Here is a 144,179-nt window from a genome sequence, read left to right as displayed (position 1 = left end):
CATACACAGACGTGCATAAAGATATGATAAATGCAGTGACAGCGATATATGGTATGTCAGGATCGGACCCTGTAAATCTAGAGACCTAAATTTGGGGGGGGGGGCTTTGGGGTGGCTTCGTGTCACCGATTTGACTCAGGATGTCATGTAGCCAACCTTCCCCCGGAAAAAGCCCAGGTTTGGGTTGGAGGATAGGGACTAGAACCCACGCCAAAGCAGGTTACTTTAACCCATTTTGGCATAGGTTTTAGTCATGTGTGGAAGCACCCCAAGTAATGCTTCTGACTTGAATCAACTATACAAAGTTCCTGCTGGCAATCCTTTCTTCTCACAGCTATTTGCTCACAAAGGTGGAGTTCAGCTCAGTGTTTAGTTTGCATGCCTGGTTACATAGTGAGTTGTGTATTAGTACACAATTGCAGCAGCCTAACCTATTCAGTTAAATATTGATCCCCATTTTCTAACCACAGGGAAACAGGAAAAGGGAGTCAAATGACCTTCTCACTCACCTACACTGCAGATCATTTTAGCTCTGAAAAATCAATGTTATCCACTACATCAGATATACTGTGCAAGTCAACAATGCATATAAGAAACATGATCGTTTCACAAATATACACATGCACACCTCGGTTAACAAGGCCTCTGATAAACAATCTGCTTTTACAAAGTCTTTTTGTGTCTGTGTTCCATTTTACTTCACATTTTGTATAACTAGGAAGACATATCAGCATAAGCATAAGGATGGTAGAAGAGAGCAAGGAAAACACAGACTTTCAATTGCAGCAGCATGTCTACTATAGACAGTGCAATAAATCAGAGCTGGGAATGATAAGATTCTGCTCTAACCAATCCTTGTTGTATGTGCCTGCCTACAACAGGAAAGGTAAACAGAAGCTGTCTCCAGAATCATTTATTGACTATGTGTGAATAGCAAAGCATGGAGAAAAGGGGGACAGATAAGCCTGCCCCACCAACCACTTCTAACAGGTGAAAAAAAAACCCCACATAAATCTATAGGTCTGGACACCAAGATGGAAATCATAAGCAAAATAGAGGCTAGTGGAAAAAGAAGAAGAAAAAATCCCTGAATGCATTTTGGAAGACGGCTTCAAGTGCTCTCTAGGACGTTCAAAACATTTCTGTTCACTATCTGACCTGATTGTTTCATTTCACATTCCCATATTGTTATTTTCGGATAAAAAAAAATGCTGAAACAGGTTGAATTTTTCTTCTTTTAGGAAGTGCAGGGACCTATTCTTATTCTTTCCATGTTGTTTTTGCCTCTAGTACCAATTTTTCTGCAATGCCCAGGAACACATCTACTCCATTACGAGAGTTATACGTGTATATAGTGCAACGTCCACACACACACACACTTTATATTGTGCTTCATTTTTATGTTTTGTTTTTAGACACTTTTTTGCCATCTGTAAGTCCCACTTCCCAAGTGTCTAGGACTATGTGATGTATCGGTGAATAATGCGTGCAGTTCTGAGTAGGGTGCCCTTTTGCAGCTGACAAATGGTAATTTTGTCAGCGCCAATTGTATTTAAATGCTGGCCAAGGTCTTTCAGAACTGCACCCAATGAACCGATCACCATTGGGACCACCTTGACTGGCTTGTGCCAGAGTTATTGCAGTTCGATCTTTAAATCCTCATATCGTGTAAGCTTTTTCAGATGCTTTCCATCAATCCTGCTGTCACCTGGGATTGCAACATCAATTATCCATACTTTGTTTTTTTCCACAATTATGTGGTCAGAAGTATTGTGCTCCAAAACTGTCTGTCTGAATCCAGAAGTCCCAGAATAGTTCATTTTGTGTAACTTTTTCAGGCTTGTGAATCCACCAGTTTTTTGTCGCAGGCAGATGGTATTTGTGGCACAAGTTCCAGTGGATCATCTGAGCAACAGTATTATGCCTCTGCTTATGGTCCACCTGCGCTGTCTTCTTGCAGCAGCTGAGGATGTGATCCATCGTTTTGTCTGCTTCCTTGCAGAGTCGACACTTGGAATCTGTAGTCGACTTTTAAATTTTGGCTCTGATGGCATTTGTTCTAATGGCTTGTTCTTTGGCTGTAAGAATCAGGCCCTCCGCCTCCGTTTTCAAAGTTCAATTTGCGAGCCACAGCCACGATTTTTCCTTGTCAATTTTGCTCTCAATTTTTTTCCAGGAACTGTCCATGGAGAGCTTTCTTTTGCCAGTTTTCTCTTCTGCTCTCCATTGTATTTTTATGGTATTCACTCTTTGTCTTTTGCACTTTAAGCAGTTTTCTATTATTATTTTGCTGACACAAAAACACAGTATGTCACAGCAAATGAGATATATATGCTGTATTTCGTATCACAAAACCACAAGTCGAACACTTTCCAAGCATCTAGGACTGTGTGATGTGTTTTCAAATGATGCATGCAGATCCAAGTAAGGTGGTCTTTTGCAGTTGACAGATCGTTGTTGTTGTTGATGTTGTTGTTATATTTCAACAGTTCCACTATTTACACCTAGATTAGTCTCTTTAAAATAGGGGTTTAAAAAGGATGGCATCCCAGACAGATATGGTTCCCCAGAGACTTCAATATAGTACATAAGTAAGTGTAGTGTTTTGAGTGCTGGTCTACAACTCCTTAAACAACAGCAAAGCAACAGTGGAACTCAAAATGTTTTTGGACTGCAAATCCAAGCATTCTTCTTCCTTGACTGTGCAGACGAGGAACGTGATTGGAGCTGAAAACCAAGAATATCTGAGAACTCTCAGTTGCCCAACCCATGTTTTGATGGATGAAGACAGACTGTGGAGGTGCCCTTGCTTCGGATGAAGTTTTGAATGCTGCACCAGGCTACCTTCCCCAAACATAGCTCACTAGACAGCATGATTGATTGTGCTAACTGCAAACATTTGTCAGCCTTTCTGTGTACTTTTCCTACCTTTGACATACACACATCATAAATGAGCCTTTAACGATTCATTTATTACAGTAACAGGCCCTGTGTCTGTCTTTGCTCTGTATCCAACACAAAATGTTTAATAATAGCGTAAGGCAGCATTGGATTATGCTCTGGAGACCAGGGTTTGAGTTCCCACTTGGCCATGGAAACCCACAGGGCAAAGTCGGGCAAGTTATATTATCTCAGTGTCAAAAGAAAGCAATGGCAAACCCATTCTGAATCAATGTTAGCATAAGAGGAAGAGGAAGAGGAAGAGGAAGGAGGAGGGGGAGGAGGAGGAGGAGGAGGAGGAGGAGGAGGAGGAGGAGGAGGAGGTCCGCCTTAGGGTTGCCACAAACTGGAAACCACATGAAGGCACACAACAACAATAAACTTCCTCAATGGGTTATATATTTTATTGAAGTGCTGCTCTTACACTGTGAAACCTAGCCAACTTTTATATCCAACTAGCTTTGGTACCTGGTGGTGTCCGGGTTATTTGAAAAAGGCATTGTTTGCTTTAGGGTGAAAGGTAATATCATTTAGTTAATTAGTAACACTATTTATTACAAAAAAAAAACCCAGAATGTGATTTTGCTTTTTTATGAATGCTCCCATTACAGTGATTCTCAACCTGGGGTCCCCAGATGTTGTTGGCCTACAACTCCCAGAAATCCCAGCCAGTTCACCAGCTGTTAGGATTTCTGGGAGTTGAAGGCCAAAAACACCTTGCGGACCCCAGGTTGAGAACCACTGCAGAAAATGCATAAGGAGGTGGGTGAACTACAATTCCCAGCATCGTCTGTCGATCCTCCCCAAACCAGGCCTGTATGCACAGCTGGGCATGTTGGGTATGTGTGCCAAGTGTGGTCCAGGTTCAGTGCTCTCTGGATCTGGGTGAACTACAACTCCTATTTGCCAAGGGCAGTCACCCCCAAATCCTACCACTATTTACAGTTGGTCACGTTGGGTCTGTGTGCCAAGTGATGTCCAGATCCGTTTTCGGCTGGGTTCAGTGCTTTCTGGATATAGGTGAACTTGTTGTTGTTGTTCATTCATTCAGTCATTTCCGACTCTTCGTGACCTCATGGATCAGCCCATGCCAGAGCTCCCTGTCGCCCATCACCACCACCCCAGCTCCTTCAAGGTCAATCCAGTCACTTCAAGGATGCCATCCATCCATCTTGCCCTTGGTCGGCCCCTTTTCCTTTTTCCTTCCATTTTCCCCAGCATCACTGTCTTCTCTAAGCTTTCCTGTCTTCTCATGATGTGACCAAAGTATTTCATCTTTGCCTCTAATATCCTTCCCTCCAATGAGCAGTCAGGCTTTATTTCCTGAAGTATGGACTGGTTGGATCTTCTGGTGGTCCAAGGCACTCTCAGAACTTTCCTCCAGCACCACAGTTCAAAAGCATCGATCTTCCTTTGCTCAGCCTTCCCTATGTCCAGCTCTCACATCCATAGGTGACTATGGGGAATACCATTGCTTAAACTATGCGGATCTTCGTTGCCAGTGTGATGTCTCTACTTTTCACTATTTTATCAAGATTGGACATTGCTCTCCTCCCAAGAAGTAAGCATCTCCTGATTTCCTGGCTGCAGTCTGCATCTGCAGTAATCTTTGTACATAGAAATACGAAGTCTGTCACTGTCTCCATGTTTTCTCCCTCTATTTGCTAGTTGTCAATTTTTCTTGTTGCCATAATCTTGGGGTTTTTTTTATGTTTAGGTGCAACCCAGCTTTTGCGCTTTCTTCTTTTACCTTGATTAGAAGGCTCCTCAGCTCCTCCTCGCTTTCGGCCATCAAAGTGCTATCATCTGCATATCTAAGGTCGTTAATGTTTCTTCCAGCAATTTTTACCTCAGCCTTGCATTCATCAAGCCCTGCACATCGCATGATGTGTTCTACATACAAGTTGAATAGGTTGGGTGAGAGGATACAACCCTGCCGTACACCTTTCCCAATCTTGAACCAGTCTGTTGTTCCATGGTCAGTTCTGACTGTTGCTACTTGGTCCTTATACAGATTCCTCAGGAGAGAGACAAGGTGGCTTGGTATGCCCATACCACCAAGAACTTGCCACAATTTATTATGATCCACACAGTCAAAGGCTTTAGAATAGTCAATAAAACAGAAATAGTGTAAATGTCAATTAATCTCCAAAAGTGTGAATGCCAATTAATCTCCCAAAGCCTGTGGAGATTCCTGGTTTTTCCAAAAGTTTTTTTCCAAATTATAGCTTATATATTTTTTAATATTATTGCTTTTATGGTTTTAAAATGTATTGTAATGTGATTTTTTTGCTTTTAACCGATGTATGTATTTTTATATGGCATCTAATTGTGCCAATTTGTATGCCGCCCTAAGTCGCCTTTGGGCTGATATGGGCAGGATAAAAGTGACGTAAATAAATAAATTATTTTAAAATTGCTATTTTCCAAAATACATGCTGTACTAAAAGCTGAAAGCTTTTAGGGCAATGCAAATGTGTCAGTTGGTTTAATTATGTAATTTCTCCTGCCATGAAAATTGTTCTGGAGTTGATCTCAGGTCCCCGTGTCATCATCCCCACCACACACACACACATGCCAGATAATACATACATATACATTCTGGATAATACATCGATTTATTCTACTCAGAATATCAACCTTCAATGTTGCATATCTAATAAAAATGGAATACAAAAATAAACCAGAGCAACAACAAAGGACCTTTAAAGGTTGTCAGATGGAACGCTTCCATTGTGCTCTAAGAAAATTCATGAAAACAGAAAATTCTTACAAATGAAAAAAAAGCACTGAAATGCCACCTTCTTTGGGAATAGTATTACAGGAACTTGTGCAAAGGAAATGAGTGCAATTGTGGCTTTTCACAAAACAAATACTTTCATCCTGTTTCATGGTCTAAGAACTTAGAAAGGCACGTTTACCTGATTTTCGTTTCTTACTTACTGGATGCCTATTACAGAAAAATCTGTTTCCTGTCCTGTGTCAGCCTTGACCACAGTGACATTTAACTATCTGTTAAAAATAACTGGTTTTAACCTTTCTTTAACATCTTCCCCTCTCCCAGTATTTATTTTTGGATGTCTCCAGTCTAAACGATGACCATGTTCTTTCACTTTTATTCATTCCAGCCTTCTGAAAGGTTGGGGAGCGGGGAGGAGAGGGAGATTTCCCATTGAACCAGCCCTGGATGAGCTATTAAATCAAAGTTTGAGCTGCATAAAGAAAAAGCTTTGACTGTCAACATCATTTTAATAGCCGTGGTAACCCAAGGCCTGCAAATGTATGCAACCCTAGGCCTGTTTCACCAACCCCCTGCAAATAATTTATTCACAGTCCCTTTGGCATCCTATTGTTATTATCCCACCATAACTGCCATGGTTTCATTCAATGCAGTCCTAGATTTCTTAAAAGTAAAGTAAAGGATTCCCTTGGCATTAAGTCTAGTCGTATCCGACTGGGGTGGTGGTGTTCATCTCCATTTCTAAGCCAAAGAGCCGGCATTGTCCATAGACGCCTCCAAGGTCATGTGGACAACGCCTCCAAGGTCATGACTGCATGGAATGCCGTTACCTTGCTGCCAAAGTGGTACCTATTGATCTACTCACATTTACATTTTTTCAAACTGCTAGGGGCTAACAGCAGGAGCTTGCCCCACTCCCCGGATTCTAACCTCCACCCTCAGCAAGTTCAGAAGCTCAATGGTTTAACCCACTGAGCCACCAGAAGAAGGGCTAATTATAATTACAGCATTTTTTCTCAGGGGCAGTTCCAGAGTTCAGGAAAGGATGGTACAGTATGGTATTGTATTTTAGTGGAAAGATGCAATTCAGCAAGGCCCAAGAGTTTGCTTGTTCATGAGACAATTGCCTGCTGTATAGACAGATTCTGCACCCATGGATCCAACCATTCACAAGTTAAAAAATACAAAAACGCCAACTTGAATTTGCCATTTGATATAAGGGACTCCATTACACTAAAACAGTGTATACAATGCAGTTTGAACATTCAGGAATGTTGGTATCCATAGAAGAATCCTGAAGACAACTCCCTGCAAATACCAAGGGCCCACTGTATTTTCAATATAAAACTGCAAAGAAATATATTCTCACAAATATATTCTACACTGCCATATAAAATATAGATTGTCTGCTTTGAACTGGATGGTATGACAGTATAGGGTTAAAGGTTTTCCCCTGACATTAAGTCCAGTCGTGTCCAACTCTGGGGGTTGGCGCTCATCTCCATTTCTAAGCTGAAGAGCTGGCGTTGTCTGTAGACACCTCCAAGGTCATGTGGCCTGCATGACTGCATAGAGTCTATAATGTGGACTATCTGCTCTGATAATCTGGATTATAGGGCAGTGTAGAAGCAGCCTAGATATAACAGCCCTTGTTTCAACATACTATAATAACCCACAGGGGCCAGAACACTCTTTGAACTGCAGGGCCAAAACCATTTAGGAGAGAAAGTGCCTTTGACACATTCACATGTAATTAGTTTATACCGTGGGGAGATGACCTGATTCATTCCTCCTAAGGCTGTATCTACACTGCTAACAGCACTCCATGCAGTCAGCCGGCCACATGAACTTGGAGGTGTCTATGGAAATGGAGATGAGCACCAACCCCCAGAGTCGGACACAAGCAGGCTTAATATCAGAGGAAAAACTTTACCTTGACCTTACACTGCTATCAAAGCAGATAATCCATATTATCTGCTTTGAACTGGATTATATGAGTCTACACTGCCATATAATCCAGTTCAAATCAGATAATCTGTATTTTATATGCCAGTGTAGAAGGGGCCTAGGAAGAGTCTCCCAGGGATAGAAGTGAGACAGTAGTTGCTTTACTGGAAATGAAGAAGCCCAGAAGGCCTGTGATTAGTTCTCCCCTTTTGCAGCAACAATCTGGTTTACACAACTTCTTTGAAGACCCTTTGGGAACTCCAGAACATACATTCACAAGTGAATAGGACTTTAATATCAGCAAGAATTGAAAGTGTGGCCTACCAGACTCTTCTCATGGCTGCCTCCAGCTTCTTTGTATGACACTCCTAAGTCAAACAGGGGTAGAAGGAAAGTTTTCCCAGCATTCATCTGCAGAGTTGCTAGAAAATCTGGGAATGGCACCTCTACCCACAGGGATGGGAAGCATACATTTCTCCAGATGCTTCCTTATTTTTAATGAAACTCCCACCATTTTTCACTTCTTAAGTCAACTAGAAGTTTTGGAAGTTGTAGTACTTCTCTGAAAGGAGCAACTTGATTCTCCCAGGACAGGAAGAAATAGAAGGGCCCCCCAAAATCAATAGAAATAATAAGGGAGGAGTAGTTGAAATTTGGGCCCCATGGTGGCATAGCAAGTTAAACTGCTGAGCTGCTGAACTTGCTGACCGAAAGGTTGGCGATTCAAATACGAGGACCAGAGTGAGCTCCCACCACTTCCCCCTCACCTGCTTAAAAAAAGGGGGGGGGGGAACAGAATTTCCTCTCATTTGTGTATTTATTCATGCAATTAACCTGACTTCTGCTATGTTATCTTACTAAGAAAGGTATGATTCTGCATATTGCATTTCTGCATGTTATAATAAGTCACATTTTAAAACAGGTCCATTGTTTTCTGTGTTCTTTATTCCTTGAAAATGCCACATTGGCTTTGCAGGATTTTGCCACTCCTGTGTAGAATGAAATCCTGGGAACTTCCCAGAATTTTTTCAAACAGAACTAGGGCTGGGCAAAGCTCAGACCTGGGACTAAGCATGAACCCATAACACTACACATATGAGCCTCGGTCTCTCCAGGCCATTCATTGCCAAGCCAAAGATGAATGACCTCTCCTGGTTGTTGTTTATAAAAGGGCCGGGGCTGCATTTGTTTAATATTAAAATGTTTTTTTTTTCAAAAGTAGGAATGGATTTAGGATCTATTCCAATTTGAGTGTTTCTGAAGAGAAGAAATAATACTTTAAAAAAAATTGTGAAGGAAACACGATGAAATCTGCGGGTTGTTGTAGGATATATGGCTTAACCCTAACCCTAACCCATACTTAGGCCCCGCTACTTCCAACCTAGCAGTTTGAAAACATGCAGATGTGAGTAGATCAATAGGTATCGCTCCAGTGGGAAGGTAACGGCACTCCATGCAGTCATGCCGGCCACATAACCTTGGAGGTGTCTACGGACAACGCTGGCTCTTCAGCTTAGAAAAGGAGATGAGCACCACCATCCAGAGTCAGACACAACTAGACTTAATGTCAGGGGACACCTTTACTTGTTGGAATTCTCTTCCTGCCAGCATTTTTGGCTGTTGTTTATCTTACTTATTATGTGAAATGGCTATTGGCATCCATCTGTATTATGTATAACGTCGAGCATCTCTTATCTGGACCTTCAAAATGCAAATGCATAATCTAAAATCCAAAATTGTCCACATGAGTGACTTTGGCCCCTTCTGCACCGCCATATAATCCAGATTATCCACTTTGGATAGTGTAGACTCATATAATCTAGTTCAAAGCAGATAATCCACATTATCTGCTTTGTGGATCATATAGCAGTGTAGATCCAGCCAAAGGGCCCTTCCAGACAGGCCTTATATCCCAGAATCTGATCCCTATATATTTTGCCTATATATATATATCAGATTTTCAGATTATATATATATATATATATATATATATATATATGAAACATAAATGCATTTCATGTTTTGACTTGGGTCTCATCTTCAGGATATCTCATTATGTGGAATCTGAAAATCTGGTGGGGAAAATCTGAAATCAAACACATTCTAGGGGCCCTTCCATACAGTCTTATAACCCAGAACATCAAGTCAGAAAATCCCACAATATCTGCTTTGAACTGGGTTATCCGAGTCTACACTGCCATATAATCCAGTTCAAAGCAGAAAATGTGGGGTTTTATTCAGCTGTGTGGAAGGGGCCCTGGTCCCACAAATTTCGGATAGAGGTTGCTCAACCTATTGTTTACATTGTACATTTGGAGGTTGTTTATTTATTGTCTACGAAACACTGTTCTCCCAAATACCAAAACACAGCTCCTTGGTGTAAAAGAGCCTCCTTCTTCAGGATGAGTACATCTGTACGTCCATCAGGAAGTGTCCTCGTCGACAACTTAGGATATTAATTGCCTTGAGGCTACAAACTTAATCTCACTTCCTAGGGAATAAACCTCACTGAGTTTAGCAAGACTTAATTCGGAATAAACATGCTTAGTTTAAGTGATTTCCTTTGGCAAGCATTAAATCATCCTTGAGCCATTTGTATTCCAGCCAAAAAAAGGATTTTAATGGGAAAGGGAAGGAAGGGCTATCACTCATTGATTTAGCAAAGGGTTGTGCATGCAGGAAAGGCAAGGACAGTCCAAGGCATTGTGCAGCCTGAGGCAAGGTAGAAAATGTTTGTCTCCAGCATTTGCCCAAATTAAGACGTATACTACTAGAATTCAGTTATTTTTGCATAAGAGGCACGACTTCCTATCTCCAACATTAAAAGCAAATTAATAATACATTATATAACTAAATACTAGGTGCCTTTCATGGCTCCCTGAAACTTGCTGCCTGAGGCCCCTTCTACACTGCCATATAATCCAGATCATCAAAGCAGATAATCCACATTATCTGCTTTGAACTGGATTATATGAGTCTACACTGCCATATAAGACAGTTTAAAGCAGATATTCTGTATTTTATATGGCAGTGTAGGGCCCTTCCAGAAAAAGCTCTCCAAACTTTCCCAAACTTTTCACGCCTCCATCATTTCGCAACACAGTCATTCAGTTTTACTAGCAAACCAGAGCCGCCCCCCCCCCCCCCCCCAATGGCGCAGTGGGTTAAACTTGTTGACTGAAAGGTCACAGGTTTGAATCTGGGGAGTGGCGTGAGCTTCCTCTGTCAGACCCAGCTTCTGCCAACCTAACAGTTCAAAAACATGCAAATGTTAATAGATCAATAAGTACCGCTCCGGCGGGAAGGTAACAGCTCTCCATGCAGTCATGCTGGCCACATGACCTTGGAGGTGTCTATGGACAACGCCAGTTCTTCGGCTTAGAAATGGAGATGAGCACCAACCCCCAGAGTCGGACACGTTGAGACTTAATTTCAGGGGGAAACTTACCTTTACCTTTAACTAGCAAACCAGAGATTAAACCATCCCCTTATAAGTGTTTCACACATAATATAGTATAACCAAATTTCATATAATCTTGGCTGTATAAACGAGGTTTGGAATTTTTCCCTTTACACTCCTTACATTCTACACTCGATTATTGTTTAGTTTTCTCTGTAGCTGCTCATCTCAAACATTATTGTCAACAGATTTTCTTTCCGTAATTTGAAACTGATCCATTTTATGGTAATGGCTGCAACTCAGTCAACAAATTGTATACATCTAGCAGTAGATGCATAGTTGAAAAGCACCAGCACTCCACATCTGTATTGTTAAACCTCTCTGGAGGTTTATTAAACAGGCTGGATGGCCATCCAGGGCTGCTATGACTGTGCCTTCCTTTGTGGCAGAATGGAGTTAGATTAGATGCTCTTTAGACGTCCCCTCCAACTTTAGCAATACATAGACTGTCTGTGAGTCCAGGGGAGTCTCTTTCTCTGAAGGTTTTTAAACAAAGGCTGGATGGCCATCTATAAGGGGGGGGGGGGATCGGATTGAGCGTTGAAGGGGGTTGGACTAAATACTCTTTGAATTTATTTATTTATCATTTATTTAGAACTTTTATATCCCATTCTTCTCTACCTCTGTAGAGTGACTCAGAATGGCTAACAACAGCAAAAAAAATCAATGCTACATAATAAATAACTTTTTAAAAACAATACACATAATAAATAAGTTATAAAATACATATAAAAGATAGTTTGCTGAGTTAAAAACATCATCCAACTAAATCCAAACATTGTGGTCCATTAACTCTAGTCTTTACCAGTTTAGTCCATCAATCTGCGAATGCCTGATTCCAAAGCCAGGATTCTCAGTTTTTTTCCTGAAGGTCAGGAGGGAGAAGGAAGACCTAACTTCATTGGGGAGAGAGTTCCATAGCCAGGGGGCCACCACAGAGAAGGCCCTGTCTCTCATCTCCACCAAGTGTGACTGCGAAGGTGGTGGGACTGAGAGCAGGGCCTCTCCGGGAGATCTTAAAGTCCTTGATGGTTTATAGGGGAAGATACATTCGGACAGGTAAACTGGGCCGGAACAGTGTAGGGTTTTATAGGTTAAAAGACCTTTGAGTTGGAATAGACCTTTGAAGGGTCTATTCCAACTCTATTGAAGTTTCGACTGCATGGCGACACACCTAGGGACTACAAGCGACATACTAGTGTGTCCTGATACACATTTTGGAAATCTCTGATCTAACTCAATGAAAGATAGAGGAGCCCCCGGTGGCGCAATGGGTTAAACCCTTGTGCCGACAGGACTGCTGACCAAATGGTCAGCGGGTCGAATCTGGATATTGGGGTGAGCTTCTGTCTGTCAGCTCCCTCTTCTCAGGTGGGGACATGAGAGAAGCCTCCCACAGGATGGTAATGTAGCAGCAGATAGGAGAGATAATACCAAGAGCGATCCTTTCTGGGAGACAGAAAAATACGTTTTTATTTTCAACTGAGACTCTGGTGAGGAGTTGCATCCAAAAGCAACCAGAGTGAGAATAAAGGCTTTTACTTTCCTTTTTATACATCTTCAAATGCAGGCAAACAAAGAAACATGCTTCTACATACGTAACATCATCACTACCTCACCTTTAGCATCATAGAAATATCAAATTATACCTTCCAAAATGCAAGAGGCATGTCTATATATTTTTTTCTAAAAGCAGTTTACAGCTTACACCAATCCATCAAGGGGCCTTCTTTGACCCGTCAGGAGGGATAGAGATTCCTTACTTAGAAGTAAGAAGGTATGGCCTGGACTAAGCTGTACCAGCCTCTGTATAGATAACATGTTCCCGTTCTCTTCCCCCTTTCAACACAGATTTCCTTCAGCATTCTTTTTGGCCTGTCAGCTCAGCTTTCTAATACAGAGAGAACTTGATTTTTTCTACAATTCAGTGCTTGTGATGTACATACAATATATGTATAAATAAATATCTATATTTCCAATATCTCCCCATCAGTAACTCATGGTCAACGTCCTTGCAGGTGGCCAATTCTCTCACACCAGAAGCGACTTGCAGTTTCTCAAGTTGCTCCTGATACACACAAAAAAGTAAGACACTTCTCAATGTCCCTGTGAATCACATTCACTGATGCTCTGGAGCAAATGCAAAAGCTGAAGGTGAGCACCAATCTCCAGCGTCGGAATCTACTAGACTTAATGTCAAGAGAAACCTTAAAGCACCTTGACAAACCTTCTTGCTTTTACTTTAACAGAGCCCATATTTGTACAGGCCAAGACTAATCATCGCTCATTCTTGGCTTCAAGAACAGGACTAGGACAGAGAACTCACAGGTACTGCAAACACTTCCATTTGATCTTATCAACATTCTTTGTAAACATCAGAATGATATGGTCCAGATACAATACATTATTCCTTCGAGGCAGGAGCACATTGGCATATGTTTGTATGTATACACATATAGCTATGTCTATATTCCAATCAGAAAGGGAAATGAGTAAGAACATTAGGACAAATCAATGATAACTTTATCACTGAGAAACAAAGCCTGCCCTGCCCCAATCGATTCTCCTTTTGTGAGAATGGATTGGGGCTGATTACATTTGGATTTAATCAGGTAGTAAGAAATGTATGGCCCTTCTACACAGACATATAACCCAGAATATCAAGGCAAAGAATCCCACAATATCTGCTTTGAACTGGGTTATCTGAGTCCACACTGCCATATATTCCAGTTCAAAGCAGAAATTGTGGGATTTTATTCAGCTGTGTGGAAGGGGCCATAATCGAGGAATGCAAGTCAGTGGGAAGCTTCCACAACAAAAGAGGCAGATCCTCATTTCGAACATCTATCAGTAGCACTGATTCCCTGACCTATTGGGGATGAGGAATATGTATACCTGCAATGAGTATAAAAGGTTTTGACTGCTACCAGGAGAAAAGGGGAGGGATTCATGGATTTATGGATCGTGAGTTTTAAACTCACAATATTTTAATCTTTGCTCTGTGTATTTTAATACATGTATTTTGTTGAAATACATTTTGATACATTATTTTATATAATATGTGTTTTAGCTATGTTGTAATCTGCCTCAAGCCACAAGGATAGTCTGGGAAAAATATTATTATTATTATTATTATTATTATTATTATTATTATTATTAGATGCACAACAAGATGAATCCACAGCAAACAAGATCATTCTGCTGGCTGTTGTATTGGATCACACGTCGGACACTTCTCAAGTGTCTAGGACTGTGTGATGTATCGGCAAATAATGCGTGCAGATCCCACTAGGGTGGCCTTTTGCAGCTGACAGATGGTAATATTGTGAGCACCAATTGTGTTTAAGTGCAGGTCAAGGTCTTTAGGTACTCCACCTAGTGTACTGATCACCACTGGGACCACCTTTACTGGTTTGTGCAGAGTCTTTTCAGTTCGATCTCTAAATCCTTGTATCGTGTCAGCTTTTCCAGTTGCTTCTTGTCAATTTTGCTGTCGCCTGGGATTGCAACATCGACGATCCATACTTTGTTATTATTATTATTATTATTATTATTATTATAACTACTTTTTTAGGTTCTGTTCTATTATCTGGGCAGAGACCACAAAGGGGCACCAGAGGGGGGGGGGAAGGATAGTCCATTTTATGGGGGTGGAGCGTGGGTTAAAGGAGTAAAACCATTTCCCCCTGTTTTCCTGTTATTCCTCCCACCCATGTCCCCGTCATGGAAACAACTCTTGTTTATAATATGGGGAAGGGGGAGGGGAAATACCAGCAAAAATGGGGGAAATAGTTTTCCTCCTTCATGTACCCCCCATAAAATGGACTATTCTTCTCTCTCCCACGTCCCCTAGTGAACTCTGCACGTATAATGTAACAGTACCCTTTTTAAAGTATATTCTGCTTATTGTCATACAGGGCACTTTCACATTATACTAATATGGCACTATGATCTTACTTTAACTACTTTACTCCATGAGCCTAGTGTCTTGCAGCAATTCCATTTTTTTAAGAAAACAAACAGGAGTCACTGTTGGCGCAATGGGTAAAACCCTTGTGCCAGCAGGACTGAAGACTGACAGGTCTTAGGCAGAGGTGGCCCTAGGTAATTTTCAACGGTAAGCAAACAGTATTTTGCACACCCCCCCCCCCCCCCGAAACCAATCACTGATATATATTTTCTGTTTGTCATGGGAGTTCTGTGTGCCATATTTGGTTCAATTCCATCATTGGTGGAGTTCAGAATTCTCTTTGATTTTAGGTGAACTATACATCCCAGTAACTACAACTCACATACATCAAGGTCTATTTTCCCCCAAGAGTGCCTCAAGAGCGCCCCTGGGCAAAATCAACTATACTGCAAATGCTTACTTTGCGTAATGGGTTGAGCCGCCTCTGGTCTTAGGTTGGAATCTGGGGAGAGTGTGGATGAGTTCCCTCTGTCAGCTCCAGCTCCTCATGCAAGAACATGAGAGAAGCTTCCCGCAAGGACGGCAACATCCGAGCGTCTCCTGGACAACGACCTTGTCAACAGTCAATTCTTTCACATCAGAAGCGATTTGCAGTTTCTCAAGTCGCTCCTGACACATACACACACGCACACAAAAGCAGACAAAAACATACCTGTATGGGTTGTTCCATACACTTTCATACTTGTTTCTCCAACAGTACTGTGATGCCACTTTGGCAATGCACTTTCCTGCAATCAATTTTCTGCATCATCTCACTTGCTCCAAACATCTCCTGTTTGTGTCTACTCTGTGTAGCACATGCATGCTGTTTGATTTTCTCCTTTTTAAATACTGAAATTGCACAATTATGTAGTTATGATGCTTCTTGCAAATGGAGGGCACTGCCATAATTGAGCTGTGCTGGCAGCCCACCATGACAGCACAATTACCAGTAAGCAATTATGGCAAAACAAATGCAAACATAAAATAAAACCCAAGTAATGGAGTAAAAGCAATGTGGTTTCACTCTGCATGGGAATAGAGAGGTAGAGAAGAAGAGACCCACAATCACTCATATCACATGACTTCCAGAATATCAGGATTGTCGTAAAACAAAGGTTGGATCTACACTGTCCTATATCCCAGGATCTGATCCCTGATTATCTACTTTGAACTGGATTATATGAGTCTACACTGCCAGATAATCTGGGATATGAATATAATTTGGGATTAGATCCTTGGGAATAGGGCAGTGTAGATCCAGCCAAAATAACTGACTCTAGGACCTAAAAGACATATCACACCAGAACTAGTTCCAAAGGTACAGCAAAGTGTTCACATTGCCAATCTCACCTGAAGTTTATCTTCCTATTCAAAAGCATCATAGATCTGGTTCGTTTGTTATTTTGGGGTCTTGACAGATCAAGCCAACTACTTATAGCTCAGTCAGGTTTCTCAACCTGGGGGCCAGGACCCCTGGGGGGTTGTGACGGGGTGTCAGAGGGGTTGCCAAAGACCATCAGAAAACACAGTACTTTCTGTTGATCGTGGGGGTTCTGTGTAGGACGTTTGGGCCAATCCTATCATTGGTGGGGCTCAGAATGCTCTTTGATTGTAGGTGAACTATAAATCCCAGCAACTACAACTCCCAAATGTCAAGATCAATTTCCCCAAACTCCACCAGTGTTCAAATTTGGGCATATCTAGTGTCCATGCCCAGTTTGTTCCAGATCCATCATTGTTTGAGTCCACAGTGCTCTCTGGAAGTAGGTGAACTACGACTCCAGAACTCAAGGTCAATGCCCACCAAACCTTTCCAGTATTTTCTGTTAGTCAATGGAGTTCTGTGTGCCAAGTTTGGTTCAATTCCATCGTTGGTGAATTTTAGAATACTCTTTGATTATAGGTGAACTATAAATCGCAGTAACTACAATTCCCAAATGACAACATCAGCAGACCCCCCCCCCCCCGCACAACCCCACCAGTATTCAAATTGGGGCATATTGGGTATTTGTGCTAAATTTGATCCATTGAATGAAAATACACCCTGCATATCAGATATTTACATTACAATTCATAATTGTAGTAAAATTACAATTATGAAGTAGCAATGAAAATAATTTCATGGTTGGGGGTCACCACAACATGAGGAACTGTATGAAGGGGTTGCGACATTAGGAAGGTTGAGAAATACTGAACTACACAAACAGGGACCAGCAGCAAGCAGTAAAGTGGAAAAATATTTTCAAGGCAGCATCCTTGACCTGAGATTCTTCCCATCACCCCAAGGGATGTGAGAAGGAGCTGAGATTTGGGAACACTTAACAACATTGCAAAGACTACATACAAGCTTCATCATAATAAATTACATTAAAAATCATGAAAAGGTGAAATAATGTAAAAGAATCATTTGCATTATAATGAATTCTATCTCGTGCTAATTGTTACTCTTTGCTGAATGCTTCCTTCTTTCCTTTGATTTACACCATGCCTTTCTCTTCACAAGGAACTCATAAATCCCTTGCATTACAATGAGAAGGAGACTACCGTATTTGTCATAAAAGGCTCCGTGGGAAATTAGTTAGCTTGGAAGCAGCTAACTAATTTTGTAATATTGTGAGTTAAATATAGCTGCCTAGGATTGCTTGTATTTTTAGTAAGCACAGGAAGCAAAACTAGATGCACTACAGCGATATGATAAGGAGGCATTTAATATATCTCAATTTGCACAATGCAAACATGTGGTTTAGTGATGCTCGATTTTGCCATCGGCTTGCATTGCCTCCTTTCTTTTGTCATGCACAAACTTGTTCTTTTCTGCTTCCAGATTTTGTTGATTACAGATATTGCAATATTGCTCGGATGTGATAAATTACTTTTCTTAGGGTCCTTCCAGACATGACCCGGGATTTCGTCCCGACACCCACCCCAAACCCTGGGCTTTCTTGGGGCGGGGGTGTTATGTGCCCTCCTGGGTCAACAAGACCCTTCCCCAACCTCTCAAGTTGTCATTTTGATGCACCAGGAGCTCTCACTAGAGGGACCTGAGCATCCAGCCAGCCCCCTCAGGTAAGTTTTAGGGGTAAATAGAGGGTTGGGAAGGGAGGGTGGGGATGCCATCCCACTCTTGAAGCCCAAAGAACCAAGATCGCTCTGGGGATTGGCCCCTCGGATCATAGAAGCTTGTGTGCCAGTTGCACCCGTATCTTGGGAAGTCAGGCTTAGCCATGGTGGTCCATGCTTTTGTTACATCCCAAATGGATTACTGCAACACACTCTACATGGGGTTGCCTTTGAAGACTGTTCAGAAGCTTCAAATGGTCCAACGGGCAGCAGCCAGATTGCTAACTGGAGTGGTGTACAGGGAGCTCACAACCCCCCTGTTACGCCAGCTCCACTGGCTGCCAGTCTGCTTCCAAACACAATTCAAAGTGCTGGCTTTAGACTATAAAGCCCTAAATGGTTCCAGCCAGCTTACCTTTCTGAACGTATCTCCCTCTATGATCCACCTTGGAAGTTAAGATCATATGTGGAGACCCTGCTCTTGATCCCACCATCTTCGCAAGCACAATTGGTGGGGATGAAAGACAGGGCCTTCTCAGTGGTGGCCCCTCATCTATGGAACTCCCTCCCCAATGAAGTAAGGTCAGCTCCTTCCCTCTTCTCTTTCAGGAGAAAGCTTAAGACATGGTTGTGGGACCAAGCATTCAACCAGTAAATAGTACAACAAGGATAACGGACTAATGCAGGAATCCTCAAACTGCAGCCCTCCAGCTGTTTGGGCCTCCAACTCCTAGAAGCTCTAATAAGCTTGTTCAATTGTCAGGAATTCTGGGAGTTGAAGGCTCAAACAGCTGGAGGGCCGCAGTTTGAGGATGCCTGGAATAATGGAGTTGACAATTGGACAGGCCTAGGACTATGATCTGGATTACGTGATTTTAATTGATGTTTTAATAATTAATGTTTAATTGTATGGTTTTAATTGTATTTGTTTATTTTTATATTTATATGTATTGATATCAAATCACTGCCTATTGTAAGGCCGTCCCGAGTCCCCTTTTAGAGTGAGAAAGCCGAGATACAAATATGCAAAATAAATAATAAATAATTTCCATAGGGCCCACACCTGGAAAGATCCAAACCTTACATTAAAGTCTGGATCTTTCCATGTGTGTAATCAATCAAGAGTAAACTGGTAAATCTATCTGGATGCTTCAGATAAACCCATGACAGGTCTTTCATATAATCCAGTTCAAAAGAGATAATGAGTAGTCTCCACTTTGATCATCTGGATTATATGGCAGAGTAGATCCAGCCTAGGTTTTCATGGCCATGCAGGTTCCCAGTATCCGAGGCCAACATTCAAACCACTACACCATGTTGGCTGTCACATTGACATCATGCCTAAACAGGTATATTTTAAAACACCTGGTTTCTTCATACAAAATGTACAAGAATGCTACAGCAGAGCTGGGCCACTCTGGGCGGATCAGAAGGCTTTCCTGACATTGTGTCTTCCCACCTCCAGTTTTGTTTTTGACTGAGATTCATTGAAGAGGTCTCATTTTTCTTCTACCAGTGGTAAGTTTGACTAATCGCTATTTTGGGTTGTTGTCAGTTTTCCAGGCTGTCTGGCCATGTTCCAGGAGCATACTCTCCTGACATTTCGGCCACATCTATGGCAGGCATCCTCAGAGGTTGGGAGCTCTGTTGGAAACTAGGCAAGTGGGATTTATATATCTGTGGAATGTCCAGTGTGGGAGAAAGAACTCTTGTCTGCTTGAGGCAAGTGTGAATGTTGCAATTGGCCACCTTAATTAGCATTGAATGGCCTGACAGTTTCATGGTCTGGGTTCTCACTTCCTGGGTGTTGCTTTTTATTTACTGTTCTGATATTAGAGGTTTTTGTTTTGTTTTGTTTTTTTAAAACCTGGCATCCTCTGAGGTTGTGAGGTCAATGTCAAAGATGCATTTTCACATCTCACAGCTCACTATTACACTTGCTTTCATAATAAAACCTCTGAGGATGGCTGCTATAGATGTGGGAACAACGTCAGGAGAGAATGCTTCTAGAACATAGCCATACAGTCCAGAAAACCTACAACAACCCAGTGATTCCAGCCATGAAAGTCTTCAACAGTACATTAATCACTATTTTGTGGGGTCTAGAGACTTTGTGGAAGGTTTTGGCTATCTTGGTTCTGGCGTTACAACATTTCTTGGGTTTAAGTCCCATTTTAGGGAACACCAATACTTGTGGTGATGATTGCAGTCCCTCTGTAATAATTTTCTGGTGAATACCCCAATGAACTGCCAATACAAGGCTACTACTAAGCAGTTACACATTTCATTTCAGATGCCCAAGTACCTCCTGTAGCCTCTGTCTCAATACTTCTTGGTGACTCCTTAGTATCTGGATGCTTATGAAACCTGGGATTCTTTGCCTGCTGAGATCAAAAGCTGCCAGCAGTTTACTGCCTGCAGGGTGTGGTTCACCTTGTGTTAAGCATTATCACAGCACTCACTGCCATTCCAGCCCTACTAAGCAAAACTAAGCCTTGCTTCAGAATTGAAGAGGTGCCAAATTGCATTATATGGTAGAGGTGGGGATTAAGAAACAACTCCCTGGCATTGTCTTCCAGGAAGCATCAAGACGTAAAGATTCACTTCGTATGAATTACTCTTAATTGCCTTGATTTGCAAACTCGGGAATTTATTATCTCCTCATTCCTGCACAGCTGGACACTGCTTAAAGTGCATCACCCAGCCGTATTCCTTCTAGCACTGCTCTTCAAAAAAACAACTTCTGGTAGTGCAAGGTGAACACGGCCACATCCATAGAACTTGGGGAGCCATTAAAGCCATGGTTCTCAACCTGTGGGTCACCAGATGTTTTGGCCTTCAACTCCCAGAAAACATAACTGCTGGTAAACTGGCTGGGATTTCTGGGAGTTGTAGGCCAAAACACCTGGGGACCCATAGGTTGAGAACAGCTGCATTAAAGAGTCCCTGGCCCTAATGAGGCAGTGGAAGGAGGACCATATGCCGCTAAGGATGAGCACTAGGACCTTTTTCTACTTTCCACATCATGTATCTGAACAAGGATGTTGCTGGATTACAGTCTAATGACTCTTCTTCCCTTACAACCAAGTATTGCCTCACCAAAAATATGTATCAAATTGTGCTGGCCTCTGTAATGAAAACCTCCAGTGAACTGCTGAGCCTGCTGGGGAGCCATCTTCCATGGAACATGGACAGGTATCATGTTGGCCAATGAAATCTGGGAGTCATAGTTCCTCACCCAAAGGAACTCTGTCAAGTTCTGATCCCTAATCACTGATGTCTTGCAGGTTAAAGGCCCATAAAGCTAAAGGTAAGGTTTCCCTTTGACATAAAGTCTAGTCAATTCCGACTCTAGGAGTTGGTGCTCATCTCAATTTCTAAGCCGAAGAGACAACGTTGTCTGTAGATGCCTCCTAGGTCATGTGGCCAGCACGACTGCATGGAGCGCCATTACCTTCCAGATGAAGCGGTACCTATTTATCTATAATAATCAATAAAACTTTATTTATATACCGCTCTATCTCCCCAAGGGGGACTCAGGGCGGTTTCCAAGTAACATCACCAAAACATACACAGTAAACAGCATGACATAAAATTAACAAAACAACATAAGCATAACATTATCACAATAACACATATATATTAAAAAATAATCCTGCCTGTTCAGAGCAATTAAAAGGCTGGGCCAAGGCTAGTGCAAACTCAAAATATGAGGGGACTGGGAATTAAGTACAGTGCTATAACAGGCTAACAGCAATAGCAGGTACGGGTCTGCGGCTGCTATTTTCCAGGGCCTATTAGAGAGATGACCAGGGTAATACATAGGAAGTATAAGGCCATATTGAACAATGTTTGGGGATGGGCTAGAACTGGTCATTCTCAAAGGCTTGGTGTTGAAACCACCAGGTCTTCAAGCTCTTTCGAAAGGAGGAGAGGGATGGGGCCTGTCTTGTTTCCGTGGGTGTTCCAGAGGCAGGGGGCCACCACCGAGAAGGCCCTCTCTCTCTCGTCCCCACCAACCGTGCTTGTGACGGAGGTGGGACCGAGAGGAGGGCCTCCCTGGAAGATCTTAGAGTTCACACCAGTTCATAGAAGGAGATGCGATCGCAAAGATAGGCAGGGCCCGAACATCGAATTTGGCTCACATTGAATCTGGCGTTACTCACGAAGCTGGGGCTAACGACGGGAGCTCACCCCATCCCACGGATTCGAACCACTGACTTTCCAGTCAGCAAGTTCTGCAGCTTAGCAGTTTAATCCACTGCACCACTGCAGACCCATTAAAGACCCATAAGACCATGCAAATTGTCCTGACATGCTCGGGCTCCTGTGTGATGTCATTTTCTACAGGTCCAGAAAGGGAAGGCAAAGAATAAGCAGTGGGCAAGGGAACTGGGACCTATGCATGGATGTGGGCCTCAAGAGATAGATGGAATGAAGATGACCTCAAGTGCCAGGCTGCACCCAAGCTGGAATTTTATAGAGAGGTTTGTCTGCTGTGTGATCAGCTTTGTGAGTCCAAAGGCCTGTAACAGGTTAATCATTAGTAAGTGTTGGAAGTCATGATAAAACAGTTAGGCTCAAGCTAAACATGAGTCTGGCATATGTTTCCTTTATCTCCATGAGTGCTTTAATAGCTTTAGTTATCTCAAACGGTCTCCCAATGCTTTCGTTTTCGTCATCTATTAATTTCTGTCTCACCTTTCTCCCAATAAAAGTGGCTTATTTAGAGACATTACAGATGAAAAACTTCCACATAAAGGTTTATTTAAAAGATCATTAAACAGCTCTTGAAAGCCAAACATTCAAATTAATGAAAAGACCATATATGCACTATTAAAACAATACAGCAGTAAAACCCCACCCTAATCAACGTTCAAAAGCCTCATGCCAAAAGAACATTGTAACTTGCTGATGGAAGGAGTTCAAGGACAGAGCCATCCTTGTCTTCTGAGGAAGGGAGTTCCAAAGTCTGGGAGCAACAACTGAGAAGACCCTAAAGCAGCGTTTCTCAGCCTTCCTAAGGCCGTGACCCCTTAATACAGTTCCTCATGTTGTTGTGACCCCCCAACCATGAAATTATTTTTATTGCTACTTCATAACTGTAATTTTGCTCCTGTTATGAATTGTAATGTAAATATCTGATATGCGGGGTGTATTCTCATTCACTGGATAAAATTTGGCACAAATACCCAATATGACCAAATTTGAATACGGGGGGGGGGGGGGGGGGGGGAGGGGTGTTGATTTTGTCATTTGGGAGTTGTAATTGCTGGAATTTATAGTTCACTTACAATCAAAGAGCATTCTGAACCCCACCAACGATAGAATTGGGCCAAACTTCCCACTCAGATCCCCCATGACCAACAGAAAGTACTGTGTTTTCTGATGGTCTTTGGCGACCCCTCTGACACCTCCCTCGTGACCCCTCCAGGGGTCTCAACCCCCAGATGGAGAAACACTGTCCTAAAGTGTGTGGCATGAACCTGAGAAAGTGGTGGGACAGGGAGAAAGGGTCTCTCCAGGACATTTTAGGGTTCCAATAGTCTTATAAAGGGGGATGTTGTTGTTCTTATGTTTTTTAAGTGTGTTTTCATGACAATCAGGGAGTCAGACTCTGTTCTACAGAGTCCTGGGGACGTCATCACATTGAGTCGCTTAACGCGGGTGACAGCAGGGGGATTCGGCGGACATCGTATGGGGCATCAGGGGAATCCATCCCATGCCCCACATCACTTGCAACACTGCCTTTCCCTTCACACAGGGAAAAGCATCACAGCCTGGCTTCCCCCTGCACTCGCCCTGTTGCTGGCTACGAGAACAAGGGAAACCTCCCATGTTCTTGCTGCTCCATTGTATGTTTTAAACTTCCGCTCCCACCTTTCCTAACAGCTGGTGAACTGGCTGGAATTTCTGGGAGCTGAAGTCCAAAACACCTGGAGCAACACAGTTTGGGAAACACGGGCAAATTTACTTGTACTATGACACTTTCAGCACAGTTCAGGGATGGAGCCCTGATGGAAGTAGCAGTATGTCGTTTGATGGGATCTAGCAGATTCCATCTCCAAACTATGCTGAAAGTGTCGTAGTAAAAGTAAATATGCCCGTGTGATTAATTTCCTAGACTAAACTGTGCCGGTCCAGGTGTTTTGGAGTTCAGCTACCAGAAATTCCAGCCAGCTGACCAGCTGTTAGGAATTGTGGGAGCTGAAGTCCAAAACATCTGGAGGAGAAGTTTGAGAAACTTTGCCCTAGACTAATGCTCAAACTATTACACAATGCTAATTCTCATAATGGGAGATAAAAAGGTAGGGGTAAAGGATGTCCCCTGACATTAAGTCCAGTCGTGTCCGACTCTGAGGGTTGGTGCTCATCTCCATTTCTAAGTCGAAGAGCTGTCATTGTCTGTAGACACCTCCAAGGTCATGTGGCCGGCATGAGTGCATGGAGCACCGTTACCTTCCCACTAGAGCAGTACCTATTGATCTACTCACATTTGCATGTTTTCGAACTGCAAGGTTGGAAGAAGCTGGTGCTGAGACTGCGCCACCGGGGGCTTCCAATAGTAATGGGAGATATAGTCCTTCAAATACCCGGACTCAAGCAGTATAGGACTTCATAAGCAGTGTTGTGAATGACTGTCTTGAAGAAACATTTGGAGGATCTGGTCCATGAGATGCATTATGAGAAAATGGGTTTTGCACCTATTAAATGGCTTTTTTATTATGATGATGATGATGCTGTATATATAAAACAGGCCACATAAATGTAATTGTCTACTTAAGGGAAGCAGGACTGGTTTAGCAACATCCAGAAGTCACACCAGATTAAAATAAAAGTTATTTTGAGGACACTGCTCCTGTACAAATATATTGAGATGAACAGATTATGTTATGCAAGGATTCACTTGCAAGACACTTGAAGTTTGACTCAACAAGGAGAGAAAGGTGGTGTTTATTGTTCTAAATTAAACATGTAGATCTCTAGAAATGGGTGTTTTAGAATCCTTCCGATTTCCAGGCAGTGGCGAGTAGGAATGCACTTTAAACCACAATTATATTTGAGATGTGAACAAAGAAAACTTTAAGCTTTCTCCTCTGTACGGTTCATGGATAAGGTAAAGGTAAAGGTTTTACCCTGACATTAGGTCTAGCCGTGTCCGACTCTGGGGTGGTACTCATCTCCATTTCTAATCCGAAGAGCCGGCATTGTCCATAGACACCTCCAAGGTCATGTGGCTGGCATGATTGCATAGAGCGCCGTTACCTTCCTGTCGGAGCAGTACTTATTGATCTACTCACATTTGCATGTTTTTGAACTGCTAGGTTGGCAGAAGCTGGAGCTGACAGCAGGAGCTCACTCCGCTCCCCGGATTTGAACCTGCGACCTTTCAGGTTAGCCTTACGTTTTTAAATTAAATACCGTATATTGGGGTATATAGTTACCATGGTACCAAAGGCTTACTACACAGATCTTCATTGTGGGTTCTCAGCTGGACTCTAGCACCTACTAAAAAAGGGTGGAATATAAATACTGTAAACAAACAAACAAACAAACAAACAAATAAAATGCATATTTAACACATCTCTGTTTAATTGGAGAGGAGATCAATTTTTCAATAATGCTTATTGCTAGCAGAACGAACAAATGCACAGTACATTCAAGAGGATTGAACTAAACTCCTCCTGAATGTGTGTGTGAGAGTCAAGGGAGAGTTAAGAAATCTGAAGCTGGAATCTGAAGCAGGTCATTAGAAGGATAGAGCGAAATGTTTCACCCGTTCTTCTACATTCCAAATCCCCTTAAACACACGCACACAATATCAAATTTATGTGTACCCATATCCACTGTCTGGTGTCAGGAATGTTTAGCTGCTGCTTTTAATCTCCTTTCCTTCAAGAGTCCTCATAGTCAAACCCAGTGGAATAAGAGGACAGACATTGGTCTTGATTTTCCTGGCCCTTGATGACTGAGCAAATACTAATAATCTCAGGAAAACTTAATGTGGACTTTTAAGGGACCTCTTGAATGGTCTGTAATTTAGAGAACAATTGAAATGACTTTCACTTAATGTTAGAACTATTTTGTAGGCACAGACTGTTATTTCCTATGGTTTAGCTTTAAAGGTAAAGTAAAGGTTGTCCCCTGACATTTAATTCTAGTCATGTCTGACTCTGGGAAGTGGTGCTCATCTCCATTTCTAAGCATGCCGGCGTTGTCCGTAGACAAGGTCATGTAGCTGGCATGACTGCATGGAGCCCCGTTACCTTCCCGTCGGAGCAGTACCTATTGATCTACTCACATTTGCATATTTTCAAACTGCTAGATTGGCAGGAGCTGGGGCAGATAGCGGAAGCTCATGCCATTCCCCGGATTCAAACCTGCGACCTTTCAGGTTAGCTTTACGCTTTTAAATTACATACGATATATTGGGGTATATAGTTACCATGGTTCCTACACAGATCTTCATTGTGAGTTCTCAGTTGGACTCTAGCACCTACTATAGCAAACATATAGTTGTCTCTTGTGAAGTAAAAACAACAATCCAAGCAAGGTTATATAATAGGTATTTTTTTCATTATACAGTGTTCCCTCACTTATTGTGGGGGTTCCGTTCCAGGAGCCCCCGCGATAAGTGAAAAACAGTGAAATAGGGATGCTCCGCCCACTCGACAGAGTCCTTCTCCTCCTCCTCGCTGCCTCTGCTGATCCCAATCTCGGAGGCCCCTTGGGCGTTGTTGAAGGCGCTGCCAGGCTGGCCTGGCAGTGCCGTCAACGGAGTCCAAGGGGCTTCCGAAGCCGGAAGCACCACAGGCAGAGAGGAGGAGGAGGATGCCACCGAATGGGCAAAACGTTCCCATTTCACTGATTTTCACTTATCGTGGGGGCTCCTGGAAGGGGTAGCACAGGCAGAGAGGAGGAGGAGGCTGCCGCAGAGTGGGTGGAGCCTCCTCCTTGCTGCCCCTGCTGCTCTGGCCTTGGAGGCCCCTTGGGAGCCATTGATGGCGCTGCCAGGCTGGGCTGAGGCCTCAGTCCAGCCTGGCAGTGCCATCAACAGAGCCCAAGGGGTTTCCGAAGCTGGGAGCAAACAGCAAGAATAGTAAAAACTTCAAAGTCCAAATGTATCAATAATCCATAAGGTTCCAGGTGCAAGAATAATTAAGAGTCCCAAGGCAGGAAGGTCATTCAAAACAGGAATTCAAGAAAACCCAAACAAGCTGGTATGGCTTGGCAAGAGCTGGTGGCTCCATTATCAAAGTTGACCAGACTGCTGGGCAAAACTCCCAGCCTCCCTAACATACCCAAAAAAAAAAAAAGTCTTTTCACATGAGATTCAGATATGGGCCTCTTTTCTAATAAGCGCTGCGACCTTTGTATTTTTTGTTGATCAGCCCGAAGTCTACTAAAACTAAGTCTACTATCAACAAACTCATTACAATTTTCTTGAAAATCATTATGCTCGGCACCTGGAGTTTCAGCCTCTGAACTCTTTTCCCTAGAGATCGACTCCACTGCATCCTCTGGAATGTGGCCTTGACTAGTTGGGAGACACAGACTGCTCAGTTTCAGGACTTAAAATCTCAGGCTCAGAATCCGCCTTAACAGTAATATGAGACACCACCATGGGCTGAACTGCAACAGAAGGTTTGCATCAGGAGGAAGGCTTCTAATTACATTCCATGCATTAATTGGTTTATCTACTACCAGAATGTTTGTGTCTGGCTTATCTTGTGCCAGAATGTTTGCATTTAATCAAAAACAGTTTTGCAAGTGTCCAGTATCAATTGCTCTCATCATGCCCATTGCCATGATGTCATGTTCTCAAGTTGGGCTTTCTGTATGTGTCTTCTTCATTTGATCTCTCTCTGACTTCACTGTCTAACCTCATTCCCTGCTCAAGACCACACGTACTGTGTATATTCCTAAAATTTTGAATAGTATTTTCTGCATCTAAAGATGTGGGCTCTCGTCCAGGAAAGTTTACGCAATAATAAAGTTAGGAGTTTCTATTGGTTTAACCCTGCAACAGCAAATGCTGTAGGCTAAAACAACACAATTGCAATAAGCTGTACAGTAAGGTAAAGGTTTCCCCTTGATATTAAGTCTAGTCAAGTCTGATTCTGGGGAGTGGTGCTCATCTCTGATTCTAAACCAAAAAGCCGGCATTGTCCATAGACACCTCCTAGGTCATGTGGCATGACTACATAGTGCATTACCTTCCTGCCAAAGCATTACCTATTGATCTACTCACATTTGCATGTTTTTGAATTGCTAGGTTGGCAGAAGCTGGGGCTGATGGTGGGAGCTCACCTTGTTTGCGGATTCGAACTGCCACCCTGTCGATCAGCAAGTTCTGCAGCTTAGCAGTTTAACCCACTGCGCCACCGCGGCCCCATTCTATACAGTACAACTCCCTTATCCATTGTGTAGATGTCCACTATTTCACTTAATCATGCTACAAAAATAGTCAGATATATTTCCGGTCCCTTCTATGTCCTCCACTGAAATTCTATAATATGCTTCCATCCCAAGTATAGTCAAAATACCAGGTTCAATGTTATTCCTTTTTAAGTTATCTATGGAAGATCTTGGAGCCTATCCCCTGCATATATAGGAGTTGCATTGTATTTAAAAGGAAAGAATTGGCAAAACTGCCCCTGAGGATTCCTTGCCTAAGAAAATTCGTGGGGTCATCTTAGGTCAACTAGTTACTTGAACTCACATATAACAATACACACACGCCACAAGCATAGGTTACACGTGTAATAGGCAGAGTTCAATTCATGACAATTTAAAGCTAATTTCAACAAGGTGTCTACACGTGGAAAAAGTTTGTGAGCAAAAGCACAATTCTACCATTTGGCTTGTGGCAAAAGTGATTTTAAAAAGAGATCAAACATAGATGTACAAATACTTTTAGAAGCATTTATTTATATTTCTGCGCTGCCCCATATTTAAAGGTCTTTATTTATGTATTTATTTATTTATTTATCATGACATAAGCATATTGAGTGTACAGTTATAATGTATTTAAAACACAAACAAAGTTAAACTTGGCATTATACTAAATGACCTTTGACCAGAAGCTGGCCACTTGGAGTGCCTCTGTTGTCGCTGTGACAAGGTCCTCCATTGTGCATGTGGCAGGGCTCAGACTGCACTGTAGTCGGTGGCCTGTGGTTTGCTCTTCTCCACATTCCTATGTTGTGGACTCCACTTTGTAGCCCCATTTCTTAAGGTTAGCTCTGCATCTCATGGTGCCAGAGCATAGTCTGTTCAGTGCCTTCCAAGTTGCCCAGTCTTCTGTGTGCCCAGAAGACTCCCCATCTCTCACAACTGGTATTTGCCTGCCACTTTTGGACTCTTGCTTTCTGAGGTGTTCGTGCAAGTATCTCTGTATCTTAGATATTAAGGTCTCTGAGTGACTCAAAATAAAATCAGTTTAAATAATTTCAAATAAGGATCAACAGCTAGAACAATTTCAAATATTAGTATACATTTTAAAAGTTAAAGTTTAAACAGCATAAAAATACACGTGTTCCAATGCAAAGGTAGGAACGAGGGCCAAAAGACTTCCATAAAAGTCACAACTACCCTAGCATTAGTCAATGCAGCTTCTAGTATGAATCTATAGTCTTAATTCATTGATTTACATTAGGTGTCCGTTAGTAACAACAGTTAAATTTAAAAAATCTTGCTTCAATCTTATTACAGAATCTTAAGTACAACATTAAATGTATACTTAGTGCCTTCAAGTTTTGTGACTGCACCTCTAAGGATGTTCTCATGGGACACTCATTACAATGGAATTTGCTTCAAGTGCATATGCAATACTGAAAGAATAAAACTTAAACGTAACGGGAAAATCTAGTGCTGGAGCTTCTCTGATGCATCTTCAGGAACATCAGTGGAGCCCTCTGGCCATCTGTGTGATCCAAGGGCACATCAGACCACTACGGTTATGTTGCTACCAGCAATCAGCTCTCTCTCATATCCTTGTATACAGAGCAGTGTAGAAGGGTCCTCAGAGGACCGCTGGTGTGGTGGTTTGCCTTAGGTTCACCATAAACCACAAACACACCAGTTCATCTAAAGGCCTCGTCATATCGAGACCATCCCCCCCCCCCCGTTTAGTTCCATTTCGCTGGCAACCGCAGCAAAATGAAAGGCGCTCGTTGCCACGTGGCAACTAACACACCCTTCCTCCTTACCCCATCACATGGGGGCATCAGTACAAGGTGCATTGGCGCCTTGTCCCTTCCTCCATCAGACAGGGCAAAAGACTGAAAAAGGCAGTTACCTCCATCGGAGCTACCCAAAACCCGATTGCCTTTCCATCATTGGCAAGGAAGAATCTTATGACACTTGTGGTGGAGGCTCCTTCTTTAGAGATTTTTAAACAGAGTTTGGATGGCCATCTGTCAGGGGTGCTTTGAATGCAATTTTCCTGCTTCTTGGCAGGGGGTTGGACTGGATGGCCCATGAGGTCTCTGCCAACTCTATGATTCTATGATTCCTTGCCACTTTGGTCATGAATGGCGCAGGGCCACAGCCTGCATCATGTGATGGCGCTAGGCAGGCTCCGTGGCTGAAGAGGAGCAAGTGGCCTATTTCTTCTTGTGTGATGAAGTAGCAAATGTATGGTATGTAGCCTTCAAGTACAACTATCAGGGCCAAAAATGCATCTTTGCAATTAAAGTACAATTAAATAAATAGCTGGTATCTGCTGTGGGTGTGTGGCGGATAATTATCACAACCACCGGAAGCAATGAAAGGGAAATTAACCCTCTTTAGCTCCTCTTCACTCCTTAAAAATAAAACTCTTTTGGTATTTGGTCTGGGATTAAATCTCCCATTGTTGCCACTGGGAAATTTCCTTCTTATATAAACAGCATTTTGCTCCCTCTTCAGAACATTTACATGCCCACTCTGGATCTTTGTCAGTCCCTACTCTGGTGGAAGTAACTTAGATTCAAAACTACATATATAAATAAAAATGTAATGTTTATTTGTGGGATTAACATAACTCAAAAACCACTGGATGAATTGATACCAAATTTGGACACAATACACCTATCAGGCCAACGAGTGACTATCACTCATAAAAACACTGAAAAACACAGCAGAAGAGATGTAAAAAGCAAAAAAAACCCAACCCAAAACATTACAACACATACACAAAATCACATATATACCCAAACACACATATATACAACTATACACAAATATATACACACATATATGCATATATACACACACAAAACACATATACACCGACTGGGCCACAGGAAAGTATAGTAGGGGATGGCTAGTTAGATATGAAAACAATAGCTTTCCTAGCATATACAATTCATCCTTCAAAGATTAATTTTAAATACAAAAGAATAAAAGTGTGAAAGAAAAAAACACTGTCTTTCATCCCTGCCAATCATGCCTGCGAAGGAGGTGGGACTGAGAGCAGGGCCTCCCCAGATGATCTAAGCTCCGAGATGGTAAGTAAAATCTTACGGGTTGTTTTTTTTGGGGGGTTACAGCTCTATGACTCCATGATTCTGCAATGAGAAAATCACATACTAGGATTCCCTAGTTGCAGAAATTGAGGGTGGTGCTTTATCCTTTTCAACGGACAGACCCTAAAGTAGCCTCACCAAAGAGCATAAGTTGATTCAAAATGGCACGTGCAGCTCTTTGTTTGGATCATAAGGCATGCTTTATGACATGGCAGGGATGGGAATCATGTGTCCGTCCAAATGTTGGACTGCATAACAGCTTAACAAATTGTGAGGAATGCTGGAAATTGCAGCCCAATACCATCTAAAGAGGTACATGATTCCCACCCCTGTGATATAGGGTCAGTTCTGGAATCTGTGCACAGAAAGCCACAATTGCATCTTTTTAGGTGAAAAATGTGGCAGTAACCATCCCACGCCACCAGAAGAAAAAAATATATAAAAAAACAATATTTAAACTGATATTACAGAGAAATTCGGCCAAATGATTAAAGTAACATTTACTGCCCTAAGAGAATAGGAATTTTTTCACTCATCAAAGAATTGGGGGATAATCATCATCATCATCATCATCATCTTTATTTCTATGCTGCCCTATCTCCCAAAAGGGACTCGGGTTGGTATACAAGAAAAGATCGGCAAACATTCAATGCCTCAGAAATATAACATAATAAAGCACTTCAAATAATAAACAATCAAATAAACAAAAACAGAATATACTTATAAAACAACTCAATAGTGAGGAAGAATTTTAAATATACAAAGTAAAATAATTGGGACACATTTCTCTAATGATTCTAATAATGGTCAGAAGTAATTAAACCCCTTGTGCCGGCAGGACTGAAGAGCGACAGGTCATAGGTTCGAATCTGGGGAGAGCATGAATGAGCTCCCTCTGTCAGCTCCAGCTCCCTATGCAGGGACATGAGAGAAGCCTCCCACAAGAATGGCAAAACACCAGGGTATTTCCTGGGCAACATCCTTACAGATGGACAATTCTCTTACACCAGAAGCGACATGCAGTTTCTCAAGTCGCTTCTGACACAAACACACAAAAATTAAGACATTTAAAACGTACCAGTCAGTTAATAATAGGCCATTCAGACGAAGGTAAGTCTCCATGAGCTGAGTCAAAATTTAAATAAAGTAGGGAGGAGGCTGAGGATGGGCTTTGGAGTTTGGGGAACTACAAAGGGGTTGGGAGCCCAACGTAGCTCTTCATAGTTATTTGGGAGACAGTTCCACACCCACTGAATTCAGGGGCCTTACTTTTGAACTGATTTGTATAGGATTTTATGGTACTGTATGTCAAAAAAATGCTCCAAGTAAACCACACTCCATGCAGTCATGCTGGCCACATGACCTTGGAGGTGTCTACGGACAACGCTGGCTCTTCAGCTTAGAAATTGAGATGAGCACCAACCGCCAGAGTCAGACACAACTGGACTTAATGTCTGGGGAAAACCTTTACCTTTACCTAAAGTTTGTTAGAATCTGAATTCCAACAAGAGTTTGGAAATCAAATTCAGGCAGTTCGGAAATCAAATACAAGAAGCATAGTAATTCAAGACAGGGGACAGGCACTGATTTGCACATAAACTAGGTAAGAGTGCAACAATCTCTCATATGGAAAGAACCTTGCCCGGTGACAACATGTTACTTGCTCCCTCCCTTGGGTACATCGAAAGTCCAGTCATTAGTGCATTGCTAAATACGTCATGGTACAAGCATTTCAAAAGTTGCCACACATCTCAGTTACAGATCCTGGAGAAGGCTGTTGTGGTGTCATTTGGAAGGAGCCTTGCTCATAGTCAGGTTCCCAAAAACTCAAAGGAATTCATAGGCATTTAGTAATATGAACTAGTAAGAACACTTAGATCTTTATGCAATGTCCTGTCACAATATCTGTCTCAATATTGGCTTAAGGCTTTTCCACACATTATATTTATTTTTAACCTTATTAAAGGGATACTTCCAGATGGGCTGTGAAACTTGGGCCATCCAGACATTGTTGGAATGCAGTCCCATTGGTTTCTGACAGCGGGCCAATGATGAGATGATTTTTTGTGTGTGTGTCAGGAGTGACTTGAGAAACTACAAGTCGCTTCTGGTGTGAGAGAATTGGGGACACCCAGATGTTTTACCATCCTTTTGGGAGGCTTCTCTCATGTCCCTGCATGGGGAGCTGGAGCTGACAGAGAGAGCTCATCCACACTCCAGATTTGAACCTGCACCCTGTCGGTCTTCAGTCCTGCCAGCACAAGGGTTTAACCCACTGTGCCACTGGGAGCTCATGAGAGATGATGGGATGAGTCATTCGTCTACTCCAAAGATTCACCGGTTCTCCTATCCTTCTTTACAATAATTTCAAATTAAGCAGCCCGTCTTGGCAGGTACTTTTCTCTGGTGTGATACCACATTGGCTTTGGGCTGTACATAATGACACAGCCTAACGCACCTGTCTTTTGCGGAAAGCTGCCAATCTCCCAAAAAGGTGCCAACCGGAGAGGAAAAACCCACACAACATTAACCGCATGGTTGTGTAATCCATCTGCAGACGTCACACGTGTAGGATTGCATCACTGGAAAAGGAAATGGCTCTCATATTACTGCAGCTTCTTTCTGAACCAATCTGTAGTGATTTCCAGCACACACCAAGGAAGTCATGTGAATGCTGATGAAATACCCCAAATCCAGTATCTAGCTCTGCATGCAGCTTCCTTGAGTGATTAAGAGCCAGTGTGTGCTACCTGAAATGTTTATGTGATGTCTACTGAACCCTGCTAGTACGGATATGCCTTTTCTACAGACAATTGCAAAAGTACTGGGGTGAGAGCAGGATTCATTGAGAAGTATTCAATTATGGTGATGAAACCAGGAATGAGAATATGAAAACTACTAAGAAAATAGTCGTACACATGTGGTCAGAGGTGAGATGGAGAAGAAAAAGCAAAGTTTTTATTGAAAATTAACAATATTCACACTTGCATCAAGCAGACAAGGGTTCTTTCTCCCACAGATATATAAACCTCCCTTGCCTAGCTTCCAACAGACCTCACAACCTCTAAGGATGCCTGCCACAGATGTGGGCAAAACATCAGGAGAGAATGCTTCTTGAACATGGCCATACAGCCCAAAAAACTTACAGCAACCCAAAAAAGGAATTTCTTTATTTGCAGGTTTTTTTTTTTTTACTTTGCTTCCATTTTCCGCAATGACTGGTACTATATTTGATCAGGAGCTGCATTTGCACCCAAGAATTATGGAAATTTGACACCATTTTAACTGCTATGGCTCAATGCAATGGTATTCTTGGATCGGTATTTTTGTGAAAATTTACCCTTCTCTGTCAGAGACTTTGGTGCCAGAACAAACTATAAATCCCATGATTCCATAGAATGGAACTATAGCAGTTAATGTGGTGCTGTAATTCTGCAGTGTAGATAGTCTAAGTCCAAATATAGGATGGGACAGTATAGGCTTCTGCTGCAATATGTGAGGGTTGGTAAATGTGAATAAGCAGAATAAGCAAAGGTTTTATCACAGTATTTAAATCAAGATATACCCTGCGGTATAATAAAATGTCACTCAGGCTTGTGTAACAAGTAACAGTATCTTTACTTTAGTTCAAAAGTTCAAACAGGGTAACAATACATATTTCAGTCTCTTTGAATTCAGGCAGAGAACAGTGATAATAAAATAGTCCTTTTAAATAGTCTTCAAAATATGCCTCATGCTTTAAAATGATCAAGCTTCAAGATAGTTGGTAGCCAGCACTTTCTCTTCACTGTCCAAAGTGAGAAAAGGCAAAATGACAGGTAGAACTGTTGGTCTCAATGAAGTCAATACGGACTTTTAGGAGGGTCTCCCCAGAAAGAGAGACCCCTAGGACTGCACCAAGGAGGGTCCGCTACTTTGGCAAGGACAGAGAAGACTAATTCCAGCAATTTTAGAATTATTAATAAATAAATATGCTCACCAAAGCGGAAGAAGCGGCGACTGAGGCTTTTATTGGAGCGATTCAGCTGAAGCAAATGCAATGCAGTGATAATTCACATACAAGCATGCCAGTACAAAGTTTGGAAGCATTTTTATAGCAAAAACATGTACAGAGATTTCAAAATTCCCGTCCTCCCTTCCCCACCCGGCTTGACGGTGATTGGCTGATTGCTGGACAGCTGAGAGGAGACTTGGCAGCCCGCCCCCGGCCTCAGCCAATCATGAGGCTTCTCCGCTTCGCGGGAGCCTATCAGGGAGCTTTTCCCGCTTCGAGGAATTAGCGAATCAGGGAAGAGGAGGCGGGACAAGGAAAGACAATGGGGGATGAAAGGATTATGACATTCCTGAAACCTATGTGTCCCTGCGTCCGGAAAATCAGCCAGCTGAGGGATCAGCTTATTGTTTTGGTAATGGGAGGGTGATTTAATTAAGTCGAGTTTTCCTGTCCTGATCTGATAAGGTGTGTGTGTTGTGATGGGTTTCGGGTGAGGCAAACGGAGCTGGGCAGAAGGCCCCCTGTGGGCAGTCTCGCCCTTATTGTGTTCTATCAATCAAAGTTGACCAGAGGAAATACCTATCTATCAGCCTTACTCTGAAAATAAATAGGAATTTCCTTTACTATTGTCCATGCAAAGGCTCTGTGTAATGTTGGTTTTTTGTGAGGTCAAATGACCCTCTCAAGTGGCTGGTCGCTTCCTGGATGCCACTTCAAGGTTGGGCAAGGGGCAAATTTCATAGAAGGATATACATACATACAAATCACAAGTATTTCATAGCAATAAACCCCATCCCTGTCCCACATTCCAAGTACATTTAATAAAAGATTAATTTCATAAGGAAACTTTGAGTTCAGAGTTTTTGAAGGGAGTCCATGTGGAGAAATGGTGCTTTTTGAGTTCCAAGACATGCAGCAGAGAGTCCATGATCTTTGGGAAGGCTGGCGGATGGAGCCCCAGCAGTGCTGCAATCGATCCGCGCTTTGGTCCTTGGAAAACTAGAATTTCCCTTCAAGGTCCGAGGCCCCAAGGCCAGGCTCTTCCCCGAAGTCCCATGGGGGGACCGCATCAAGTCTCCGGATCAGGGGTTTGGCAGGAGCAAGGGGCGGCAAAGCGAAATGGAGCGGCAGCAATGGAACTGGCACTTTTGACAATCAGCTGTTTCTGATAAAATATATTCTCAAAACTTGAGAGGTTATTTCCTGAGCGTAGGGATCCGTAATAAGAAAAGCAAGATAGCAGATAGGGTTAGAATTTAGCACAGAAAAATAAGACATTAAAATGGAGCCGATCTGCCATTTTGTGGATACGGAGATCTGAAAGGGGAGATTCCGTATCCGCGGTTTGAAGCGACACTGATCCGGCATCCCCGGAACGCCAGGGAGGCATTCCGGGCAGGCTCACAGTCTCCCGCGGCCTGGAAAAGGTTGAATTCATGCATGTAGATAGTTCAGGCAAGAAGTGACACAAAGTATCAGGCTAGAGAGTTTAAAAGTTGCAATTTCAAGTATCTTTATTTGGGGAATTGTTACAAAGTTAGGGCTTGGGGGAAAGTGAAAGAAAGACATAGAGGCTGTGTATAGTCCCTGGTTGAGCTGATTGTTGGGGGCACATTTCATCAGTTTGTCCCAATTGTGGCTCCCAGGAACTGTGGAACTCCCTGCTGCGGGTCAGACCAACTTGAAAGCAGGGGTCTCCGATGCCCTCGATGACATCAGCAGCTAGCCAGAGGCAGCAGCCAATCAGAATTCTGACTCCTGGCACACTCAGCCAATCAGCTTCTGACACATGTCTCTCCAGTTAACCCAACATATCACGACATCCTTTTTCAAATCCTCCTACAGTAGACCTTTCTAGAGCACCTGGCTACTCCCCAGTTAATAATGCAAAACATTTAACCCAGCTAATGGCAAGGAAAAGAGTTTCTCATGTTGCTCATTAACTACTGTGGCCCCTTCTACACTATAAAATCCAAATTATTTGCTTTGAACCGAATTATGTTGCAGTGTAGACTCATATAATCCAGTTCAGAACAGATAATGTGGATTATCTGCTTTGATAATCTGGATTATATGGCAGTGTGGAAAGGGCCTGTGCTTCAAAGATAATAGCCCACAGAAAAGATTGATGGCCACATCTGTTGATTGTTCTTTTTGGAGGGTAGCGCATCTTGATTCCAGCCAGTCTTTCCGAATCTTCCTTGAGCACAGCGTTAGCCAACTGGTGTCATCCCGATTTTTGTGTCTGCCAGGCAACGGAAATGTCAGGAGAGTGCTTTTTTCTATCTCAAATGGGAAGTAAGCCTGTTGTTATTAATAGCATGCTGAATGGCATGGCCCGCAAGAGCCACAGCTGAGGTTTGAATAGGATTTGCATAGATCCAAAACCACAACAGAGATTATGATAATAATGTACCAACTGTCTAGCTCTGTAGCTGAGAGTTTCCAAAATGTTTAAGAGGTGGGAAAAATAGCTGTGTTACCATCTCTTCCAGCAAAACTATAAATCAGTATAGATGAATCTGTTTCATTCATCTGACAATAAGAAACCAGGTACACAAACACTTATACTACAATATATGTGTGCTTTCAAAGATTGTAGGGCTCCTTGGCCTAAATTAAGAGAGGTTACATGTGATCTTCCAGTTGCTGCTATTCTTCAGCTCCTTTGTTTTCTCATCATTGGATTTTCATGGGGTTGCTTTCCAGCAACATATGGAGAGCTACGTGTTGCTTGCTCCTGGCTTAAATCCAGTTTTTGTCTTGTCTCTGGTTCCTTCCACACAGCCATTTAATTCGGAGCATTTAAGATATTGTCGAAAGCTTTCATGGCCGGAATCACTGGGTTGATGTAGGTTTTTTGGGCTGTATGGCCATGTTCTAGAAGCATTCTCTCCTGAGGTTTCGACTGCATCCGTGGCAAGCATCCTCAGAGGTTGTGAGGTTACCTCACAATCTCTGAGGATGCTTGGCACAGATGCAGGTGAAACATCAGGAGAGCTGGTGGCACTATTGCTATTATCCAATTGGAAACAGTTTTTCCTAAAACAGAGTAACCAATAACTCTAGTTAGGAATAGTTTGCATGGATTTTGCTTTGAAAATGTCTTAAATTCGAGTGAATGGTAAAGTATGTTATACTTATCTTGCACAAGTTGTCATTTGCATACAAATCTGGACAGGTTTCATTATTTTTGAATGTATGTTTTCTGATTATATATTAGATTGTCTGTGTGAAATAATTTTTTTAAAGGAGAGAATGCTTCTAGAACATGGCCATACAGCCCGAAAAACCTACAACAACACATTTAAGACAGTATTTTTCAATCTGGGGGTCGGGACCCCTGGAGGGGTCGCAAGGGTTTGTCAGAGGGGTCAGTGATTCTGGTGATTCCGGCCATGAAAGCTTTCAACAATGCATTACAAACTGTTTTTGCAACATTTCTTTATGTCTTTCCCCCCCTTAAATGTATTGACGTTTTTAAGATGAGCACTTTTGTTCTGTAGCACGAACTCATTTCACTAGGGTTAAAATAGGAGTGGGGATGTGTGACAGGAAATGTGATCAGCAACTGATCTTCTAGTCACTTCCTCATATAACAAAGGACTCCAAGAAACCTGATCACCCCATATGGTAAAACTCCCCCTCTTGAGATGTTGAGTGTGAAGTGTGTGTGTGTGAGCGTGTGTGTGCTTTATGGTGCCCCAATGAACCTCATAGTATTTTCTTATGAAAGGAATACTCAGAGGTGGTTTTGCTCTTTCCTTCCTTTGAAATATATTCTACAGTATTTGAAGATAGTCTGTATGAACCAGGGCTGACCCTGCTTAGCTTCCACAATCAGATGGGATCTGGAACTTTCCCCAAAAATGGGGAAGATTTTATTTTATGGGAGGAGCACCCTGGGCCCCACTGATCTCTGTCATTTGCTCATCTCTGCCCCAGATGTTGCTGAATCACAAATCCATGCTATGCTATGCAATAGAGCAGGTATGTGCAAATCCAGGCCCACGGGGTGGATGCGGCCCCTTGGGCTGTGTTCTCAGGCCCTCCTCTCTCTCACCATCCTGTCTTTCCTTCCTTCTCTCATTCCTTCTTCCTTTACTCCCTCCCTTCCTTCCTTCCCTTTCTACTTCCATCCTTCCTTCCCTTTCACCCTTTAGTCCTTCCTTTTCTATTTCGCTCTCCTTCCCTCTCTCCCTCTTTCTCCTTCCTTCCTTCCTTCCTTCCTTCCTTCCTTTTTTGTCTTTCCTTCTCTCTTTCCTCCCTCCTTCGCTCCCTCCATTCCCTTCCACCATTTCTTCCTTCCATCCTTCTCTTCCTCCTCTTTTTCCTTCCTCCTTTCCTCCTGGGGATGTTTAGCTGGAAGAAGAGATGGTTGAGAGGGAACATGAGAACCATGTTTCAAGATTTCAAAGGGTGGGTGGGGGGGAGCTGACTTTCTGCTGCTCTAGACACCAGGGCACAGGGAGCAATGGTTTCAAATGGCAAGGAAAGAGATGCGACTACCAAGATTAGGAAGAACTTCCTGGAAAGTGGCGTAGGCTGCCGCGAAGTGTGGTGGTCTCTCCTTCTCTGGAGGCTTTTATGCTAGGCCTGGGTAACAACGGAAAAATTTGTTTCTCGAAATTTTTCTTTTAAAAAGTTCGATATTTACGAAATTTCGTAAATGTTTTTAAAAATTACGAAACATTAACGAAACAAATACGAAACAATAACGAATCGATTCGTTAATGGCGGACGCGACCGCGCAATACGCTAAAAAGCCTCCAAATGGGACAGGGGGAACTTCTGAAGCTTCCCTCTCCCTCTGTTGTTGACTGTTGGTGTGATATTATAATTTTTTTCACTAATTAAACAAAAAACAACTATAAAACTTGCCCCAGACATGCGGAAATAATAACGAAACGACCTCAAACCGATAACGAAATGAATACATAACGAATCCGAAGCATTTACGAAATGAATTTAAAAATTCGTTTCATTTTTAAGTTGCTCCAGAATGGTTCGTTATCGCTTCGTTATAAAAAAAATAACGAATTTTTAACGAATTATGAATTAACAAAACGAAACCGCCAAGTCCTATTTTATGCACAGGCTGTCTTTTGGGAGTGCTTTGATTGTGCCCTCTTGCGTGCCAGGGGGTTGGACAGGATGGCCTTTGCGGGTCTCTTCCAGCTCTAGGATTCTATGTTTATATATCAGGAGTAGGCAATACAGGGTCTAATGGATACACTTTTCTTTCCTGTCCATCATTTCATCCTGACCAAGGCCAACCTTTTGGGATCCAAACATTCCCAATCTTTCCTTCACTTTCTGAAAGAGAAGAGGAAGGGGAGGAAAGAGCAGAGAGGGGGCTTGGGAGAACCCGCCCATCCCACTCCGGCCTGCCATGCGGCCCCTAAGTTTGAAAGTTTGCCCATGCCTGCAATTGTGAGGGATTATAGAAGTTGCAGGAAAGCAATGTGAATATACAACCTTCATCCTTGATGTAAATTCAGAGTATTAAGTATCGGAAATACAGGCCTGACCTGTAAATGCCTCTGATCACTTCCCTTTCACTAGCCCTGGCTCCATTTAACATGCCTGACAAAAGTGACACCTTATTGACATTCCCATTCCCATGGGTGAGGCTCTATTTGCATCTCCTTCTAAATTGTGAGAGAAGTTGCATCTTAAAGCGTGAGAACTCTTAAGAAGGTGTTAGGAAGAATGCTTTTACCACCGTCTTAAGGCTAGGCTCAGCACAACCTACACATTTTGGTGGAGATGACTTGCCCATTACTTCTCACGGGTAACGCAATTCATCCACACTTATTACTACAAGGCTGCTGGGAAATGTCTCATAACTTGAGATTCAAGACAGAATATTTCCATTGCAATGAAGAGGAAGAAGCAGAAAGACATCGGATCACCCCTGGCATAGGATAGATCTGTTATAGTTCCTGTTGCTAGAGATAGTCAGCCACAATTAAAAAGCATCATCATTATTCTGTGAGTCTCCTTTCCTCTGCAAATTAGAACTTTAAATGGTGAAGCAAAGACATGTAAAATATTCAGGCCCTGACCTAAGCATTTGCCTGTCTGATAAGAGTTTTCCACCCTACTCTACACCCAGAAACCAAATGGACTAGCTGCTGAATCTTTTAACACTAGTGATAATTCAACAATTGCAGGAGTCAACATAGGCTAGTTTAAGGGGAGAAACTGGTCAGAAGGTGTGGCACACACAATTTTGTTCCCAACGTTATGCTCTGTCCAGGAAGTGCTGCTAGAAGCAACCAACTCCCTTTGACTAATAGTAGGGTCAGCTCTGAAAATGCTTTGTTATTTCACCATTGGGTTTCTTTCACTATATCTTTCAAGGAAAAGAATTGTTGTTGTTGTTGTTGTTTACTTATTCACCATTGGGTTTCTTTCACTATATTTTTCAAGGAAAAGAATTGTTGTTGTTGTTTACTTGTTCAGTCATTTCTGACTTTTCGTGACTGCATGGACCAGCCCACGCCAGAACTCCCTGTCGGCCATGGCCACTCCCAGCTCCTTCAAGGTCAAGCCAGTTGCTTCAAGGATACCATCCATCCATCTTGCCCTTGGTCGGCCCCTCTTCCTTTTTCCTTCCATTTTCCCCAACATCATTGTCTTCTCTAAGCTTTCCTGTCTTCTCATGATGTAGCCAAAATACTTCATCTTTGCCTCAAATATCCTTCCCTCCAATGAGTAGTCGGGTTTTATTTCCTGAAGTATGGACTAGCTGGATCTTCTCGGGGTCCAAGGCACTCTCAGAACTTTCCTCCAACACCACAGTTCAAAAGCATCTATCTTCCTTCACTCAGCCTTCCAGCTCTCGCATCCATAGGTATACCATTGCTTTAACTATGGGGAATACCATCCATAGGAATACCATTGCTTTAACTATGGGGACCTTTGTTGCCAGTGTGATGTCTCTACCCTTCATTACCATATTTTTGGTATACAAGACGACTGGAGGTATAAGACGTCCCCAAACTTTTCAAGACAAAATATAGAGTTAGGGATATACTCACAGTTTAAGACTACTCTGCATTCCATGGAGACCAGCCAGGGGTGATGCCCTCCTGGGCTGTCCCTGTAGTCTCCGCTGCTCTCCCCACTCTACATTTAAGGCCCTCCTCTGCCCCCACCACTCACGTCCTCCGAAGGCCACTGGGCTTGCCTAGGGCCAAAGAAAAGCCTCTGGATGATGACATCCAGCAGCCCTGAGTGGGGGTGTGCCTGGGATGTGCTCGCTGAGGCGTTCTGGGAGCCATAGGACTCATGAAACTATTGCTCCCAGAATGCCTCAGCGAGCACATCCAAGCTTCCTTGGGACTAGGCGAGTTCAGTGGCCTTTGGAGGAGGTGAGTGTTGGGGGTGGAGGAGGGCCTTGAAAGTAGAGTGAGAAGAGCGGCAGGGGCCATGGGGAACAGCCCAGCGGGCCATCACCCTCGGCTGGTCTCCATGGCAATATGGCCTGCCGCTCCTCTTCCCTGTGCCCTCCCTCCCTCTGCCTTCCTCCTCCTCCACCCTCCTCCCCCCTTCCTCAGGCCACACCACTAAGGGAGTTGAATTTTATCCTTTTCTTTTAATTATTATTTTTATTTTATATCCGGCATATTAGACAACCCCCAACTTTTCATAAGATTTTCCAGGGTTAAAAAAAGTCGTCTAATATGCTGGAAAATGCGGTATTTTATTAAGATTGGTCATTGCTCTCCTCCCAAGAAGTAAACGTCTTCTGATTTCCTGGCTACTGTCTGCATCTGCACTAATCTTTGCACCTAGAAATAAAAAGTCTGTCACTGCCTCCACGTTTTCTCCTTCTGTTTGCCAGTTATCATTCAGTCTGGTTGCCATAATCTTAGGTTTTTTAATGTTTAACTACAACCCAGCTTATGGGCCTTCTTTTTTCACCTTGGTTAGAAGGCTCCTCAGCTCCTCCTTGCTTTCGGCCATTAAAATGGTATCATCTTCATATCTAAGGTTGTTAATGTTTCCTCCAGCAATTTTAACTTCAGCCTTGGATTCACCAAGCCCTGCACGTCATATGATGTGTTCTGCATACAAGTTTAGTAGGTTGGGTGAGAGCTCTGCTGTACTCCTTTCCCAATCTTGAATCAGTCTGTTGTTCCATGGTCTGTTTTTACTTTTACTACTTGGTTGTTATACAGATTCCTCAGGAGACAGACAAGGTAACTTGGGATCCCCATACCACCAAGAACTTGCCACAATTTATTATGATCCACATGGTCAAAGGCTTTAGAATAACCAATAAAACAGAAATAGATGTTTTTCTGAAACTCCTTTCTCCATTATCCAGTCGATATTGGCAATTTGGTCTCCTGTTCCTCTGCCTTTTCTCAACTGAGCTTGTACATCCGGCAACTCTTGCTCCATTTACTGCTGGAGTCTACCTTGCAGGATGTTGAGCATTACCTTACTGGCATGAGAAATAAGTGCCACTGTACAGAGATCTGAGCATTCTTGAGCTTTTCCCTTTTTTGGTATGGAAATATAAGTGGATTTTTCCCCAATCTGATGGCCATTTTTGTGTTTTCCATATGTGCTGGCATAAAGCATGCATCACCTTGCCAGCATCATCTTTCAAGATTTTAAGCAGTTCAACTGGGATCCCACTGTCTCCTGCTGCCTTGTTATTAGCAATGCTTCTTAAGGCCCATTCAACCTCACTCCTCAGAAGCCTGGTTCTAATTAAAAAGAATAGGAAAAGAGAAGTGACCCAATGTAGTGTGGTGGTTTGAGCACAGACTACAGCCCTGAAGACCAAGGATCAAATCTGCACTCAGTGACCTGGGGCAAGTCATGCTCTCTCAGTCCCAAGGGAGGGCAAAGGCAACCCCATCATCTGGACAAATCTTACACAGAAAACCACCCTATGATGGATTCATCATGAGTCAGAAACAACTAGAAGGCACACAATAACAATAAACAACAGCAACAACAAATATAAGACAAAACACATATGGAGCTGCAGATGTCATGGCGGCATACAACAACCATAACATGTAGTTAAATGCTTAGAAAACAGTTTCAGGTCACTGGAGACCAAGCCTAGATCTGCACTGCCCTGTATCTCAGGATATCATCCCAGATTATCTGGCAGTGTAGATTCATATAATCTAGTTCAAAGCAGATAATCTAGGATCAGATCCTGGGATATAGGGTATGTAAGATCCAGCCCAAGATGTCCAATTTTTCTCATTGCCCAGCAGATTAGTAGAATTTAAAAACATAGCTGTGATTGTCTGGAATGTCAGTATGCAAAGGAATCTTGTAAGGCTCCTTCTACACTGCCATATAAAATTCCGATTATCTGCTTTGAACTAGATTATATAATAATAATAATATTTATATTCTGCTTTATCTCCCCGAGGGGACTCAGAGTGGATTACAGCATATATGGATAGACAAACATTCAATGCCTTTAATATAGTGAAATAACAATGACACACAAATACACAGAACAAAGTAAAGGCTTCCCCTTTCATCTCTGGCTTCTGAAGGCACTGCTCAACTCTGGCCATGGGGAGATGCTCTTTATCCATTTCCAAGCCGAGGAGCCTGTTGTCCATAGACACCTCCTAGTCACGTTGCCAGCATGGCTGCCAAGGCGTCTTTATAATCTTCCCGCCAAAGCGGTACCTACTGATCTATTCACATTTGCATGTTTTTGAACTGCTAGGTTGGCAGGAGCTAGGGCTAACAGCGGGAGCTCACCCTGACCTATGGCTTCAGACTGCCAACCTTCAGGCCAGCAGTTCAGCAGCACAAGGGTTTAACCCATTGCGCCAACCACAGCCCCAGGCAATGTAGGCTCATATAATCCAGTTCGGAGCAAATAATTTCTTTAATCATCTGGATTATATGGCAGTGTAGAAGGGGCTTAACTGACCAACTGAAAGATGATGGTACCATAAACTTTCATAAATCCCATCTACACTGCTATAATCCATATAATGCAGATTGAACTGCACTAAACTTGATTATATGTGTCTACACTGTGATATAATCTAGTTCAATGCAGTTAATCTGCATTCTGAAACTAAATTATATGACAGCATGACCTATCTGTTTACATATCAAAAACATTTGGGTGGGGGGGCGACACTCTGGGCTTTCCAGGAAAAATCTAAGGAAGTGGGTTTACCCTATGTCTACACAAGCCAAATAACATATTTCACTTTGGAGTAAACTGCAGCTCTTTTGTGAGGTTAAGGGCTTGAAGAAATGCTTTGTCTGCAGAATTGGCCATATGTCGTGCAGACTGGTTGTAGCAACTTTAAGGTGAGAACATGGGGTAAATTTACTTCCTCAGATACTTCCTTGCCTGGTTAGCTATCAATTTGGGGGTGGAAACAGCTTTCTCCATTGCTAATACCAGCAGCAAGGGAACATCTGGATCACTATCTCTAGAGCAGTGGTTCTCAACCTGAGGGTCCCCAGGTGTTTTAGCCTACAGCTCCCAGAAATCCCAGCTAGTTTTCCAGCTATTGGGATTTCTGGGAGTTGAAGGCCAAAACATCTGGAGACCCACAGGTTGAGAACCACTGCTCTGGAGTTATGGATATTGGCATTAGCCCTTGCTAAGCAAATCCTATACAAAAACCATTAACACCAATGAAGAAAGTGTGATCTGGATTAGTTTAATCTGAGAGTCGAGTGACAGAGGTTGTAAAGCCTTGCCTCATATCCCATCTACACTGACCATTTAATGCAATTTCAAAATGGTATTGAAGGAAGTGGTTTCACTATGTAGATGATTACACAGGGATTCCTGGAACCAGTTTGAGGCCCGGATGGTGATTACCACAAACCACAGAGCCCTGATGAACATTAAGGGCTTTTTTCTCGCACGCTTTTGTGTTTGTTATCTGACAGACGCAACTAGAAACTAGCTTCTAACTGAGGCATGGGCAAGCTTGGGCCTTCCTGGTGTTTTGGACTTCAACTCCCACAATTCCTAACAGCCAACCGGCTATTCTAACTGCATGAAATGGTCAGTGTAAATGGGCCCAGATGTAAATGAAAATTTGGATAGATGGAGAAGTACATATGTATGTGTGCACAGATGTGTGATCCCACCCAACCAGCATCTAGCAATGCATGGAACTTGGGGTCACAAAATTACCCTTGCATTATGCCTTAAAGCAGATCTTTGCACTCTTGGTTGCTAAATTTAAAGCCTGTTGGTGGAGCTACACATTTCTAGTAAAAGGGAGTTACTATTTTAAAAAAGAAGGACATGAGACAAAATGTAACAAGGCTTACACTTGGAGTCATATCCGAGAAATCAGAAGGATGGCTGCGGGTGACTAGCATTGAAGGAATGCATGAGAGTCAGGGCATGACTAGCATTGGAATGCATGGATCCTCAGCTGCTTTGGTTTCAGACCACAAGGCAAAGGCAAGTTCACCTACATAGCCTTGGAAAAGAAATAGTACTTCACATTTGAAAAAGTACTGTGAGATTGTGGAAGTTGTTTATTATTATTATTATTATTATTATTATTATTATTATTATGGAATACCACACCCAAATTTCAAACATGGGTCTAGAAATGTAACTTTTCCAAGCTGTGGAATGAATATAGGCTAATATTCTGATATCCTGTATAGCCATAAATCTCAGGCCCCTTCTACACTGCCATCTAAAATCCAGATTATCTGCTTTGAACTGGATTATATGGCAGTGTAGCCTCATATAATCCAGTTCAAAGCGGATAATGTGGATTATTTGCTTTGATAATATGGATTATATGGCAGTGTAGAAATGGCCTCACTGGGTAGTTTCAAGTTAGAGAACACTAGAGAAAAAATCCACTTAAAATCCTGTTTCTGCCTCCTGTAGAAATCTGGGGTTTGTAGTTTAGTGAGGCTGTTAAAGGCTCCTCTCTAAATTACAAACCCCTGAATTCTGCAGGATTTTAAGTGGGTTTTTTCCTCTAGTGTGATGAGGCCTTAATCCCACTTCATATCATGTGATCATTTGCACTTTGGATTTTGATTCTGGAGATTAGCGTTCAAATCTCTGCTCAGCCATAGAAACCCTCTGTTTTTTGTTTGTTTGTTTTTTTGTGTGAGGAGCAACTTGAGAAACTGTAAGTTGCTTCTGGTGTGAGAGACTTGGCTGTCTGCAAGGACGTCACCCAGGGGACACCAGGATGTTTTTGATGCTTTTGTGAGGCTTCTCTCATGTCCCCGCATAGGGAGCCGGAGCTGACAGAGAGAGCTCAGTTATGATGGCTATATATTACTTTTAGGTGTGCATCTACACTGTGGAATTAATACAGTTTGGCACCACTTTAAACTGCCAGTGTTTAATGCTATGGAATCCTGGGAGTTGTAGTTTGCCAAGACACGCGTACTTTTTGGCTGAGAAGGCTAAAGATCTTGCAAAATTACAACTCCCATGTTTCCTCAGTATTAAGCCATAGCAGTTAAAGTGGTATCAAACCGTTGTGTAGATGCACCCTGGGAACAGAGGTACCATGCCTCTCTGAAACTGTCCCCAGAGGAGCACTAGTGAGGGAGAGCTACTGCTCAATATCCTGTAGGCATATGACTGCCTACTGTGGAAAACAGGATTGTGGACTAAATATGGCTTGGTCTCATTCAGCAGGTCTCTCTTCTTCAGTTCCTGTGTTCATACTGGATTATTTTGTCTCATTTGCCGCTGTTCATTGTATACTCAAGCTCTGCCCCCTGCAGGTCTTTTGTGAGTTTTCACATTTCACCAAGCATTATTCACAGTTTGGCTCATCCAGACTGTTGGAAAGCCCCAGATGTTGTACACGCCTTTGTCAGGAATTTTTAAAAAGGAAATATATGTGTTTGCTTCTGTCTATATCTGGTGAATTCCTAGGAGTAGCGGTGGCATTTTGAATTTAGGACAGGAGGATGCTTTTCCCCTGCCTGCTCTGGTGCCTTTCCAATACATCCAGGAGCTGATGCTCACATTTGTCTCCGTTATCCCACTTCCCCGGTTATTCCTGAGAAGCCCCACTGAGGACATCGTGAAAGGGGTTGTGACCATTTAATATTTTAAACTGTTGTACATACACACTCAGTCTATGAGGAAGGCCATGGTAAACTATCTCTAAACAAATCTCGCCAAGAAAATTCCATGATACAATTATGTTAAGTCATAAATGACTGGAAGGCACATATGTAACAACGTATAATTTTTTTCTATGTTTTGTAATTTTGTTGTCAAAGGCTTTCGTGGCCAGAATCACTGGGTTACTGTGAGTTTTCCGGGCTGCATAACCATACTCCAGAAGCATTCTCTCCTGACTTTTTGCCCACATCTATGGCAGGCATCCTCAGAGGTTGAGGGTGTTTCCAAAAGACCCCTGAGTTTCTAACAGACTTCTCAACCTCTGAGGATGCCTGCCATAGATGTGAGCGAAACATCAGGAGATAATGCTTCTGGAACATGGCCATACAGCCCGGAAAATTCACAGCAACCCTATGTTTTTAGTTGGTGTAAGCTATCTTGAGTCACAGGCTAAGAAAAAGTGGATTGTTGTTGCACTCCAGACCAGAAAAAGCCCTCTGACTTTAAACACCACACAGTTGAGTAGAAATATAATCTGTTTATTGAAGATAATTAAAAAGCAGTAAAGTAAAAAGCTCTTTAAAGGAATAGGTAGATCCAATTAGGTAGGAAGATAAGCTGGAACAAAATAGTCCTGAGTATTAGTCCATCAAAGTTCATGAAAAACAAAGGCAGAAACTTCTATAGTAAAATCCAAAAACTGGAAACATGAATCCAAGGCACTTAAAACACATAATCATAAAATCCAAGAATTAAAACCATGAAACAAAGGTACTTAAACATGAATCTTTCTAAAGCAAGGCTTCCAAGGAGCAGGGACAAGATCTTGACTTGATTCCAAACTATGCTTCATCCAACTACAGATCCTGTGCTTGGGACTTTTATCTCCTCATTAAGCTATGTCCCAAGCAGCCAGAAACTGGTTTCGTTCTAGTCTTGAATCCCTTATCTTTCTTTCTCTGAGCCTGGCAGAACACCTGAGGCACTGATCAGCTCTCCTATTTTGACTAATAACATCCCGTCTATCCATTTGCTCATTAATTTCTGCAACTTGGCCAGGTGCCGAGCTGTTCTCAAGCTCCAAATCATGGGAATTCTCTGGTAGCAATTCAGGAAGCACACCATAATCCCCACACCCTTCAGGGACATTCTCATGAGAAAATACACTTTGAACAGGGATCTCCTGGTCATTCTCTGCATCAATATCATTGGAAACACCATTACCTTCATGAACTTCATTGTCATCATTCCCCACGTCCAAAGCACCCTTGATCCTTAAACACAATCACAGGCTGAGCTCTAACAATTGTATATTGTTGTTATTTGCACAGAATAAGAAGAAATTTCTAGACATACATGAGTATATAGGGCAATTCCCTAATTTCTTTGCTTAGACGCATGACAAGCAGAAGGTCTAGGCCAGAACTCAGGAAGAACATGTTGTTTTGGACCAGGCTAAAGCTTTGTGGCCAGCATGGTAATTGCAAAGTAAAATACTAATCAGCATTAGAATGCCTTAGGCATAACATGAGAAAAGTTGGTTTCTCTTTTGCAAATCAGTGATAGTGTTTTCTTCAACACCAGGTGAAGTCAGCCTACACTTTCTGCTTGGAGGCTTTGAATGTGTATGTATAAGAGCTTTGGTTCCCTGAAGCTACTTGCTTCCTGGGAGGAAGCATCCGGATAATGTTTTGCTCTGTGGGTCATGTATTTTTATCAGCTTGAAAAGATTTATTTCCTAATTTTTATCTACATGAACTCCAAAGTTGTTTCTCATCTATGGTTCTCATCACATTAAGGGCAGGATTCACCATGCATTGCAGTGGGGCCTGGCTTGGGAAGTGGGGAACCCATCGCCCCATGTTGCCTAATTTCCCCCTGACCCCATCCCATGGGAGGAAGCATCCACTATCCGGATTCCCCCCATTGTTGCCTATGCAACAACGTGTTGCTTCTGCAGCAGCTTACCACGTTCCCACTTTACTCATGGCACGGGGCCTTGCTGGAAGTAGATCGACATTGTGGGATGGGAGCCAGCGGGCTCCGTGCTGTAAGTGAAGTAGGAGCATTGTACAATTCAGCCCATCTGATGAGGTGCTCTTCCAGCAGACAGCAAATAATCCCTCTGCAATGCAAGAAATGTAGCTTAATGGTGTAACATTAGAAAATGTTGACCATTTCCACTAACTTGGCAGCCACCTCTCCACAAAAGTCAATGTTGACACTGAAACACAACACTGTCTGAGCTCTGCGAGTGCAGCATTTTTCCAAATGAAGCAGAGTGTGTTTGAGGATTGGGACATCTGTAGAGACACCAAGGTTCTTGTTTATAAAGCTATTATCCTCCTAACCCTGATATATGCCTGCGAAATGTGGACTATCTACAGACGTCACACTCAACTCCTGGAACAATTCCATCAGTGTTGCCTCTGAAAAATCCTGCAAATCTCTTTGGAAGACAGGCGAACAAAATGTCAGCATGCTGGGAGAAGCAAAGACCACCAGCATTGAAGCAATGATCCTCTGCCATCAACTCCGCTGAACTGGCCACGTTGTCCGAATGTCCAATCACCATCTCCCAAAGCAGCTACTATACTCCCAACAGAAATGGAAAATGGTGGAAAGGTGGAGAGGAAAAGAGATTTCAAGATGGGCTCAAAGCTAACCTTAAAAACCATGGCATAGACATTGAGATCTGGGAAGCCCTGGCCCCCGAGAGCTTTAACTGGGAGTCAGCTGTGACCAGCAGTGCTGTGAAATTTGAAGAGGCACAAATGGAGGGTGAAAGGGAAAAATGTGCCAAAAGGAAGGTGCATCAAGCCAACCCTAACCAGGACCGCCTTCCACCTGGAAACCAATGTCCTCACTGCAGGAGAACATGCAAGTCAAGAATAGCGCTCCACAATCGCCTATGTATCCACTGTCAAGATACTACACTTGGAAGGCCATCATTCTCAGACAACGAGGGATCGCCTAAGTAAGTAAGTAAGTAAGTAAGTAATAACAGTACAGTGTATAGCAATCAACTCATTTCTTAGTGAGGAGACAATCAACAAGAAATGCTGATGAGACATGGTATTCAAGCCTCTTTTACCATCAGGCTGAAGATTAATGTAACTATCTTTGGTCTCATTCAGACAACATGATTGTAGCACTATGATTCCACTTGGGCTGCCGTAAGACTATCCTGTGTAAGCCTGGGATTTGTTATTTGCTGAATCTCTAGAGCTCTCTGCTTGAGAACTCTAAACACTGTCCCTAAATGATAAACCTCAGGATCTCAAATGATGTTGCCATGGCAGTTAATGTGCAATCCTAGTGCTTACAACTCTACAGTGTAAAAAGGAACTTTGTGGTAATACCAAGAGAAGACAGACTTCCTTTGTTAGGAAAGATGCTTATAGTCAACACTAGATTGAAGCCCCTTCCACACAGCTAGATAAAATCCCACATTTTCTGCTTTGAACTGGAATAGTTGGCAGTGTGGACTCAAATAACCCAGTTCAAAGCAGATATTGCCTCGATATTCTATGTTATATGACTGTGTGGAAGGGCCCTTAGTTCCTCACCCTGAGAGGGCCAGAGGGACAGGACTACAGTTATTGTCCAGCATGACTATGCATCCTTGGAAAAAAATGGGGTTCCCTGCTGCTCCAACGGGCCAACCAACAGCATCTACTTTAGGGCCTCTTTATTTTTATTCCCCATAAAAACCATTTTATTTCCTACCATAATCCACAAATCATGAATTAATTCAAGTTAATTCCCCCCTCCTTATTATTAAGATACTATTGTTTACATTAGGACTGTAATTTAAAAGATGATGACTCCTTTTGTAGGCTCATTTTCCTTCATAGCTTGCGGGGCAGCCTCACTAAATGACAGGGGACGAATAACATACATATTCTAGGTACAAGATCCCATCTAATCTTGGAAAGTAAGCTGGTTAGTACTTGCATGGAGATCATTAACAAATACCAGGTGCCACAAGCTACATTTCAGGGAAAGGAATGGGCAAACCTCCACTGACTATTGCTTGCCCAAGGAAACCCTTGGGTCACCATAAGTCAATAGGTAACCTGGAGGCATGTGCACACACAAGAGCTGGTTCATGTGACACCTTACAGTGCTAATCTCAGGTGTCATTTTAACCAACCAAGGAGGAACTTTTGGTAATGTGTAGTAAATGGAAAGTCACATTCTCTCAGCCTTAGAGGAAGGGCTGAGGCAAACTCGCTCTTATCAAATCTTCACTTTAGGATCCGCATACGTTGGACATGCCTTGAAGCCACAAAGCAAAACCAAACATTTTTCCTCACCTTAAGAGCAATCTAAAAAGGAAAAGTAGTGCACCTACCCACCCACCATTGAGTAACTGCTTTGATTATTTAAAAAATTGTGAGAAATCTTATTCATTGCTCATTCTATGTAACACCTAATTTGGCCTAAAGTTTATCATGTGTGAATGTGTATGCATGCACACATATAAAGAACATATAGATCTGTAATCAAGCACTTTAATTAGTAATGATAAAATATCATCTGTAACAAATGCAAAAGTAATTTTCAAACTCAAATTTTATTCAAGTTAAGCTAATGGCAACTAAGGGACTATTCCTTCGTCAGCAATATGCAGCCTTGGGAAACATCAAAGAAACTAGAAAAGAAAAGAAACGCAAGTCATCCATGCTAAATATTAGTCCTCAAGAGAGGAGCAGAAATTCAAATCCTTTGATTTAAAACGCAGAAACATTTCTTTTTTTCTTTGAGTGGAGTTATTTCAAAGAGCAGCAATAAGAAAACTTTTTCAAAAAAAAAATAAAAAAATTAGAAGGGGAAATTAGTCCTTCTAAAAATAGGTAGAATTATAGAAAGCAGAAGAAGCACCATAATGTTAGTCAAACAGCTTGGAAGCACTTACGTATATGAAGATTTAGCACCCCTTTTAAAAGCAGGAAGAAGCTCCAGGCTGTTTTCACAAGCAATGCAGAAAAGGATCTCTGTGTTTGAAATCAATGATAATACTACAGAGAGCTTTAAGATGCACTATTATTTTAAAGTGCCTTTGTTCCTTTTCTTGCAATGCCCAAGGCATAATGCAGCTAAATGACATGAATTTCCCCTAGCTGAACACATCCAAAATTTGCCTTGATTTGGATCAGGAATATACCCCTAGCAGATTGCCCTGCAGCCCTTTTGCCAAATTTGGAAAGGTTACAATTGCTGAACTATAGATTTAAAACTTCCCAGCATTTGGCAAAGCTGATGTTGGATTCTGGGTACTATAATCCATCAATAGTCATTCAAGCTGTTCCCTTTTCTACTTCTTAGTCTTTGAGTGCATTATACTGTTGAATTAATGTAGTTTAACACTACTTTAACTGCCATGGCTCAAAGCTATGGAATCCTGGGATTTGTAGTTTTTGAAGATATTTAGCCTTCTCTGCCAAAGAGTGCTTGGTGCCTCACCAAACAACTCCCCTCATCAAATTATAACTTTGGCACCTTTTTTTTTACAACAGGTTAACACGTTTTCTTTACTTCAGTGCTGCAAGTGCACTACAAAGTGGAGTCCACAATATGCAAGTATGGAGAAGAGCACACCACATCTATTACAATGCAATCTGAGCCCTGCCACATGTACAATGGAGGACCTTCTCATAGCAACACCAGAGGCACTCCAAATGGCCATCTTCTGGTCAAAGGACATTTGGTATAATGCCAAGTTTTTAACCTTGTTTGTGTTTATAAATACATTACAACTGTATCCTCAGTTCACTTCTGATACGATAAATAAATAAATGTCAATATTTGTATTGCTCTGTGGGTCAAGTATTTTTATGTTTTTATATTTAGTATTTTTATACTACCCTATTCTGAATATAAAATGTTGGGAGACTTTCAGTGCTTTCAGTACTGATTCACAGTTACAGCAATTATGCATGAGGATAATGAAACCCTGAAGTTAGGTTTGTATCAGGTGTATAAGGTAATGAAAGTATGAATGGAACATTGCATCATGAAAGAGGAGATTCCATCTGAACATGAGGAAGAACTTCCTGACTGTGAGAGCCGTTCAGCAGTGGAACTCTCTGCCCTGGAGCGTGGTGAAAGCTCCTTCTTTGGAAGCTTTTAAACAGAGGCTGGATGGCCATCTGTCAGGGGTGATTTGAATGCAATATTCCTGCTTCTTGGCAGGGAGTTGGATGGCCCATGAGGTCTCTTCCAACTCTTTGATTCTATGATTCTATATAAGAACACCAACAGAGTAAGTTGGGGTTGGGTGAATTGGAGGATTCTGGAAAGAACTGTGAATACTGTAAATACCTGCAACAAAAGATAAAGCCTTCCCGTGGAAAGAAGCTTCTGCATTTGCTGTTTATTGCAAGTATTGCTCACATGCTATACTTGTCACACTTTGCCAGAGCCTTTTTGTTGGAGGCAGCCACCATGATGGCACGGGGCATGTGGGACTTCATGACTGTATCCATCAGGATGTACGAAGCAGACTTGTGGTCCACCCACCTTTCTCCAACTGAACAGGAGCTCTGGTGACACAGCTGTACTGGTGGGGCATTAGAGACTGATGGGGGAAATAAGGACCTTGGCAGGGCCTTCTCTCTGTCCCTCTCCCGAGAAGGCCTTTCCGGTTTGATGGCCTTGGGTTCCGTGTCAATGGCCTTCAGCTGCTTGAGCTCCTTGTCCTTCACCTGGAGCTTGTTCTGCATCTCAAGCTTCTTGGCTGCCACCTGCAGCTTGCACTACTTCTCTCATGTCATGGTGGTCTCCGTCACCATGCCTTGCAGCCAGGCCTCCATCCAGCTCTTCCCTGACACCTGGCACTGGAGCTTTTGGCTCTTGTTTTCCAGCTGCAAGTTGCACTTCTCTTCCTTGTAGATGTGGTGGTTTTCTCCAAGATATCAATCTTGTATTCAAGGGTGTTGTATTTCTTTTCCGGGCGCTTAACTTCTGCCTTTTGCCTTGAGATGATCTTGTCCTTTTCAGCAATTTTTAAGTGCACATCGTTCTCTCTAGCTACAAGGTTGTCATCAAGTTCTTGTAATGCGCCCTTTATAGAAAGACCTTTTTTTTTTTTTTTGCAAATCCTTCCTTCATTGCCTGCTGGGTTCGATGGCACTTTTCCAGCATTTCAATCAGTCGAGGAAGAGTCTGGTTGTCGTTGACGTCCAGATGTTCACAGGACGGAAATGGGGGAAAGCTCTGCAGGAGTGTGTCTATGGCAGACGGTTCTCTATCTCCATTGACCGGTCCTCCTTGGAACTGCAGCTGCCAGGAGAGCTCTTCCCAAAAGTCCTGGTTCTTAAAGCCCCAGCTGGCCATCAGCCCACAGAGAAGCTTGTTGGTAGGCCTGGCCACCTCCACTTCCTGAGTGAGCTCTGCAAATTGCCCGACTTGCTCACGCTGAATCACAGAGATAGTACTATACACAGTACTTTAATATTGTTTGGAGGTTTGAGCTGACAAACTCTGCTTCAGGTTGGAGAAATCCATAAGGTGATGTACAAGAGATATAAATACAGTATTTATAAATGGATGAGAGGTACTTTTAATACCCAAAGTGCAGAGAAGGAGTTATCCTGAGTTTCTTTGGGAGGGAATTCCTCGATCAAACTGCCATTTCTTTGAAAATGGAATATGCGGCATTTAAAGCTCTTAAAAAGAAAGACCTCTTGTCTGAAGAATGATTATGGGATAGGACGATGAAAAGATGTGGTGTATTGGTTTGAGGGCTGGGCTACAACTCTGAAGAGCAGAGTTCAAATCCCCACTTGGCAGTAGAAACTCACTGGGTGACGTTGGGCAAGTCTCACTGTCTCAACCACAGAAAGGTAAAACATTATCTGGATAACCTTTCCCAGAAAACACTCTTACAGGTTATCCTTCAGGTTGCCATAAGTTGGAAAAGACTTGAGGATGAAGAAGAACAACAATAACAAGAAATATCACTAATCAAAAACTTAAATAAATGTAACCTAACTCACAATGAGTTCAAAGGCTAGTACTTTGACTCATTTTACACATTTGTGAACTACAAAAGAAAAGACAAAAGCATTGCTGGTTTGGGGGGCTTTTCTAAAACATACAATTTTCCCCTTATATTGAACAGTTTGCTTGTCTATAGTGACCTATTCCATCTTTCTATGTGCAGTATAAGGGGAAAATTGTATCTTTTAGAACCCCCCCCCCCCCAAACCAGCAGTGCTTTTGTCTTATCTTATTTATTTATTTACTATTTATATTCTGCCCTTCTTACCCCAAAGGGAACTCAGGGCAGATCACAGAACACATATATGGCAAACATTAAATGATGATTATACAATGATAAGATAGATGTGTGTGTGTGTGTGCGTGCGCTTTCCCCATATTTTGGCATCTTTGGCGGCTGTGCTCAGTTCCAGCCACAGGGGGTGCTCAATTTCCTTACCAAAGAGCTTTTCTTTGTTCCTAAACTTCCTCCTTTTTCTGATCGAAATGCTGAAAATACCTCCCCTCTTTAATGCGGTTCTATGTATCTACTTACATTTGTTTTCAAACTGTTAGGTTGGCAGAAGCTGGGCAGAAGATCAGGCGCTCATCCTGACCTGGGTTTTGAACTATCAACCTTCTATTTGGCAAGATTTATTGCAGGTTGATGGTTAACCTGCTGTGCTATTAATTAAAAAATGTAGATGCACCCTTCAAAGGGACATAGCAACAAACACTTACATAAATTGTTTAAAAGACAAATAACCAGAAATGCAGTGTCTGTATGTCAAGAAGATGCCCAGATTATAATGATCAAGAAACATCAGTTTAAGACTAAATAATCCAGGTCAAAGCGTCAAGCCAGTAGACCCTTCTGTAAATAGAAAGAACACAAACTTCATTGGAATTCTGTTGTCCGCACATCTTATTATGGTGTGGAGAAAAAAAAGGAAAGAAGATAAAGCATTTCCTCAAGTCTACTAATACTAATTTAATGAAAAAGGGGTATTGGATTGGAATCCAAACAGCATTTTAAAAGCTTAGCATGCTTTGTTCAAAGACACCAATGACTTTGAACAAAGGATAGTGTGCTTGTGCTTGGCATGTTTACTTATAAGCATAATTATGAGAGCTGGAGGGTGGGAAAGCTTTTTTATTCCATTGTAACAATGACACTGTTATATTGTAAGTATAGGTCATGATAAGTGTAGGTCGTATGTAATTTACTTTACTAAATCCTATTTATAGCAAAAGTGTAACCTCAGAGCTCAACTAATGGAGTACTCCCTTTAGTGAACTGTCCTTGAACACCAAAAGGAAATTTCATTTGTTGCAAAATCGGGCAGATCTTTTTTGGGATGGACTATCAGGAATATTTTATATTTATTTCTCAGCACTTGCATTAGCTTCCTGGTGTCTTTTGAAGACAACTTAACATCGCGGTTTTGAAATTTTGAAATTAAAAAATACAAGGAATTTAGTTTCAAATCGCATCTTCCAATATGGAAACAGATCCCCTTAATTCCAGATATGCTGAGAATCAGTTGCAATGTATAGTTTGTTAATTTTAGGCATGGCATACTCAAGAAGTGGTGGACAGTTTAGAAGCAAGGACGATTCTCTTCCCAATGCAAATATCAGCTCTACGGAAGGGATTTCCTAAAGACCACAGCAGGGAAGAACAGATCTCATTCAATCCCGTTTATTTATTTAGTTAGTTAGTTCGTTAGTTTTCCAGTAATTACATTGGCCAACACACATTTTGGTGTCTCAAATGTTAGACCTTTTTATGGGTAGATTTGAGCTGATGCAGGCCCGTAGCCAGGATTTCGATTCGGGGGCGGGGGGGGGGGGCTGAGTTTTTTTCAGGGGGGGTTTCGGGGGGAGTGAGTTTCGGGGGGGGGGGGGCTGAGTCTGAGTGAAAGATGGTCTACCCTAGCAAACCTTTTGTATCGTTACCCCAATACCCCCATGCATATGGGATATATTGAGTATGGTGATCAGATCATGATATGAATAAACATAACAGTTTAAATAATGCACCAGTAAGGTCTTTTCGCGAACCACCATGAGAATTTCAGGGGGGGGGATGAAGCCCCTCAAGCCCCCCCCTCCCCCCCGGCTACATGGCTGAGCTGATGGTTCAAAAAATAGCACCAGTTTCCCTCTATCAGCCACATTGTGGGTCTAGCCGGAAGGGCTGGGTGAGGAGGGATGAGGGTCGGGCACACACAGGGTGGGGAGGACCAAAGAAAAGACATGGCCAGGAGGGGAACGGGCAGGGCCTAGGTCCTCCTCAGGTTGTTCTCCCAGCATAAGGGTGGGGCTGCTCCCGGCATACAGGTACATTGCATATAGATAGGATTTGATGTAGTTTCTCTGTGCAGGTAACACAGGGCATCTTTTTTAGAATCAACAGTCCATAGTCTAAAGCAGTGGTTCTCAACCTGTGGGTCCCCAGATATTTTGGCCTTCAACTCCCAGAAATCCTAACAGCTGGTAAACTGGCTGGGATTTCTGGGAGTTGTAGGCCAAATCACCTGGGGACCCACAGGTTGAGAACTACTCGAATTCTCTCTTTGGCCATCTGTTTCTAAATACATTACCACAATTTAAATATCATAATTAGTATACTTATTATTCAGTGTATAAATACGATCCTCCTTGAACATTTCAAAAGCCAGCAATAAATACAAAATAGATCTAATTTAATAAATGTGATCTATTTAATAAAATAGATAATAAAAGCATATCTCTGTTCTGAGAGTCTAATAGGGTCTCTAAAGCATTCAGTGTCTACTGACTGCTAAAACCATACTGTTTCTAGGGCTATGGCTTCTGCTTCTACTGGTGTCTGAAAGCATACTGTTTCTAAAATGGAGTCTGAGTCTTGAGCAATCCCAGATCTGATCACATGATCTGCAGCCCCTCCCACAACATAGTTAAGGAAAACAACATACCAACACACACATATACAATACAGTAAGCAATCTGAATTATATACATAACACATAACTAATGGGGGCTTGAAGAAGGTTGCTATTTCCAACAGTAACTGCTTTTTATACACATTTAAAGACACAGGGGACAAATTGCCTCTGCTCTACCTTGAGCAGTTCACTTCCTTGTTTACCACCTTGAAGCTTGAAGTTTCCAACACCCATATAGACCCATATGTGAAGTGTTCATTTCTGATGATCCTATATTGTTCCACATCACTAAAAAGCAGCTATGGATTCAGTATAGCAAATCTGTCTCTAAGCATGTCATAATGTCATGAACATGTAATTGCCAAAAGGTATAAACTTCTTTTGAAACTTGAAAAGGAAGAACAAGAAGTTGAAGATTGTATTAAAAAACGGATTGAGAACTCTGATTAAAACATAGAGGTGGACCAATGGGAAAATATGGGTTGGAGTTTACAGTATATTTTGTTCTCAAAGAGATTTTTTAAAATAAAGTGATGAATTGTTGCTCAGAAAAATTTCTAAAATGTATAAATGTTTTCTAATATTTGTTGGAAATGTGAACAACATGAAGGGATGTTTTATCATTGGTGGTGGACATGTGAAAAAGCTACAAAAATGAATTCAAATATTCATATAGAGGATTTCAAGGATTAATATTTAATTAAAAGCAGAAATTCTTTTCTTTTGAGACTAATGGATGTACAATGGGAAGATTGCTTTGATATGTCTGTGCCAGCAAGACTGTTGCATGGGCATGATGGAAGAATTCAATGCTTCCTACTATGGAAGAATTGTTGTTGAAACTGATGGATTTAACAGAAATGGACAAATGGCTTGGTTTGATTAGCGAAAGGTCTTTAGGGATATTTCTCAAACAGCCAGCACTTGTCACTGTTAATTTGAAGTGATTTGATTTCATTATGGACAAGATAACTGTTGGCACTCTTTCCTCCTGAAGCAAAGGTCAGGCTAGTAAATTGGATACAGATTCATCACAAACAGTCTTCTTCCTTTCTAAGCCAATCTCATCAAGCCAATCCATTTAAACAACACTGATAGATTATACCACCAAACTCCAGCGCTCTATTGAAAACCACTGTGAGTCATGTCTTTCTCATTTTACCCCGCTCACTCACCATATTTAGAAACTGGTGGGTTTGGTAGTAAAAAAAATAAAAGTGGATTGTACTAATTAAATTTAATTGTAGCTAATCAAATGTTATTTGTAAGGGGGAAAGTGTTTAAAGCTTTACACGAGACTAAATACAATTAGGAGCAAGGCTACACAGGCATGAAAATCTGGGCTCTCCTGGAATTGACTTCTGTCTGTCTTGACATTGTCTCCATATTTTTGTGAGTATCACAGGATATTCTGAGTTAAAATAGCTTTCCTCACTTCAAGTGAAGTTGTAGAAGATAAATAATCATTTGGCCACTTGAGTAATAACAAGACATCAATGTTTCTTCTTGCCAGCTTCCTCGATCTTTGATCTTTCCTGAGAATAAGGGTAGATTTTTGGTTCAGCCCTACCAGCCGCCCAAAGCAGATCATCCCATTAGATTACGTTCACAGGCAAAGATCTGTTGATAACTAATTGAGTCCTGTGCAGATGGTAGAGCTTAGCTGGAATTAGCTGGTTAATCTCTATGAGGCATATGTTCAGTTGCCAGAGAGCTGTGAGAAAGATGGCTAATCCAAACTCAACCGTTGCTGCCAAAAGAGGATCATCTCCTGCATATGAAAGAAACTACCTGCCTGCACTAATAGTTAGGACAAATTTGAAGGTAGAACGTTACATTGGCTGCAGTAGCATATTCTGTCGATTTTGCTTATAAAAGTAATGGTTTGGATATAGATGAGTTTGTTCGAGTCTCTCATCCAAAATATATAGAATACCCAACCATATTCCACTCTATAGTTTTTGATATCTCAGGGTGCATCTGCACTGTAAAATTAATACATTTTGACACCACTTTATCTGTCATGGTCCAATGTTGTAGTTTCACGAAGTCTTTAATACTTTCTGCCAAAGAGTGCTGGTGCCTTGCCAAACTATAAGGCCCAGGATTCTATAGCATTAAGCCATGCCAATCAAAGTGGTGGGAAACTATGTTATTTCTACAGCATATATCAGTGGTTCCCAACCTTTTTTTGGCCAGGGACCATTTTGACCAGAGACCTCTCCAACATTAAAAAGGGTTACAAATCAGTTTTTGGTCACCTTTGGATTTGGTTTGGTAATTTGGGGTGCTGATTCAGAAAATTGCATTGGATAGACCACATCAGCTTTAGTTACTGATACAGAACATATGCCATCCAGTAGTCGTCATCTGCTTGCGCACAGAAATACATACATTTAATAATCTAGAGTTGTTGTGTTAGTAGTACTCTTTCGTGGGTAGTCAGCCTCTCCTCTCCTGACATTCCTGTTGCCTTGACACTATAAGCTGGTTTCGTAACAGCAGTCGCTCTCATTCAAGTTCAATGTATTATGATCAACGACCAGCTTGAGAGAAGATGGACACAGTCCTGTACAAGCACAGATTTAAAGGTCGAGAGATTTAAAACTTTTGAAGCAACAGTGTAGTAATGGTGAGGCCGCTGAGCATATTTTCATTCTTGCAGACCACTCGTGGTCCACACACCACAGGTTGGGAACCACTGGCATAGACAGATACATTCGCTGCCAAGCTATTGTAAATTTCATCTCCCTTGAACTCAGCTGGTGGTGACGTCGATCAATTGGTGGAGCAGAGAAATGGCTGTTCTTGTGGACCCTAGACGATAAATAGAAGTAAGTCCTTTCTAAAAGACTGAAGTTCACCTAATGCTACTTCAGAGCTATAATTTAGTAATATTATGTGAAGATGGTGAAAGAGCCAAAAAAGAGATGAAAGGCTCGATGCTTCCATCTCAGAAGCATATTGTTTAGATCAGATTTGTTCTACATGCATTATTTTTCTACATGGTTTAACTCAGCTTTTCTGCAAAGCTGCCTTAAAACACTAATCTTTATATTCGATTTATTAAGCCTGGTTTGTATGTGCACATGATGAATTACTCATAAAACATTTATGTGGATTCATGCTTCAATGGGTATTCTAGTTAATGTACGTTAGGGCAACATAATGTACGTTAGGGCAACTTCCTACATAAAAATGTAGGAAGTTAAATCAGGCATAAGTCCTCTGTACGTGATCACATCTAAAGAAAAGCCCTAGGCACAGATGCAGAACCTTCGAAAAGTTACTTTGAAAATGTAAGTAACAGTTCTAATTCCCAAGCTGCAAAGTATAATTACCATTACAGGGGCATTAAAAATCTCCCATTATCTTCATATGTTCCAAGAGTTGTTAGTTAATTTTTGTTACCTTTTTAAAAGCTTTATGAACACTGCTACACTATATATATGGGAGCCCCCAGTGGGGCAGTGGGTTAAACCACTGAGCTGCTAAACTTGCTAGCTGAAAGGTCGCTGGTTTGAATCCAGGGAGCGGTGTGAGCTCCTGCTGTTAGCCCCAGCTTCTGCCAACCTATCAGTTTGAAAACATGCAAATGTGAGTAGATCAATAGGTACTGTTCTGGCGAGAAGATAACGGCGTTCTATGTAGTCATGCCGGCCACATGACCTTGGAAGTGTCTATGGACAAAGACGGCTCTTCGGCTTAGAAATGGAGATGAGCACCAACCCCCAGAATCAGACACGACTGGACTTAACGTCAGAGGAAAACCTTTACCTTTACCTACAGTAAATATAGCACAATCCCATGCAATATTCCTTCTGGCATTTAGTGAACCACGGTTCTTTAAAAGTAACTTAAACTGTGACACTGCACTGCCTAGTTATCTCTTATTCTCACAGTGAAATTATTTTATTAAATGACAATTCTAAACCTAATGTAATGTTTCTCCTTTCTTGGCTGCCCTTGTAACGGTCAGACATGTCACTGATATCTGCATGTTAAGAAGCTGCAACTAATCCAGTGTGTGACAATGTTATTAACCTTGTTTTATTGCCCAAGGGAGGGAGTGCTTGGACATATTTGATCAGGCTCTTGGGTGATAGTTTTTTAATTATTCCAAGTCCAAGCCTGAAGTGCTGCCTGAATTTGCTTTGGTGGTTTTAATTTAATAATTTAGCAATGAGAAATAACAGTTCTACTGAAGCTTACTACTATATCCTATGACATTATATCTGTAGTGCAGTGCCCTTGTTGTAGCATTTTGAGCACTGCTTTGCTTGCATGGGAAATTACCACAATCCCTGATGTGTTCCCATTTCTTGGGAATTGGAATGTATATTATATGTTCCCAAACAGTGGGCTAGTGTTTTATATTCCGGAAAGGCAGTCCCCAAGTTACAAACAAGTAAGGTTCTGGAGGTTTGTTCTTAAGATGAATTTGTTTGTAAGTCAGAACAGGTACATTTTTAAAGTGAAACTCCAGTCTATCTCTATCTATCTATCTATCTATCTATCTATCTATCTATCTATCTATCTATCTATCTATCTGGGTTATCTGAAAAAAATCATTTTTTTATTGTACAAAATGCCTAAGGTTGTGGGTGAACTACAACTCACATCATGCACAAGTTAACCCCAAGAAACTCCATCAGGACTTAACATTTGTTATGTTGGCCATGTTGGGGTTCAGTGTGCTCTCTGGCTGCAGGGTAAACTACAACTCCCACTATGGCGAGTCAGTTCCCTCAGACCCCTCCAGTCGAGCTAGTTAGTCATGGGGGTTCTGTGTGCCAAGTTTGGTCCAGGTCCGTCATTGGTGGAGGTACCCCAGGTGGCGCAGTGGGTTAAACACCTGTGCTGGCAGTCTAAAGACCGACAGGTTGCAGGTTCGAATCCAGGGAGAAGCAGATGAGCTCCCTCTATCAGCTCCAGCTCCTCATGCGGGGACATGAGAGAAGCCTCCCACAAGGATGATAAAACATCAAATCATCCGGACGTCCCCTGGGCAACGTCCTTGCAGACGGCCAATTCTCTCACAATAGAAGTGACTTGCAGTTTCTCAAGTCGCTCCTGACACAACAAAAAAAAATTGGTGGAGGTCACATTTTCTCTGGTTGTGGGTGAACTACAACTCCCAGAAAGGAAATTCAGTCCGTCCGTCCCCAAACCCCTCCAGTAATCAAATTTCAGTATATCAGGTATGTGTGCCAAGTCTGGTCCAGATCCATCGGTGTTTGAGTTCACAGTGTTCTCTGGACGTAGGTGAACTACAACTTCCCCAAATCAAGGAGAATTCTCCCCAAATATCTTGAGTATTTTTGCAGGTCATGGGGGCTTTGTGTGCCAAGTTTGGTCCAATTCAATCTTTGGTGGAGTTCAGAGTGAACTATAAATCCCAGTACCTACAACTGTTTGTGGATGTTATATTTTGTAATGTCCTTAAGAGTAGAACAAAATAAATAATGTAAATAGTTATTATGAAGCTCTGTTGGCACAAAATACACAACTGATGCAGGATTGGGATCAAGTAAATTCATGAAATCATCAAACTCAGTCCACATGTATTGCTGAAGGCTTTCATGGCCAGAATCACTGGGTTGTTTGGCCATGTACCAGAAGCATTCTCTCCTGACGTTTCACCCACATCTATGGCAGGCATCTTCAGGGGTTGTGAGATCTGTTGGAAATTAGGCAATTGGGTTGTTGTAGGTTTTTTCAGGCTATATGGCCATGTTCTAAGGAAGTGAACATGTGAACTACCTCTGAGGATGCTTTCCATAGATGCAGGCAAAACGTCAGGAGAGAATGCCTCTAGAGCATGGCCATATAGCCCCAAAAAAACTACAACAACCCAGTGATTCCAGCCATGAAAGCCTTCGAAAATAAATAGGCAAGTGGGGTTTATGTATCTGTGGAATGTCCAGGATGGGACCACTGTGAATGTCGCAGTTGGCCACCTTGATTAGCATTTAATGTCTATGCAGCTTCAAAGCCTGGTTGATTGCTGCCCGGAGGGATCCTTTGTTGGGAGGTCCCAAAGGATGTTTATATATCTGTGGAATGCCCAGAGTGGGAGAAAGATCTCTGAGGAAGCCTACCATAGATGCAGGCGAAATGTCAGGAGAGAATGCTTCTGGTATATGGCCATACAGCCCAAAAAACCTACAACTCAGTCCACATGGCTTTTCTTGAGCCATGCAGTAATTGTACAACAACGGGCCCTCCCAATTTAGGACTGTGTGGCATAATGATTTGTGTCTTGGACTACGACTCTCAAATGCCCCAGAACAAGGGTCTGTCCACACTGCACGGTTATTGTGCTATTATTCTGCTATAATATCCATGATTCCATCCTGTGGATTCTTAGAGTTTAGAGTTTGGTGAGACTCTAGAAGCCTTTGGCTGGGAATTGAAAGTAGGCCTGGGCCAACTTGGTCCGTCCAGGTGTTGTGGACTTCAACTCCCACCATTCCTTACAGCCTCAGGCCCCTTCCTTTTGCCCCTCAGCCGCTTAAGCGGCTGAGGGGCAAAAGGAAAGGGCCTGAGGCTGTGAGGAATGGTGGGAGTTGAAGTCCACAACACCTGGACAGCCCAAGTAGGCCCAGGCCTGATCCAAAGCCTTTCTAAACTGCAACTCCTAGGATTCCAAAGCATGGAATTGTTACTGTAGAAGGGGCCTAAATCCCCAATTGAACACATTCAGCAATAAAATGGCTCCTCTTTTCCATCCAAATCCCACCCCTTGGTTTCCTATAGTGAGTGAGTGAGGAGGAGGTGGCTTCAAAGGGACCTCCCCCTTCTGCTGTTTCACTCCATTAATGGGAAAGGGAATGGAGATATTCCTTCATGGCCTATCCAACTAGGTTTATTATCTATCTATATATCTGTAAAAGCAAATAACACATGCTACAGAGAGGCGGGTAAATTATTATTATGTGTATATAACTCAAGGCCCTTCCACACAGCCCTATATCCCAGAATATCAAGGCAGAAAATCCCACAAGATCTGCTTTGAAGTGGAATATATGCCAGTGTGGACGCAGGGCCCTTCCACACAGCCCTATATCCCAGAATATCAAGGTGGAAAATCCCACAAGATCTGCTTTGAACTGGAATATTTGGCAATGTGGACTCAGGGCTCTTCTACACAGACCTATATTCCAGAATATCAAGGCGGAAAATCCCACAAGATCTGCTTTGAACTGGAATATTTGGCAATGTGGACTCAGGGCTCTTCTACACAGACCTATATTCCAGAATATCAAGGCAGAAAATCCCTCAAGATCTGCTTTGAACGGGAATATATGGCAGTGTGGACTCAGGGCCCTTCCACACAGCCCTATATCCCAGAATATCAAGGTGGAAAATCCCACAAGATCTGCTTTGAACTGGAATATTTGGCAATGTGGCAATGTGGGCTCTTCTACACAGACCTATATTCCAGAATATCAAGGTGGAAAATCCCACAAGATCTGCTTTGAACTGGAATATTTGGCAATGTGGACTCAGGGCTCTTCTACACAGACCTATATTCCAGAATATCAAGGCAGAAAATCCCTCAAGATCTGCTTTGAACGGGAATATATGGCAGTGTGGACTCAGGGCCCTTCCACACAGCCCTATATCCCAGAATATCAAGGCGGAAAATCCCTCAGGATCTGCTTTGAACTGGAATATATGGCAATGTGGACTCAGGGCTCTTCTACACAGACCTATATTCCAGAATATCAAGGTAGAAAATCCCACAAGATCTGCTTTGAACTGGAATATATGGAAGTGTGGACTCAGGGCCCTTCCACGCAGCCCTATATCCCAGAATATCAAGGTGGAAAATCCCACAAGATCTGCTTTGAACTGGAATATATGGAAGTGTGGACTCAGGGCCCTTCCACGCAGCCCTATATCCCAGAATATCAAGGTGGAAAATCCCACAAGATCTGCTTTGAACTGGAATATTTGGCAATGTGGCAATGTGGGCTCTTCTACACAGACCTATATTCCAGAATATCAAGGAGGAAAATCCCACAAGATCTGCTTTGAACTGGAATATTTGGCAATGTGGACTCAGGGCTCTTCTACACAGACCTATATTCCAGAATATCAAGGCAGAAAATCCCTCAAGATCTGCTTTGAACGGGAATATATGGCAGTGTGGACTCAGGGCCCTTCCACACAGCCCTATATCCCAGAATATCAAGGTGGAAAATCCCACAAGATCTGCTTTGAACTGGAATATATGGCAATGTGGACTCAGGGCTCTTCTACACAGACCTATATCCCAGAATATCAAGGCAGAAAATCCCTCAAGATCTGCTTTGAACGGGAATATATGGCAGTGTGGACTCAGGGCCCTTCCACACAGCCCTATATCCCAGAATATCAAGGCGGAAAATCCCTCAGGATCTGCTTTGAACTGGAATATATGGCAATGTGGACTCAGGGCTCTTCTACACAGACCTATATTCCAGAATATCAAGGTGGAAAATCCCACAAGATCTGCTTTGAACTGGAATATATGGAAGTGTGGACTCAGGGCCCTTCCACGCAGCCCTATATCCCAGAATATCAAGGTGGAAAATCCCACAAGATCTGCTTTGAAGTGGAATATATGGCAGTGTGGACTCAGGGCCCTTCCACGCAGCCCTATATCCCAGAATATCAAGGCGGAAAATCCCACAAGGCCTGCTTTGAACTGGAATAAATGTCAATGTGGACTCAGGGCTCTTCCACACAGCCCTATATTCCAGAATATCAAGGTGTAAAATCCCTCAAGATCTGCTTTGAACTGGAATATATGGGAGTGTGGACTCAGGAGCCGTCCGCACAGCCCTATATCCCAGAATATCAAGGTGGAAAATCCCACAATAACTGCTTTATACTTGGTCATTTGAGTCCACACTGCCATGTATCCCAGTTCAAAGCAGATAATGTGGGATTTTATTCTGCTGTGTGGAAGGTCCCTGAGATAACCCAGTTCAAAGCAGATATTGTGGGATTTCCTCCCTTGATATCCTGGATTATATGGCTGTGTGGAAAGGCCTTCAGAGGGCAAGGGGGGGGGGGATGCATCAATATTTCCCTCAAAATGAGGAGAATTGTCTATTGTAATTTTCCTTGAAGAGAGGAAGATTTCCCCTGACAAGAAAGGAATTTGTAGAACTGGGAGGTAAAATGTGGAAGACGCTTCCGGCTTTCCACACAGCCATATAACCCAGAACATCATGGCAAAAAATCCCACAATATCTACTTTGAACTGGATTATCTGAGCTCATGCTGCCATATAATCCAGTTCAAAGCGGATTTTATATGGCAGTGTAAAAGGGGTCTCAGACCCCCTCCACACAGTTGAATAAAATCCCTCATTTTCTGCTTTGAACTGGGTTATACTGGGGGGGGGGGGGGGGATGTGGAAGACGCTTCCGGCTTTCCACACAGCCATATAACCCAGAACATCATGGCAGAAAATCCCACAATATCTGCTTTGAACTGGATTATCTGATTTCAAAGCTCGGACTCGATAACCTAGGGCCCTTCCACACAGCCCTATATCCCAGAATATCAAGGCAGAAAATCTTACCCTAACCCTAACCCTTATCTGAATCCACACTCAGGTAATATTAGGTTGCAAATGACTCAATTCTTTTTCCAGCTTAAACGTTATTGGTCTTCTATAAACTGGAAGAAGGGAAAATAATGTTGAGTTTTTCTGTTCATGTACAGGATTTTTTGGCAACTCACATGTGCTTTTAAACATTTTTATTCCAGACCGGCTACACTTTTGAATACATCACAAAACAGGAAATACTATGTTTGCAGCTTTAAAGTATATTGGAGTAGACTATTTTTATGAGGTACGAACTTCTATATCTCTTTCCATTTCAAAGGTGTGTTAGATTACCTAAAGCAGATATCACTTTTTAGCATGGATAGCTAGTAAACAGAATATGCTTCAGTTCATTTTTTTATGTTGATAGCATGGCAAAATTTTAATATATAAAATACATACAATTGTAGCATTTGAAATAAAATATTTTGCATTTTATATATTTGTTCAATGCGTTCTGTGCATCTGCATCTCAGACCATGCAGTGAATCAGAAATGTAAAGCGTTCAGCATTCTTCTTTTTAGAAGGAAAAATGTGGTTTAGTATGTGAATCCATTTATTTTATTCTGCTCCAATATATGTGGAGAGCAGTGTTGATTTTCATATAACTTAGGCTATAAAACTGCAATAATATTCAATAGCTTGGCTTAGTAAGTTCTTAATAAGTTCTCTAGCAAGTCCTTGGGCTTTCAAAATTGCAATAATACTACACTTTAGTAAGGACTTGCTAGAGGACTAGTAATTCTAAAGCTGCTTCCTAAGCAGTAGGTCCACTGGAACATAGTTGGACTTATTTCCAAATTTAAATTATGAATTTTAAATTGATGTTTTATTGCCATGAATGATTGTAATGTGTATATTAATATTATATTGATGTGTTTTTAATTTATGCATTTTAAATGGTTTTATGTCTTTATCTCTTGTGAGTTAACTCTGTGTTGCACCCTGTCTCAAGCCTTGGGGAGAAGTGGGTAAGAAATAAATAAATAATAACAATACAAAAAATAATATAACAAAAATACAGTTTTAGTTAGATTTAAGTCCCATCTCCAAGACAACTCACTATAAAAATAAAGGCATTCCAAAATCCTCCCCAAACTTGAATACCAAAATACTTCTGGTCCTAAACATTCCAGATAAGTGATACTCAACCAATATTATATGATCTCAGGATAGTATAACATGAAATCATTTTAACCACTTTCAAATACAAACATATGAACAATAATAAATATTTTAAACAGATATTTTAAAGCTTGTCAAAAAATATGACAGATTGAAACAGGACAATTAAATGTTGTTAAAACACAGCAAATGTACAGGTATAGATACAGGGAGTCCCTAAGTTACAAACAAGATTGGTTCTGTAGGTTTGTTTTTAAGTTGAATTTGTATGTAAGTCGGAGCAGGTACTTTTTAAAGTGTAACTCTATCAGCTATCTATCTATCTATCTATCTATCTATCTATCTATCCACATACATATACACAGAGTAAGTTTCCCTAGGTAATTTTCAACTGTAAGCAAACAGTATCCCCCCCCCCCCCCCCCACCAATAATTGATATATATTTTCTGTTCGTCATGGGAGTTCTGTGTGTCATATTTGGTTCAATTCCATCATTGGTGGAGTTCAGAATGCTCTTTGATTTTAGGTGAACTATACATCCCAGTAACTACAACTTGCATATGTCAAGATCTATTTTCCCCCAAGAGCACCTCAAGAGCGCCCCTGGGCAAAATCAACTATACTGCGAATGCTTACTTTGCGTAATGGGTTGAGCCGCCCCTGCATATACACACACTTTGGATAGCATAGGGAAGAGTTAACACCCCAGTGATTTTTGTTTCTGACCATGATAGCTGGATTTTGAAAAAACTGGCTTGTTGTGGAAACCGTTGGCTTAGAGACCTGAAATACCTTTTCACCACAAACCATACTCTGTCCAGATAACCCAGTAAGTAAAAGTTTATTCAGAGAAGAGTATATAAAAATAAGCAAATCTAAAAAAGAGAATCAAAATTCAAAACGTTATTTCCAAATAGCCAAAATTCCAAAATCCTTTCAAATACAGTCTCAGAAGTCAATCCACAAATACATCTATAAACATGATAGCATGAATCCAAAGCAGGTAACTAATGCCACACATGAAACCAGAAACAGGAACAAACTTAGAAATTTGAATACATGAATCCAGAAACATAGGACCAGGAACTGAGAGCTGTTCTCCTGAATACAATGTTGCTCTAACAAAGGATTCTACCAGCAGAAAACCACTTAAAAGGTTTCAGTCCCTCCCAGGACATCATTTCTCACACACCTGCTTTTCCTCTAAGCCGCTGGGAAAAGCGAGTCTATCTCTTGTATGCTCTGCCTCTGAAGTCCCAAACGCCTTGATCTGGACAAACATTTTATTTATTTATTTATTTATTTATTATTTATTTATTTATTTATTTCACTTACTTATACCCCGCCCTTCTCACCCCGGGGGGGACTCAGGGCGGCTTACAGTGGAGGCACAATTAGATGCCCAAATCCATTGACAGTAGTACAAAATACAAGAACAATTCAACAATTAATTAAAACATCAATACATAATAAAATAATAAAACAATCTCATGCTAAAACAATCTCAAGCTCAGGGTTCAGAGTCCATATTTCGTTCCATTCCATTTATCCATATCTATCGTCAGATCCTTAGTTTAGTTGTTAGAATGACCAAAGGCTTGGTCCCACACCCGGTCTTCAGTTTTCTCCTAAACGTCAGGAGGGAAGTCGCCGATCTAATCTCCCCGGGGAGTGAGTTCCACAGGCGGGGGGCCACCACTGAGAAGGCCCTGCTCCCAGTCTCCGCCAGCCTCACTTGTGAAAGTGGCGGAGTCGAGAGCAGGGCCTCCCCAGAAGATCTTAAACTTCGAGATGGGACGTAGAGGGAGATCCGTTCGGACAAATACACTGGGCCCGAACCGTGTAGGGTTTTGTAGGTCAAAACCAGCACTTTGAATTGTGCTCGGAATTGGATCGGCAGCCAGTGGAGCTGACGCAACAGGGGGGTGGTATGCTCCCTGTACGCCGCTCCGGTGAGCAATCTGGCTGCTTCTCGCTGGACTAGTTGAAGTTTCCGAGCAGTCTTCAAAGGCAACCCCACGTAGAGTGCGTTGCAGTAATCCAACCATTTGTCTCCCATATTTCTCTCAGCCAGCACTTCAGGCAGAGTCTCATGAGAACTGATACTGCTTTCTCCAGTCTCATGGGAACTTCCAGGAGATTCCAAAACAACTCTCTCTAGGCCACCTCTATCCTTCTCTGGGCCCTCCAAATCTATCCCAGCATCTCCTTCCTCATCTTATGAGCACTCAGAATATGACTAGGCTGCAGCAGAAACAAGTACTGGTGATAAAGCCTCATTGGAACAACTTTTTCCCATGATAACTATTTCAGGAGTGAATTTCCCTTCTGAGGGATAGATTTTTCTCACTTCCTGCTGCCCTAACCTCCCCCCCCCCCCCATTTTTAACTCTGAGTTGTTTATAATCAGATGTTTGTAACTCAAGGACTTCCTTTATATAAAATTAACTAGGCTAAGAACCAATCTGGTCTCTGCATAACCATAGCAGGGAAGGTTCTCTCCCTGTCTTCCCACAGTTTATATCCCTCATCGGTGGGACACAAAGACATACACCTTCTGCAGACATTGGGTAGGTATATATGGAGAGCTATATCAAAATCTTAAAGAATTTAATGTGTGAGTGGGAGATGTGATTGGTCGTTGGGGTGTGCCTCACTGCTTGCAAACTGTGTTTTGCAGTTGGTAACAATCCCATGGACCCAGAAGCAAGTGGTCTTACACTCCACCAGGATATGAACAGAATCATTTGCACAAAATAACTGTGTACTCTGGCAAAAGGGAAATGCAACTACTGATGTAATTGTTTTGCAGTTCCAATGATGGGACTGTCTAGGCCAACTCACCATATTATTATGGTTATGTAGGAAGCAATTAATTACATAACATGAGGAAAGTTGGAACAACATTCATAACCACGTGGTACATTTTTCTTGTGCAGAAAGTGGCTAGAGAGAGACTTTCCTTTCAGTGCTTGGCTATTCACCTCCCTTCCTGTTTATACCAGGATAAAAATTATTATCATGATGGAGGTTTTGCTGATGATAAATATAGGAGACCCTGGACAAGAGGTATGTTATATCTCACTTGCAGATTTAATTTAGCTTTTTTAAAAATGTAAACAGTCGAGAAGAAGTGAAAGAAAAGGCTAGAGGGAACTTGGTAAGATCCGAGATGTCTCAGAATAACCTTGCCTACAAAATATATTACCCAATTAAAGCATTCTCTTGGCAGAATAGAATAGCTCAAAGCATTTCAGTAATAAAATCGCTGTTCCAGTTTGATGTCAATCCTATACATAGAAGCTATCTGCACATCAGTATGTATAAATGTATAATATATGTATGTATATTGCATTTATTTAATGTCAGGAAAGCCTGTTAACACCAGATGAACTGGCAAGATGTACAGGATGTATTTCTCAGTCATTCCAATTGCTATTTATTCTATTTCTGTTTGCAAACCACTCTTTATGATTTCAGTGTTGTCATTTTGTCTGAATGGGAACAAGGAGCAGGGATATTTTTTATTCAGTCTGAAGACAAGAAGTTGGTTGAGGAAGTAAAGACCTCAAAGGACAACACTACTAAGAAAAGGGCAAGATTGTAGATTAAGAAATGAACTGAAACTAAGTTGAGAAAGTATGAAGAAAGGAGAAGAGAAGGTGAAATTTCAATATCAAGAAGGGTCTGCACTGGTGTAGCAGAGCCAGGGTCCACAAGCTTGAATGCACTGGGATGTTTTTTAATCACCATTTGCCACTCTCATCAGGCTTTCTTGTGACATCTGGTAATTTCCGTGCCTGTGAGATGGTGAATCTGTGCTTGGTTTTAATTTGAGCTACAAAGGAACTTTCCAGAGTGCTGAACTTGCTGAAAATATTTGGGAGACTATTCTGCGGCATCCTGAGTAGGATCTTAAAAGTTCAGACTAATTCCCAGAGCTGATTCCCTACCCAAAAAACATGGAAGCCACCAACCGCCATAGCTTCTCTGTTCCAATGGACTTTGCTGTACTGTCGTCACAGAAAGTGGGGGGATGGATTATTCTCACTGGTGTGAGCAAACACTGTTGTAATGGACAGTATGTTGGAATGGATGAACTATTATTTAAATTATATCCCACCTTTCTCCCAATATAGGACTTCAGTGCATGTGAGGACACCTAGAAGTAGTTTGTGGATGAAAGCTGCATTTTCAGATTCTCATGTGGCATAGTATCATGGTGAATGCTTTACACATCAACACTAGTAATTTCGAAGTTTGGCTGTTGGTGATGCTTCTTGTAGATAATAGCTGTTGTAATAGCATGTAGGAGTAGATTAGGCGTTCCTGGCTCCCATTGAGCAAGCTTCCTCTCATACACTTTAGCCTCATTTCTTTCCTCTGCTGCCTGCTTGCTTACTTTGACCTCTTTAGGATCGGTTCAGCCAGTACTCATCATTGATTTATAAGATCATCCTTTTTTTCATGTCAGGAGCGACTTGAGAAACTGCAAGTTGCTTCTGGTGTGAGAGAATTGGCCGTCTGCAAAGACGTTGCCCAAGGGACACTGGATGTTTTGTGGTTTTACCATCCTTATGGGAGGCTTCTCTCATGTCCCTGCATGGGGAGATGGAGCTGACAGAGGGAGCTAATCCATGCTGTCCCTGGATTCAAACCTGCAACCTGTCAGTCTTCAGTCCTGCTGGCACAAGAGTTGAAACCCTTTGCGCCACCGGAGGCTCCTCAAGATTATCCTGTACTTGCTGGAGTCCTCAGGTCTTTTAAAGGGGGCACCTTTGTATTTTGCCTAGTAATTCCTTTGATCTACTTCTGCTTTCATTAATTAGAATTATTCTTCCTTGCAGAAAACAAAAATAAAGACATTATTTTGATACTGCCTCTTTTGAACTGTTATTGCCATCTTTTCTTTTATTCTGTTGTAGTTTCCATTGATTCCACTCAGATGACATTTACTGTGCTTGATCTTTGGAAGAAATGTCTCTACATAGAAGATTTCTTGGAGAAGTGAGTCATCTTAATTTATAGTTAGTGTCATTTGTGACAGTTTACTATCTAATTAATTCATTTAGTCAAAGTGAATAGTTATAGTCAAGACAGATTGTATATATGTATGAATCACTTGGAATTAGGCTTGTGTCTTTAAATGAGTAAATTATGTGATGGACTTTGGTCTGTGAGATGTGTGTTCAAACTGTATTATTCCGTAGCCTCTATGGCCCCTTTAACACTGTTATATAGAATCCAGATTATCTACTTTGAACTGGATTATATAGAAGTGCAGACTTGTATAATCCAGTTCGAAGCAGATAACCTGCTTATCTGCTTTGATAATCTGGATTATATGGCAGTGCAGAAGGTGTCTAGATCCCTCTAGTTAGTACTACTACTACTACTAATAACAATAATAAGTATCAACCACATTGTGCTTCTGAAGGAAATAAAGATTCAAAGCTATTGTTTATTTTGCTATTCGATACATGTTTGAAACTAAAAATATTTCTTGTTTGCACTTGGTATATACAGATAGAAATACATATGTCATAAGTGCCAATTTATATTTAACATTCTTGTGTTTTGGGTTGCTGTAGGTTTTTTCGGGCTATATGGCCATGTTCTAGAGGCATTCTCTGCTGACGTTTCGCCTGCATCTGTGGCAAGCATCCTCAGAGGTAGTGAGGTCTGCTGGAACTAGGAAAATGACCAACAGACCTCACTACCTCTGAGGATGCTTGCCAAAGATGCAGGCGAAACGTCAGCAGAGAATGCCTCTAGAACATGGCCATATAGCCCGAAAAAACCTACAACAACCCAGTGCTTCCGGCCATGAAAGCTTTCGACAATACATTCTTGTGTTTTGTTTGTGGTGGGAACAGCCTCATTTAAACTTCATCACACTGGAGAATAAATGCACTTAAAATCCGGTTTCTGCCTTCTACAGAATTCTGGGATTTATAGTTTAATGAGGCTATCAAAAGCTCTTTCCTAAACTACAAACCCCAGAATTCTGCAGGAGCTAGCAACCGGATTTAAAGTGAATTCATTCTCTAGTGTGATAAGGCCCATAATGGAAAAATGTCAAGGACCTTTCAAATTATATGGTCTGCTTTTGGTTCATTTTCTACACAAGCAGACATTCGTGTTGAGTATAAAAGTACTTTCACATCCGTCACAAGAATACCTACTTCACGTTTCAGTCTGCTACATATGTTTGCCTAGAGCCTACACGTGCAAATCCAATACATGCTGGCCTGGAACATTCAAACAATATCCCACAGATAACGCAAAAATTGCCCATGCAGTCTGGATCTAAATGTGTTCAATTGCATTACACCACAATGGGCGAGCCCAGGCAGACTTGATTATGAAGGGCAAGATGCAGTTTTGCTTTTCCCATCATATTTACCATCTTGGTGAGACCATTGTTCCAACATTCACATGAGTCTTACAGAAGCAATAGGGAACTCATAATTTTCCAGATGTTGCTGGACGGTGCCTTCTATCATCCTTCAACATTTTCATTTTATCTAAGTACAGGCATTCCCCAAATTACAAACATCTTACAAACAATGCATAGTGAGAGAAATTTCCCCCTTGGAAGAGAAATCCACTCCTGGAAGAGTTATCATGGGAAAAGGTGTCTCAACTGGAGCTTTCACTCCAATCCTTTTTTCCACAACAAGCCAATTTTTTCAAAATCCAATTATCATAGGAACGGAAAGTCCAGTTAAATCTTCTGAACTGCGGCAGAGATAGCAAAACAAACTGGGCTCCTTGGTGGCGCAGTGGGCTAAACCACTGAGCTGCTGAACTTGCTGACCAAAAGGTTGGCAGTTCGAATCCGGAGAATAGGGTGAGCTACCACTGTTAACCCCAGCTTTTGCCAACCTAGGAGTTCGAAAATATGAAAATGCGAGTAGATCAATAGTACTGCTTCTGCGGAAAGGTAACGCCGCTCCATGCAGTCATGCTGGCCACATGACCTAAGAGGTGTCTATGGACAATACCAGCTCTTTGGCTGAGAAATGAACAAATTCAACTTAGGAACAAACCTACAGAACCTATCTTGTTCATAACTTAGGGATTGCCTGTATACTATGAGAATGAGGATTTTCCATTATTGAGTGCCATTGTTTGGGAACCAATGTGATTTAATGGTTTGTGCGTTTGACTATGAGTCGAGACCAGGATTTGAAATCCCTGCTCAGCTATGGAAACCCACTAGTTGACCTTGGAAACATCACACTTTCTCATCTTTAGAAAAATATAAAGGAAAAACCTCTCCAAATGAATCTTGCCAAGAAACCTCTAGGTTAAAGGTTAAAGTCATTGTGGGTCAGAAACAACAATTAATATGTGTGCTTTGTAGTCTACAAAGCAAGCAAAACTTTAAAAAGTACACTTTATGATATTATATCTCAAAATGAAGGATGAAATCATAACGTTTTAGCCATTGAAGCTATGTGTTTATTCTTAAATAAGACGGACAGACAAATCATACGATGACCTTGTTTTTTAAAATGTAATTAAGATACTTTAATGGATTTTCAAAAAAAGATTACTCAATAGAAAAAGAATTATAATCAGAATGTAAAAATAATTTTCTTAACATTTAGATTAGCTGTTTTCCATCTTCATGTTTCCAGGTGCTTTTATTTTAGCTGATATGAGAGACATGCTATTTTTGTACACCACATAGATTCAATTAATGCTTTTCATAGGTTGACCTTGGTTCTTCTTGTCTCTTGCATTTACTTAATTCTGAAGATCATATTGACTTTCTGCTGACATTACTGTTATTAAGCCAAGAGTTTACTTAGGGAGTCAAGTAAATTAAGTTTCAGACAAGCTGTAATAGTAACTGGCAAAGTCAGTAAAGCAGGCAAATTAAAAAGCAAGAGGCATGGTCCTTAGATCAGTTTATTTAGAAAGGCAGGACATCATATCCACTGTGATCTCATCAAAGGTCCCCAATATGCCTTTGGGACGTTCTGTGGCTGTAGGAGTCGAGTCTGTAAGCCCAATGGTAGAGACCAAAGTATAGTTTTCCAGAGCATTATGAGATATTTGTGACAGGAGAATCCTTGAATTTGCTGGTTCCAAAGACTTCTTGCATCACCAGCAGACTTCTTAATCAAAGCCATTAATTGACAGGCTACCACTAATATTGGAAGTTAACTTCTCCATTTCATTGCAAGAGGAAATTTAAAGGAAAAGGAGAAAGGGTGTCCTCTTTTTCTTTTTCAAACTTTTGGGATGGATCTTTTCCCACCTCCACCTCCTTAGGTAAAGGTTTTCCCCTGACATGAAGTCCAGTCGTGTCCAACTCTGGGGTTGGTGCTCATCTCCATTTCTAAGCCAAAGAGCCAGCGTTGCCCATAGACACTTCCAAGGTCATGTGGCTGGCATGACTACATAGAGCGCCGTTACCTTCCCGCCAGAGCAGTACCTATTGATCTACTCACATTTGCATGTTTTCAAACTGATAGGTTGGCAGAAGCTGGGGCTAACAGCAGGAGCTCACACCGCTCCCTGGATTTGAACCAGCGACCTTTCAGTTAGCAAGTTTAGCAGCTCAGTGGTTTAACCCACTGCCCCACTGGGGGCTCCTCCTTAACACTGAACGGTTTAACCAACTGCACCACCTCCTTAACATCACAAAAATTAATTTGGATATGTGCAGCTTAGAGGGAGTAAAGTTGACAAACAGTTGGATGCTGGTACTTAACTCTGAAACACCACTGGCTTAATCAGAACATATTTTAAATCACAAGCATCAACAGGGCACATAATGAGTATTACACGGTGAAATACAGTAATTTTGTTTTATTTTGTTTTAAATTATTGCTCTTTTAATGTGATAGTTTTGAAATGATTAGTTTTTAGCAGCATTGTGCTCTAATCTATGTAAGTCACCTTAGGTTTCATATTAGGTGAAATGCAGTCTACAAATTATCATAAATAAATGAGGGTAGTTGGACAATTTACTTGAATGTACTAAACAGATTAACTTTCCCATCTTCAGGAAACCCATTTCAAGCACTTGCTTCCACATTCATAATGAAGATATTGAAATTGTCCCAAGTTCAAATCCATGTTCGCAGTATGATATAGAAGAGGCATATATGCTTACAAAGGATGGTGAGAAGCAAGAATTTATTTCTGCGAGTGATTTGCAGTCTGGTTCTGCTCCAGTATTAGTTAAAGAGCAAGGAAAAGGTAAGTGATATGTGCTTTGCATTTTTGTCTGTGCAGCCTGGCACCCAAAAAAATTCCTGGCAGCTTAATTGATGCTTTGTGGCTTTCCCCATTCATTCATAACTTCATCCTTTTAACCTAAATGATTTCACAATCACAACATTTTCCTTTCTTGGTTTGAGGCATACATGTCATGGATGGCACCATTTTTAATTTTTAAAAAGTGATACAAATGTCTTTCTTCTACAGTCAGCTGAGGCAGTTGATTCCTTCCTCTCTTAATTCTTTCTCATGCTCTTTCTTCCTAATCCCCAAAAATTCTGGTTAAGTACCATATACGCTTGAGTTTAAGGTGAACCGAAAATAAGCCGAGGCACCTAATTTTGCCACAAAAAATGGGAAATGCAGCAGCTACTGGTAAATTTCAAAATAAAAATAGATACCCATAAAATTGGATATGTTAAATTTTAAAGTTTTTAAAATGTGAGAGTAACTTTATGTGTTCAAATCAGTGTTTACAAAAATATTCAAAACAGAGATGGGGAAAATTCAGTTTTATCTTCTCCTGAATACAAAGTTGAGAAACTTCATTTCAAAGCAGATAAATATTGATTGATGCTTAATGTATCATGCTCAATGACTTCTCCACAGTCTGCCCCCCTTGACCTCACAGGGGCTGTGCCTGCATCTCAGGTTTTGGATCTGAAATCTGAGAGCCTGGAATGCTCCTAATTTGGCAGCCCTATTTATCAGAAAGAAAGAAAAAGGAAAGAACACTCATCCAGTTGGCCTGCATTTCTACAAGCTTTTTCTTTGAACATATTTTCACTCAAAATCACAAACAATTGTGGCTTTTGTTATGCTGTGTGAAGCTAGGGTTGCCAGACTGAAAACTGGAAATGGGTCCTGGACCTTTACTGGAGATTCCTGTGTAAGAGAGGAAATTGCTTGGCATGCAGCAGTCATTAAAGCTACAAAGTCTCTCCAGTTTTCATTCTGGCAATGTTATATAGTGCCCAATATGAATTCCATATTTTGCCACATCTGGGATGCTGGTTACAAGACACACACCCCTTTTTTAGAGCTTTAATTTTAGCCAAAAGGAAATTATGATTCAAGATAGATAAAGGTAAAGGTTTCCCCTGACATTAAGTCTAGTTGTGTCTGACTCTGTGGGGTGGTGCTCATCTCCATTTCTAAGCTGAAGTGCCGGCAATGTCCGTAGACACCTCCAAGGTCATGTGGCCAGCATTACTGCATGGAGCGCCACTCCCTTTCTGCTGGGTAGACCTACTGATCTACTCATAATTGCATGTTTTCGAACTGCTAGGTTGGCAGAAGCTGGACCTAACAGCGGGAGCACACCCTGCTCCCCGGATTCGAACCACCAACCTTTTGGTCATCAAAATTCATTAGTTTCTAAAATTGAAGCTTAAAAGGGGAAATGTATCTTGAATCATGGCCCCCTGGTGGTGCAATGGGTTAAATATCTGAGCTACTGAACTTGCTGATCGAAAGGTTGGCGGTTCAAATCCGAGAGCAGGGAGAGCTCCCGCTGTTAGGTCCAGTTTCTGCCAACCTAGCAGTTCAAAAACATGCAATTTTGAGTAGGTACTACTCCGGCAGGAAGGTAATGATGCTCCATGCAGTCATGCCGGCCACATGACCCCAGAGGTGTCTACAGACAACGCCGGCTTTTCGGTTTAGAAATGAAGATGAGCACCACACCCCAGAGTTGGATACAACTAGACTTAATGTCAGGGGAAACCTTTCCCTTTACCTTATATTGTATTTGGATTTTCAATTTCTTTAAAGGTTTATATATTGAAGATGAACTTGTTTTTACTGACTGCTTGACGCAATATAGTAAATGGTTACCAACTCTGCAAACACTCTTGAGCCGTCTGAACATTTTCTTTATTGAGGACCCCCTTTTAAATCCGAATGGTGATCATATCACAGAAGAAGAAATATTCAGGTATCATATAGCTTGGCGTTGCATTACTTTCAATAGCTTAATATCTGCCACTGAACTGTTTTGTTACTTTTTTTTTATAGTTGTTGGTGGATAGGACCTTGACCTGACAAATGTGGGAAACTTTAAGCCAAATAATGTTTTGGCATATATTTATGTCACCTGATTTTGTGTCATAATAAGGAAGGATTCCGGTAAATTCTGACTTCCTCTGATTGTCCTGCAGATAGGATTAGTGCAAGCAGCTGAACAGTAATGATTTAATACAAGCAATTCATGTTATACCAGAGATCCTGGCATATTGCTCCACGCTTTGTAAGTGTTTGGGAGCAATAAGTCACTATCCCAGGTTAGACAAAAACTAAACAAACCAAGGCATATTTGTTTAGCTGTTCATATTAACAGGAACAAACATGCAGTGTGTATCAGCACACAGCTCATACAGAGCATGCTTGGTTTTTCAAACATCCTGGTTTTCAGTTCCATGTGAATATGACAGTTAAATTACTTACAGAACAAGAAGAGGGAATTAAATCGACTGCTTTGTCCAGATTGTGCTGGTGATTAAGTACACATTTCTAAACCACCAAGAGAGTGGCTGAAGGTCATCGAAATTGTGTTGAATCAAATCTCTCTCAGCCAGGGATGTTGGAAATTATTTAGGACATACATCGTACATATACATAAACGCAGTTCAGCTAACAGAAGGGCAGTTCAGCTAGTAAATAATATGTATATCTTTAACTTGGAATTGTATTATCTGCTGCAGTTTTATGTGTACTAGCTTAGCCTACATTCCACTGAATTTCATGAGAATTAGTACACATCTATACTGTAGAGTTAATGCAGTTTGACATCATTTTAACTGCCATGGCTCAATATTATGGATGTAGTTTTACAAAGCTTTAGCCTTCTCTGCTAAAGAGTGCTGATGCCTCACCAAACTACAGGATTCCACAGCAATATTTTCACCTAAGAATACTGATGCTTTCCCACCATCTCTTCTTCTAAAACTTGCTTGTATCTAGTGCTTCCCTCCTACTGCTACACTGCCAGGTTTTTTTAATGAAACAATTAAGAAGTGACACTTTTCCAGCTTAAAATAAACATCAGAGTAGCATGTATAACTGGCACTTCAAGGGGAAAACCATAACATGGTGATTAAGTCATAAACCGCCAAACAAAATAAAAATTAACATATGATTTTGATTTTTAAAGGGAGTGTTTTACTTTCAAAAGGAGTGTGACAGTCCTTGTCAGGGAAGAACCACGCGAGAATTTTTGCAAAGTGTCTATAAAGGATGAAGAGGTATGTCACTGATTCACTGAATTATATGTAACATGTCAGATCACTATGCAGTTGTTTTCCTAATTGAAATGTATACAAGCCATATTTAAAACAATTTACCTAGCTTCCAAAGATCAACACATGCTTTTGATCATCCCTTATTTAATATATTTTGTGCCACAATTGTCTTACGAAAACTAGGGGTGTAAACAAGAGTATGCTGATAATGTTGATAATTTTGTGCAAAATTTGCCTATATGGGTTGGCTGGTGAGATTTCCCCACCAAGGTTATTTTTCCAGGTGAGCAACAGTCCCAAAATATGTGGGGGTTTTTTCTTTGTGTGCCCAAACTGTTTGCAAGTAATATAATTGTGTAAACATTAACCTCTATTAAGAGGCAGAACATTTCTATCTAATCCTAAACAATTTGAAATAATCGTTTCATGACTGTGGAATGAGGTATTAACACTGATTGTCAGTTTATTAGGGATCGGAAGCCTCAAGTGTCCCATCAGCTTCCTCAGCTGGATAATTCTTCTTTTTTAAAAGAACACTTATCTACACTGATTATTTAATGCCATTTCAAACTGATATTGAAGAAAACAGTTTAGCTGGGATCATTTTGAAGCTTGGATTGTGATTACACGAACCACAGAACACTGATGCACATGAAGAGCTTTCATTTGCAAGCTTTTGTAGCTGTTTGTTATCTTGTCACCACAGTTTGAAGTTAGTTTTGAACTGCATAAAATAGTCGGTGTAGATGGGGCCAAAGTAATCTGTTGATACTGAGAGCCCTTCCACACTTTATCCCAGGATCTGATCCCAGGTTATCTGTTTATCCTAGGTTATCTGGCAGTGGGGATTCATATATTCCAGATTAAAGCAGATAATCTGGGATCAGATCCTGGGATAAAGGGCAGTGTGGAAGGACCGTGAATTTCTTTTTAGATATTTTTTCTCTAAGGTTGTCTTGCTGAACTCTGTTGTAGCAATTGTGAGAACTACTTTTCAGGCCTTCCCCAGTAACCATTGACAAGGACTGCAGGCTGGGCAGAAGTGGAGAAAAGGTAGTTGTAACATTTACTCCCAAACAGAATAAGGTCTCCCTTTTTTTCAAAATTTTCCCGGCAACATTTGGATTTGTGAATGTGCACAGTAGTTGTACATGCACATGATGGAGCTTACTTCATCTACACGAGCATCATAACCCAAGACTCACCTTGAGTTTGCTCCTAGCTGTCTACACAAAGTTTCTCCACTTCTGTTGAGAATCATGAGTTAATCTGGATTATCCTCTCATTAGTAAAAGGTGGAGGTGCTCCAGAGTTTGCCTGAAACTCCAGAGTAACATTATGGCTTCAGGGTAATGAGGCAGCAGGATCAGCCTCAGCATTGACTGGTCCATTGTCCATATGGGGTATTGCCGTCATCCCCTTTTCTTGTGGTCATTATTGCATTGGAAGGGGATAGATCATCTCTCTGTCACTACTTTCACCTCTCCCATCCAGCCGCAGTTTTCCGTATGACCTAGTGACTGTCATAGGTGCATTATGCAGACATCACTAATGACATTCACATTGCCAGGAAGAAGGTGGGGAGATTGGCTATTGATCATGTTTAGCCACATGACTTCTCTGCCTTTGTTCAGGAAAAACCAGTCTGAAAAGATACATGGATTCTGAGTGCAGGGGTGATAAGATTTACTATGATTCTGTGCTAATGGATGCGATATACATACCATATATACTTGCATATAAGCCGACCAGAATATAAGCCGAGGCCCCTAATGTCTTTCTTCTAGAGTCAGCTGAGGCAGTTGATTTTTTCCATTATTCTAACCTTCAGTGTAAATGTGTTTATGTATCCTTCCAATAATAGTAATAGAGTAAAATAATGTAAATGTAATAATAACAATAATAATTGAGTAAAATAATAAATGTAATAAAAAGAATAAGGGTAAAATAATGTAAATGTAATAATAACAATAATAATTGAGTAAAATAATAAATGTAATAAAAAGAGTAAAATAATGTAAATGTAATAACAGTAATAATAGAGTAAAATAATAAATGTAATAATAATAAATAGACTAAAATGATAAATGTAATAATAATAAATGGAGTAAAATAAGAAATGTAATAAAAATAATAACAGTAACATAATGTAAATGTAGTAGTAGTAATAGTAGTAGTAATAATAATAATAATAATAATAATAGATTAAAATAAAAAATTAATAAAAATAATAACAACAGTGTAAGATTTGACTCAAGTATAAGCTGAGGGGGGCTTTTTCAGCCTAAAAAAAAGAGCTGAATAACTCGACTTATACTCGGATATATATATGGTACGTTAAACTTTAGTCTAGATCAGAGGTGTCATAAGCTCACTTTTACCAAGGGCCACGCTAGCCTTATGCTTGCATTCAAAGTTGTAATTTTAAGATTTTATAAATGCAACTATGCTGACTTGGCATTAAAAGCCTCACGGCTCACATAAAATTAAACGGTGGGCTAGATTTGGCCCATGGGCCTTGCAGTTGACACTTGTGATCTAGATCCATCGGTGGATAAAACGAGTCTCCTATGCCCCGGAATTTTTTTCTGAAAGAGTGAGTACCCTCCAGAACAATATGTGAGGTGTCTTCAGAGCCTGCAAGGTGAGTCAGTCATAATCTTGCTTCCTTTCTTCCATGTTACTGGATCCCTCGTGACCACCTTAAAATACTGGCATGGTTTGCAGGTTATTGCCCCAGGATTATGAGGGTTGTAATACAGTCACATCCAGGAAGCCCTATGAACCCCACCAACGATGAATCTGGCCCAAACTTGGCACATATACCCATCATGACGAACTTAAAATACCGCTAAGCGGTTTTGGGGAGGGGAGGGGGGGGTTGACAGAGGATGATGAGAGTTTACCCAACAACAAATACCCTTCAGTTCTTTGGACCAGTGACTCAACCCGGCCATGATGGTTAATACAAGTTATTGTTTCATACTCTTATAATCTTCAAAAAAATACAAAAATACATTATTTTTCTTGCTAGACGCACGTACTTCCTATTCAGTTACCATTTTACAAAGCAGCAGACTTCAGGCTGCAGAGTGAGATTCCTACATATTTGGCGCTGAAATCTTTATTCCAAGTAACCCCAGTAGTTACAGGAGATGAAAATGAAGGTCTCAAGATCACCACTGATGGTAAGCATACAGTAAAAGGCATTACAGCACAATTTTTCAGGTTTTATGGTGGTGAGGTTCATTGTTTTATCACTGCTTTTTGTAACAAATGTAAAACTAATATTGAGAATCAATCAATGTGTTCTAGAGAAGTAAACCGTTGTTTAAGTTTCATGTTAATGTCTTTCTAGACTTCAAAGCAAAAATTATACCAGAGAAAATGGGGATATCCGGCTGTTGCTCCACACAGGACATGTATGCCAATAAGAATAACAGTATGCTACAATTCAGTGAGGCAGGTAAGACCCTTCTAAAGAGGCACTGGTTTTGGCCCCAAGATAGTTCATCAGCAGCAAATAGCAGCACGCATGTATATACATATAAATAAATGATGATGATGATGATGATTATGATTATGATTATACTCAAATTGAGGTGCATGTTATCCAAAATCAGCCAAGTTATTTTGGCAAGTGAGGCATAAATCCTACAAACTGATGCCGCAAGTACTTTCTTCATAAAATCATAGAACTGGAAGAGACTCTAAGAGCCATCCAGTCCAACCTCCTGGCATGCAAAAACACACAATCAAGTATTCCCGACAGATGGCCATCCAGCCTCTGCTTGATATCCTCCAAGGAAGGAGATGCCTCCATGGTCCAAGGCAACGTGCTTCCCTGAACAACTCTTACCATCCTAATATTCCAATGGAATTTTTTCCCCTGCAGTTTGAATCCATTGTTCCATGTCCTAGTCTCTTGTGATGCACTAATTAGTCTCAAATGTAATCTCAGTCTAATGGCTTCCTTCCTAATGTGGAACATTTTATGTTCTGTTTAATTTGCAGCAAGTTATCCTTTGTTGCATTCTACAGAGCTGGAGGTACCACTGACACCACCAAAGAGAATCGAGAAGTTGCATGTTAGTTTATTGTGGACACAGCTACAAACAGAGCCAGTTTCTCCCTTTGGTAAAAGGTAACAGAAAGCTGTAGTGAAGTAAAACATGTGAATGATCAAAATCAATAAAATATGAGTGAGCCACATAATTGCTTGGTCCAAAAATAAACTGGAGGTGCTAAACTATTCACTGTTATAGTTTCTGGAAAAAAGAGCGATCATGTTTCATTAGCCCTGAGTAAATTGGTAGGTTTCTGCTGTCCTGTGCATTTGGATGGAGGTAAGACAGGCATCTTTTGATGATGATGTTGCCTTCGATGTTGGTCCATGTTGGCTCTGCGGTCATCATTGGCCACACAATCAACCCATATGACTTTGTGAACTTTGGTAGGCCCCTGTAATTCAATATGGATGTTTTGTGTTTAGATTTTATGTCGTTATATAATTTTGTTTTCTTATGTTTTGTTTAAGTTATTGATGTTAGGTTCGAATTTTATGCTTATATGTGGGGTTATTCTGGATTATTTTTACGGTACTTAACTTGTTTTATCAAGGTATTGAACGTTTGTTTGTTTGTTTATTTATTTATTTAATGTTTGCCTTTTTTGTATGTTGAAATCTGCCCTGAGTCCCCCTGGGGAAATAGGGTGGAATACAAATAAAGTGGTTATTATTATTATTATTATTATTATTATATTGTTGTTGTTATTATTATTATTATTGATGGAATTCCCTCTTTAACTACATATCTTTCATATCCTTTTTTCTTCCATCCTTTTTTACATGTTCTTATTTTGAAGTATTTCAACTTGGTTGCTAGGCAAGATTTGCTATATTGAATCACTTATTCCAATAGGGGAGAACAAATAATTTTAGTTTTCTTCCTGCTGCCAAATATTTATAAGTTCATATGTGCTAATATTTTCTCAGAAAATATTTGTATGGTAAGTAAAAATGAGATGGGAGAAGTCACTACTATATAGAAATATATTTTAAAATAACGCTGGAATTAGGGCACAGAAGTTTTTAGCTGGGAGTATTTTTTTCTCTTTTTTCTTAGTGATTTGATTTCAAAATCCACTGTAGAAAACTTAGAAAACCTTATGTGGAACTCAGAGAGACATCAACATCCTATGAATTCCCTTTTACTTGCAGGTAAATATTTACAATTCCTGTTTCTAAACTTACATTCATTTCACATTTTAGATGGACAGTTCTATGAAATTTAAGAATATTGGAGATTCGCAATGCAGCATTTAAAGTAAATTGTTACCTTTGGTACTTATTTAGAAATAGAAATTGATTGTTCAAGCCAATGTGATAGTACCATTCATACGATAACTTTTTTTAAGTCCTTGCCTTCATTTGCAAAGTAACACACTATAGGGAATGTTATTGTTTGTATAATGTGTTATTTCATCCTCAAAGGGAATATTTGCTGAGATATGTTTAAAATAAAAGTAAGACTAAGTTCCAAGTAAATGTGTTCAGGAACAAATTTACCCGGAATTAGTTGAATTCAATGGGATTTAGACATATGTACATTGAGGGATCACGGTGAAGCAGCGGGTTAAACTACTGAGTGGCTGAACTTGCTGACCAGAAGGTTGGTGGTTCAAATCTGTGGGACATGTTGAGCTCCCGCTGTTAGCTCCAGCTTCTGCCAACATAGCAGTTCAAAAACATGCAAGTGTGAGTAGATCAGTAGGTACCACCCTGGTGGGAAGGTAACAATGCAGTCATGCTAGCCATGTGACCTAGGAGGTGTCTATGGACAATGCTGGCTCTTCAGCTTAGAAATGGAGATGAGCACCACCACCCCAGAGTCGGATGTAACTAGACTTAATGTCAAGGGGAAACCTTTATCTTTAAGGTTACATTGTCAATCAGCTCCGTATCTCTTCAAGGAAAGATAAGTAATATCCAGTTAACTGGAAACTCTACTTTCCCTGTATCACAGAAAGGTTATCTGCATTAGCAAAACATATGCTGTGAAAATGGCAAAAAACTCACAGCAACCCAAAGTTAGACCCAATTAGAAAATGCATTTATAACTCAGGAACAAAAATTGTGTGACATGGTGTAATTTTTAGGCTGCTAGCCAAATGCAAACATATATCCACAGGAGTCCACAAGGAAAATATATACTGTTTTCTATTGATAGATTGTATTGCATTTTGTCCCCTTTTCCATAGACCATCAGAATTTTGTACCTCTGTGTGAACATCTTCCAGTTACTGAACTGAAAACACTGTTGTTTGTGCACAAAGACATCTCAGTATTTAGCTCCTTGGAAGAAGATGGATGGATTAATTTATGGGAGAAAATGGCTTCACCATGTATTTTGGAAGCTTTTAGCACAAATTTAAGTGATGGAAAAGAACTAGTTTGTTCTCATGGAGAGGCATTCACAAAAATTCCTCGCTCTCAGTTAGACAGTAAGTACTTTGGATTCCTTTAGATGTTTTTTCACAGAGAATAATAACAACATGAACTGATTAAACAGAATTCTCACTTCAGTTAACAAACTGAAAATGTAATAATACATTTTCAGGTGGCTTTTTTGGGGGGAGGGGGTTATGTCAGGAGTGACCTGAGGAACTGCAAGTCACTTCTATTGTGAGAAAATTGGCCGCCTGCAAGAACGTTGTCCAGTGGACACCCAGCTGTTTTACGATCCTGTGGGAGGCTTCTCTCATGCCCCCAAATGGGAAGCTGGAGCTAACAGATGAGAGCTCACCCTGCTTCCTGGATTTGAACTACTGGTCTTTTGGTCAGCAGTCCTGCCGGCACAAAGGTTTATTCCACCAGGGGCTCCTTCAGTTGGCATAAGAGATGGGGCATAAGCCTGCAGGATTGTGTGCAATATCTAGGTCATGCCAGACTAATCTGATCTCTTTCTTCGATAGAGCTACAAGCTGGGTAGATGCGGGGAATGCCGTGGATGTAGCGTACCTGGATTTCAGTAAGGCCTTCGACAAGGTCCCCCATGACCTTCTGGCAAGGAAACTAGTCCAATGTGGGCTAGGCAAAACTACGGTGAGGTGGATCTGTAATTGGTTAAGTGGACGAACACAGAGAGTGCTCACTAATGCTTCCTCTTCATCTTGGAAAGAAGTGACGAGCGGAGTGCCGCAGGGTTCCGTCCTGGGCCCGGTCCTGTTCAACATCTTTATTAACGACTTAGATGAAGGGCTAGAAGGCATGATCATCAAGTTTGCAGACGACACCAAATTGGGAGGGATAGCCAATAGTCCAGAGGACAGGAGCAGAATTCAAAACGATCTTGACAGATTAGAGAGATGGGCCAAAACTAACAAAATGAAGTTCAACAGTGACAAATGCAAGATACTCCACTTTGGCAGAAAAAAATGAAATGCAAAGATACAGAATGGGGGACGCCTGGCTCGAGAGCAGTACGTGTGAAAAAGATCTTGGAGTCCTCGTGGACAACAAGTTAAACATGAGCCAACAATGTGATGTGGCGGCAAAAAAAGCCAATGGGATTTTGGCCTGCATCAATAGGAGCATAGTGTCTAGATCTAAGGAAGTAATGCTACCCCTCTATTCTGCTTTGGTTAGACCACATCTGGAATATTGTGTCCAATTCTGGGCACCACAATTCAAGAGAGATATTGACAAGCTGGAATGTGTCCAGAGGAGGGCAACTAAAATGATCAAGGGTCTGGAGAACAAGCCCTATGAGAAGCGGCTTAGGGAACTGGGCATGTTTAGCCTGAAGAAGAGAAGGCTGAGAGGAGATATGATAGCCATGTATAAATATGTGAGAGGAAGCCACAGGGAGGAGGGAGCAAGCTTGTTTTCTGCTTCCTTGGAGACTAGGACGTGGAACAATGGCTTCAAACTACAAGAGAGGAGATTCCATCTGAACATTAGGAAGAACTTCCTGACTGTGAGAGCCGTTCAGCAGTGGAACTCTCTGCCCCGGAGTGTGGTGGAGGCTCCTTCTTTGGAAGCTTTTAAGCAGAGGCTGGATGGCCATTTGTCAGGGGTGATTTGAATGCAATATTCCTGCTTCTTGGCAGGGGGTTGGACTGGATGGCCCATGAGGTCTCTTCCAACTCTTTGATTCTATGATTCTATGATTCTATGATTCTAGGTTCCTTTCACCTCTTGTTTGTTCATTCCTCTCTACTAGGTTTCTGTGGCCCCACCTATACTGCCATATAACCCAGTTTCAAAATGCAGATTAATTACATTGAGCTGGATTATATGGCAGTGTAGACTCATATCATCCAGTTCAATGCGGTTCAGTCTGTATTATATGACTCTATACTGACCATTATAAAGCCTTCGACAATACATTATAATGTAGTCCAAAGCAGATTACATGGCAGTGTAGATGGGTCCTGAGAAGCTCCAGAAAGATCATTTGTCCAGGGAGGGTTTTTTTCCATAGAGATAGGAGAAAACTTTAAATGAAAGGAAATCAAATTGAAGTTTCCCCTCCTTCTCCCCAATTACTGGTAAGCAAAGGATGCCAAAGGTACATCCATTGGAAATCCTAGCTGGACAATAACAGGAAAGGAAGTGATGAACTGATTTTTTGAGTGTATTAAAAATGCTGTCCAGACACGGAAGAACAACAGAATAACAACAACAACAACAACAACTTTATTTGTATTCCGCCCTATCTCCCCGAGGGAATTCAGATTCCAACATAATAATGGCAAACATTCAATGTCTTTGTAAAACGAAAAAATATTGACATAAAATCCCAGAGAAACCCCGCATATGAAAATAACATTAAACAGGGAAAATGCCATGCAATAAGCTTCTACCAATAGTGCTATTATCCTGCTGTAGTTGCTATTTACCTGCTTCATGTAGTAAAGCCCTTAATCTGAGAACAGCAGATACATTGCCAAAGTGCAAGTGGCCAGATATCCTTCAGCACATGTTTGTGTATTGAATAAGGTCTAACCACATCTCCAAACTACTATATGTACTCGAGTATAGGCCGACCCAAATATAAGCCGAGGCACCTAATTTTACCACAAAAAACTGGGAAAACCTATTGACTCAAGTATAAGCCAAGGGTGGGAAATGCAGCAGCTACTGATTAATTTCAAAATAAAAATAGATACCAATACAATTACATCAATTGAGGCATCAGTGGGTTAAATATTTTTGAACATTTACATAAAACTGTAATTTAAGATAAGACTGTCCAACTGTAATTAAACCATTGTTCCAACTTTCTTCAATGTAAATGTGCTACGTAATAATAATAAAAATAATAAATGTAATAAAAATAATAATAGAATAAAATAATGGAAATGTAACAATGACAGTAATAATAGAGTAAAACAATAAAAGTAATTATTATAATAATAGGGTAAAATAATAAATATAATAGGGTAAAATAATAAATAGAATAATAGAATAAAATAATAAATGTAATAATAATAGGGTTATATAACAATAATAATAGAGTGAAATAATAAATGTAATAATAATAATAATAATAGAGTAAAATAATAAATGCAATAATAACAATAACAACAACAGAGTAAAATAATAAATAACTTTGTCTCGAGTATAAGCTGAGGAGGGCCTTTTCATCCTAAAAAAGGGCTGAAAAACTCAGCTTATACTTGAGTATATACAGTACTTTTTCATACTCAGGGAATAAATACACTTCTCTAGAACTCAAGGGATGGAGGGTGCCAGGGAAGCCTTTACTTCCTCATTTTTTATTTATTTGTGAATTACCCTAAAGTCAGAGCTATTTTCTATGCCTCTTTTCTGCTAGGGGACAAGCTGTTGTTTATACAGTGAACTTGGCCCAGAAGTGAACACATCTTCTAAATGCAACTGCTGTAAAACAGAAGAAGCTATTATAAATGCACAAACGTAAATAATAGATGTTTATTCAGTCCTTTGAAAGGAGATCCTATAGCCTACCTAGAGAGCTTATTTTATTGCTGAACTGTTTATTTTATTATTGGGGTTTTTCCCCAATTAGGGGATGCAGTTTTGACATCTGTTCATAGAATTTAGTCTGAGTTAGTTGCATTTGACAGAATCATAGATTAAAAAATCATATGGAAAACTAGGAGCTTTCTGTTTCCTTTCCAGAATGTCTTGAAGAGAACATTTCGTTTTCTAAAATGACAGTGGAGTCTTTTGGTGTTCAGGAGTCTAGTGGAAAAAAGTATTCTTGTTGGTTTCCTCCAAAGAAAGAAATGTTTCCTCAATTTCGCTTGGAGCCAGCATCAGCAGAATGCAATACAGCTGTAGCAGATGACAGGAGTCTTACCGAAAATCATGTCAGGGAAACCAAATTAGGGAGAGAAATCGGAAAACATTTATCACTTGGGATTCAAGAAGAAAGAAAAAATGAGGAGTGCCAACTAGTCGGTTTTAAGGATGTGTCTGTTGGACCAGATACCACCCCACAAAAGAAAAGGCCTATTCCTCTTGAGCTGCCCAGAAAACATCAAGAGGATTTTGATTTTTTAAGCAACTTCATCATGCTGAGATCAAAACATGTGATCACCCAGAGTGAGAAAACAAATGATGTGGATATTCAAAAAGAAGGTAATTTAAGTGCTGTTTATCAGAAGTCTTAAATGTCATAATTCTAGGTTTCTTTAACATACCATATGTGGTATGTGGAATGCTCTGTACTATAGGCTGATTGATTGTTTTATTGTGTCAGAAGCAAATTAAGAATACAGTCATAATGCATAAAAAAACCTCAAAGTTAAAAACTTGGCATGATGCTAAATGTCCTTTGACCAGAAGCTGGCCACTTGGAGTGCCTCTGGTGTCGCTGTGGGAAGGTCCTCCATTGTGAATGTGGCAGGGCTCAGACTGCATTGTAGTAAGTGGTCTGCGGTCTGCTCTTCTCCATACTTACATGTTGCGGACTCCACTATGTAGCCCCATTTCTGGCTCTGCATCTCATGGTACCACATTGGAGTCTTTTCATTAAATCAAATGAAACAGCTAAGAATAAATGTGTTGTCGAAGGCTTTTATGGCCAGAATCACTGGGTTGCTGTGAGTTTTCTAGGCTGTATGGCCATGTTCCAGAAGCATTCTCTCCTAACTTTTCACACACATCTATGGCAGGCATCCTCAGAGGTTGTGAGGTCTGTTGGAAATTAGGCAAGTGGGTTTTATATATCTGCGGAAAGTCCAGGGTGGGACAAGGGTGAATGTTGCAATTGGTCACCTTGATTAGCATTTAATGGCCATGCAGCTTCAAAGCCTGGCTAATTGCTACCTGGAGGGATTCTTTGTTGGGAGGTCCCAAGCCATTCGAGGTTTAAAATATCATTACAAGCACCTTCAATGTTTTGGCAGGTAGTGTAATTTTTTTAAGTCTGACATTGCATGGTATTCCAGTCAGGAGTCAAGCTGCTCCATTTTGCATTAGCTGCATCCTCCAAGTCTTCTTTATAAAGGCAGCCCTACGCAGAGTGCATTACAGTGACAGAAATGGATTAAGAGTATTCCCAAGCTATGCATTGTCTCCTTTATGGGGAGTGCAACTCCATTTAGGACAAGCTCCTTATCCAGTTCCAGACCTGAGAACCACCAATCCACAGAGCTTCCATCTTATTCAGTTTCAATTTAATTGTGCTTTTAAAAACAGATTGCATTCAATACCTTAGTTTTTGTTTCTAGAATAGAATAGAGTAGCTTTATTATCAGTGTACATGGTACAATGAAATTAAATGTTTTTTCCTAAAGCTGACATATCACACCCAAGGTAGGTTTTTCTAAAAGAAAAAAATCAGGTTATAAAATAATTAAGCCAGTAAAAACCAGAAAAACCAAGAAATGCTTCATTCGAGTCAGATATGATCAGAGATATATGTCTACTGCAAAGGAAACCAGTTTGACATTCTTTCACAATAATAAACCATTCAATTAATGGTTGTGATGCTAGAGGAGGAAGATTGGGTTTCTATAACAGAGATTTCTCAGTCTCCAACTAAGTTGGCAGTTGACAGTAATCTCTGAGGTAGTAATGAAAGTATTTCAATTCTATGTAAATTAATGCATATTACACACATCTTTGCTTTGTATAGCTGTACTAGAAAACCATAGCCTGTCACATCTTCCAGTATGTATATTTATCGTGTCAGAAGCAAATTGAGAATATAGTTATAATGTATTTAAAGTTAAAAATTGACATTATATTTAATGTCCTTTGACCAGAAGCTGGTCACTTGGAGTGCCTCTGGTGTTGCTGTGAGAAGGTCCTCCATTGTGCATGTGGCAGGGCTCAGGCTGCATTGTAGTAAGTGGTCTGTGGTTTGCTCTTCTCCACACTCACATGTCATGGACTCCACTTTGTAGCCCCATTTCTTAAGGTTGGCTCTGCATCTCATGGTGCCAGAGCGCAGTCTGTTCAGCGCCTTCCAAATTGCCCAGTCCTCTGTGTGCCCAGGGAGGAGTTTCTCATCTCCAAGTGACATCTGAAGAGAATGAGAATATTGTGTATGCAGTCGTCGTGTACAACAATCTAAATATGGCCTCACATCCATTCCAATAGGACTTAAAATTATTATATTATTTATTCAGGTTAAATGATCAGATCAGGTTACAACCCAATCTGTGTCCTCTGTCTCATTTTGGGAACATGTAGTTTTCCAGATATATTTAGAAAGATCAAAGATCAGGGCATTTGGGCAAATAATTTGACATGAAAGAGAGAAATAAGAGGATCCAGGATTGAATATGCCCTGAGTGTCCAAAGAACTGGGTGATTTACAGTCAAGTGCCTTTCTTGTTAGCCTTTAACATGTAAGGTGGCAATGTGGGCCCATCAAGATAAACCACATACAGCAATGCTGATCTAGAGAGACTTTTTATGGGTTCCTGTTATGGTGAAATATTGGGTATTGCAGGTTTCATATTATGTATAGGTAGAGTGAAAAGATAACCAAAACAATGACAGAGTTCTAGTCAATAAAGAGTGTTTGTTTGTTTGTTTGTTTGTTTGTTTGTGGTATTTGTATACCACTCTTCTCAACCCCAAAGGGGACTCAGGGCAGTACAACAGTCCTGCTTTTACAGTAGGCCATTTATTGTCACAGTACCCAAGCAATTGCCAGCTTCTGTGCATTTTTAATCCATTTTTAATCCTGACATTGAGAAAGGAGTGTCCTTAGAATAGGCTGCTTAGAAGCTATGATGTAATTTAGCAAGAGATGTGAGTATCATGTGTGTTTTGAAAAGTTACTTATTAGAAGAACAAATATGATGTCATGCTGAAGCCATCCCTGACTGAATCGGGCTAAGTTGATGTTTAAGGAGCCAGGAAATCACCTTTCTACCATTCAGTTACAGATTGTAATAATTCCTCTGAGAAGTAAAAATATACAGGCATTAGAGCACATTAAGGGGCTGTTATCTAGTTTTAATACTTGTGCTATTATCATTCTTTTAAGCTCCAAATGCTAAGGAGGAGAGCTCAGCATCTGAAACTCACGACAGTCCTATTGCCCTTAAAACAGCAGTCCTTACAGAAAAGCAAACCAAAGACAATGAAGCAACTATCTCCATTGAAATTAAACCATCAGGTAATGTATATTTTAAGGCACTCGGTAATTAAATGCTTCTTTTTGTGTGTGATGGGATCTTGTGTTTTTCAGAGTCTGTTCTAGTGTTTCAGTGTGAAGATAATGCAAAGTCAAACAGGGCAGTCTTTCTCTGTAACATCTAGTATCAGGAGAATATTGGGTATATTGTAGAGCCATGTTCTCCATCCAAGCAGCCTCCAAAATGGTGAACTACAGCTTCCATCATCTCCATCCAGTGTAGTCAATGGTTGTGCTGCCTGGAATTGATAGGAGGTGTAGCCCATCACATCTAGTAAGCAACAGAATAGGTAAGATTGTTTTGAGGTTGTTCTCAAAATGACAGTAATAAACCAATGTGTATGAATTGTCAAGGTACCCAGTGATACTCGTGTTAGGTATTTTGTAAGAATAAACAGAATTAGTCATTGTTTGAGTTTGAGTTTTATGAATGGTCCCATTAGAAAATAAGGGTATGGTAAACTACAGTTCCCATCATCCTCTGTCATTGCCCCCAAACCAGTACAGTACTAAAAGTTGGTCATGTTAGGTATGAGTGCGAAGTTAGATCCAGATCCATTGTTGGTAGGGTTCACAGTGCTCTCTGGATGTGGGTCTACTACAACTCCCATCATCCCAGTTCAGTCACTCCCCAACCCCCCCCCCCCAAAGTATGTTTCATTGGTCATGATGGATATGTGTGCGAAATCTGGTCCAAATCCATCATCAGTAGTGTTCACAGTCCATCCTAGAGCCTGCTCTAGATCCTGCCCAAGAAAAGTCTGTAGAAAAAAGAATTGCCAGGAAAGAAGAACATCTAAAAACTATTGACACAGTATGTAATTTCCCCTTTTATGACCCACTGTGATTATTTATATTGAAGAATTCTAGGAAGACGATGTCCTATGTGAATGTCTTCTTAAACTGTGCTTGTGGTGAAACTGTAAGATGAGCAAACAGTAAAAAAAAATGGCATCAGTATATCTCCTCTATAGAGAGAAGTTCCCTATCACAACCAGAAGTAGTGGTAGGGTTAGAATTCAGTTTACCGTTCTCCTCACAGCATTCACAGGATTCACACGCTGGATTGTTATATTTGCACAGAGGCCTTCAGAGGCCTGATGGTTTGCCTGCAGAGAGACTTATATAAAGAAACCTTTCTTTGCCATCTACACAGTCTGCAAATGGCAATTTCATCAGTCTCTTTCACACACTGATATATGGGCAGGAGGTAACTAAACAGGGTGCAATGGAGGAAAGTGAATGTGATCCCATTTACTAGTCATTTCCCCCAGTGAATACCTCCATGGGGATAATGCAGGTATAATAGCAATCTGTGGTCTTTCAAATGTTGTTGTAATGCAACTTAGATCATCCTTAGCCAATATAGTGGTTGCTGGGCAATTGATTGCAATTGATTGCAGTCCAATCATATCTGCTCACCTTTATCTTCAATGTCCATTTTTTTTATTGTGTCAGAAGCGACATGAGAAACTGCAAGTCGCTTCTGGTGTGAGAGAATTAGCCATCTGCAGAGATGTTGCCAAGATGTTACCATCCTGTGGGAGGCTTCTCTCATGTCCCCACATGAGAAGCTGGAGCTGACAGAAGGGAGCTCACCCTGCTCCCCAGATTCGAACCACCAACCTTTCGGCAAGCAGTTCAGCCGGCACAAGGGTTTAACCCATTGCACTATTGGAGGCTCTTATTAAATAATAATAATAATCCTAGAAAGAGCAGAGATAGAGATCTCCCGCTCCTCCTCCCCTTTAAATGGCAATGCTAATTCCTAGACATGGCATGATTAAATGGGTGATATAAAGTAAACCTTAGCAATTATTTGGAAATAAAATATTTCTATTGCAGAATTTCTATGGGAGTGAAATCAGATAGATTTCTTTTTAGGGGAAAAACAATGGTGCCACCTAGTGTCCATGTAAAGCAAGTGTCTGGTTAGCAAAGCTCAGTCAAATGAAGTAAAAATTGTGTGATCTCAATTCTCTGTTGTGGGAGATTCAAATATTTTTGCATTCACATCTAAATGTGTATTATGTAACCACACGTCCTGGTGTTTGTGTGTGCTTGTTTGTTCGTTTGTTTGTTTGAACCAGAGAGCCAACAGCAGGCGTATCTTATCCTCGAAGCAGCTGTGGTTCCAGTTTTGCAAGACCTCGCGACTCTTGGCAGACACAGTTGGAAGTTTGCCACCCTTAATTTCGATGACTCCAGATTTTTTCTAAAGCAACAAGAGAAAGTGATGAGTGATACTTTTAAAGAGGGTATGACTGGTAAGGGGCCTCCTCCAAACCATGTGTTTAACTTTAATAATAGAGAACCGGATGAATGATTATCTTCATACAAAGATTGTACTGACGTTAACATTTAAAAGAGATTATGGGTCAGATCCAGGAGAGAGATGACCCAGAACTTGATTATTCTGACTCAGGCTGGATCTACACTGCCAACAACAACAACAACAACAACAACACTTTCTTTATATTCTGCCCTTCTCCCCAAGGGGACTCAGAGCAGATCACAATATATATACAGGCAAACATTCAATGCCTTTTTACAATGACATACAATGAGACAAATACACAGACAAAGGCAAAGTCTTCTATTTTCATTTCCGGCTCTGGAGGTGGTATTCATCTCTGGCTTTGGGGGAGGTGCTCTTCTCCATTTCCAAGCAAAGGAGCCTGCGTTGTCTGGTTGTGTGGCCAGCAAGTCTGCTTGGAGTGTCTTTTGCCTTTTCCTGCCAAAGCGGTACCTCTTTATCTATTCACACTTGCATGTTTTTGAACTGCTAGGTTGTCAGGAGCTAGAGCTAGGGCTAACAGCAGGAGCTCATCCCGTCCCACAGATTCAAACTGCCAAACTTCAGGTTCAGCAGCACCAGGGTTTAACCCATGGTACATAATCCAGCTCTATGCAGTTAAACTGCATTTTGAAACTGCATTATTTGGCAGTGTAGATCCAGCCTTTGTATACATTACCTTTAAATGCTTATATGATTGTGGTCAGAGGTAGGATGAGGGTAGGGGTAGAAAAGGTATTAGCTTGTATCAACTATAGTGATTTAGGTTACTCTCCCAATAATTTCTTTCTCCTCAAAGCATATCATTTGTTCACTCAGCTTTTGTTGTTTATTCATTCAGTTGCTTCTGACCCTTCGTGACCTCAGGGATAGCCCATGAGGTCACAAAGCTTTTAGGAAGAATCTAAATGATGTTGCTCTCAGTCACTGCATGCTAGTGTTTTCTTTGTCCTTCCTTGTATCTTCAGAATTACTATAAGACCCCCATATCTATAAGAGACACAGTCCTAGGTGAAAACACGGCTATGACCAAATGCCATTAAATACCTCACTTCAGTGCCAATATACCATCAAGTTGCATTGGAGGACCTAGAGAGGCATCCTTTCTAGACATTTGCTAGATCCCCAATGCAACTCTGTAGTACCTTATGCAGTGGTTCTCAACCTGTGCGTCCCCAGATGTTTTGGCCTTCCAACTCCCAGAAATCCTAACAGCTGGTAAACTGGCCGGGATTTCTGGGAGTTGTAGGCCAAAACACCAGGGGCCCACAGGTTGAGAATCACTGCATGGGGAAAGATTACCATATAACTGCCTTGAGGAACTAGCAAATTCCTGGAGAGACCATTTTCCACCTGGGTGTTGTCAAACCGCTAGTATGGATTCCACTGATATGGGAGGGTCTTGAATTTATTTATTATTAATATTACTATTATTGTGATATTGTAGTAACAGTGGTTGAATACTGCTGTCAGTGCAACATGGACATGTGTCATTAAAGCTTTTACCCATAGAGCAGAGTAAATTAAAAAGCCAAATGAGGATGCTGAAACCTCAGGTGAACAGGAAACAACTAAATCATATTGAAAGCATTAATAACCAACAACTAGAAACTGCTATAAGATAAAGGAAGAAGACCGTAATTAGAGAATAACGATCTGGGAAAGAAACACTTAAGTGACTTATCTTTTTTAAAAATCTTGCCAATTGAGAGAGGAAACACTTTGCAAGATTAGAAAGGAAAATATACCTCTATAATAAACAATGGGTTGAGTCATTCATTTCATTTTACTTCTGATTGCAGAACAGCAGTGTTCCAGCATTGCTTGTGTAAAGCCTTGTGTAGAAGCATCTTTAGGGTGTCAAATGCAGAACCTTGTAGTTAAATGTTATTTCTTGGGCTATGATTACTAAACCTTGTATTTGGAAAGAAAATCAAAAGTAAAATAACACTTTTCTCTTAATCAGGTACCCAAGATGGGAACGATTTTAGACTGTTCAAACATGCTGCTGTTCTTCATTTGCTGGTAACCGTTCGAGACCTCTTACTAACATGTAACTTGAGCACAGCATTGGGTTAGTTTTATCAGTAAATGTGTTTTTATGTGTTTATTCAGTCACCTGTCGACTCATGGTGACCTATGAGTAGTATAGGTTTTTTAAGGCAAGGAATAGTCAGAGGTGGTTTTGCAAGTTCCTTCCTTTGAAATAAAGCTTAGAGTACCTAAATGGTCTTTCATTCAAGTACAGACCAGAGTTGACCTTTTTTGGCTTGGGAGATCTGACAAAATCTAGTGCCTTTAGGATATTTAGGCATTGTTGGAAATGGCAACCTTCTTAAGGCTCCACTAGTTATTTGTTATGCATACAATTCAGACTGCTTACTGTGTTGTATATGTGTTTATTGATATGCAATTTGACCTTAACTCTTTGTTGTGGGAGGGGCTGCAGACCACGCGATCAGGTCAAGGCTTGTTCAGGACTCAGACTTCATTTTAGATGTATTCCTTTAGAAGACCCTAGGAACAGGTGTTTGTTTTGGACTTCAGTAGGAACAGTATGATTAGGAGGCTTCATTGGACTTTAAGAATAGACAGAGACTCTATTAGACTCTCAGAACAGAGATGCTTTGGACTATGGGCTATTATGAGAAAGATGCCCTGTGTTACCTACACAGAGAAACTACTTCAAATCCTATCTGTAACTGGATTGATTTGCAAAGTACCTGTATGCTGAATACATGAAGTTTGTGAGTAAAGCAACTATGCGACTTTTAAAGAAGTCAAAGGCATGGCTGTAAATAAATTTACACCATCATTATTTAAATGAAAAATGTGTTTAAAAGCCTGCTGTTAATTAGAGACATTCTGTCATAATATGAACATCTGTTGGTATTTTTAACATTTTGGTTGCAAAATAGTTTGTATAGTTTTATCAAATTATAGTTTGATAGTTCCAGTCAAATAATATTTTATTGTCAGGCTACTTGTAAGAAAGGTGTAGGCATATAGATAGGAAAAGAAAAAAGGCTAGTGAAAAATCTTAAAATGTATTATTAATCTACTTATTTTTAAATAGGATATTTGTCCAAGGCAAAAGATAGCTATAAGGACTTCCTAGGCTCTAGCCTGGATAATATTTGGAGACAGTTGAAGATTGTGCACTTTGCTCTTCAGAAGCAGGAAACCAACATCAAGATAACAGAGCTGCAGCATCAAATCTCTAAGTGGGTACACAGTAATACAGATGGTCAGAATAAGGTAAATAAGGTAAATTATATTAAAAGGTTGGCCTCTGATGAAAATCATTGTATGGTTTTATTGCTGCAAGTGACAGACAAAATTATAAGTAGAGTGAGAAGACTCAAGGGAGGGAGGGATGTGTTCCCATGAATAGATCTGGGGCAACAGAGGGCTCCAGCTTGTCGCTTGAAATGAGGCCCTTCATACTTACCAGAAATTATTTTGTTGCAACTCCTAGAATGTGCAAAAATCGCTGGTAATAGCAGACATGTGCAACTCCAGCCTGCCACCTTAATTAAGTTCTGCTTCATTTGGAAAAATGCTGCACTCGCAGAGCTCAGGCGGTGTTGTATTTCAGTGTCAATGTTGACTTTTGTGGAGAGGTGGCTGCCAAGGTAGCAGTCAACATTTTCTAATGTTACACCATTAAGCTGTATGTATTTCTGGCATTGCAGAGGGATTGGCTAGTGACTAATGGATGGGCACTTTGATTTTCTCAATGTTCATTGAGAGGCCAAGCTTTTCATATGCTCATTCAAAGGTGTTTAGAGTGGCTTGTAGGTCTTCTGAATGCACACAGACTACATTTTCATTGGCGTGTTAGAGTTCTATAACAGATGTTTTTGTAACCATGGTTTTGGCTTTCAGTTTGCTGAGATTAAATAGCTTGCCATCTGTCTGATAGATGATTTTCACTCCGTTGGGGAGCTTGCCATCAAAAAGATGAAGTATCATAGCGATGAAGATGGAAAATAATGTTGGGGCAATAACACATCCCTATTTGACAGCTGACTCCACCTTAAATGGGTCACTTTGGGAGCCACTTCTGTCCAATAATGTTGTCATCGTGGAGGAGCTGTAGAATGTTTTCAACTTATGGCAACCCTATTGGTTGGCCTCAACGGCCAAATGTAACTATGCAAGGACGAAGCCATAAGTTGGATTCTTACTACAAAGGCTTTATTGAACTACAAAGGCCGTAGCAATATCGGCAAACATGCACACAGGAATGCAGTCAAAACAGTTTATCGCAACCCCCAATGGGGCTGCAGAGTTTTTATCATTTTTGGCGGTAAATTGAATACACATTCTCATTGGTTTCCACAGACAAATCATTTCATTGGTCTAAGCTAGCTCTACAGTTGCTCATTGATTCCTTATGATTTTGACTGCCATAATAGCACACGTGTGACCCTAACTATAGCACAACTATAGTCTATTGTTCTCTGACCATGACTGTCTTAATGAATCAATCTTATCTGTTATTCTAAGCATAACTACAGAGTGACTGGGAAACTTGGGAATTCTAACTAACCACTAGCTAGCCAGTTTTGTCTGGATGTGCTTTTATCCTTGAATAGTAACTTCCTGTCTGCAGCAACGTTTTCTCAAACAATCAGCACTTTCTGTAAACAAAGGCCTACTTCAGAAACAAGCCAATATGGCAGTAAATCAGGATATACCAGCATTTAGAGCATCTCTGAAAATTCCCTTTTAAAACTCCTCCACTATCACACTTATTTTTAGCAAGATTTGTTCAGAGGAGGCTTGTATCCACCTTCTTCTGAGACTAAGGGAATTTGGCTTGGCCAAGCTGACATGATGGGTTTTCATGGATTAGCAGAGATTTGAACCCCCGTCTCCAACACTCATAGTCTAACACTCCAACCACTAAACCACATTGGCACTTTTTCAGTTGTTAGTCCTATCTAAAATAGACTCATTGAACAGTGGAGTCCTGGTATGGGAACAGATGGACCACTTGTGGCAGGCAATTAGATTTAGGCTGGAATTAGTAATTTTAAAATTGCTGCCCTTTCATTATGCTTAAAATCTTCTTCTAGAGATGGCTGCTTTGTTCTGTTTAATAATAGGGTTGTTTTTATTGTTTGTAACAGAGGCTGTTCTTCCCAAAAGTACGGTATAGTAAGACATAAGGCATTTCTCTGTGTAAGCAAAGGATAAAACTTGCGTTCAGTAAAATCGATTATTTTTCTTAGAGTTAGTTTCGCATTTTTCACATTCTATAACGTACTTTCAAATTTATTCTAAATTATCAGTGACGAATCTTTTGCTCATAGTAATTTGCTCAAAACAATCTCCTAATTATTCTAGCTTTATTTCAAAATAATGACTTACATTACTTTTAATTTTTAAATGTCAAATGCAAAGAGAAACTGAATTTGAGAGAAATAAGTTTTGTTTTATATATAACACGCCAGGTGGTCATTGTGACTAGAATGGATTTTGATGAAGAAATAGCTGACCTTATCAACATTGTTAGTACAGTGCAAGGTAAATGTTACTTTTTCTATTGTAAATTATAGCTAGACTTTTGTTTGGTTGTATATACCTGTCTTGAAATGGTATTCCATGACTTCCCTAAGTATTACAGATTCCTCAGTTTCCCAAAGTAGTAAAAATTCCTAGACCTCAATATCTTTTTAGATGAAAAGACCCTTGAGTGAAAACATACTGGATTTTGTGAAATACTTTATTTACCAACAAACATTGACACTGAACATAGACAGCCTGATGGTTTAAGACTATGGGCATTACGGCATGAGGTTCTACAAGCGTGTTCTGGCATTGCAAATCCATCTTCGTATAAAGCCAGAAAACACCGGAATAGCCACTCTTCCTACCTGTGATTTGACTGAAACATTTCCTCTCAGTGTCCATACCAAGAAGAATTACACAACTCTAAGATTTGACTCATTCTCATGAAAGTCCACCATGATGTCGCTTCATCACTGAGTGAGTTTGCAGTTGCAGAATAAATCACTTCCAGGTTTTTCCAAACACATAAAATATGAATAAAATAATTTTGCAATTCCTAACCTTTTCTGCATTTGCATATTCTGAAAGGGTGAGCTGTACTTATGAGTGCAAAACCTTCTTTTGGGTATTTGAGGGCGTGCAGAGGCTGAAACTTTTGCCCCCTCCCCAAAAAAAAAGAAATAAGATGTTTTGCAAACAATAATGTAATGCTTATGCATCAAAGGAAGTCCATGTGAGTGCAAGTGAATTATCTGTGAACTTATGGTTACCTAAAATATAAAAAATTAGGAAAAGGACTGATTGAAAGTGGGAAATTATGGCTATGTGGCCAGAGGTCCTGTCTATCTATGTGCTTGCCAGAAGTGACTTGGGGACAGGAAAGTGAAATAGAGAAAAGTGATGCCCACAACCATACATATTCTTCCAAATTTGCTATAGCAGTGCTTTTTACTTATTGCACCACTGCCGACATTTTCTGCACCCTAAAATGACTCTCCCATGTATAGAAAAACTGCCTAAAATCTCTTGCAAACTGGTTTGAAGTGGGTTTGAGACAACACTGCACGATCAGAATAATTTCCAGTTGTGGTTAGGGAGTTGCTACTGTGCTCCTCAATCCTCATGCGATAACCTCCCCAATGAGTATAGCTGTGATGGACCAGACAAAAGGTTTTTCTTATCCTGCACTCCACACCACTGGAGAAATTATACTGTTTAGCTGGTATTGCACCACTTGACATCCGCCAGGAAGTAGCAGCAAACAATCAAAGCACCAAGGCAATGACATCTGTGGCCCATCACCTGTTTGAATATCAGCCACCATGCCAATGCCTTAAATCAAGAAATAGTTTTCTAAGATCTACAGAGATACTTGCAAGAATACCTCAGCAATCGTGAGTCCAAAAGTGGCAGGCGAAAACCCTGAACCTCAAGCCATGGCTAATACCAAATGAGAGATTTCCTTCTGGGCACACAGTAGACTGGGTAACTTGGAAGGCGTTGAACAGACTGCGCTCTGGCACCACAAGATGCAGAGCCAACCTTAAGAAATGGGTCCACAAAGTGGAGTCTGTGACATGTGAGTGCGAAGAAGAGCAAACCATAGACTACCTATTACAATGTAGTAATACAATGTAGTTTGAGCCCTGCTACATGCACATGGAGGACTTTTAAATAGCAATATCAGAGGCATTCCAAGTGGTCAGCTACTAGTCAAAGGACATTTAGTATAATGCAAAGTTTTTAACTTTGTGTTTTTAAACACATTACAACTGCACCGTCAGTTCGGTTCTGACACAATAAATAAAATAAATCCTGCATTCTGTTCCTTTAGTGGCAAACCAGATGTCTGTAGAAAACCAAAAGGATGGGCACCAGCTTAGTAGGAACTAAGTCACCAGGGGGCTCATGGATAAAACTTCTCTAAATCCAATGTGGTGCCCCCAGTGACGCAGCGGGTTAAACCACTGAGCTGCTGAAAGGTCGGCAGTTTGAGTCCGAAGGGCAGGGTGAGCTCCTGCTGTTAGGCCCAGCTTCAAAAGCATTCAAATGTGAATAGATCAATAGGTATATGGTCGAAGGCTTTCATGGCCAGAGTCACTGCGTTGTTGTAGGTTTTTCGGGCTATATGGCCATATTCTAGGACCTCACAACTTCTGAGGGCGCCTTCCATAGATGCAGGTGAAACACCAGGAGAGAATACTTCTAGAACATGGCCATATAGCCTGAAAAACCTACAACAACCCAGATCAATAGGTACAGCTCCAGTGGGAAGGTAAAGCGCTCCACGCAGTCATGCCGGCCACATGACCTGGGAGGCGTCTACGGACAATGCCGGCTCTTCGGCTTAAAAATGGAGATGAGCACCAGCCCCCAGAGTTAGACACGACTAGACTTAATGACAAGGAGAAACCTTTATCTTTACTTAAATCCAATAGTAAAAGATCCATGAATGCTCCACAGCATCCCAATTATAAATAATAAAAGGATAAAAACAGAATTAAAATTCCCATACGACCATAAAGTACTGGATTTAGTTAAAGGCTCTTTCAAATAGGAAAGTCTTTACATCTTTTCTAAATGATACCAGAGTGACCACCAATGTGACTTCTGCTAGTGTGCTCCATAACTTTGGAGCTGTCCCTGAAAATGTGCCTTCTCTAATGACCCTGAATTGGGTGGAGATGAGGGTCCCCTTGCCAGATCATACTGGTCTGCCTGGCCTGTATCCTTGGACATGTCTCAAGTAATCATTTAAATATAAATCATTTATTCTCTCACATATAATGTAAATTGACAAGAAGCTTTCCAGTTTACTAAGTGTTTCAGGAGTGGCATTGTTTTAACAGTATCTTTCTGTCTATAAATAGGCTTGAAAATTGGGTGTTTGCATGCAGAGAAAAGAGGAACTTTGTTAGAGAACAAAAATGTCATAAGTCGGTGGGTAAAGTTTATTGTTTAATGCCAAACAGTCTAAGATCAATGAAGTTTTTGTAAAAAAAAAATGTAGAACATAACTAAAGAGAGACATTTAAAAATCTTGATGTTTTATTTTTAGTTTACAAAGATATTCTTGCGTTGTTGTACGTAATCAGCATATTGGACCTGATTTCCCCTGGACTCATTTTTCACTTGTGGTGGAGTATAACTATTCAAAAAATTCCTGCTGGATTGATCTCTGCAAAAATCTGGGTCTTTCTTACATAACTTTCGAAACCACTCTCCCAGAAGCAGCCGGAACTGGTAGGTCAATATTTATGATATTATATGGATGGAATAATCATATAAGAATTGTTAGGCTTGCTCCATGAAAAGTCTGCTGCCCTCTTTTTAAATGGTTTCTGGGATAGAAAAGAAGCACATTATATAACGGCGAACTCAGCTAATTAGACTTGTTTAATATTAGAGCAAATAGAAGGACACTATTTGTTTTATGTGATCCATTCTTTAACAACTATGGAATTTAAGAACTTCTCTGATAGACCAGGCATATAACAGTTTAGGTCATGGGGGCACAGGTAACTGTCAAAAATAGTGAACAAAACCATTTTGCTCCCAGGGTTAGCATTTCTGATTATGAACCTGACTATTTTCTTGTACAACTAAAAGCTGGAAGTTCCATCAGTCATAACAAAGATCTGCTATGGATTACCTGATCATCAAAAGTTACCAACATACTTTTGAAGTTGCACAATGAAAATTATTGTTCTTTAATCTGCATTTTGGATGCAGACAATCACCTTTATGTTCTTGTAGAAGACCCAGACTTAGCTGGTGGACATGATACTGTCAGGATCTACACTTCACTATATCCCAGGATCTGATCCCAGATTATCTGCTTAGCCCAAATTATCTGTCAGTGTATTTATTTACTACATTTATATGCCACCCTTCTCACCCCGAAGGGGACTCAGAGTGGCTTACAAATTGTAGTCTTGTATAATCCAATTCAAAGCAGATAATCTGGGATCAGATCCTGGGAAGTACCAGAAAATGCTTGGGATTAAAGAAAGGAGGAAGTCTATGATCAAGGGCTTTTCGTCATAGAGGATGGCACGACAGCACCCCCCCCCCCCCGGTGGCCAGAATCGAACACAACCTCCAGGATGCCGAAGTTGGGAAAAACGTTGACATATACCTCTATCTGTTGTCTGTCCTGTCAGTTTAATGGCATTTAATGTTTACTGTGCATGTGATCTGCCCTGAGTCCCCTTTGGGGTAAGAAGGGCAAAATATAAATGCTGTAAATAAATGAATAAATAAATATGGCAGTGTAAATCCAGACACCGTGAGAATAGTGAATTGAGCAGAAGCTGTACTTGTGCTTCCTCATTTGGTGTCAACTCAGAGCAGCTGCAGAAGGGATGGCCATTTCACCCTGGAGGGTGAAATTGGCACTGCCACAGATTGATTATAAGTAAATTGTATGTAATTATGATAATAGTATATATTTATAAAGTTTTTTTCTTCAGACGAGGCTTTTCCAGATTATTCTTGGCGTATCCTTTCGAATGTACCAGTTCCTTATGTTTTTCTGACATCCGAAGGACTTCTCAACACTCCAGAAATCTTGCAGTTACTGGAATCCCAGTAAGTAGTGAAGCTGCAGAGAAGGCTGCTATTGTATCATTGCATTTTCCTGTCATTGCTGGCAGTATCCTCTTCGTGCCACTGCAGTCCTTCTTCTTATAAGCAGGTCCATCAGTAATGAGATTTTCTATGCATTGCTGTGCCTTTTGCCTGTTACATTTTTGGCTTTAAAGGAGAGTACAACTATTACACGATCAAAAATGTACCTTAGTTTTGGTTTTTTTTAATAGTTTCAATGGTTTCTGGGTTTGTTTTTTTTTAAGAAGAAGAGGGAGGGCTCCATTTCCTTGTGGTTTTTTTAATGTGATGATTACACAAAGAAAGGGAAAATATTGATTTTGGGACCCAAAAAGAGGATTGTGATTATTATACAGTGGCGACTGTTATGTGATGAAATACAGTGTATAGAGTGCAAAAGATGGGAGGGGAGCCTTCTTGGAGCTCAGCTTCCAGAGTTCAAGGATCACCTTGAGAATAAAACAGAGAATGTATAAAGAGCACAGCAGTAATACGCTTGGATGGACTGTTGCAATGTTGTGCTTGGCCAACTAATAGGGACCGTTCTGTCTAGGTACAATATTACATTTATTGAGCGAAGTTGCTGCGAGGCATTACAGTTCTTTGGAAGCACAGAGCGCTATGTCGTGATGACTATAGACGAATGTACTGCTCTTGTTATGCAGGTAATACAAGGAAAATATATTACGTACATATCCATCTGGTATAACTAATTTTCTGCTCCTTTCTAATTCCATCTTGGTCTCCTCTTTATATCTATCTCATTATTATTATTATCCCCCCTCCCTCCCCCTCCCTCCACAAATAGTTGTGATTCCATTTTGGCTTTGATTCTATTTGTTGGATCATGGAGATGGTGTGATTTACTTTCTTGTATTTTCTTTTTCCCTTCACTTTGATTATTGGTTCTTTCCATTTCATGGGTCAACTCTTTTGTCAATGGCAGGGGAAGGATATCAAATAATTCCTTCTTCCCCCCGAATCTTACCACATGCCTTCAAAACGTGCTCTAGAGGGCTGAGGAAATTGTCTTATAGTATATCAAGACTGAAGAAAATTAGCCTTTTTATGTCTCTACAATGATTTGATAGACATCTAATATAATTTTTGAAATCATTCCTTAATTAAATTATCACAGTTTTATTTTTTAAAAGGGAAACAACATGAGAGAGTTGAGTAGTCTACTGAATTAAGAGTGAATGCTTTTCTCCCCTTACAGCATTATTGGTGCTAGATACAGACTTGCATATCCAATCAGACAATTTGCTTTATGTCTGTTTTTATTGCAGAATGTCGAAGAACTCAATTATGAAAAGTCTTCTGATAATATTGTGTTAAGACTGATGGTATTGTCCCTTCAGTATAACTCCTGTTGGATTATTTTATACTCCAGAGAAAGACTAAGTTCCCAGTAAGTTCAAAACTTTTTCAGCCCTTTTTTAAGGCTTATACTTCAGTCAAGGTTATTTATTATTTTATTCTATTATTTTATTTTTATTACATTTATATTATTTTACTCTCTTATTGTTATTATTACATTTATTATTTAATTCTATTGTTGTTTTTATTACATTTACATAATTTTACTCTTATTATTATTACATATATTATTTTACTCTTATTACTGTTATTATTACATTTATTATTTTACTCTCTTTATTATTAGTGGAAGGATACAAAAGTTAATTTACATTGAAGAAGGTTAGAATAATAGTTTAATCAGAGTTAGACTGTCTTATCTTAAATTACAGTTTTATGCAAATATTTAAAAACATTTAACTTATTGATGCCTCAATTAATGTAATTTTATTGATATCTATTTTTATTTTGAAATTTACCAGTAGCTGCTGCATCTCCCTCCCTTGGCCTATATTCAAATTGATACGATTTCCCAGTTTCTGTGGTAAAATTAGATGCCTCAGCTTATATTTGGGTTGGTTTATACTTGAGTACGTACGGTAATTAGTCTAGATGAAGGATGAGCATTTTATGGTCTACCAGACTGAGTGAGCATGGTTAATTGCAGTAAAATTATTAGAAGGGCTATAATCTTGGCTCATCTTTCGTCTAGATTTCCTTACACGGAAGGAAATTAAGCATATGTAGTACAATTTCTACTTGAAAGTGTTGGTCTAGGGCAAGGAAGGGCAGTTGTAGCAACAGGCATACATGTAATACCAGTTCCTGGCATCCATTGGGGGATGGTTTCTCACATCAGCTAGCTTCAGATACATTGTCCTACATCAATCAAAATAAATTTGCTCTAGTCTTCCAATGCACTGGCAAATTTTCAATTGCCTGCATGTGTTGAATTCAGTAGATACAGCTATTTCCAAGCATGGAGAAGACAATGTACTAGCTTACAATGCAGATATTAAATACGAGGAGCCATTTAGGAGAAAAAGAAGGTTGCAATTATAATTATACATTATAAATTTGCTGAATAATCCGAGCTAAGTACTGAAAACTTGTGCTTTGATAAGTCTTTGGTCATCCATCTTTCAAATCAAGTTCGTTTTATGGAATTCATTAAAAAATTTGCAAATTATGCAAAGCGTTATCAAACATTTGAACAAAATGAAGTGATTCAGGGTGTCCTTGCTGGGTTGCAACATGGGTCAAAGCTGGCATTTTGGACACCGGTTCAGACCCAAATATTATATAGCTGTGTATCAATCAATCAAAACTTTATTACAGTCCATAGCCACCACAAAGTGAGCACAAATGCCCTGGGAAGGGGACACATATTTCCCCAGCAAACCAGCCAGAAAAAAAAACGGTTAGAAAACAGCCCAAAAACACAGTTTAAAAACACAGGCCAATGCAGCAGGTATGGTGTAGAATTGCCCTTCATCAATCCAGTATACTCCATTATAATTTGCAGTATTTTTTCATGTAAGGTTAATAATATGATATTTTGTTTAGCTATAGTCTAGGTGGCAAAACCCTTCATCATCTAGCCTTAATTTATGCCGCCTTGGTGCCTTTTGCCCAGAAGTCAGAGGACTTTGATGTGAAGGTACTGTGTTGTAAAATAGTTATTGACAGTGTTAATAACTTACTCTCTGTATCTTGCCTTTTATACAATAACAAATCTATTATAGGTTATGGAATGTGTTTTATTTAGATAATAGAATCACAGAGTTGGAAGAAGCTCCATCCATTCCAACCCCATTTTGTCATGTAGGAACACATAATCAAAGAGCTCCCAAGAGATGGTCATCCAGCCTCTGATTAAAAACCTCCAGAGAAGGAGATTCCATCATATTCCACGGCATCGGCATATTCCACTGCCAAACATCTCTTACCATCAGGAGGTTCTTCCTGATGTTTAGATGGAATCTTTTTTATATATGGATAAGGGAATTGCAAAAGGTGTTGGCGATCTCATACTGTATTGTCACAATCCACCAGTGAATCTGTATATTTTCTCACCTCCCAACATCTACACTCTTCCCAAGGATTACACTATATAACAATATTTGAAAATTTTGTTTACTATCTGTATTATATAATTTACTGTGTTTGTTTGTTGTAAGCTGCCGCAAATTGGCTTACAACAAGAGAGAGGGAGCGGGATACAAATAAAGTTGCTTATTATTATTATTATTATTATTATTATTATTATATACTTTTTTCACGGTTGTTGAGCTGTTTGTTTGTTTGTTTCTTTGCATAGCTAGCCCCTGATTATTTTCATCCTAAATATATGATTATTTTTATGTTTTGCCATATCCATATTTTGTTTAGTCATATTATATTGTAATTGCAACAAATTGAAAATGAAACAATCTTTTAGGTGGCTCTTACACCAGGAATTGAAGAGACAGCATTTTTGGTTCGTCAGATTGCTGACCACATGCTGTTGACATCCAACAGGCATCCTCAGGAGTGGCTGGACAAAGCCTGGCTTTCAGTCTTGCCATCAGAGGTTTGTTTACTTTAAATGAACTATTTAACTGAAAACAGCTCCAGAGCATGGAAATAACTTCTCATAAATAAAAAATTACTTGTATTTTATTGGTTGGGGGCTACAATTGAAGTGTAACTAGCTTACACTGAAATTGTGACATTACAAAGGAAAGATTTGTTCCTTTTATGATTACAGCAATATGTGGCCTCACTGGCTTTGTATGTCTATATCCACATGCCATCAATTCACAGGAGTCTAATCTTTAAGTAGCAAATAGTATCTTTTTTAAAATAGCAGCTGAGCTGCTGAACGTGCTGACCAAAAGGTTGGCGGTTCGAATCCAGGAAGCAGGATGATCTCCCGCTGTTAGGCCCAGCTTCTGCCAACCTAGCAGTTTGAAAACATGCAAGTATGAGTAGATCAATAGGTACAGCTTCTGTGAGTAGGTAACAGCGCTCTAAGCAGTCATGCTGGCCACATGACCTAGGTGTCTACGAGCAACGCTGGCTCTTCGGCTTAGAAATGGAGATGAGCACAACCCCCCAGAGTCGGACATGACTAGAAATAATGTCAAGGGGAAACTTTTACCTTTACACCTTATACGCATCACCTGAAGGTAAATTGATACACAATATTTATAATAATTTTGTGCAGGAAACAAACATTGTGTATACTGATCAATTCGAAAACAAAAGTGTCACTATTTTTGCCACCCATCATCAATTTTAGATTTCAGGTAATTTCAAATTTAGGAAAAAATAATACTTAATTCATATCTAATTTTGACACAGACCACCAATTTAATAAAATGGCAAAGCAGTGAGGCTAAAGGATGACTGAGTTGTACAGGATATTGTATTTTTGTGCTCTAAGATTCCAAAATAATCATTAAATAAATTTCTTTCTTATTTATTTTCCCCAAAATAATTTCCCTTTGCTTGCCAAATTATTCATCATTAAGCTCTTTTCCGCTCTGCAAACCAATCTGTTTTCTTTCTTTGCTAACCAATTCACCAGTCCCTAGATTTTATTTTTTTTCTTTTGGGTGGCTCTGATAATAAAATTAATAGTAACAAATGAAAAGGAATCTAAAAGCACTGCCCATTTGCCTCGCAAAATCAGTGTCTGCCCTGGAAAATGACGCAGGAAGAGATGAGAATATTCCATAGGATCTCCATTTGAAGTGTATTTTTTCCCTTTCAGAATGCAAATTAATCATTAAGTGCTTGTCTACCTGTAATTTCCCTAACAACAGATGTTTCTGGGAACTTGGGCTGCACTCTACTAAGAATATTTACAGTCATTCATGCTCCATTAATTTCAGACTATTTTATAAGCACATAGATCTTTTCGTAATCATATGACAGTTTGAAAAAATTACACTTTCACTTCAATACATAATTAAATTGTCTCCTGCTGTAGTTCACCTTGAGAACATCACAAAGCTAATTGCATTTTGTCCGCTTCAAGGCAGAGAAATGCTTGCTTACCTTTCCATGCATCAACCCTCTGGTGGCTCAAGTCATGTTAAAGAAAAGTTCTTCACTGGAGTGGCTTCTGTCGGCATCTTTTGCCCAACTTCAGGAACTTTTGCCAGAAGTACCAGAAAAGGCCTTGAAGGTCAGATATGCAGGATATCAACATATCATATGTAGTGTGACAGTGTGTACTTTGCTATGTTTTGTTGTCGTTCTTTCTGTGTGCCTGGCAGGGGATTGGGCTGGATGGCCCTTGTGGTCTCTTCCAGCTCTAGGATTCTACAAAAGCAAAAAAATCTAGCCTTCAGTTGAAACCCAAAAGAGGCTAAAATAGTTCATACAGTTGCATTCTTTTAAATGAAAAATTAATCCTGATCATATGTATAATGCCATAGAGAGGGGTTAGCACTGGTGTAATTATACAAAATTACAATGCAAAGTACCATAATTAGAATATGCCTGATCTACAATTGCTGCATAGTGGAGCCCCTGGTGGCTCAATGGGTTAAACCCTTGTGCCGGCAGGACTGCTGACCGAAAGGCCAGCTGTTCAAATCTGAGGAGTGGGGTGAGCTCCTATCTATCAGCTCCAGCTCCCCATGTGGGGACATGAGAGAAGCCTCCCACAGGATGGCAAAACATCAAACATCCAGACGTACCCTGGGCAGCATCCTTGCAGACAGCCAGTTGTCTTACATCAGAAGCAACTTGCAGTTTCTCAAATCACTCCTGATACAAAATTGCTGCATATCATTTGTAAAAGTTGCCTATTGAGAGGGCCGCAGATTACACTGACACATTAGTAGGGCTTCAATTTGTATGTTATTACCAATCAGATTGGCATTGCTAAACTGCTTCAGTCCAAAATTTATATGGTGCCATGACAACATCTCTGTAACATGGTTTAGTTCTACTGCCATCCAGTTCTTCAGTTCATTTTTCCCCCACTTGAATTTTGCTTAATGATGCCATGCTGCATTTGGCAGAGTAGTGAGCGCCAGCATAATGTTGTTGCTCACTGGCCATGAAATCCCATTATATCTTCTCAAAGTGTCATAATTAGTGCTCAATCTTCTGTCGTAAGGACTTCTTTGCCAGTCCATACAAATATTTGGAACATGGTATTAATGATTTACAAAGAGACATATTCACCAAAATTCAAAGGGATGGCTTCAATGATGTATGTCCTCTCAACAATGAACAAGACTCCTTAATACAGTCCCTCTTGTTCTGCTGACCCCCAACCATAACATTATTTTCGTTGCTAATTAATAACTGTAATTTGTTGTTGTAAACCGCGTTGAGTCGCCGGCTAGGCTGAGAAACGGCGGTATACAAGTATAGCAAATAAATAAATTTTTCTACTGTTATGAATCGTAATGTAAATATCTGATATACAGGATGTATTTTCATTCACTAGACCAAATTTGGCACAAATACCCAATACACTCAAATTTGAATACTGGTGGGGTTGGGGGGTTGATTTTGTCATTTGGGAGTTGTAGTTGCTGGGATTTATAGTTTACCTACAATGAAAGAGGATTCTGAACTCTACCAATGATGGAATTGTACCAAACTTGGCATATAGAACTCCCATGATCAACAAAAAATACTGGAAGGGTCTGGTGGGCATTGACCAAGACTTTTGGAGTTGTAGTTCACCTACATTCAGAGAGCACTATAGACCCAAACAGTGATGGATCTGGACCAAACTTAGCACAAATACTCCATATACCCAAATGTAAATATTGGTGGAGTTAGAGGAAAATAGACCTTGACATTTGAGAGTTGTAGTTGCTGGAATTTATAGTTCACCTACAATCAAAGAGCATTCTGAACCTCACCAATGATAGAATTGGGCCAAACTTCCCACACAGAACCCCCATGACCAACAGAAAATACTGTGTTTTCTGCTAGTCTTTGGCGACCTGTCTGACATCCCCTCATGACCCCCATAGGGGTCCCGACCCCTACGTTGAGAAATACTGAGTTAGCGAGTAGACATAGCATGTATCTGGGCCATGTTGGTGGATACGATGTATCTCCCTCTGGCTGCCTTTGTAGGTCCCATGTGTTTTATAGATTTTTGGAAAGCATGGGGGGTTGTGTTGTTCGATATCAGAGCTGATGTTCTGGATCTGTATGGACTTGATTCCGTTTCTTCTGTTACAGCATTTTAGTGACATCACATCAATGTACACCATAAAACCACAGCCCAGGTCAAAACCTGTAAAAGAACCTGTGCTACCTGAAGGAGAAACAGACTATGCCATCAGCTCCTATTATCAGTTTCCTAATTCTGAGGTCTTGTTGTCCAACTTTCAAGAATCCAATCCCTTTAATCAAGATTCAGGATGCTCTCCTGTACAGAAAAGCAGAAACACGTATCCCGGTTGCCAGCAAAATGAGTTGTGTAATTCACCAAAATCAATTAGGAGGCAGAATGTAATGGCCCATTCCATCTCATACAAAGAAGACATGGGTCCCTTTCAGAATACTATAGAGAAGCAACAATATCTCCTCTTTCTGAAACAAATGGAAGCAGAAAGAAGAGCACTGAACCATCCTGAAGAACCTAAGCACATCAACTTTGAAGCCTCCATGCCATATTTAGACTACAGTCAAAATGGCCCTAAGGCGTACCTTGAAAGTGTCTCACAAAAGAGAATGTTTCTCTCAAAAGGGGCGGGATGCCAAAAGCAGGAGATGCCAGTCTTGTTGAAGAATCCTGTCCGTCAAGATGTTAAAAATATATGTGAACTCCAGAAGCAGCCTCTTGTGAAGCAATGCCATTCTGCCCAGGATGTCAGAGATTTGTGGTACATTGACTATACTAAAAAATCCCTATTGCCGCAGAGCCCTGGCCATTTTCTAAGAGAATTTGAAGGAACTGGGTACTACAATCAAAAACCTCAGTCTGAGGAGAGGTTTCGAGATGAACATCCATTCCTGCAAACAGCAAAGTCATCTTTCTACAATGCAGATTTCTACAAACCCATATCAAGCCAGGATGGATTCTTCAACCTCAACTTTCAAATGACAGGAAAATGTGCAGGAAGGAAAGGGCCTGATTTGTCATCTAATCACAGAGAGCAAGATTCTTCAGCAGGTATCGTAAAATCACAAAACAATGTGTACAATTATCCTTATCAAAGTTGAACAACAATGAAGCTCAGATCATTTTCCCTAAATGATAATCAAGGGGCCAATTGAAACATTCACACCTACTTCCAACAGACAAGAGTATTTTCTCCCACCTTGGACATTCCACAGATATATAAACCCTTTCCCCTAATTTCTCTCAACCTCTGAGGATGCCTGCAATAGATGCAGACGAAACGTCAGGAGAGAATGCTTCTGGAACATGGCCATACAGCCCGGAAAACTTGCAAAAACCCAGTGATTCCAGCCATGAAAGCCTTCGACAATACATTTTCCTTAAATGCTTGCACTGTTATAATCTGAGGACAGATTTTATTTATCACTGTTAATTAGGTTTATTGCAAAGTATTTTTGCATAATGTATTGTCGAAGGCTTGCATGGCCGGAATCACTGGGTTGATGTAGGTTTTTCGGGCTGTATGGCCATGTTCTAGAAGCATTCTCTCCTGACATTTTGCCTGCATCTGTGGCAGGCATTCTCAGAGGCAACCTCTGAGGATGCCTGCCACAGATGCAGGTGAAACATCAGGAGAGAGTGTTTCTAGAACATAGCCATACAGCCCGAAAAACCTCAGAGTTTTTAAACAAGTGGAGAAAAGCTGATGATTTCAAAAACAATCTGCTTAACTAGTGTCTCTTTTTTCCTACCTACTATATTTTTCCCAAGTATTTTTTATTAAATACTAGCCATTCCCTGCCATGCATTGCTGCGGCCCAGTCTGTGTATATGTGTTTTGTGTGTGTGTATTATATGTGTATATGTGTATTTTTGGGGGGTTTTTTTGCTTTTAAAGTACCTTCTGCTGTGTTTTTCAGTGATTTTATGAGTGATGGTCACTCGTTGGCCTGATAGGTGTATTGTGTCCAAATTTGGTGTCAATTCATCCAGTGGTTTTTGAGTTATGTTAATCCCACAAATGAACAGTATATTTTTATTTATAGAAATTTCAACTCATATAAAACCAGAATCACAATATATAAAACAAGAAAAATAAAACAGATTAAAAACAGAAGAAAACTAGATGCCAAAAGAAGAAAATTTAGTTCACAAGCCATCACTGCATTATAAAATAAATTACTTAAAGATGGCCGCTAGATTCCTCTGTCCCCTTTTGATGCTAATTTGCGATCCCTCTGAAAATGTCTGAATATTGTCCAAATTGATGTTAGATTTGCAGTTGCTATAGAGTTTGTTTTGAGGTTTTGAGGTAATTTATATATATATATATGGTTAATGTAGCTGTAGGGATATATATATATAGCTATACATTAACCAAATGCTATTATTTCTGTTTGATTTAAATGATAGTAGATTGATGGTCTAGACTACCCAGTGCTAACCACTGTTGAGGCTCAAGCAGATGTAGCTTAGGTCAGTCCTTTGATTGGGAGCCACTGGAAAGACTTTTTTAATTAAATTTAAGGGAGGCTGTGGTGGCGCAGTGGGTTAAACCACTACACTGCGGAACTTGCTGACGAGGAAGTCAGCAGTTCGAATCTGAGGGATGGGGTGAGCTCCTATTGTTAGCCCCAGCTTCTGTCAACCTAGCAGTTCGAAAACATGCATATGTGACTACATCAATAGGTACCACTCTGGCCGGCATGACTGCGCTCTGTGCAGTCATGCTGGCTACATGACTTGGAGGTGTCTACGAACAACACCGGCTCTTCGGCTTAGAAATGGAGATGAGTACCACCTTCCAGAGTCGGATTCGACTAGACTTAATGTCAAGGGGAAACCTTTACCCTTTTTTAAAGGAGAGTAGTAGTACAGTGAGAAGGCACATTGATAATATGGCCTAAAGATGTAGGGTTTGAGAGATGAAGTACTACAACTTTGCCTCCATTTTAAGATCACTAATGAATGGTTAGGGCTCCCTGGTGGTGCAGCAGGTTAAACCACTGAGCTGCTGAACTTGGTGATTGAAAGGTTGCAGGTTCAAATCCGGGGAGTAGAGTGACCTCCCGTTGTTAGCCCCAGCTTCTGCCAACCTAGCAGTTCGAAAACATTCAAATATGAGTAGATCAATAAATACTGCTTCTGTAGTACGGTAATGGCGCTCCATGCAATCATGCTGGCGACATGACCTTGGAGGTGTCTATGAACAACGCCAGCTCTTTGGCTTAGAAGTGGAGATGAGCACCTACCCCTAGAGTTGGACACGACTAGACTTAATGTCAGGGGAAACTTACCTTTTTAATGAATGCTTAAATGCATCACTACTTTTTTAAAATCTCTATTTTAGGCTGCCAATTCGGCTGTAACATTTTAAATACTTTAACAAATTCAGTAGCAGAATTAAGTACCAGGTAATGCTAAACTCTCTGAAATGGAAATCAATGCTTAGTGTTGCCTCAGTTCCTCCTTTGAATGCTTAAGCAGATAGTTTTTTAACATTAATAAGCTAAACCTTTAACATCGTGCCATGCTTGATATGTGATTGCTCATTTCTATTATTTATTTTTCTTTGGCTGGTTTAGAATTTGTCCAGTTGCCACAGCTTAAGAAACGTCGCCTAACATTTGAGAGAGACCCCAAGAGAAGTGATGGTCAAACACGTCTCAAGTTCTTCTAAAGCAAAATACAAACTGTCAGACATTTGTTCAGATATTTAAACACTTTAGATGTTTAAGCCCTCAGATATCTGTTTTGATAATTCTGTATTTGATGTGTTGTCCAGGGCTTTCATAGCCAGAATCACTGGGTTGCCGTGAGTTTTCGGGGTGTGTGGCCATGTTCTAGAAGCATTCTCTCTTGACGTTTTGCCCACATCTATGGCAGGCATCCTCAGAGGTTGTGAGGTCTGTGGGAAACTAGGCAAGTGAGGTTTATATATCTGTGGAATGTCCAGGGTGGGAGAAAGGCAAGTGTGAATATCGCAAATTGGCCACCTTGATTGGCAAGGTTTGATTTGAAGCTGTAAGGCCATTAAATGCTAATCAAGGTGGCAAATTGCAACATTCGCACTTGCCTCAAGCAGGCAAGAGTTTTTTCTTCCACCCTGGACATTATTCCACAGATATATAAACCTCACTTGCCTAATTTCCAACAGACCTCACAACCTCTGAGGATGCCTGCCATAGATGTGGGCGAAACATCAGGAGATAATGCTTCTGGTACATGGCCATACAGCCCGGAAAGCTCACAGCAACCGTATTCTATATTTATTTCGTAATCAGTTCAGTTACAGTGTCTCCCTTTTTAATGCATTTTAAAATTCTGACATAACAGATCTGTGTCTGTTTGGTTTCAGCATATTCAAAATCTTTTGTAATCTGAGAAAATAAAGTCTTAAAAATTACCCCCCCAAAAAGGTGTTTGAGTACAGTACTTACATTACATTAAACCACATGCACCACCTGACATCCACCAGGAAGTAGCAGCGAGTGTGGAGAAGAGCAAACCACAGTCCACCTATTGCAGTGCAACCTGAGCCCTGCCACATACACAAAGGAGGACCTTCTTATAGCAACACGAGAGGCACTCCAAGTGGCCAGATACTGGTCAAAGGACATTTAGTATAATTCCAGGTTTTTAAACTTTGTATTTTTTAAATACATTTAAATACATTACACCTTACCCTGCTTCTGATACGATAATTAAAAATTAAATCACAGCTGTTTTAATTCTATAGAATCTGTAGAATTTGTTCATGGTATCCATGTAAGATAGCTTGTATTTTCAGTCCTGTAGGCAGAAGTGACATCACTGGGCCACACTCTTCTCTCCCACAATTGCTCTATTTCAAAGGCAGTCGTTTTTTTAAAAAAAAATACGTTGCATTTTTTTTCTCTATCATACATTCAAAATGGTTTTACAAAAATATGTTTTAAAATAATATTTTTACATTATTTTTTTTAAAATCACAAGATCTTGTGGAAGTAGGAGTGCAGTACCACTTATTGGCGCAGTTGCACAAATGTAGGGATATGCGATAGCTCATGCTGGTATGTAGCTGCTACTGGGTATCAGGTGACTTCCGCAGAATAGCAGCTTTGTGTAATAAAGTCCTTAGTCTTGGAATATTTCAGATATATTAAAATATTCAAACTCATTACAGTGTAGCTTACTGAAATACAAAAAGAGGGGAAGAGGCAGAGATATGGGTAGGTGGTGGTAGAATCCAGTTCTCATGAATTTTTAGAAGCATTGAACTCAGAGAATGAAAGCAAACTATACTTAATTATGATATCTAACTACAACACAAACACAAAATAGTGCAGGTTTCAAAATAATGTATAAAATGTATAAAACATTTGCTATTTTTGGCCCATGTTTGTGGTTTCCAACCTCAGTTTTCTATTTCCACAGCTTTGGCAGCATTCATACGGAAAATGTTCTCAGCTGCTGGTCTCAAGAATGCTGTTTCAAAGCAAGAGATATAAATCTGCAACACAGTATATAATCATAATTAGGTCAGGGTATCAAGATGTCACTGCTTTCTTTTTGGTGATATATATAAACCAATAACTCTTTTTCCTTCTTTCCCACTATGCACCACTGTAGAGCCAGCATGGTGTCAGACTACAACTCTGGAGACTAGGGTTCAAATCTCTGCTCAGCCACTAAAACCCACTGGGTGACTTTGGGGAAGTCTCTCACTCTCTCAGCCTCAGAGATCAAATACCCTCTGAACAAATTTTGCCATGTAACCTTCATGATAGTTTTGGGTCACCATAAGCTGGAAATGGCTTGAAGGAACACAACATGTATGAGAATTGTAGCCCAATCCTGTAAACTACATTAAAGCCAAACTCTGAAAATAAGAAAAACAGAAAGCCTGTGATAAATTACCAAAGTGACTGTTAAAAAAAGTACTAATACTGCATTTTCCATTTTAAAAAAAAATCTTATTCAAAAGACAGAAAAGAGATGTTTCCTCAGGACTTAAAATTTTCTATAAAATTGATCCCTCTATAGAAAAGTCGATAAATGGCCATCTGTCAGGGGTTAATATGAATGCAATATTCCTGCTTCTTGGCAGGGGGTTGGACTGGATGGCCCATGAGGTCTCTTCCAGCTCTTTGATTCTATGAAATACAGTGCTTCCTCGCTACTTCTTGGTTCGCTTATTGCGGACTCGCTGTTTTGCAGGGAGCAGCGAGGGAACACTGTATAGCTGCTCCCCGTTCCTTTCTCGATGAGGAAAGAACCTCCAAGGTGGGGAGCAGCACAGGTCATGATGAAGAGGAGGCCTTCAAAGAGGGTCTTGGCAGAAGCGTCCTCTTCTTCGTCCCTCCGCTGCTCCACGCTCCTTCCTCGCCAGGCTTGGGACATTCCGAGATGGGGAGCAGCAGAAGTGGCGAGGAGGAGGCCACCACGAAGTAGGGACACTCAGGTGGGCGGAGTGTCCCTACTTCGCGGATTTTCACTTATCGCGGGTGGTCCTGGAACGGAACACCTGCGATAAGTGAGGGAAGTCTGTATTGCATTTTTCAATTTTTCTGAAAAATGTTTCCCCCCTCCCTCAAGGAATTAATGAGCCACTTTGGGGAGAAAAAGCGGGTATAAATAAATAAATATAATGCACTGATGGGATCGCATGCCTGAAAAGGTTACAGAAAACGAACACGTCAACTACTCTGGGACTTCTGAATTCAGACTGACAGAGTTTTTGAGCACAATACTCCTGACCTCATGATCGTGGAAAAAAACAAAGTTGGATCATCAATGTTGTGACAGCAGAATTGAAGAGAAGCAACTGGAAAAGCTGACATGATACAAGGATTTAAAGATCGAACTGCAAAGACTCTGGCACAGGCCACTAAAGATGGTGATTGGCACACTGGGTGCAATGCCTAAAGATCTTGGCCAGCACTTAAAAACAATCGGTGCTCACAAAATTATCATCTGTCAACTGCGAAAGGCCACCCTGCTTGGATCTGTGTGCATTATTCACTAATATTTCACATAGTCATAGACACTTGGGAAGTGTCCGACATGTGATCCAATACAAAAGCCAGCACAGTGATCTTGTTTGCTGTGTTCTAATCTTGTGTATCTAATCAGTTATTGGGATCCTGTCCAATACCATCGCAAGACGTGGATGGAATTGAGAGATACTTTCAGGTTCATTATCAGAAGTGCTTCTTTTTTCATATCACAAACAACAGTGGTCAAATTGAATTAGGGAAAGGTTTTTTATTTTTTGAAAAGCTTCTAATATATTAATACATACAATGGTGTGTAAACAGAACAATTGTTTAAAAAGTAAACAGTATGTGTAAAAGTGCTCAATAAACAAACAAAAAAATCAAAGGCACCCCACTAGGAAAACAAATTTTTAGGGAGTCCATTACTGTTGCAAACCTTGACAAAGTTTGGCCTATGGAATTGAATTGCATTTGTAATGTAGTGTCTTACTTTGTGACTGGTATGTCATAAGTTAGAAAATTCCATTTTAAAAAAACAATACAAAATAAAGGCAAAAGCTTTTTATGGTGAGCAAGAGTCCCGCTACCTCTGTAGATAATTAGCTCTGATTTTAGTGTTACAACAATGTTTTATAAATAAAAAATTGTCTTGCATGTGTCCTCTGTTCTTAGGTATGGGCAATGAATGCTAGGCATAGCCGGAGACAGTAGTGGGTGGTTCTTGGGCTGGTAGAGGGTATAACTAAGGGCCCTTCCACACAGCCCTCTATCCCAGAATATCAAGGCAGAAAAATCCCACAATATCTGCTTTGAACTGGATTATCTGAGTCCACACTCTGATAATGTGGGATTTTCTGATTAATATTCTGGGATATAGGGCTGCATGGAAGGGCTCTAGGACTGGTATCCCCTTCCCATTTCACTCGCAGACAAACACACATACACACACTTCTTCCACTTTCACATGCAGAAGCAGTGATTTTTCCTATTAAACAAGCACGCACCATACCCCACATTCCTTCACTTGCTCCATCTCAGTATTTGGGGGTGAGGAGGGCTGAACACTCTTTCCTTTGAGCAAGATCCCATTGTATACCTCACAGGAAACAGCTTGGGCATATGCTAAACAATGCATTTCTCAGCTGTTCCCAAACCCTTCGGAAGGGAGGAGTTAGCATCCAGTGTGGGCCACACAAAGCTTTCTATATGTGCCGTAAAACTGACTTGGTCCTCATGCTAAAATTAGATGCCTTGACTGACGTTTAGCATGTTAAATGGAGGCCTCCACTTTTGAAAGGAGAGTTAAGTATGTGCTCTTCCACTGATATTAATGGGGCATGCACCCAGCCTCATGCTTATTTACTCAATAGATAGTCCTGCTGGTTGCAGCCTGAAAAGGGTTTAAATTTTGCAGGGAGCATCTCTGTTCAGAAAACATATTGCTGTGAGAAGGTACCTTGTGAGTGCCTTCAGGCACAACAAATAACTATGGAACAAGACGTTTGGTAGTTTTCTTAACTAGAACAAAAACAAGTCAAGAGTAGTATTTGTAGAAAGATGGCTGATTCAATTACAAATGGAAACTTTTGTTTTCCTTATAAAAGGTTTTGTACAAGTATTATCAAAAGATCTAATCAGTTACTACAATGATCAAGCAGACTAACAAATACCTAAGGATACAGTTTTGGCCACACAGAGGAGGGCGTAGAGAAAGGGTCCGTTGAAAAAAGAAAGGATGCCAGATCTCCAATCGTACGTGAAGATAAATTTCGGATGACCTTTCCTATAGTGTGAGACAAAACAAAAATTTATTAAAAATAGCTCTTTGCCTTCCCAAGTCATCACAGATCATAAAGTAGTGAAACGTTTATTTGTTCCAATCCTAATTACAAAATGAAGGACAATTTTCAGGGAAGAGGTCTGCAGATGGAGAGGGAAGAACTGAAACCAAAAGAATGCCTTTTGACAAAATTATTTGGTGGATAGGGAAAAAGAATTTTGCAGAAAATTCAGGGAAGAGGAACTAATCTGCTGGCCCTATCCCATGCTCTTCTGATCTTGAAGGAGTGAATGAATGAATGGTTTATTGTACCAGCCATAGGCCATGATGCCAAATAATATAGAACCTTTAAAAGGGAAATAAGCACTTTCCAATATAAACATTAAAACTTATTCCATATACTGGCTCTTTAAAATTATAGTAGCAGCGACTTAACAATAGCAAATATCTGATTTGTATCATCCCAAACTATCTCCATTTCCATTTCTAGCCTCTGCTGTGGACTTTACTAATTTAGCTCAGATTTTTTAGGCTGTGAATGCAAATGTGGTAAGCTTTAATGTTATATTCTTGGAATAATCCACTAACAAATCACAGGTAACATGGAATTCTTGAAGGAAAAACATGGAATTCAGGACACCCATAGGCTATTTTTCTGAGCCATCATGCATTCTTCCTTCCTCTAAATTTGATCTGTACTGGCATGGAGACTAAGGACTTATTTACTCTTTTTCCAAACCCTATACTCACTGAAAATAGACCTCTTGCTGTTCCCATGATACACAGCAGCTTCTGATGAATATCATGAGGTTTTTAGCTTTCAACAGACTTTGTTTTACTTTTGGTAGTTGGAGAATACTCTGGAGTTTGCATGAAACTCTGGAGTTTACCACGGATTTGGGGCAGTTTGGGCAGATATACCAGGCCTGATCTGCTGCTCAGACAGACACTATCATCATCACAATTCCCTGTGGTGATCAGTGCTGGGAAAGGCAATGAGACTGTGCCATGTCACTGATGTTCCTAGCTGGCCACAGAGCTCATTCTGACCTCCTGGCTATTGTGGGCACCTGTACTGATGCTAGAAGAAGACGTCCATGAATCAGCAACTAGGAATGGAGATTGCCTCCCCTCCTGTTTTGACATCAGCAGTGGTGCCTGTGGTAGCCAGGAGCTCAGATTAATCTTTGGCTGGCTAGAAGCAATGGAATTAACACAAAGAAGGTGAGGGTCTACCAATGGCCCTAGATCTGGCTGTGAGTGATTAATCTGGGCTGCTCCATAGCATGTTAATTTTCCCAGCACAATTCAAAGTTCTGGCTTTAATCTATAAAGCCCTAAATGATTCCTGCCCAGCTTACCTATCCCAACGTATCTCCTCCTATGAACCATCTACGAGCTTAAGATCGTCTGGGGAGGCCCCGTTCTTGATCCTGCCTACCTTGCAAGTGCGATTGGCAGAGATGAAGGACAGGTCCTTCTCAATGGTGGCCCCACAGCTACGGAACTCCCTCCCCAGGGATATTAGATCGGCCCCCTTCCTGACTGTCCGAAAAAAGTAAAGACCTGGCTCTTTGAGCAAGCTTTTGAGAATGCAGCAGAATAGATAACACGGAACTATGAATGATGAACATGGAATGGCCAGACAATGTTACTGGATAACCTTTTTAACAGAATGGCACCAATGATTATATGTTTTAATGGTTTTTATATGTTTTATATTGTAATGTTGATAGTTTCTAATGGCACTTTTATGAATGCCTGGCATCAAATTGTGTCGATCTGTAACCCGCCTTGAATCGCTGTATGGCTGAGAAAGACAGGCTACAAATGTCAAAAATAAATAAATAAATAAATAAATAAATAAATGTTGACACTGGGCCAAATTGCCTGGTATAAACGTGGCTCAGGCCTCTAATGGAGACTCTACAGTTGAACTTTATGTCAATGAATGTCCCCAAAGGAATACTTCACTTTCAGTCTTTGCTCAGCAGACTTTGTGCTTTGTGATAAATTGCTTAATTTGCTCTCCTAAAGTTCAGAGGCCTTCTGTAGCAAACTGAAGGGAAGGGATGTCTGGGATTGGAGAAATGGAAATGCCAACAGATGCATAGGTAGATTTATATTCTTTGGATACTGGCCTAAAGTCATTGAAAGTCAAAAGGTTCCACAAGACTCTTCTCACCTGCCTTCAAAGCAATGCACAGGACCTGGGCTCTCGATAGGGGTTGCTTCCTGCAGGAACTCCCACGAGCAAGGCATCTTTGCAAGCATTCTGCATACAGTATTGTTGAAGCTCTGCAGCTGCTTGAGAGACCTGGAAGACAGAAGTCATGGGACAAATTAACAGGCTATTCATCTTTTTAGAATTCTTCATGACTTTGTTGCAAAGCACAGTATTGTTGGCCTACAGTCCATATCATCCATGTCCATTAGCTATGCAAGCTCGGTCTTACAGAAGTTGGAGTCCAATGAAATCTGAAGAATTTAAAAGGTTGTTTAACATCTACAATGAAGCCACTGGGGGAGATCATCTGGAGTTTTGGAGTTTGATGTACACAGATTATAACCAACTCTATCGCTCCTTTCCACCTGCTACTAAGGAGGCTGTTCATGTCCTGAACCGGTGCTTGGCCGCTATTATGGTCTAGACGGGGGCAAATAAATTGAAATTGAATCCAGACAAGGCAGAGGTACTCCTGGTCAATCGCAAGGACGTACAGGGTATAGGGTTACAGTCTGTGTTGGATGGGGGTTACACTCCCTTTGAAGACACAGGTTCGCATCTTGGGAGTTCTCCTAGATTCATCACTGAGCCTGTAACCCCAGGTTTAAGCGGTGGCCAGGGGAGCTTTTGCACAATGAAAGCTTGTGCACCAGTCGCACCCATACCTTGGGCAGTCAGACTTGGCCATGGTGGTCCATGCTCTTGTTACATCTCGAATAGACTACTGCAACATGCTCTATGTGGGGTTATCTTTGAAGACTGTTCAGAAGCTTCAAGTGATCCTACGGGTGGCATCCAGATTGCTCACCAGAGCGGCGTACAGAGAGCACACAAAGCCCCTGTTACAACAGCTCCACTGGCTGCCAATTTCCTTCCAAGCACAATTCAAAGTGCTGGCTTTAGTCTATAAAGCCCTAAATGATTCTGGCCCAGCTTAACTGTCCAAACGTATCTCCCTCTATGATCCACCTCAGAGGTTAAGATCATCAGTGGAGGCCTTGCTCTTGGTCCCACCTCCTTCACAAGAGCGATTGGTGGGAACAAGAGACGGCCTTCTAATGGCTGTAGAACTCCCTCCCCAGTGATACTCAATGAGCTCCTTCCCTCCTAGCCTTAGAAAGCAGGTGAAAACATGGCTACGGGACCAAGTTTTCTGAGTGAAACTGCAGTGCAATAAATGAATATAGAATCTGTGCAATGACAACTGGAATGGCTCTGGATTACGATCTTGGAAAGTGTGATTTTAATAATTGATGTAATTGTTTATATGTTTGAGTTTTTTGGTTTTTAACATAATTTTTTATTTAATTGTATGTTGTTTATATGGCATTGAATTGTTACCGATGTGTAAAGCTGCTCTGAGTCCCTCTCGGGGTTGAGAAGGGCAGGGTACAAATGTGGCAAATAAATAATAAATAAATAAGTTTAAATTAGTGTTTTTACATTACACCCATAAATGTTTTGGTGCAATCTGATAGAAACACCAAAACCAATTTGGTAAATTTTTGGACTAGCTATTGTTTCCAGATCCTCTATAAAGGCAGACCATACACATTACTATCATCGAGAGTTATATCCATTACTATTCATTATGGAATCTAAATGGATATCTCAGGTTCAGATGCTGAGATATTACTCAGCTTAGATGTTCATATTGTATTTGGGGTGATTTTAAAGCCTTTATATAAAAATAGATCTGCTTCATTATACTCTTCTAATAAATCATCTTCAAAAATAATTACAATTTATAACGCTCTGCTATTTTGGCCTATGGACTTACTTTAACCTCGCTCAATGTTTTCCCATGAGCTTTGAAAGTAACGCCATCAGCAGTAATCCCCAACATCAAAAGGCTGCCCTGGAAATGTCAGCCTTAAGGGAAACTCATCAGGAGTAATGGAGAAGCACAGCTCAGAATAACAGGGCTTGCAAAGAGACTTTTTCCAAAGGCTATTGAAATAAAACTATATCCAAATTAAAATCCAGAAGAGAAAAAAACCTGATAAAATGGGGCAATAAATCCAACTGTAACGAACACTTCTGGTCGAGAATCAAGTCTTGTGCTATTATTTTATTTTAACAATTCATGTTCTTCCTTATTTGTATTGGCAAATGATTTGGACAGGATATTACACAGGATCAAAATGCCCCAATGCTTTCCTTATTTTCTGTTCTTTCTTTTCTTTTTTCTTTTTTTTTTTGAAAGCCAGTTCTCAGGGAAAGCAGGAGGCATAAATGTGGGATCTACTAAGCTGATGCTCTTTAGCCCCCACATGGAAGGCTTGAGACATTTTGTCTCCTTAAGGTCCATTTTCAGGACAATAAGAAATTCATGTTTACTGTGAATAACTAAGGTAAAGTCATTCACATTGATTCCTTTTTACCTTTAGGTGCAAATCATTGGCAACATCTTCTCCCACCAGCTCCATTAAATGGGAATTGTAGAAAAACACCCCTGCGGCACAATGGGCTAAACTCTTGTGCTGGCAAGAATATTGACCAAAAGGTTGGTGGTTCAAATCCAGGGAGCAGGGTGAGCTCCCGTCTCCAGCTCCTCATGCAGGGAAACAAGAAAAGCCTCCAACAGGATAGTAAAACATCCAGCCGTCCCCTGGGCAACGTCCTTGCAAACCACCAATTCTGTCACACCAGAAGCAACTTACAGTTTCTCAAATCGCTCCTGACACGGGGGAAAAAGCCATCCTGTTCTTGTAGAGATCTCATTTATTTCAATGGAGAGTACCCAGGAAATCTTTACTACAACTATGACATCAATACTTAAAGTTGTCAAGGAACCATACAAGTATTGCAGTAACATAATTCATGCCAAGACCCAATCTTGAGACCCAATCTTTGGGGGGGGGGGGGGTAGGTATAAATAAATAAATATAAGAACAATAACAGCAACAACCTTCCAGTTTTTTAATACTGGTAGCCAGATTTTGTTCAAAAAAAAAACCCTCTAAAATTACAACAGCACAACAGAGAGGAAGCAAACAGGGACATCTAATCACCTCTCAACAAAAGTTTGCACCAGGCACTGTCAGGCCATTATATGCTAATCAAGGTGGTCAGTTGAAACATTCACACCTAGCTCAAGCAGACAAGAGTTCTTTGTCCCACCCTGGTCATTCCACAAATATATAAACCCCTTTTCCTAGTTCCAACAGACCTCACTACCTCTGAGGATGCTTGCCATAGATGCAGGCGAAACGTCAGGAGAGAATGCCTCTAGACCATGGCCATATAGCCCGAAAAAACCTACAACAACCCAATCCATTAAAAACAAAACCACACTAAAATAAAAACATTGTAAAATATAACAATCCAGATAAAAACACAATTAAATAAAACATAGGAATATAAAACAGCAGTACTGAAACTCCATCAAAGCAATGCTCAGCAAAAACCAATAATCAGAAATACTAAAATGGGTGTGACCAGGCTTTAAAAAGGGCTGGGCATGGGATAATGCAAAGCAGTATCCCACAGGGCCAGGGAGTTGGATGAAGTACAGAAAACTTATAGTGTACGTAAAGTATTTATAGTATACGTAAATAAATGCTTGAGCAAAGAAAGGAATTGTTAAGCAATGTACAGACGTGAGAGTGGTTTGTTGGTTAAAACATTATTTAATTGTTTCGCTGCTAAGAAGATGACTGAACATTATTTAATTGTTTCGCTGCTAAGATGATGACTAAGGTAGCATTAACATTATTTTCATGTAAAAGATATGAAAACTGGGAATACACATTTGCAAAGGAACTATAAAGGCAGCCTTCTATCATGGAAAGTTTTCACTCAGTTTCCTTGACAAAATTCTTATGGCTGCATATTTAAAAGGTTTGAATTTACTTACTGTCACCCTTGCTCTGCTAAAAGCTAACTAAGAGTTCAACTTTTTTTCTGACAGAATACTGCCATTATAATACTGTATATTTTCTGGGTTTGCACTTTGCTTTATTATAATAACTTTATTTAAAAAGGAGCAATACAAAAGGCTGTCTCATTGCTACTTGCCTTCTTCAATTTGAGACCCATTAAGAGTGGCGATCTCAAATCACAACTATTAGTGGGAATGAATCTGAGTGGTACTTCCTCAGTGCAATACCCATTGACATATTCCCATGGCCAAACACAGCATGAGAATGTTGTATAATGATAAAGTTTAAACAAAATATGTGCCGTTGAGCAAGAAAAATCTACAGAAGGACAAGTCTTATGATGTTGCTCTTGTTATGTTGACAGAGAACCCCGTCCAGTCCAGATGTATCATTTAATTAAATTTCCAAATTAAATTTATTACATTCTTCATCGAAATCCCAGAGCAACTGTAAATGACCTCAAAACAACCAACAAGAAAGACAATTAATGATCACGTGACAGACTCAGTAAACCATCTGCAGAGAGATGAAATAAAGAATGTCTCAATGGCATATTGTTACTGTGGGCATTCAAGTTGTGCCTAAGGCAGTGGTTCCCAACCTTTTTTTGACCAAGGACCACTCTAACATTAATACCAAAAGGGTTATGAATCTGATTTTGGTCAACTTTAGATTCGGTTTGGTTATTTGGGGGTGCTGATTCAAAAAATTGCATTGGATAGACCATATCAGCTCTAGTTTCTGATAGATTATCCAAAATGTTGGAGACTAGAAGTGTTTCGGATGACAGTATACACATAATGACATACTTTGATGATAGGGCCCAAATCTAAACATGGCATTCAATATAGTTCACAGATACATTATAGTCATAGCCTGATAATCATTCTGTACAATATTGTTGAATAATGTTTCGTATGAAGCAATGTTTGTGTACACTGACCCATCAGAAAACAAAGATGTCACTATCTCAGCCACCCATGTGGACAATTAGGGGTTTTGGAGTATTTTGGAATTCCAGATAACCTATATAGCAATTATAGTATGCTTCCTTAGTAGCCTTCTATGATTTAAGGTGAATGATCTCTGTTTACATATCTCCATGTGTTGCTGTAAGAAATAAAAAAATGACAAAGGCTTTAAAGGAGTTTGGATACTGAACTCTCTTCTTGTTTATCATCATAACCAATGCAGCAATTCAGTGTTTTTATAAGAGGAAGATCACAGAATCACTGAATCATAGAGTTGGAATTCCAACCCCCTGCCAAGAAGAAGGAAAACTGCATTTAAAGCGCCCCCAAGAGATGGCCATCTAGCCTCTGTTTAAAATTCTCCAAACAAGGAGCCTCCACCATACTCCAGGGCAGAGAGTTCCACTGCTGAACAGCTCTCACAGTGAGGAAACGACAGAAATCTCCTTTCCTGTCGTTTGAAGCCATTGTTCCGCATCCTAGTCTCCAGGGCAGCAGAAAACAAGCCTTCTCCATCCTCCCTATGACTTCCCCTCACATCTTTATACATGGCCCCCATCATGTCATCTCTCAGCCTTCTCTTCTGCAGGCTAAACATGCCCAGCTCTTTAAGCTGCTCCTCGTAGGGCTTGTTCTCCAGACCCTTGATCATTTTAGTTGCCCTCCTTTGAGCATATTCCAGCTTGTGCCCTGCTAGGTCTCATCCCCAAGAAATTCCGAATTAGTCCCACAACAGAAAGAAGCAACAGAAGAAAGATGGCAATTGTGAGCCAATAAATCATTCATGGCCATGAGCATGAGATAAATGATTAATAACAATAGGAGAGTTACATCATGCTTTCAGCTCCACTCAGTGATGCAAACATGAGCATACAAAGCTTCATAAGCTTCAACTCCCTGCACTGTTCCTATTTAAAAATAAAATCATCATCATCTATTATTTTCCTGCCAAGTCAATTCAAGACTGAGTTTATGTCATTTTAGTAGTGCTCCCAGGGCAAGATGATATCTGAGTGGAAAGTACAATAATAAGTTACCAAAATATACATAGCTCACAACAGCAGGGAAATGTCAACTTGTGCACGTAGAAAGAACAGTTGAATCCAAGGCAATGAACATCACTAAGAACATGGCTAGTCAGCTAAATTTTGTCTTTTTCACACTTGGCTACCAATATCTTCCCAAATGGGGGAAAGTGAAAAACCACAAATAAAGAAATTGCTGTTCTCGAAGGCTTTCATGGCCAGAATCATTGGGTTGCTGTGAGTTTTCCGGACTGTATGGCCATGTTCCTGACGTCTTGCAACATCTGTGGCAGGCATTCTCAGAGGTTGTGAAGTCTGTTGGAAACTAGGCAAGTGAGGTAGAATGTCCAGGGTGGGAGAAAGAACTCTTGTCTGCTTGAGGCAAATGTGAATGTTGCAATTGGCCACCTTGATTAGCATTGTAGCTTCAAAGCCTGGCTGATTCCTACCTGGGGGAGTCCTTTGCTGGGAGGTGAAACAATCAGGCCGGCAAACACCTCCCAACAGATGACTCCCGCAAGCAGAATCAGCCAGGCTTTGAAGCTTCAAGTCCATCCAATGCTAATCAAGGTGGCCAATTGCAACATGCACACTTGCCTCAAGCAGTCAAGAATTCTTTCTCCCACCCTAGACATTCCACAGATATACAAACCTCACTTGCCTAGTTTCCAACAGACCACACAACTCCTGAGGATGCCTGCCATAGATGTAGGCAAAACTTCAAGAGATAATGCTTCTGGAACATAGCCATACAGACTGGAAAACTCACAGAAACCCAAAGAAATTGCTATTTTTTTAATCCGAGAAAACACAATTTTTAAAGTCTTCCAGCATGACTCTATGGACAATTTCCACGGAAAGCTAACTACAAATCATATTAGAAAACCTAGAAATTCCTAGAAAGGACATTTCAAATCAAATCTGTGAGTAATAAAATCTGCAAATGTCAAAACCACAAATGAGGAGGGATGGTTGGAGTTTTCTCCTTTTATATGGTGTTGAGAGCTTTTCAAGATCTAACTAGACTTCTATAAAGAGACCTGCTCAGTCAATTCACTTAATCTTGGTCTTAACTAGTTCACCATCCAGGAATATGAGGAATTCTTATTATTATCTTATTATTTGGAAACAAAATCCACTGGAAGATCCCAAACTGGAGAAAAGGGAGGATGATCCTGTGAGCAAATCTTGGCTGTTCTCTTCTTGATAATCTTTGTGCTACTGAGATGCTTATCCTAGATCTGTTCAACTGCACATGGTCACAATTGATTTTATTGCAACTAATTTGTACTGAAGATCTTTCTAAAGCAGTGGTTCCCAACCTGTGGTCCATGGACTACCAGTGGTCTGCAAGAACTAAAATATGGTCCATGGTCTCACTGTTACTTACTTAGGTGATCCCTCATTGTCCAAGTATGATGGCCTTCCAAGTGTAGTGTCTTGGCGATAGATACACAGGTGACTGTAGAGCCCTATTCTTGACCCACATGTTCTTCCACAGTGAGGGCATCAGTTTCTAGATGGAAGGTAGATGGCTTGACACGCCTTCCTCTTGGCATGTTTCTCCCTTTCATCCTCCATTCATGCCTCTTCAAATTCTACAGCACTGCTAGTCACAGCTGACCTTCAGCTAGAGCGCTCAGGTGCCAGGGCTTCCCAGTTCACAGTTAGCTTTAAGCCGATCTTTAAATCTCTTTTCTTGATCACCAACATTCTGTTTTCCATTCTTGAGTTGAGAGTATAGTAAATGCTTTGGGAGTTGGTGATCAAGCATTCAGACAACGTGGCCAGTCCAGCAGAATTGATGGCATAGAGCATCACTTCAATGCTGGTGGACTTTGCTTCTTCCAGTAACTGACATTTATCCACCTGTCTTCCCAAGAGATTTGCAGAATTTTCCAGCGGCAACGCTGGTGGAATCATTCCAGAAGTTGAGTGTGACATTTTTAGACAGTCCATGATTTGTAGACATATAACAGCGTATGCCATATAACATACTACACCGCTGCAACAAGAGAGACTGGTCTTGCAAAACCCTCTTATAGTGCTGAGGCTTATTAAATGTGGTTTTCCGAGGATGAGCAGATGGCAACTACTAGATGGCATATGTTCTGTATCAGAAACTAGAGCTGATGTGGTCTATCCAATGCAATTTTCTGAATTAGCACCCCAAATAACCAAACTGAATCTGAAGTTGACTAAAAACATATTCGTAATCCTTTTGGTTTGACTGTGTGGATCATAATAAATTGTGGCAAGTTCTTAGTGAAATGGGCATCCCAAGCCACCTTGTCTCTCTCCTGAGGAATCTGTACAAGGACCAAGTAGCAACAGTCAGAACTGACCACGGAACAACAGACTTGTTCAAGATTGGGAAAGGCGTACGGCAAGGCTGCATACTCTCACCCAACCTTTTTAACTTGTATGCAGAACACATCATGCGATGTGCGGGGCTTGATGAATGCAAAGCTGGGGTGAAAATTGCTGGAAGAAACATTAACAACCTCAGATATGCAGATGACCCCACTCTGATGGCTGAAAGCGAGGAGGAGCTGAGGAGCCTTCTAATCAAGGTGAAAGAAGAAAGCGCAAAAGCTGGGTTGCAGTTAAACATCAAAAAACCAAGATTATGGCAACAAGAATGATTGACAACTGGAAAATAGAGGAAGAAACCGTGGAGGCCGTGACAGACTTTGTATTTCTAGGGGCAAAGATTACTGCAGATGCAGACTGTAGCCAGGAAATCAGAAGACGCTTACTTCTTGGGAGGAGAGCAATGTCCAGTCTTGATAAAATAGTGAAGAGTAGAGACATCAGACTGGCAACAAAGATCCGCCTAGTCAAAGCCATGGTATTCCCTGTAGTAACCTACGGATGGGAGAGCTGGACCTTAGGGAAGGCTGAGCGAAGGAAGATAGATGCTTTTGAACTGTGGTGTTGGAGGAAAGTTCTGAGAGTGCCTTGGACTGCGAGAAGATCCAACCAGTCCATCCTCCAGGAAATAAAGCCCGACTGCTCACTGGAGGGAAAGATACTAGAGACAAAGTTGAAGTACTTTGGCCACATCATGAGGAGACAGGAAAGCCTAGAGAAGACAATTATGCTGGGGAAAGTGGAAGGCAAAAGGAAGAGGGGCTGACCAAGGGCAAGATGGATGGATGGCATCCTTGAAGTGACTGGACTGACCTTGAGGGAGCTGGGGGTGGTAACGGCCGACAGGGAGCTCTGGCGTGGGCTGGTCCATGAGGTCACGAAGAGTCGGAGACGACTGAACGAATGAACAACAACAAATCCTTTTGGTACTAATGTTGGAGAGTGGTCCCTGGTCAAAGTGGTCCCTGGTCAGAAAAAGATTGGGAACCACTGGTCTAAAGTTTGAAAGGCGACTTTTGTTGTTCTATGGGAAGTTTAATCTACAGTAAGAAAGCACAGATTGCAGAGCCTACTGAAAAGATCTACTCAACATAGATTACAGGAGAAAGGGCATTCCTTGTAACAAAACAATGTGACAAAGGAAGAGTATCATTGTCCCATGTGCTTATCTTTAGGAACAAAGGCTGAATCTCAAGACCAGATTCAGAAAGGCAACTCAAAGAAAGGCAGCATGTGAATGAATGCATTAAGCTCAGCTGCTATCAAAATAGAAAAGGAAATACTCTAATTCTCTTAAACAATATCTTTTCATTTTTTGTCAATAATGTTCTTAATTTGGAACAGAAATCACACACTCTTTCCTAACTGAAAAGATGTGTTTGTGTGTGTGTTAACTGAAATAAGCATCACTTATACAATAAGCTCAATCTTTCTCAAATAAACTACGCTATTGTGAATCCAATTGTTAGTTCCTACTAGAATAGATGCATGAAAACAATAAATGTTACACAACTGTTGATTTATCAATTTGATTTCTCAGATCTAATCAAGTTGGGAATAACAACTGGATTTAGTCCACAGAATCAGAATAAAGGGCATTTAAATATAACACAATAATGAATAGGCAATTTAAGGGCACTAGCTCCACAATAAATGCATTCATCATATGATTTACACAGTGCCATTCTGTCAAAAAATGGGTACTATCCCATACAACTAACCATTCAACGATGTGGATACTTATTCAGTTAAATCTAGGAAATGTTTAAAAGAGTACAAAAGCAAGGGCAGTAAGTCACTCGACATGATCCAATGCCAGCAGCACTTGCAATAGATGCACATCCCTATGATCAGCATTTCATATATATATATAGGAAAGGGAACAATAAACCACAGAAGCCATAGCAGCCACAGAAGAAAAAATAAAGCTGACGAAAGAAAACCCTGCCCTTCCCAGCAGCCTCAGCCAATATCTCCACACACACTTACTTTTGTCCTCCCTTCCCCAGGAATGCCAGAAACAACCAATGCCTCATAGCTAACCATTTAGAAAAGTATATTATTTGCAATTAGTTGTCTCTGTGCAGCGTGATGGAAGCCCAGAGTGGCAAACCTCACTTCCAAGTCTCTCTCCTCATTTCACCACTACTACTGGGATCTTTAATCCTGCTGTTATGGATGTATACCGGGCATGGGCAAACTTCAGGACTCCAGGTGTTTTGGACTCCAATTCCCACAATTCCTAACAGCCTACCGGAATTGTGGGAGTTGGGAGTCCAAAACACCTGGAGGGTCGTAGTTTGCCCATGCCTGGTGTATACATTGTTTTGGGGGGGGGGGGTGTGCTAAAAATAATCTATATTTATATAAGTTGTTAAGGGTATATTTGTTGGGTTTTTTTGAGGAGGGGAGGGCAAAAATCTTAATTAGGACAGATAAACGGTTCAGGGTGTGCACGTTTTTCTGGGACATGTCATCTATTCAGAGTTGCGATGTGAACCAAATCTTGTTATAAAGGGTGAATGCACTGGTTATGAAATTCAGAAAGAAAGAAAAAAAGGATATGTGTGTGTGTGTTGTGTGTATATAGAGATATATACACACACACACATATATAATAATAGTGAAAGTGTGTGTGTGTAGCGGAGGCATCCACTTACACGGACAGGCTCCCACCTCCACAAACAGAGGAGAAGCCACCAAAAGCCCTCCCCCCAAGGATATTTCAGATTATAGCGGACATGTACCCCACCCCCTGCCAATGCCCTCCCCAAACACCGTACTGCCCACCACCCAAGGAATGCTTTCATTCGAGAACAATTTCATCCTCGATTTTAAATGTTTCCTCCATCACAGACATCCCAGTGTTTCTTACTCTCTCTGTTGGCGTGGAATTTGCATGATCTCGTCCACTGTCTTTCCTACTCTTTTCAACTCTGCACAACAAACAGAGCAGAACTAATTAGCAACTAAACATACTGGAGGGGTTTGGGGGATTGACTCCACATGATGGAAGTTGTAGTTCTCCCTACATAAAGTCAGAGCACTGTGACCCTGAACCTGGACCTAACTTGGCACACAGGACCCTCATGACCAACTGAAAATATTGGAGGGGTTTGGGGGGAACTGACCTTCATTTCTGGAAGTTGTAGTTCACTTACATCCAGAGACACTGGGACCACTACCGATGACGGATCTGGACCAAACTTGGCACGCAGAACCCCCATGACTAACTCAATCTACTGGAGGGGTTTGAGGGGACTGACTCGCCATAGTGGGAGTTGTAGTTTACCCTGCAGTGAGAGAGCACACTGAACCCCACCAACGATTGCATCTAGAGCAAACCTGCCCAACACGACAAACTTTAACTACTGATGGAGCTTCAGGGGATTAACTTGGCATGATGTGAGTTGTAGTTCACCCACAACCTTATGCATTTTGTAAAATACAAAAAATAACTTCTTCAAATAACCTGGGCAACGCCAGGTACCCAAGCTAGTGTGTGTGTAATTAAAATCTATGAATTAAATCTGGATCTATAAGCTGTTCACACTGTGCACATTTTCTGGGTCAAGCTGTCTACTCAGAGCTGTCACAAAGTGTTAGAAACTCTTAAGGATGTATAGTTTTTATATATAATTCTTAAGGGTGTATCCGTTTTTGGAAGAAAAAAACCCCAGACCTATATAAATGCTGTTCAGGATGTGCACATTTTCTAGGACACGCCGCATATTCAGACTTCAGCAGTGTTTCGTTACCCAAACCTCTGATAAACCATTCAGGGCGTACACATGTTTTATACATAAACTGCAAGTTGCTTCTGGGTGGTTTGTAGTTTTTCTATACATTATAACTGTATAGAATTCTCAATTCGCTTCTGACCCAATAAATAAATAAAATAAATATATAAACTGGGACATGTTCAAAAAAGCAGAAAACCTGGGACCAGATCCTGGGATATAGAACTTGTCTGGAAGGGCCCTAAAAGAGCTCTGAATAAGCATTCAGAGCTCTTTTAGGGCCCTTCCAGACAGGCCCTATATCCCAGGATCTGATCCTAGGTTTTCTGCTTTTGAGTGGATTATATGAGTCTGCACTGCCTCATAATCTGGGATAAAGAGAGAACCTGGAATCAGATCCTGGGATGTAGGGGCTGTGTGGAAGAGTCCTTAGCACTGTCAAAAGTGGATACCATTTTTAAAAAACAAAATGCAATAAAAATAAAAATAAAAACAAATCCAGACCCAGAAGCTGTTCAGCATGAACACATCTTGAGACACAATCTATATAAATAAAAATGTAAGGTTCGTTTGTGGGATTAACATAATGCAAAAGCCACTGGACGAATTGCCGCCAAATTTGGCCACAAGACACCTACTAGCCCAAGGAGTAGCCATCACTCAAAAAATTGATTTTGTCATTTGGGAGTTGTAGTTGCTGGGATTTATAGTTTACTTACAACCAAAGAGCATTCTGATCTCCACCAATGACACAATGGCACACAGGACTCCCATGACCAAGAGAAAACACTAGAAGGGTTTGGTGGGCATTGACCTTGAATTTGGAGTTGTAGTTCACCTACATCCAGAGAGCACTGTGGACTCAAACAATGATGGATCTGGACCAAACTGGGCATGAATACTCCATATGCCCAAATATGAACACAGATGGAGTTTGGGGAAAATAGACCTTGACATTTTAGAGTTGTAGTTACTGGGATTTATAGTTCACCTACAATCAAAGAGCATACTGAACCCCGCCAAGGACAGAAGTGGGGCAAACTTCCCACACAGAACCCCAATACTTGAAGCCATTCAGTCCAACTCCCTTCACCAGGGCAAGAAAACGTAATTAAAGCCCTCCTGACAAAGAGCCTTCCAGCCATAGATATAGATAGATAGATATGATACATAGAGAGGTAGTATCATAGATTTGGAAGGGACAATGATATGTTGCATGTTTCAGAGTAGGCAAACCAGACACTCTCCACATCAACACTGACAAAGAAACAGCAAGAAATACTGTTTACCCACAAGCATCAAGACATTACATATATTAGAAACCAATACTTTCTCATTAGTTTATTTTCCAGATCACCAGACTGGGCCACAGCAACGCCTGGAGGGGACAGCTAGTTATCTATATTCAGTGCTGTTCTAAATCGTTAGGCGTGTCTGCATTGTTTATACAAGCTGTATTTTGGGAGGAAAATAGGAACAGATATATAGGAATTATCTGTTCATAAGGGTTATAAACTCATCAGGGTGTATCTCCTTTGTGATGGGGGGAGACACAAAGGAGGCCTTTGTGTGAGAGATACACACACAGAGAGAAAGCCTTCCTTCCTTTCCCTTCTCTCCCTTTGGGGGCCCTCTTACCCGGATCCTCTCCACGGCGGCCTCCAGTTTGAGCTGCTCCACCAGGCGCTGGAGGGTGCTGAGGCTGGAGGTGGAAGACATGCTGCTGCTCCTGCTGCTGCTGCTAAAGGGCTTCTCCTGCCTCTTCCTCCTGCCTCTAGTCTCAAGGAAAATGGGGGGAGGAGGAGGAGGCCCAAAGCCCGCCTCTCTTTCTCTCTGACTCTCTCTCAGAAGGGCTCTCTGTCTCTGGGCACTGAGGGGAGGGAGGGAAAGGCAGGCAGTCCCTCCCCCGACGCCATGAGGGGGGAAAAGGCCCTCAGGAACAGCTCCGCCCTCACACAGGGCCCTTCCACACAGCCCTAGATCCCAGAAGATCAAGGCAGAAAACCCCACATTATCTGCTTTGAATTGGGTTACCTGAGGGCCCTTCCACATAGCCCTCTATCCCAGGGTCCTTCCACACAGCCCTATATCCATGAATATCAAGGCAGAAAATCCCACATCTGCTTTGAACTGGGTTATCTGAGTCCACACTCCCGATAATGTGGGATTTTCTGCCTTGATCTTCTGGGATCTAGGGTTGTGTGGAAGGGCCGTAAGGCAAAACAGAACAGGGAAGACTTGGGGCTCTTCCACACAGCCCTGGATCCCAGAAGATCAAGGCAGAAAATCCCACAATATCTGCTTTGAACTGGGTTATCTGAGGGCGCTTCCACACAGCCCTAGATCCCAGAATATCAAGGCAGAAAATCCCACAATATCTGCTTTGAACTGGGTTATCTGAACCCACAGCTCCCTCTCACACCTGGGATCCCTCTTGTGCTGCTTTTCTGGCTTGTGGTGGCAGCACAACCCATAGGCCCTCCTGAGGGAAAGTGTTCAGACACATCAGGGGTCTGGAGAACAAGCCCTATGAGGAGCGGTTTAAGGAGCTGGGCATGTTTACCCTGAAGAAGAGAAGGCTGAGAGGAGACATGATGAGGGCCATGTATAAATATGTGATAGGACGTCATAGGGAGGAGGGAGCAAGGTTGTTTTTTGCTGCCCTGGAGACTAGGACGTGGAACAATGGCTTCAAACTACAGAAAAGGAGATTCCATCTGAACATGAGGAAGAACTTCCTGACTGCGAGAGCCGTTCAGCAGTGGAACTCTCTGCCCGGGAGTGTGGTGGAGGCTCCTTTGGAAGCTTTTAAACAGAGGCTGGATTGTCATCTGTCAGGGGTGCTGTGAATGCAATATTCCTTCTTCTCGGCAGGGGCTTGGACTGGATGGTCCATGAGGTCTCTTCCAACTCTAGGATTCTATGATTTCCTCAGAAACAGTTTACTCTGCCCTTCCCGACAGGCCCCATATCCCTGGTTTCTGTTTATCTGAGGGCCCTTCCACACACCCCTGTATCCCAGAATTTGCAAGGCAGGAAATCCCACTTTATCTTGAGTGTGGACTCAGATAACCCACTTCAAAGCAGATATTGTGGGATTGTCTGCCTTGATATTCTGGGATATAAGGCTGTGTGGAAGGGCCCCCAGATTATCTGGGACTCATATAATTCAGTTTAAAGCAAAAAACCTGGGATCAGTTCCTGGGATATAGAGCCTGTCTGGAAGGGCCCTAGAACTCAATGGCATGGGTTCAAATTGCAGGAAAGGACTTCCTGACTGTTAGAGCTGTTCAGCAGTGGAACTCTCTGCCACGGAGTGTCATGGAAGCTCCTTCTTTGGAAACTTTTAAACAGAGGCTGGATGGCCATCCCTTGGGGGTGAGGTGTGCATGCTTTGAATGCAGTTGTCTTGCTTCTTGGCAGAGGGTTGGACTGGCTGGCCCACGAGGTCTCTTCCAACTCTATGATTCTATGAATCCAGTTTAAAGCCTGGGAGCAGATCCTGTCTGGAAGGGCCCTGCGACTCAAACGAACCATGGGTTCAAATTTATTTTATTTATTTACTGCATTTTTTTAACCCCGCCCTATCGCCACCCCAAAGGGAACTTAGAGCAGCTTCCAGTTTGGCAATAATTCAGTGCCATATTGAGCCCCTGGTGGCACAGTGGGTTAAACCCCTGTGCCAGCAGGACTGAAGACCGACAGGTCGTAGGTTCGAATCCAGGGAGAGACGGATGAGCTCCCTCTATCAGCTCCAACTCCTCATGCGGGGACATGAGAGAAGCCTCCCACAAGGATGATAAAACATCAAATCATCCGGGCGTCCCCTGGGCAACGTCCTTGCAGACGGCCAATTCTCTCACCACAGAAGCGACTTGCAGTTTCTCAAGTCGCTCCTGACACGACAAAAAAAATGCCATATTGCATCATAAAAGCATACAAAATACACAACACATTAAGCATTAAAATCATAAAACAAACCATATAGATACATTTTAAAGAACTATTTAAAACATAGCACCTAATCATGCAATCACAATTCAAGCTGACTCGTTTAAATTAACTCCGTGGTTGCATATTGCACTGTGATTATACTACTCTCCAAACACCTGGTTCCACAGTCAAGTTTTAACTTTCTTTCTGAAAACCAGGAGGGAGGAAGCCGATCTAATGTCACTGGGGAGGGAGTTCCATAGCTGAGGGGCCAGCACTGAGAAGGCCCTCTCTCTCTCGTCTCCACCAGCTACTCCTGCAAAGAAGACAGAACCGAGACTAAGGGGAGTAAAAAATAAACTGTAAAAAAGGTGTTAAACTCTCCTAAAATATTTTCAAAATACTTTACTTTGCTGATATGAAAGCCCTATTACACTACACCATTAAAGCACTATTATGGGTTGAGGAACCCTTAGTAGACACAGGACTGTGGTAGTCATGATGAACACTTCACCCTGACTAAGGAGGATTTCAAAAGCCATTTGTAATATAGTAAGTGGTGTGCATTTTTAACTGCTGTTCGTAACAAAAACAGTCAGATCTTCCATTGAGTTTGCCAAAGTTTGGGACTAAAATAGCTCTTGGCTTATTGGATGTCAGCCACTGTTTCCCAGCATCACCTGGCTTGAATTCTTGTGGATCAGCTGATAACCCCAAGAAAATAATTATTATCCGTGAAGTATTACCAGGCTTTTTCTTTTAAGCCCAAACTTTAGACTGCAAATATACATAGTCTACTACTGGTACTAAGCACATTTACACCTTACTCATTTAAATGGGAAATCTCATTAAATGCAATGAGTGGGACATAACAGCAACGAACTCTTACCGAACCATGCACCACATAAATGTATTTTGAG

The 144,179-nt window shown here is 40.9% G+C and overlaps 2 protein-coding genes and 1 pseudogene across 3 annotated transcripts; 1 reads left to right on the top strand and 2 right to left on the bottom strand.

The window, feature by feature from the left end:
• Positions 1-26,692: 26,692 nt before the first annotated feature.
• On the bottom strand, positions 26,693-59,850 carry LOC132765418 (kinesin-like protein KIF23; annotated as a pseudogene).
• A 9,575-nt stretch (positions 59,851-69,425) lies between these two features.
• Positions 69,426-120,040, top strand: SHOC1 (shortage in chiasmata 1). The gene is made up of 28 exons (XM_067464355.1): positions 69,426-69,470; positions 73,290-73,419; positions 75,276-75,357; positions 79,376-79,569; positions 81,364-81,526; positions 82,742-82,832; positions 85,864-86,017; positions 86,188-86,295; positions 86,844-86,973; positions 87,956-88,050; positions 89,091-89,333; positions 92,998-93,459; positions 96,326-96,457; positions 98,566-98,742; positions 100,738-100,845; positions 101,848-102,029; positions 104,234-104,306; positions 107,162-107,231; positions 107,350-107,534; positions 108,764-108,881; positions 109,453-109,564; positions 110,189-110,310; positions 111,825-111,918; positions 112,699-112,830; positions 114,283-114,432; positions 116,463-117,404; position 119,264; positions 119,934-120,040. Exons 1-28 carry the CDS (start codon positions 69,426-69,428, stop codon positions 120,026-120,028), a joined length of 4,590 nt encoding a protein of 1,529 aa, XP_067320456.1. The 3' UTR covers positions 120,029-120,040.
• A 3,534-nt stretch (positions 120,041-123,574) lies between these two features.
• On the bottom strand, positions 123,575-141,213 carry GNG10 (G protein subunit gamma 10). Of its 2 annotated transcripts, none has more exons than XM_060762500.2 (3): positions 140,965-141,213; positions 127,296-127,423; positions 123,575-125,109 (listed from the first exon to the last, which is right to left on the bottom strand). In XM_060762500.2, the coding sequence occupies exons 1-2, from the start codon at positions 141,043-141,045 to the stop codon at positions 127,298-127,300; spliced, it is 207 nt and encodes a 68-aa protein (XP_060618483.1). In that variant the 5' UTR covers positions 141,046-141,213; the 3' UTR covers positions 123,575-125,109; positions 127,296-127,297. The 2 variants fall into 2 exon arrangements, with proteins under 2 accessions (XP_060618483.1, XP_060618482.1); XM_060762499.2 differs by having other exon boundaries at positions 127,292-127,423; positions 140,965-141,209.
• Positions 141,214-144,179: the final 2,966 nt, after the last annotated feature.

The sequence above is a fragment of the Anolis sagrei genome, chromosome 2 (assembly GCF_037176765.1).
Source record: "Anolis sagrei isolate rAnoSag1 chromosome 2, rAnoSag1.mat, whole genome shotgun sequence".
NCBI lineage: Eukaryota > Metazoa > Chordata > Lepidosauria > Squamata > Dactyloidae > Anolis > Anolis sagrei.
Note: the sequence above shows the minus strand (reverse complement) of the source record. Positions and strands in the feature narration are given on the sequence as shown.

What these genes read in the sequence shown, in the direction of transcription:
- GNG10 (XM_060762500.2), bottom strand. Translation starts at nt 141,045, where the DNA reads ATGTCTTCCACCTCCAGCCTCAGCACCCTCCAGCGCCTGGTGGAGCAG. An exon ending in CCGCCGTGGAGAGGATCCGG is followed by an intron (nt 127,424 to 140,964) that starts GTAAGAGGGCCC and finishes TCTGTCTTCCAG; the next exon opens with GTCTCTCAAGCAGCTGCAGA.
- SHOC1 (XM_067464355.1), top strand. Translation starts at nt 69,426, where the DNA reads ATGTTTGCAGCTTTAAAGTATATTGGAGTAGACTATTTTTATGAG. An exon ending in TCCTCGCTCTCAGTTAGACA is followed by an intron (nt 89,334 to 92,997) that starts GTAAGTACTTTG and finishes TTTCCTTTCCAG; the next exon opens with AATGTCTTGAAGAGAACATT. An exon ending in TGTGGATATTCAAAAAGAAG is followed by an intron (nt 93,460 to 96,325) that starts GTAATTTAAGTG and finishes CATTCTTTTAAG; the next exon opens with CTCCAAATGCTAAGGAGGAG.